The sequence below is a fragment of the Desmodus rotundus genome, chromosome 12, assembly GCF_022682495.2.
Source record: "Desmodus rotundus isolate HL8 chromosome 12, HLdesRot8A.1, whole genome shotgun sequence".
In the NCBI taxonomy this organism is placed as follows: Eukaryota; Metazoa; Chordata; class Mammalia; order Chiroptera; family Phyllostomidae; genus Desmodus; species Desmodus rotundus.
Window position 1 is genome coordinate 32,684,411 of NC_071398.1, and position 121,896 is coordinate 32,806,306.

At 39.1% G+C, this 121,896-nt stretch overlaps 1 protein-coding gene and 1 pseudogene across 1 annotated transcript; one reads left to right on the top strand and one right to left on the bottom strand.

Annotated features, from left to right (window-relative positions):
* Positions 1-12,060: 12,060 nt before the first annotated feature.
* On the bottom strand, positions 12,061-121,080 carry LOC112320147 (zinc finger protein 420). The gene is made up of 9 exons (XM_045185566.3): positions 120,989-121,080; positions 115,582-115,667; positions 114,115-114,241; positions 111,967-112,059; positions 74,552-75,908; positions 53,391-53,495; positions 48,290-48,362; positions 45,239-45,365; positions 12,061-17,209 (listed from the first exon to the last, which is right to left on the bottom strand). The coding sequence occupies exons 2-9, from the start codon at positions 115,588-115,590 to the stop codon at positions 15,843-15,845; spliced, it is 3,258 nt and encodes a 1,085-aa protein (XP_045041501.2). The 5' UTR covers positions 115,591-115,667; positions 120,989-121,080; the 3' UTR covers positions 12,061-15,842.
* LOC112320236 (obg-like ATPase 1 pseudogene) lies at positions 78,147-92,886 on the top strand (annotated as a pseudogene).
* Positions 121,081-121,896: the final 816 nt, after the last annotated feature.

Genomic DNA, 121,896 nt, shown 5'->3' on the forward strand with positions numbered 1-121,896 from the left:
GAGATCAAGGAGACTGTACCACTGAATCTCACAGGTATTCTACCACTAAGTTCACACTATAAACCCAGGGGGACAGGACAGAGCAACTTAAGAAGCAGAGGCTAACAGGAATAGTCTCACAAATAATGGGAAGACAAAGAAACAAGTCCCAAATGAAAGGAAAGGAGGAAGTCTCAGAAACAATGCTAAATGAAAAAGAGGCAAGTCAACTATCAGATACTGAGTTCAAAGAATTGGTTATAAGGAAGCTTAATGAGCTCACACAGAATTACCAAAAACTACAGGTAAACTACAATGAACTCACTGCAAACTATATCAACATGAAAAAGGATATAGAAACTATCAAAAAGGGCCAAGAGGAAATGAAGAATACAACTTCTGAACTGAAGAACACAATAGAAGGAATCAAAAGCAGGCTCGATGAAGCAGATGATCGAATCAGCAAGCTGGAGGACAAGCTAGAAAATAACATCCAGAATGAGCAAGAAAAGGAAAAGAGGCTCAGAAAGAAAGAAGAGGGGTTAAGGGAAAAACGACACAACATGAAATGAAATAACATCAGTATAATAGGGATACCAGAAGGAGAAGAGGAAGAACAAGGGATAGAAAACCTGTTTGTAAAAGTAAAGATGGAAAACTTCCCTAATTTGATGAGAGAAAAAGTCACAAAAATCCAGGAATCACAGAGAGTCCCAATCAAGAGGAACCCAAAGAGGCCCACTGCAACACAAATCATAATTAAAGTGGCAAAAATCCAAGACAAAGAAAGAATCTTCAAAGCAGCAAGGGAGAAACAGAAAGTAACTTACAAGGGCGCCCCAATAAGCTTAGCAACTGACTTCTCAATGGAAATTCTCCAAGCCAGAAGAGAATGGCAAAAAATATTCTAGGTAATGAGAAACAGAGGCCTGCAACCAGGATAGCTTTACCCAGCAAAGCTCTCAATCAAGATAGAAGGCCAAAAAAGGAGTTTCCCAGACAAAAGAAGTCTAAAAGAATACACCTCCACCAAACCAACTCTGCAAGAGATGCTAAAGGACTGCTTTTAGGAAAGGAAGGAAAAGAGAGAGAATGACAGGAACATAGGTTAAAAAAACTCAGCAATGAATAACTACCTAAAAATAATAACCTTAAATGTAAATGGACTAAATGCTCCAATCAAAAGACATAAAATAGCTGAATGGATAAGAAAGCATGACACACACGTATGCTGCCTACAAGAGACCCACCTCAGGACAGAAGACCTACATGGACTGAAAGAGAAGGGCTGGAAATAAATTTTCCAAGAAAATGGACGGGAAAAAAAAAACACAAGTAGCAATACTTATATCAGACAAAATGGACTTCCAAAAAAGGGCCATAAAGAGAGACCCAGAATCCACCAAGAAGACATAAATTGTAAATATATATGCTCCCAACATAGGAACACCCAAATACATAAAGAAAATCTTGGAAGACTTCAAGATATTGAAAGCACCACAATTATAGTAGGGGACTTTAACACCCCACTGTCAAAGATGGACAGATCTTCCAAACAAAATATCAAAAAAGATATTGTGGCATTGAAAAATGCCCCAGATGAAATGGACTTAACTGATATATAGAGAGTCCTTCATCCCAAAGAAGCAAAATACACATTCTTTTCAAATGCAGATGGAACATTTTCAAAGAGAGACCACATGATAGGACACAAAACAAGCCTCAACAACTTAAAGAAAATTGAAATCATATCAAGCTTCTTCACTGACCACAAGGGATTGAAACTAGAAACAAACCTCAAGGACAAAAACCCAAACACTCAAAGTCATGGTAGATTGAGTAGAAGGCTATTAAACAATAAATGTTACATAATGAGACTAGGGAAGAAATGAAAAAGTTTCTGGAAACAAATGAAAATGAACTCACAACAATCCAAAACGTGTGGGACACAGCAAAGGCAGTCCTGAGAAGGAAGTTCATAGCAATACAGGCCTACCTTAAAAAGATAGAAACATTTCAAACAAACAACCTAACCCTACGCCTACAAGAACTGGAGGAACAACAACAAAGACAGCCTAGACCAAGCAGAAGGAAGGAAAAAACCAAGATCAGAGCAGAACTAAATGACATAGAGACTAAAAGCACAATTCTAAGGATCAATGAATCCAGGAGATGGTTCTTTGACAAGATAAAAAAAAATTGAACAAGCCCTTATGCAGGCTCATCAAGATAAAAAGAGAGAGCACCTAAATGAACACCATCAGAAATGAAAGAGGAGAGACTACAACTGATACCACAGAAATACAAAGGACTATAAGAAATTACTATGAAGAAGTATATGCCAAGAAATGTGAAAACCTAGATGGAGTGGACAAATTTCCAGAAAAATATAACCTTCCAAAACTCAATGAAGAAGCAGCAGAAAGCCTGAAGAGAACAATAACACCTGATGAAATTGAAATACTAATAAAAAGGCTTCCAACACACAAAAGCCCTGGAACAGATGGTTTCACAGGAAAATTCTACCGAGCATTTAAGGAAGAGCTAACCCCCATCCTCCACAGATTATTTCAAAAAATTCAAGAAGATTGAAGACTCCCAAACTCGTTTTATGAAGCTACCAAAATCCTAATCCCAAAACCAGATAAAGACATACTAAGAAAGAAAACTTCAGGCCAATATCACTGATGAACATAGATGCTAAAATCCTCCATAAAATATTGGCAAACCACATCCAGCAATACATTAAAAGATCATACACCATGATCAAGTGGGATTCATCCCAGGGATGAAAGGATGGTATGATATTTGCATACTGATAAACATAATACACCACATAAACAAAAGCGAAGACAAAAACCACATGATCATATCAATAGATGCGGAAAAAAAGCATTTGATAAGATACAGCACCCATTTCTGATAAAAAAACTCAGCAAAGTGGGAATAAAGGGAGCATTCCTCAACATCATAAAGGCCATATATGAGAGACCTACAGCCAACATCATACTCAAAGGACAAAAACTTAGAGCTTTCCCACTAAGATCAGGAACAAGACAAGGATGCCCTCTCTCACCACTCCTATTCAACATAGTATTGGAAGTCCTAGCCGCAGCAATCAAACAAGAAAAAGCAATAAAAGGCATCCAAATTGGAAAGGAGGAAATGAAACTGTCACTGTTTGCAGATGACATGATAGTGTACATGGAAAATTCTATAGACTCCACCAAAAAACTACTCCACCTAGTAAGTTAATTTTCCAAAACAGCGTGATACAAAGTCAATACTGAGAAATGAAAGGCATTCCTGTACACCAACAATGAAACTGCAGAAACGGAAATCAGGAAAAAAATCCCATTTGATATAGCAACAAGAAAAATAAAGTACCTAGGAATCAACCTAACCAAGGAGGTAAAAGACCTGTACTCAGAAAACTACACAACACTGAAGAGAGAAATTAAGGAAGACACAAACATATGGAAGCATGTACCATGCTCATGGATTGGAAGAATTAACATCATCAAAATGGCCATACTACCCAAAGCAATTTATAGATTCAATGCAATCCTTATTAGAGTGCCCATGACATATTTCACAGATATAGAACAAACATTTCAGAAATTCATATGGAACCATAAACGACCCCGAATAGCTGCAGCAATTTTGAGAAAGAAGAACAAAGCAGGAGGGATCACAATACCTGATATCAAACTGTATGACAAGGCCACTGTAATCAAAACAGCCTGGTATTGGCATAAAAACAGGCACATAGACCAATGGAACAGAACAGAGAGCCCAGAAATAAACCCAAGTCTTTACAGTCCATTAATATTTGACAAAGGATGCAGGAGCATAAAATGGAGCAAAAACAGCCTCTTCAACAGACGGTGTTGGGAGATCTGGACAGCTATGTGCAAAAAAATGAAACTCGATCACCAACTTACGCCATACGTGAAAATAAACTCAAGATGGATAAAAGACTTAAATATAAGTTGTAACACCATAAAAGTCCTTGAGGAAAACATTGGCAGGAAAATCTCGGACATTCCACGCAGCAACGTCCTCACAGACACATCCCCTAAAGCAAGGGACATAAAGGAAAGAATAAACAAGTGGGACCTCATCAAAATAAAAAGCTCTGCATGGCTAAAGAAAACAGCATTAAAATGAAAAGAGAACCAACAGTATGGGAAAACATATTTGCCAATGATACCTCAGACAAGGGCCTGATCTCCAAAATATATAAAGAATTCACATGACTCCACTTCAGGAAGACAAAAAACCCAATTAAGAAATGGGCAAAGGACTTGAACAGAAACTTCTCCAAGGAAGACATACAGAGGGCCCAGAGACATATGAAAAGATGCTCAGCATCACTAGCTATTAGAGAGATGCAAATTAAAACCACAATGAGGTACCATCTCACAGCAGTCAGAGTGGCCAACATAAACAAATCCACAAGCAAATGTTGGAGATGATGCGGAGAAAAGGGAACCCTAGTACATTGTTGGTGGGAATGCAGACTGGTGAGGCCACTGTGGAAAACAATATGGAATTTCCTCAGAAAACTAAAACTGGAACTCCTTTGACCCAGCAATTCCACTGTTGGGATTATACCCTAAGAACCCTAAAACACCAATGCAAAACAACCTATGCACCCCAATGTTCATAGCAGCACAATTTACAATAGCCAAGTACTGGAAGCAACCTAAGTAAGTGCCCATCAGCAAATGAGTGGATCAAAAAACTATGGCATATTTACACAATGGAATTCTACTCAGCAGACAGAAAGCAGGAGCTTATACCCTTGCAACAGCAGGGTATATGTTCATATGAACATATGGTATTTGTCCCTCACTGCCTTGCTAAGTGAATTAAGGAAGACAGTGAGGGACAAATACAATATGATCTGTCCTGTAACTGAAAAATAATCAACAGAAGAAAAAAGCAAACAAAATATAACCAGATACACTGAAGTTAAGAACGATCTAAGAATAGCCAGAGGGGAAGGGGGAAGGGACAGTGGGAAGAAGGATTTTCAGAAACTACTATAAAGGACACATGGACAAAACCAAGCGGGAGGTAGAGGCAGGGGAGGTAGGTGGGTTTTGTTGGGGTGGGGTGGAGGGTTGGGGAGAAAATTCAGACAACTGTAATGGACAACAATAAAAAATAAAAAAAAAAATAGAGAACCAAGAGGGTGGCGTAGGTAGACACACTGCGCCTCCTCGCACAACCAGAACTGACAGAAAATCGAAGGGCAAGGAAGTCTGACACCAAGGAGATAAAAAAGAAACATTCATCCAGACTGGTAGGAGCGGCGGAGACAGGCAGCCGGTGCGGAGAGGACTCCCTTGCCCTGGCGGGACCTAGACGGATGGAGTGCGGGACGAAAGGGGCAGGCAGTCTGACCACTAGCAGACCCTGCGGCCCCACATTCGCACACAGATAAACCAAGAGGGCCGGACTCAGAGTGGCGGAGAATGGGGCAGGCGGAGCGGCAGGTAGCACCCTGCGGCCCCACATTTGCGCACAGATAAACCAGGAGGAACAGCAGGGAGTGGAGCAGACCACGTAACCCAGGGCTCCAGTGCGACAAAATAAAGCCTCAAACCCTTGACTGCAAACACCAGTGGTGGTTGAGAAAGCAGCAGGAGAAACTCCCAGCCTCACAGGAGAGGTCGTTGGAGAGACCCACAGGGGCCTAGAGCGTGCACAAGCCCACCCACTCGGAAACCAGCACCAGAGGGGCCCAATTTGATTGTGGGTAGCGGAGGGAGTGACTGAAATCCGGTGGAGAGTGAAGCAAGCACCATTGCTCCCTCTAGGCCCCTCCCCCAGCATCACTGCGTAGCCATCAGGGTTATCCTGCCCCGGGGAACACCTAAGCCTCTACCTCTTTAAGCAACAGACGCGCCAAGACCAAAAAAAAAAAAAAAAAAAAAAGGCCCAAATGACAGAACACTTCAAAGCTCCAGAAATAATTCAACTAAGCAGCGAACAAATAGCCAACCTATCAGATGCACAGTTCAAAACACTGGTAATTAGGACACTCACAGAGTTGGTTGAATTTGGTCAAAAACCAGATGAAAAAATGAAGGCTATGCAAAGAGAGACAAAGGAAAATGTACAGGGAACCAACAGTGATGCGAAGGGAACTGGGAGTCAAGTCAATGGTATGGACCACAAGGAAGAAAGAAACATCCAACCAGAAAAGAATGAAGAAACAAGAATTCAGAAAAATGAGGACAGGCTTAGGAACCTCCAAGACATCTTGAAACATTCCAACATCCGAATTATAGGGGTGCCAGAAGGAGAAGAGGAAGAACAAAAAATGGAAAGCTTATTTGAACAAATAATGAAGGAGAACTTCCCTGATCTGGCAAAGGAAATAGACTTCCAGGAAGTCCAGGAAGCTCAGAGTCCCAAAGAAGCTGGACCCAAGGAGGAACACACCAAGGCACATCATAATTACATTAGCCAAGATTACACAGAAGGAGAGAATCTTAGAAGCAGCAAGAGATAAGGACACAGTTACCTACAAAAAAGTTCCCATAAGACTGTCAGCTGATTTCTCAAGAGACCTTACAGGCAAAAAGGGACTGGCAAGAAGTATTCCAAGTCATGAAAGGCAAGGGTCTACATCCAAGATTACTGTATCCAGTAAAGCTATCATTTAGAATGGAAGGGCAGATAAATTGCTTCTCAGATAAGGTCAAGTTAAAGGAGTTCATCATCACCAAGCCCTTATTATATGAAACGTTAAAGGGACTTATCTAAGAAAAAGAAGATAAAAAATATGAACAGTAAAAATGACAGCAAACTCACAGTTATTAACAACCACACCTAAAACAAAAACAAAAGCAAACTAAGCATACAACTAGAAGGGGAACAGAACCACAGAAATGGAGATCATATGGAGGGTTATCGATAGGGGAGTGGGAGGGGGAGAGAGGGGGGAAGGTACAGAGAATAAATAGCATAAATGATAGGTGGAAAATAGACAGGGGGAGGGCAAGAATAGTGTAGGAAATGTAGAAGCCAAAGAACTTATAAGTATGACCCATGGACATAAACTATAGGGGGAGGGGAATGTGGGAGGGAGGGGGTGGGCAGGATGGAGTGGAGTGAAGGGGAGGAAATGGGACTACTGTAATAGCACAATCAATAAATATATTTAAAAAATAAAAAGTAAAAGGAATCCTGAAACACCAAATCAAAGAACATATGTACCCCAATGTTCAGAGCAGCATAATTTATAATAGGCAAGTGCTGGAAGCAATCTAAGTGCCCATCAGTAAATGAGTGGATGAAAATATTGTGGAAAATTTACACAATGGAATACTACACAGCAGAAAGAAAGAAGGAGTTCCTACCCTTCATAACAACATGGATGAAACTGGAGAGCATTATGCTAAGTGAAATAAGCCATTTGATAGAAGACAAATACCATATGATATCACCTATAAGTGGAACCTAGTCAAAAAAACAAACAAGCAAGCAAAATACAACCAGACATTGAAAAAAGAACAAACTGACAGTAACCAGATAGGAGGGGAGAGAGGGATAATAGGGGATAATAGGGAAGGGGCATCAAGGAACATGTATAAAGGATACATGGAGAAAGCCAAAGAGGATTGTTTTTAGGGTGGGAGTTGGGGATAGGGTTCGTGGTTGGGTGAAAATGGGGACAATTGTACTTAACAATGAAAAATGTCTAATCACAATGCTGTGCACCTAAATCTATTATAATATTAAATGTTAACTGTAATTTAAATTTTGATAATTAAAAAATGAGCTGGTGTACCAATACTTAAATGAGACAAGACTTTAAAACAAAGGCTATAAGGAGTGATAAAACCATCACATAATGATAAAGGGATCAATCCAATAAGAGGATATAACCCTTGTAAACATACAAAAAGATTGAAATCAAATCAAGCATCTTTTCTATCACAAAGATATGAAACTAAAAATCAATTACAATAAGAACTGAAAGAAAAAAACTCATGAAAGCTAAATAGCATGCTACTAAACAATGACTGCATTAGTAATGAGATCAAAGAATAAGTGGAAAGAAAACTTGACACAATTAATAATGAAAATACAGTGACCTAAATTCTATGAAAAAGCCATCCTAAGAGGAAAACTCATACTAATACAAACCTACCTGAAGAAAAATCTCCAATAAATGATCTAAACTTAAACCTAAAGGAATTAGAAAGAGAAAAATAAAGCCCAGAGTGAGTAGAAGAAATTAATAAAGATCAGAGCAAATATAAATAAAATAGTCTAAAAAAATTCAAAAGATCAATAAAACCAAGAGATGATTCTTTAAACCTTTAGACAGGCTCATCAAAAAATGTATTGAAGGGCCCCCAAAATAAAATCAGAAATAAAACAAAAGTGACGACACCACAGAAATAAAGAGGATCTTAAGAAAATACTACAGACAATTATATGCCAACAAATTAAACAACCTGAAAGACATGGATAAATTTCTAGGAACATACAATCTTCCACAATGGAATCAAGAAGAAACAGAAAATCTGAAAAGACTGATAATGAACAAAATTAAATCAGTAATCTAAAAACTGCCCAAACAAAAGTCCTAGACCAGGTGGCATTATAGGTGAACTTTACTGAACAATCTCAGGATAATTAACACCTATCCTTCTTAAACTATTTCAAAAAATTGAAGCGGGGGAAAGGCTCCCAAGCTCATTTAGGAGCTTAGCATTACCCTAATTCTGAAGCCAGACAAATAAATTAAAATATATATAAATATAAATATAAATATAAATAAATAAATAAATATATATATATTATAACCCAAGGTCCCTGATGAACATATATGCAAAAATCTTCAACAAAACATATTCAAACAGGATTCAGCAATACATTTTAGAGATCATATACCATGACCAAGTGGGATTTATTCCTGGGATTCAAATCAATTAACATGACATACCACATCAACAAAGTGAAGGATAAAAATTATATAATCATATCAATAAATGCAGAAAAACATTTGACAAAATCCAGGATCCATCTAGGATAAAAACTCTCAGCTAAGTGGGAATAGGGAGAAAAAACCCTATCATAATAAAAACCGTATGACTAACCCACAGTTAACATACTCAACAATGAAAAGCTGAAACATTTTCCTTAAGATCAGGAACAAGACAAGAATGTCACTTTTCACCACTTCTATACAACATAGTATTGAAAGTCCTAGCAACAGCAATCAAACAAACAAAAAATAAAGAAAATAAAAGCATTCAAATTGGAAAGAAGTAAATTGTCATTATAAGAGATGACATGACACTACATATGAAAACCTGAAAGAGTCCACTCGAAAATATTAGAACTGATAAACTAATTCAATAAAGTAAAAGAATACAAAGTTAATATTCAGAAATTGGTTGCATTTTTAAAAACCAATAATAAGCTATCAGAAAGAGAAATTAAGAAAAACATTCCATTTAAGATTGCATCAAAGAAACCAAGGAGGTGAAAGACCTATACTCAGAAAATTATGGGACATTGAAGAAAGTAATTGGAGGAGATGCAAATACCATATTTTACTATGTATAATGCACACTTTTTGGCCCAACATTTTTAGGAAAAATAAGAATGCACATTATACATGGGCATAATGACTACATACCATGGGTAAAATAACCCTGTGTATAATGCACACAGAAATGTGGGAGTGCATTATACAGGGCAAAATACAGTCAATGGAAGCACATCCTGTGTTCATTAATAGAATTAACATTACGATGTCCATACCACATAAAGCAATCTATGCATTCAGTGCAATTCCTTAGCAAGATACCAGTGGCACATTTCACAGAACTAGAATAAATAACCCTAAAATTTATATTGAACTATAATAGCTGAATAACTAAAGCAATATAAAGAAGAACAAAGCTGGAGGAATTACACTATAGATATCAAACTATACTGCAAGGTTATTATAATTAAAACAGCATGGTACTGGCATAAAAAACAGACGCACCGATCAGTGGAAGAGATTAAAGAGCCCAGAAATTAATTGATGCCTATTTGGTCCATTAATAATTGACAAAGAATGCAAGAATATACAATGTGGTAAAGACAGTCTCTTCAATAAATAATGTTGGGAAAACTGGATTATTATATGCAAAAAAAATGAAACTAGACCACTTTCTTATAAAAGAATAAGTTCAAACTAGATGAAAAACTTAAATGTAAGACCCCAAACCATAAAACTCCTAGAGGAAAATATAGCAACCTCTCTGACTTGCTCTTAGTAATAACTTTTGGGTGTAGGTATCCTCAGGCAAAGGAAACAAAAGAAAAAATAAACAAAAGGGACCACATCAAACAAAATATTTTTGCACAGCAAAGAAAATCACTGACAAACAAAAAAAAGAAACTACTGATTGGAAGAAATTATTTTCCAATTATACATTTGACAGAGGTTAATATACCAAATATATAAGGAACTCATACAACTTAACATGAAAACACAATCTGTTTTAAAAATGGGCAGAGAATGTTAACAGACATTTTTCCAAAGAGGTCATACAGATGGCCAACAGACATATGCAAAGATGCACAATATCACTTATCATCAGAGAAAACAAATTAAAACCTAATAAACAAAATAAACTGATGAAAAAATACAAACAGAAGCATAAATACATGGAACAGACTGATAGCTGTCAGAGGAGAGGGGAGGGGCACAGGATGAAAGGTAAAAGGATTAGCCAGCCTAGCATAACATACAGAAACAGAGGACAGTGTGGTGATGACCAGAGAAAAGGGAGGACAGGGTTGCATGGAGGTGGGCAAAGGTGGGAAGGGGGGAAGGGGACATCTGTAATAATGTCAATAGAAATAAAGTTAAAATAAGAACCAGGAGACATCACTTCACACCTATCAAAATGCTATCATTAATAAATCAACAACAACAAGTGTTGACAAGGATGTGGAGAAAAGGAGAGCCTTGTTCACTGTTTGTGAAAATTCAAACTGATGCAGTCACTACAAAAATCAGTATGCAGGCCCCTCAAAAAGTAATAAAACTATCATATGACCCAGCAATTCCACTTCTGGGTATTAATTCAAAAATCCAATACATTAATCCAAAAAGATATATGCATCCCTATGTTCACTGCAGCATTATTTACAATAGCCAAGATATGGAAGCAATCTATTGTATTTTGCTGTGTATAACGCACACTTTTTTGCCCAGATTTTTTAGGCAAAAAATTTTAGGCAAAAAAAATTTTTAGGGAAAAATAAGGGTGTGTGCATTATACATGAGTATAATGAATACATACCATGGGTATAATAATGGGCATAATAATCCCATGTATAATGTGCGCAAAAACATGGGTGAGCATATTATACCTTACAAAATACAGTAAGTTCCATTGATAGACAAAATAGATAAATTGGTGTATATATATAATGAACCATCACTCTGCTATAAAGAATGAAATCATTCCGTGTGCAACATAGATGGATCTAGAGGGTATTACGCTAAAAGAAGTAACTCATACAGAGAAAGACAAATACCATGTGATTTCACTTATATGCAGAAACTGAAACACAAAATAAATGTGTGGGGAACCGTTCCAAGCGTGGGAAATGTGGCTCAGCCCCCACTTGGAAAACCAGTGGGGAGTGAAGTAGGCGGGCAGGACCCACGTCCATGGATAAGTTCTCCAGTGGGAAATCAGGCCTGCATTGTACTTAGACTGCTATGAGACTTGCTCTTGCTAAAACTCCCTCACCCTGAATTGAGGAAGCAAATGTTTACTGAGTATCTTTATCTTCCCAGAATCTGGGCTAGACCTTCCAGGTATGGAACATAGCTGTTTCGACCATTTCTCCCTTTACATTGCAAATATACCCCTTTGATGTACTCAGTGACTTTCTCTCCTGTGTCTGCAAAGATAACCACCCCAAACAAACCTATGAATAATAAATGAGGACCATCTTTGATGTAGGAGGCCTAGAAAAACAATAAAGCCTGTCCAGGCGGGAGGTGAAGGGGTCTCTCTCTAACTTGGAGAGTGGCCACGTAGCCCCTTTTCCCCCACCGGATTTCTATAGTCCGTGTGTATGTGTGTTTGAATACTGAAACCTCAACAGCAGATCTTGCGGGACGAGATCTGCATCATAAATGAACCAACAAAACAGAAGCTTCACAGATACAGAGAACTGATGGTTGTCAGATTGGAGGGGGTTGGGAGGATGGATGGGAAAAAAATGAAGGAATTAAGAAGTACAAATTGGCAATTACAAAAGGTAACGGGGCTGTAAAGTACAGCATAGGGAATACAGTCACTAATATTATAATAATTACATATGGTGTCAGACGGGTAATAAGACTTATCAAGGGATCACTTCTTAAGTTATGTGTCTAACCACTATGCTATTACACCTAAAACTAATATAACATTGAATGTCAACTGTAATTGAAAAAACTTTTAAAAACATTCAATTAAGTCTACTATTGTCTAGTCTCTTAATTTCTATTTTTAATTGTACTTTGCTTCTCTTGCAGTTTTATTTTGTTCTGTTTCTGATTTCTTGACACAAATGTTTATTCATTCTTTAAACACATTCATATATGTGACAGTCCCAGACCTGACTGCTGTGGATAAGTGAAGAAGATCAAGACTATGCCCAAAGTTTACTTATTAAAGGGCATTCATGTCTTCCTGAATAGAACTTCGGTCATATCAAACAGGTTTAAATATGCAGGCTCCTCATTAATAATCACTTCTAAGTAGTCTATAATTTCCATTTTGACATTAAACATTTTTTATTGAAACTTTCAAACACATAAACAGTAGAAATATTATTACAAACCCCAATAATACAAACCACTCCACTTCAGTGATTATCAACATTTGTCAATCTACTTTCCAGTTCTCTTTGCCAATTCTTTTTCTACTGCTGAAGTATTTCAATGTAAATCTGGATAGCTTATCATTTCACAAACATGTAAGCATGTACTCTAATACACAAGAGCTCTTATTTCTTAACCACATTGATATTATCATCCCTAACAAAATTATTTCTAAATATTATCTAATAGTCGGTGCATGTCCACATTCCTGTCTCCAAAATCCTTTTACATTTAGTTCCAAATAGGTCCAAGTAATGCCCACATACTGTTTAATTGGTATATCTCTTGTCTCTTTTGATCTGTTAACAATTGCCCTTATTTTCTTTCTCATGCTACTTATTGGTTGAAGAAAGCAGATTGTTTTGTAGAATTTTACACATACTAGATTTGGTGGGCTGCTTTCTTGTGTTGCCATTTACTTTTTATCTAGTCTCTAAATTCTTAGTTAAAAAAAAACTTGACTTAACAGTTTAATTCCTTCAGTTCATTATTTTGGCAATAAGGTTTTGTAAGCACTGGTGTGTACTTCCTGTTGCATTATTTCAGGAGGTGAACAGTCTGATAGCCCCACTTTTATAGTGGTTAAAATTGATTAAAGGGTTCAGACATGGTCAGCTCAGTAAATCCATTCTAATGTTCTCACTATAAAAACTTTCACTTAATAGTTTTAATATTCACTGATTGTTTTCTGAACCCATTATTCCATTAGGAAACTAGAAAATGGTGATTATTCTAATCCTGTCAATCCCTCTGTATTTACTAGACTTTAAAATCTCTTTAATTTGAAAAGCTTTTGATGGCTGTAAAACTTGGTTCACATGGGAAAAGTAAAATAAGTGATTTTCCCCCTTATTCGTCAATTTTCAGAATGCTGAGTCATGCCAAAACATTATCCGTAGCTTACTGAACTATAGAGCCATAACCAAGTAAACTAACTACTAGTGGTGTCATTTCAAAAGACTCTACTTCCACTAGTTGAAGATGGGACAATATGAGCACCAAAAGTCATAGTGACCGTAATGAAATAATGTTTTCTTCCTTTTATACAAGAGTTTTACACATACTATCACACACACACAAGTATGCACATACAATGTTAAATTTCCAGTGATTGGTTTCCTTTTTGCCATCTTTTTGATAGTTTCTAATCAATCTTGATTTGTGCTCAGACAATAGAGATTATAAAACATCTACTTTTGGGAATTATGGGAAAATAATTTCATGTTTCTCTTTGAGTCTTAAATACTTGTACTCTTAAAAACCTCATATTCATGAAATTCTTAAGGCTTTCTTTTCAGCATAAAGTATCTGATGCAGCTTAAGTGATAAAGAACTTCTCACATTCAATATAACCTCCTATATTTTATCCAGAACAAATAAGTGCTGAACAGTGAGAAAAGGCATTTCTCCATTTATTACTTATGTAGGATATTCCTTTCATATGAATTCACTAGTACTAATAATGGTACAATTACAGAAAATATTTACAGAAAACATGCTATGTGGCTGCTATTTTTATAAGTATTAACTACTTAATCCTTGCAATTCTATTACACAATGTTGCAGGCTGACTCTGAACTGGCCCCAGTGGTCCCCACCTCCTGGTATTCACATTCTTGTGTACTCCTCTTCCTTTGAGTGTGGGCAACCTAGAAATTCGCTTGTAGCCAGTAGAAGACAGCAAAAGTGATAAAATATTCAGTTGGTCAAAAAGTCTGTATAGTTTTTTCCATAAAATAAAAGACACATTTTTTCATTTTCACCAATAACTATTGATGTGGATATTTTGAGTATGTCAGCTATCTACCCCATGGTATAACGTTGATTATTCTTAATGTCTTGATTTGATCGCTATCAACCCAACCATGGAGCATTGTCCAGCGAGAAATCTCCAGGACGAAACTTCACAAACCACTTTGACACGTTCAATTAGTCACAGCACCTTTTCCATGCACTGCACAAATCATTTTTGGCGTTTTGCCTTTCTTGAAATAACAAAGCATAATATGCCAAAAATGTTGCACATTTTCTTTCATTTAATATTGAAATTGCTACACAAAAATTCACCAAGTTTTATAAGGTTTTTTAAAATGCATGCTGACATGACAGCTGTCACACCACCATCTTACAAAATTGTTTTGAATGAAGTTAAAGACAACTAAGAGCTACTAGAGCCACCTTATAGAAAAAAACAAATAAACTTTTTGGCCAACCCAATATTCAGTGATTAGACTACACCAGATTATAACTTTTATGATTCTAGCAAACTCTACTGCCTTCTTGGCTTGCATGTTTTGATGAAGTAAGCAGCATGTTGAAGAGGCCCATGGGGCAAGGAACTGAGTTCAACTTTTAGCCAACAGTCAGAAACTGAGGACCTCAATGTGACAGCCCTCAAGAAAATAAATTCACCCAACAACCATGTGAGGTTGGAAGTGGATCCCTTCCCCAGCTGATCCTTCAGATGAGACCCAGCCCCAGCTAAAACTTTGATTTTAGCCTTGTGAGAGACCCTGAAGCAGAAGACCCAACTAAATTATACCCAGACTTCTAACTCATAGAAATTGTGAAATAATATATATGTATTACTTTAAGCTATTAATTAAGTTGTGGTAATGTATTACATAGCAATAAATAATGTACGTAGAGGTGCTATTATCACCAATTTATGAATGAACAAAATGAGGCACAGAAGTTTAAGTACCTTATCCAGTAACACACTGGTAATAAAGTGGTGAAATGGAGATAATGATAAAGCTAAAGATTTTTATTACATTCATTGTATTATTCTCTGACATATATTTGCTAAAGACAATGTCTGAATGATGAAGGAAGGCTTTTAAAGCAACATTTTTCTGTAATATGAAATTTCTTATGCTTAGATGTGAGCATACAAAAATTCTCAAAAATGAATTTTCTGATGCTTTATGCATTTCAAGGCTTTCTGGTACTAAATTCCATTATGAATTTTCTGATGTTGAGTAAGGTGTGAATGCTGTCTAAAGGCCTTCTTACATTCCTTACATTTGTAGGGTTTCTCACCTGTATGAATTCTCTGGTGTTGAGTAAGAAATGAATAAAGTCTAAAAGCCTTACCACATTCCTTACATTCATAAGGTTTCTCACCAGTATGAATACTCTGATGTTGAGTAAGCTGTGAGAGCAATCTAAATGGTTTTCTACACTCCTTACATTCATAGGGTTTCTCACCAGTATGAATACTCTGATGTTGAGTAAGTTGTGAGAGCAGTCTAAAGGCCTTCCCACATTCTTCACATTCATAAGGTCTCTCGCCAATATGAATACTCTGATGAGAAATAAGTTGTGAGTAACTACTAAAGGTCTTCCAACATTCCATACATTCATAAGGTTTCTCCTGAGTATGAATTCTCTGATGGCGAACAAGTTGTTGTCTTAATCTAAAAGTCTTTCCACACTCCTTACATTCATAGGGTTTCTCACCAGTATGAATACTTTGATGGACAGTAAGTTGTTGGCATATTCTAAAAGCCTTTCCACATTCCTTACATTCATAGGGCTTCTCACCAAAATGAATTTTCTGATGTATTCTAAGGTCTGGACTGCATACAAAGGCTTTCCCACATTCCTTACATTTATAGAGCTTCTCAGCAGTATGAAGTCTCTGATGTCGAGTAAGGTGTGTACACTGCCTAAAGGTCTTCCCACATGCCTTACATTCATAGGGTTTCTCACCAGTGTGAATTCTTTGATGCCTGGCAAGTTGCTGATGTACTCTAAAGGCCTTTCCACATTCCTTACATTCATAGGGCTTTTCACCAGTATGAAGTCTCTGATGTTGATTAAGTTCTTGGAGCACTGTAAAGGCCTTCCCACATTCCTTACATTCATAGGGTTTCTCACCAGTATGAAGTTTGTGATGTCGAATAAGGTGTGCACGCTGTCTAAAAGCCTGCCCACATTCCTTACATTTATAAGGTTTCTCACCAGTATGAATTCTCAGGTGTTGACTAAGTGTTGAACGACGAATAAAAGTCTTCATACACTCCTTACATTCATATAACTTTTCTCCATTATGAACTCTCTGATATTCAGCAAGAAAATTTTGCGTTTTGTAAGTGGTTATTTTTTCAGAAGTATTTTTCACTTGCTCCAAATATCCTTCTTGTGGTTCCATTTGTCTCTCAAACTTACTTTTGCATTCCCAATAATTTCTAAAAATGGAGTCCTGAATGCAATAGCTTTTAGTTGTCTCCATTATCTCCCACTGGAATAAATATGTTTCATAAATATCCTTTTCTGGAGATAAAGTATTGATCCTGTATCTGGACTCCAAATCTGAAAGAAAACAAGAAAGCAAACACATTCTGTTTTTCTGTTCCAGAAAAAAGAAAACTTTTGTAAAGAAATAAAAGACACTGAAAATAATGCCTATTACAAATGATACCTATCTAATGCAAAATTACACACCAAAATTAAAGTTTATGAAGAAAGTAGAGCTGGAGAGGACTACTCAAATCTATGCAACTGTATTAGCAGAGCACTAATACAGTTATAGGAACCTCAAGGGAACCCAAAAGGCAGCTCAGCATAGCTGAAGGCCACTTCATGAATATTAAAATGCACAAATATTAGGCGGAAAACTTGGAAAGAAAAGAGCAGTGATCCCTTCCACCGAGAACGTGCTTTTTTCCGGGGAACCGCAGTTGTGTGGATCCGGGGAGACTTTTTACACGGGGACAAGTTCTTCTAGCATTGTTACCTGCATGTTCCGAGACAGTCAGGCATATCGGTCCTTTCAGCAGAACCTGCCTTAGGCACTTAACTTTTTGTGGCTCAGGCACCCCAAGACAAAAAAAAAAAAAAAAATGGCCCAAATGAAAGAACAGATCAAAGCTCCAGAAAAAATACAACTAAGCAATGAAGAGATAGCCAACCTATCAGATGCACAGTTCAAAACACTGGTAATCAGGATGCTCACAGAATTGGTTGAATTTGGCCACAAATTAGATGAAAAAAATGAAGGCTAAGCTGAGTGAAATGAAGGAAAATGTACAGGGAACCAACAGTGACAGGAAGGAAACTGGGACTCAAATCAATGGTGTGGACCAGAAGGGAGAAAGAAACATTCAACCAGAAAAGAATGAAGAAAAATGCACAAATATTAAGTGAAAATGCTGGATTTCAGAAACTGATACATTGCACATGAAAACAAAGCCCTGAGCCAGTAAGGGTATCATTAAGATGCGAAACGGGTAAAGTACAATGTGTCTAGCTAGAAGCCATGCAAGGCGGATTGTATACATCTCTGGGGAGGGAGCCCTGGGTGCAGGCATTTATCATTAATTTGCTTGATACAGAGGTAAAAGAGCTCCTAACAAAGCATAAAATTGAAGGTTTTTGCCTTTCCTTCTGAATGTTATAAATACTATTCTGGCCACATTAAACTAAGAAAACTACCTTGAACTAACTAACTTCTATATTATACTGATATTCCCTATTTCATATGATCATTAAGCTAATTTATATATGGATTATTAATTGCATTATAGAACAGATTGCACTCTCAAAAGAAAAAGTCAAAGGAAATAGAGAATGAGGAAAGTGCAGGAAAGGAAATGAACTTGGTGATTGGGGAAACAAGATAAATCAGTGAAAGCCTGATTTAAGTATGGATGAGTCACCTGAAAATTTGAAACTAGATAAGAGGGGGCGAGGAAGATGGCGGAGGAGTGAATGGAAGTCACACTAACCTCCACCCAGGGCCAGTCCGGAATTATAACACAATTGTGGAGAAACCACCCAGAACAAACAACTGAGCCATAGCAAGAGAGAAGCTGAATAACCTTAAACAGACAGAAGAATCAGCTTCAGCACAATCTTATCTGGTAAGGAGTGCAGAAGACACTTGAGAGGGCTGACTGGGCACCCACAGGCAGCAACACCAGTGGGATAATTAAGTGGCCGGTTGGATCCCCCTGAAAAGAATGGGGTTTAAACCCTGAGTCCAAAAAGTACAGATAACAATCTGAGGCAAAAAGTGGTGAGGTTGCAGAGACAGACAGCTGGAGATGCAACAGCCATTTAAAGGGCCAATACACAAATTTTAATTTGCAGCCACTTACCCTACACTCTGGCAAAGGAGGAACGAGAGTGGGCTGGTAATGCCTGAGGAGAGACTGAGTACGGAAACTTTGGGGAGAGAACTGAGAGAGTGGAGGCTGGGATCCCAGTGCTGAGTCATCCTCCATAGGGCTGTCTTCACATATTTTGCAGACATCCTGCTCAGGCACACCACTACCCTCCAAGCAGTAGCAGCCTGGGAGGAAACAATAGCCCCGACCCCAAAGAGACTCTGCTCTAGCCCTGTGGTGCTTAAGACTGACTACTGAGTACTGACTGACTAGATTAACAACAAAAAGAGATAGCCACAGACATTAGATCCCTGGCAAAGGTGGGGCAGAGTGGACTAGAGAGACTTGAGGAGAGACTGGGGACCAGAGGCTTGGGGGAGAGAACTGAGAGAGTAGCCACTGGGATCCCAGTGCTGAGCCAACCTCCATATGGGAACAGCCATCCTGCTCAGGCAGACCACTCCCCTCCGGGCAGCAGCAGCAGCCTGAGGGGAAACAATAGCCCCTACCCTAGGAGGGATTTGGCCCCAACCTATGATGCTTAAACCTGACTGCTGAGTGCAGAGTGACTAGATTAATAACTGAAGGAGACAGCCAGGAACAGTAGATCCCTGGAAGTCTTGTACAGGCTGCCTAAGGTCAGACAGGGTCAACATCTGACATCACCAGAGGCAGATCCAGAAAGAAAAAACCAGTGGTAAGTACAAGAAGCTACCAAGATGAAATTCACTGTTGTCTTCATGGTTTGTGATATTTTCTTTCCTGCATAGCTTTTGAATGTTCACTTCTTGTCCAGCAACTTTGCACATATTAAGTCACTACATTTTATACTGTAGTGTATTTCAATTCACATATTTTGCTTCTCCCTTCTCTTACCTTATTTTACCCTCCCTTTCTCTCGTATTATTTTCATTTCAAATTGTTTTCTCTCTTGCTACAACTTGTTTCCATTCTGCACCATTACTCCTTCTCCCATGTCCAGACACACAACACCAATTTTGTTGTCAATGGTCATCTGACATCCTTTTTCCCTGCTCTTAAAATATTCGTGTTCTCTCTCCACCTGTAGCAATCTTTGCTAGTTGGTTGTGGGTAGGGTAGTTCTTGTTGCATTTTTTTCAATTATATTTCTAGAGCTTCACTAATTTTGTATTTCAAATATCAAATTTTGCTGGTGCCTCATCTACGCCTTTTTACTAAAGATTTTATTTATTATTAGAGAGAAGAGAAGGGAGGGAGAAAAAGAGGGAGAGAAACATCAATGTGTGGTTGCCTCTTGCTTGCCCCCTACTGGGGACCTGACCCAAAACTCAGGCATGAACCCTGACTGGGAATAGAACCAGCAACTTTATTTTTGTTCACAGGCGGGTGCTCAATCCACTGAGCCACACCATCCAGGACTCTTACTCTTTTTTTGTCTCAAATTTTTAATTTTCCCATCTTAGCCTGTTTTTTTCTTTTTTTGTCTTTCTTCTATTTCTCTTTCATCCTATCCTTATATATTTCTTTATTCTCCTTCTTTTTCTTTTTCCTTACATACCTGATTTAAATTTTTCCCTGTCTAGCCTGGTTTTTCTTCCAGACTCTTAGTGTTTCCTCTCCCTCTATCATTTCAAAATCACTTCCCATTCTTCTAGACATTCCTTAGACTTTTCTTTGTTTCTTTTTTCCCTCTTATTCCCATACCACTGTATTAATTTTAGCTCATTTGTTGTTGATAGTACTATGGTGGAACTTCTCTCCAATTTGGCTCCTATATTTCTATAAATTATTTAGTATTTTTCCTTCTTTCTTCTTTCTCTCTCCAACTTCATTTTATATTATTTTCATTTCTGTTTAAACCTAATACTATACACATCCCTTCTCATACTCCATTCTACATTTTTCATTCCCTTTTTTATTCATGATGTAAATTTTAATTTCTCTGTGCATTGCTCCAACTCTTTCACTTCACAACTCCCAACTCTATTAGTGCTCCTCCCTCTACACTCTCAAAATCATTTCTATTTCAGTAGGTCATCTCATATCCGCTCTCCTGTCTTATAATAGTCCTCATCTCTTTACACCCTTATTAATACTGGTTCATTTGCTGTTGATAGTGGGATTGCCGGGGGGAGTTATTTTTGCAGGTGTGGGTTTGTTTCCTGGGCTTTGTGGTTTTCTTCTGGCAAAACCTGTACAACAGCACACAGGACATGGTGGGTGGAGTGACACTCACTCAACCAGCTGGAGGGAAGGACCCATCAAAGGAACACCAACTACAATCAAAACCCAATTATATCCAAAGAACCGGCATAAATGGCATAAAGGGCATCCCAGGAGCATCTAGTTCAGGTGATCAAGGAGACAACATCACTGAATCTCACAGGCCTCCTACCATAGAAGTTCACACCACAAACACAGTGAGTCAAAACAGATCAATTTAAGAAGAAGCAAACAAAAAGAGTCTCACAAATAATGGGAAGATAGAAACAATACCTAATAGAAAGGAGGGAAGAATCCTCAGGAAGAATGCTAAATGAAATAGAGGCAAGTCAATTATCAGATATTGAGTTCAAAACAATGGTTATAAGGAAGCTCAATGAACTCAGTGCAAACTACCAAAAACTACAGGGGAGCATGAGGAACTTACTGCAAGCTGTATCAGCATAAAAAAGGACATGAAAAAAAATCAACAAGGGCCAAGAGGAAATGAGAAATACAATTTTTGAAATAAAGAACACAATAGATGGAATCAAGACCAGGCTACATGAGGCAGAGGATCGAATCAGTGAGCTGGAGGACAAGGTGGAAAAAAACTCTCAAAAAGAGCAAGAAAAGGAAAAAAGACTCAAAAAAAGTGAAGAGGTTTAAGAGAAATGCAGAACACATTGAAAGTAATAATGTTCATATAATAGGGATACCAGAAGGAGAAAGAGGAGAAAGGAATAGAAAACCTGTTTGAAAAAGTAATTATGGAAAACTTCCCTAATTTGATGAGAGAAAAAGCCACACAAGTCCAGGAAGCACAGAGTGTCCCAATCAAGAGGAACACAAACAGGTACACTCCAAGACACATAATAATTAAAAGAGGAAAATTCAGAGACAAAGAGAGAATGAATCTTAAAGGTAGGAAGGGAGGAACAGGACATAACATAAAAGGGAGCCTGAAAGTCTAGCAGCTGACTTCTCAACAGAAACATTACAAGCCAAAAGAGAATGGCAAGAAATATTCCAAGTAATAAAAAGAAAAGGCCTGCAACCATGACTAGTCAACTCAGAAAAGCTCTCATTTAAAAGGAAGGCAAAATAAGGAGCTTCCCAGACAAACGAAGGCTAAAAGAGTACATCTCCACCAAACCAGCATTGCAAGATATGCTAGTGATGCTTTAAGAAGAGGAAGAGAAACAGTGAGAGAGAGAGGAACACAGGTACAAAGGGAGTAAATGGCAAAAATAATAACCTATCAATAATAACCTTAAATGTAAATGAATTAAATGCTCCAATCAAAAGACATAGGGTAGTTAAATGGATAAGACAACAAGACCCTCACATATGCTGCCTACAAGAGACATACCACAGAACAAAATAACTAAATAGACTGAAAGTGAAGGGTTGGAAAAAAAATATTCCAAGCAAATGGACAGGAAAAAAAGCTGGGATAGCAATATTTATATCTGACAAAATAGACTTCAAAACAAAGACCATAAAATGAGACACAGAAGAACACTTCATAATACTCAAGAGGAGAATCCAGCAAGTAGGACATACACATTGTAAACATATGTGTGCCCAATATATGATCACCCAAATATATAAGGAAATTCTAGGAGGATTTCAGGAAAGCTATAAAAAGCAAGACAATTATAGTAGGGGATTTTACACCCCACTGTCAACATTGGATAGATCTTCCAAACAAAATATCAACAAGGATACTGTGGAACTGAACCATGCATTAGATCAAATGGACTTCACTGAAATATACAGAACCTTTCATCCCAAAGAAGCAAAATATGCATTCCTTTCAAATGCACATAGAAAATTTTCAAAGATAGATCACATGATAGGACACAAAACAAGCCTCAACAAATTCAAGAAAGTTGAATCATAACAAACATCTTCTCAGACCACAAGGGCTTGAAACTAGAACCCAACCTCAAGGAAAAATTTCAAAAATATTCAAGCTCATGGATACTGAACAGCATGCTATTAAACAATGAATGGGATAATAATGAGCTCAAGGAAGAAATCAAAAAGTTTCTGGAAACAAATGAAAATAAACACAGAACAGTCCAAAACTTATGGGACACAGCAAAGGCAGTCTTGAGAAGGAAGTTCATAGCAATACAGACCTACCTAAAAAAGATAGAAACATTACAAATCAAGAACCTAACCCTACATCTACAAGAACCAGGGGAACAACAACAAACAAAGCCCAGAGTAAGTAGAAGGAAGGAAATAATCAAGATCAGGGCAGAATTAAATGACATAGAAACTAAAAGAACAATTCAAAGGATCAATAAATCCAGGAGCAGATTCTTTGAAAAGATAAACAAAATGAACAAACCTTAAGCCAGAGTCATCAAGCAAAAGAGACATGAACCAAGTAAATAAAATTAGAAATGTAAGAGGAGAAATTACAACTGATACCACAGATATACAAATGATTATAAGAATTTACTCTGAAAAAATATATGCCAAAAACTTTGGAAATCAAGGTAAAATGGACTAATTACTAGAAAAATATAATTTTCCAAAACTGAATCAAGAAGAAGCAGAAACTGCAAAGAGACTATAAAAGCTGGTGAAATTGAAACATTAATCAAAAAAAATCCCATCCAACAAAAGTCCTGGACTGGATAAATTCACACGAGAATTTTACAAAACATTTAAGGAACAGCTAAACCCTATCCTTCTCAAACTATTCAAAAAAACCCAAGAAGACTGAAGACTCTCAAACTCTTTATATGAGGCCAGCATCATACAATCCCAAAACCAGAGGCAGACACAACAAAGAAAACTACAGGTCAATATCACTGATGAACATAGACACTAAAATCCTCAACAAAGTATTGGGAAACCACATCCAGCAATACATCAAAAAGATCATACACCATGATCAAGTGGGATTCATCCCAGTGATGCAAGGATGGTACAATATTTGCAAATTCATAAACGTAATACATCACATAAACAAAAGGAAAGACAAAAATCACATGATCATATCAATAGATGCAGAAAAAGCATTTCATAAGGTACAGCACCCATTTATGCAAACATGCAGCATAGTGGGAGTAGAGGGAATATTCCCCAACATGATAAAGGCCATACATAAGAAATCTACAGCCAACATCAAACTCAATGGGCAAACATTTAAGGCTTTCCCACTAATATCAGGAACAAGGTAAGGATGTCCACTTTCACCACTTCGATTCAATATACTATTGGAAGTACCAGTCACAGCGATCAGACATAAAGAGAAATAAAAGGCATCCAAATTGGAAAGGAGGAAGTAAAAATGTCACTGTTTGCAGATGATATGATAGTGTACATAGAAAACCCTATGGACTCCACCAAAAACCTACTGGACCTAATAAGTAAATTTGGAAAAACAGCAGAGTTCACAGTCAATATTCAGAAATCAAAGGCCTCTTTATACACCAACATTGAAAGATCAGAATCACAAATCAGGAAAAATTCCCATTTGCTATAGCAACAAGAAAAATAAAGTACCTAGGAATAAACCTTACCAAGGAGGTAAAAGACCTGTACTCAGAAAAATACACAACACTGAAAAAGTAATTAAGGAAGACACACATAAATGGAAGCATATATCATGTTCATGGACTGGAAGAATTAACATCATCAAAATATGCATACTAACCATTAACAGACTCAACGCAATCCCTACTAAAATGCCAATGACATATTTCACAGATATAGAACAAACATTTCACAAATTTGTATGGAACCATAAATGAATCCAAATAGCCTCAGCAATTTGGAGAAAGAAGAACAAAGCAGGAGGTATCACAATACTAGAAATAAAACTATACTACAAGGCCACTGTAATCAAAACAGTCTGATACTGGCATAAGAACAGACACACAGACCAATGAAACAGAATAGAGAACCCAGAAATAAACCCAAGTCTCTATGGTCACTTAATATTCGACAAAGAGGGCAGAAGTATAAAATGGAGTGAAAATAACCTCTTCGAGAAATGATGTTGGGAGATCTGGACAGTTACATTTAAAAAAGTGAAACTCAATCACCAACTTAAACCACACATGAAAATAAATTCAAGGTGGATTAAAGACTTAAATATAAGCTGCAACACCATAAAAGTCTTAGAGGAGAACACAGGTAAGAAAATCTCAGATATTCCACATAACAATATTTTCACTGATATGTCCTTTAGGGCAAAGGAAATAAAAGAAAGAATAAATAAATGGGACCTCATCAAAATAAAACCTTCTGCATGGCTAAAGAAAACAGTCTTCAAATGAAAAGGGAACCAACGGTATGGGAAAACATATTTGCAAATGACACCTTGGACAAGGCTTTCATCTCCAAAATATATAAAGAACTCACACGACCCCACTCCAGGAAGACAAACAACCCAATTAAAAAATGGGTAAAGGACTTGAACAGACACTTCCCCAAGAAGGACATACAGAGGGCCCAGAGATATATGAAAAGATCCTCAACATCACTAGCCATCAGAGAGTTGCAAATTAAAACCACAATGAGATACCACTTTACACCGGTCAGAATGGCCATCATAAACAAATCAACAAACAACAAGTATTGGAGAGGGTATGGAGAAAAGGGAACCCTAATACATTGTTGGTGGGAATGCAGACTGGTGCAGGCCCTCTGGAAAACAGTTTGGAATATCCTCAGAAACCTAAAAATGGAACTGCCTTTTGACCCAGTAATCCCACTGCTGTGATTACATCCAAGAATCCTGAAACACCAATCCAAAAGAACCCATTACCCCAGTGTTCATAGTAGCACAATTTATAGTAGCCAAGTGCTGGAAGCAACCAAAGTGCCCATCAGTAAATGAGTGGATCAAAAAACTGTGGTACATTTACACAATGGAATACTACAGAGCAAAAAGAAAGAAAGAACTACCCTTCGTGACAGCATGGGTGGAACTGGAGAGCAATATTATGCTAAGTGAAATAAGCCAGGCAGTAGAAGACCAATACCACATAATCTCACCTATAAGTGGAACCTAATCAACAAAACAAACAAGCAAGTGAAATACCACCATAGACACTGAAATAAAGAACAAACTGATAGTAACCAGAGTGGACAGTAGTGGGAGATAATGGGAGAATGAAGGAGAAGGGTTGTCAAGGAACATGTTTAAAGGACCCATGGACAAAGCCAAAGGGTAGTAGGATTGAGGGTGGCAGGTGGGGGTGGGTGGGGCCAGGGATAGTGGTGGTGGGAAAATGGAGGCAACTGTATTTGAACAACAATAAATAATGATTAAAAAAAGACTTGAAACTATACTGAGATATTTTTAATTTTTTTATGATCCAGGCACTTTCTTGTTTTACTTCACTTTTATTTTTTACACCATTACAAATGTCCCCATTTTTCCTCCTTTGCCCACCTCTTCCCCACCCCACCTCCTGCTTCCCTCTGCCCACTGACCCTGCTGTCTGTGTCAATGGCTTATGCATGTGTTCTTTGGCAAATCGTGTTACCTTCTTTCATCAAGTACTCCACTCCTCAGTGCCCTCTGTCAGCTGTCAGTCTGTTCTGTGTATCCATGCCTCTGTTTCTATTTTGTTCATCAGTTAATTTTTTTCATTATATTCCACATATAGTTTGAGATTATGTGGTATTTGTCTTTCACTGACTGGCTTATTTCACTTAGCCTAATAATCTCCAAGCCTATTCATACTGTCACAAAAGATAAGAGTTCCTTATTTTTTACAGTGTGTAGTATTCCTTTGTGTAAATATAGCACAAGTTTTCTATCTACTCATCTACTGACGGACACTTGGGCTGTTTCCAGATCTTGGCTATTGTAAATAATGCTGCTATGAACATAAGAGTGCATATATTCTTTCAAGTTGTTGTTTTAGAATTCTTAGGATATAATTCCATAAGTGGTATTGCTGTGTCAAAGGCAGTTCCATTTTTAATTTTTTGAGGAAATTCTATACTGTTTTCCACAGCGGCTGCATCAGAGCTGGATCCAAATAGTTTCACAAGTGGCATATCAAAGGGAGATCTCAACAGACACAGAACCCTGTGAGTCAAGTTCCACTTCCTGTGGTCAGCACCTGACCATAGATTTTACACTGTGGTTGGGGTCGAACCTCACAGTTAGCCAGCCGGAGAGTCAACCCCATGCATGAAGAGACCAATAGTAATCAAAACTCAATTGCAACAAGAGTGCTGACATAACCCACACAAGGAATATTCCAGGGCACCCAGCTCAGATGATCAAGGAGACTGAGCCACTGGGTCGAAAAGGAAACCTATTACATAAGGCCACCCTACCAAGGCTTGGAGACCTAACAGATATATTTAATACACAGAAATAAACACCAACAGGCAGCAGCAAAAATGAGGAAACAAGAATCATGCCCCAAATGAAAGAACAGGGGAAATCTCCAGAGAAAGATCTAAATGAAATGGAGGCAAGAAATTTACCATATTTCAAAAATATGGTTATAAGGATACTCAAGGAACTTAGTGAGAACTTCAAGGAACTCAGTGAGAGCATGAGAAGGCACAGGGAAATCATAAAGAATAAGCAGTTGGAAATGAGGAATATAATACCTGAAGTAAATAATAGACTAAATGGAATAAACAGTGGTTTGGATGAAGCAGAGGAATGAATCAGCAATCTAGACAAAAAGTAGCAGAAAACCCCCAAAGCATCAAAGAGAAAAAAGAATTTTAGAGCTTCTAGTCAAGTGGAGGCATAGAAACACACCTCGCCTCCTTGCACAACTATAGCAAAAAAATACAACTACACTACAAAACAAATATCACCCAGAATTGTCAGAAAATCAAGCTGTGTGGAATTCCAATAAACAAGAATTTAAGAAGCCACATTAATCCAGATGGGTAGGAAGGGCAGTGACATGAAAGAGGCACAGAGAGGTTGAGAGGCGCAGAGAGAAGCAGAGTGTGCAGAGAGGTGTGGAGATGGGAATGAGCAGTTCCACACACATGTGTGGTGTATAAAATCAGGAGGGACACCTCAGGAGCGAGGGATCACAGTCCTGGACCACACCACCCAGCCCAGGTTTCCAGTACCAGGAAGATAGGTCCCCATAACTCCTGGCTGTAAAAGCCAGTGGGAGTAAGGATGGAAGAAGAAACTGGGATTCTCAAGAGAATCCTCTTAAAGGGCCCACAACAGACTTAGGACTCATGAAAATTCACCCTCTTCGGGATTCAGGGCCAGGGCAACAGCTGGAAGGGCATCAGTGGCATACTGGGAGAAATTGAAGTGACTGGCAACAGAGCGAGTGCTGGGAGACAGCTTCCTCCCAGGCAAAACTCCAGAGATTAGGCAGCCACACAGGCCCCTCTCAGAGCCCTTCCCCACACACAGCAACAGAGTGGTGACACAGGTTGCTGCATCCTGGTGATTAGCTAAGGCTCTGCCCCATCCAACTTCCCAGTGTGCTTTACTAAAATAGGCCATGCTACTAAGACAGGGAGTCAAAGCAGCCCTTCCTAATACACAGAAACAAACAGCAAGGGTGCCACAGTGAGGAGATGATAAAATATGGCCTAAATGAAAAAACAAAGCAACATGAGAAGAAAGACAATAAAGATCATAGCAGAAATAAACAAAATAGTCTAAAAATATAACACAAATGATAATAAAACCAAGAGCAGGTTCTGTGAAAAGGTTAACAGGATTGACAAGCCTTTAACCAGAATCATTAAGAAATAAAGAGAGGAATCAAGTAAATAAAATCAGAAATGGAAGAAGAGAAATAACAATTAACACCACAGTAATACAAAACATTGTAAGAAAATATGAACAACTATATGCCAACAAGTTGGACTATCTGTATGAAATGGATAAATTCCTAGAGACATACACTCTTACAAAACTGAATCAGGAAGAATCAGAAAATCTGAATAGACTGATAACAATGAAATTGAAGCAGTAATAAAAAAGATTCCCAAGAAGTAAAAGTCCTGGATTGGATGGCTTTACAAGTGAATTTTACCAAACATTCAAGGAAGAACTAACACTTATCCTCCTCAAACTATTCCAGAAAATTCAAGAGGAGGGAAGACTCCCAAAATCTATTACAAGACCAGCATTATCCTAAATCCAAAACCATATAAAGACACTACAAAAAATGAAAATCATAGGCAAAGATCCTTGATGAACAAAGATGCTAAAATTCTGAACAAAATATTAGCACTGGGTCCAGCAAAACATTAAAAAGATCATATACTATGATCAAGCGGAATTTATTCCAGGGATGCAAGGTTAGTACAATATCCACAAATCAATAAATGTGATATACCACATAAACAAAATGAAAAATAAGAATCACATGATTGTATCAATAGATTCAGAAAAAGTTTCTGATAAAACCCAGCCCCCATTTATGACAAAAACTCTCAGCAGAGGGGGAATAGAGGGAACATACTTCAACATGATAAAGGCCATATATGACAAACCCACAGCCAATATCATATTCAAAAGCAAAAACTAAAAGTGTTTCCCTTAAGATCAGGAACAAGACAGAAATGTCCGCTTTCACATCTCTCACACAACATAATACTGGAAGTTCTAGCCAGGCAATTAGACAAGAAGAAAAAATAAAAGGCATCCAAATTGAAAAGGAAGGGTAAAACTGTCTTTATTTGCAGATGACACGATAGTGCACAGACAGAACCCTAAAGATTCTACCTATAAAGTAGCAAGACACACATTAATATCCAGATGAGTTACATTTTTATACACCAATAATGAACCATCAGAAAGAGAAACTAAGGAAACAATCCATTTACAATTGCATCAAACAAAATAATTTACCTAGAAATTAATTTAACCAACGATGTAAAAGACCTGTACTGGGAAAATTATAAGACACTCCAGAAAGAAATTGAAGAAGATACAAATAAATGGAAGTATATAATACATTCATGTATAAAATGAATTAACATCATTAAAATATCCATACTACCCAAAGCAATCTATAGATTCAGCCCGATTCCTCTCAAGATACCAATGGCTTATTTCACAGAACTAGAAAAATATTCCAAAAATTAATACAGAACCACAAAAGACTGTGAATAGCCACAGTAATCTTCAGAAAGAATATAGTTGGAGGAGTCATGCCCCCTGATATCAATCCGTACTACAAAGCCATAGTAATAAAAACAGCATGATCCTGGAATAAAAGCAGACATATAGACCAACGAAACAGAATAGAGAGCCCAGAAATAAACTCACGCCTTTATGGTCAATTAATATTCTTTAAAGGAGGCAAGAACATACAATAGGGCAAAGACAAGATTGTCTTTATTGAATAGATTTCAATAAATGGTGCTGGGAAAATTGGATGGATACATGCAAAAAAGTGACTCTGGACCACCTCCTTATACCATACACAAGAATAAACTCAAAAATGGATTAAAGACTTAAATATAAGACACAAAACCATAAAAACCCTAGAATAAAACACAGGCAGTAAAATCTCAGACATTACTCATAGCAATATGTTTTCTGATATATCTCCTTGGCCAAGGGAAACAAAAGAAAAAATAAACAAATGGGACTATATCAAACTAAAAAGGTTTTGCACAGCAAAGAAAAACCATCAACAAAATAAACCAATCCTTCTGGTCAAGATGGCAGCATAGGTAAACATGGCCCACCTCCTTGCACAACCACATTAAAATTACAACTAAACTATACAACCATCATTCAGAACTGCTGGAAACTGAGATGAATAGAAGTAATACAATGAAGGGATTAAAGAAGAAATTACAGCAGAGGGAAAGAAGGAGCTTATACCCTTTGCAACAGCATGGATGAAACTGGAGAGCATTATGCTAAGTGAAATAAGCCAGGAAGTGAGGGACAAATACCATATGATCTCACCTTTAACTGGAACATAAGCAATAGAAGGAAAAAGCAAACAAAATATAACCAGAGACATTGAAGTTAAGAACAATCTAATAATAGCCAGGGCGGGGTTGGGGGGTGGGGGCGGGGACAGTGGGTAGAGGGGATTACAGGAACTACTATAAAGGACACATGGACAAAACCAAGGGGGAGGGTGGAGAGGGGGGAGGGAGGTGCGTTCACATGGGGTGGGGTGGAGGGATGGGGAGAAAAGGCATACAACTGTAATTGAATAACAATAAAAAAAAAAAAATTACATCAAGGCTGGTAGGAGGGGAGGGGACTTGGAACTGACTGGACCCACGCCATGTATGGTGGATAAAAATAGGAAGGGATATCTTAGGAGTGAAAGGTCCCAGGCCCACACCAGGCCCCCCAGCCCAGGGTTCCAGTGCCAGAAAGATAAGTCTCCATAACTTCTGGCTGTAAAACCCAGTGGGATTGAGGCTGTGAAAGACAGAAATTGCTGGAATCACAGGCAGTCCCTCTTAAAGGGCCCATGCACAGACTTACTTGGACTCACTCCCTATGAGATGCAGAGCCAAAACAGCAGATCAAAAGGCATCAGAGATAAACCGGGAGGAAATGAATCGTCCAGCATCAGGACAAGAGCTGCGGGCCAGCTTTCTCCCAGACAGAAGTGCTGGCAGAAATCATTGATCCTTTTCAGAGCCCTCCCCCAACGGACCCACAGAGCTGGCAGGCAGGTGCTATATCTGAGACTCCATTAATCTAGTTCACACTGTTTGCCCCCACCCTGGTGATTCCCTGAGGTCCTGCTGCATCCAATTTTCAGGCTCTTCCAAGTTGTTTCCTGTGGCTTTTCCATATGAATGGCTTGTCTTGGCCCATGCTTCATGTTTTCCTAAGTTCTCTAAAACAAGCGGCCTCTTAGCAAGAGGTACAGCCCCATACCTCTTGCTAAGTTGCCCAGGTCCGAATCTAGTAGCAGCTGGCCTTTGTTCACAGCTTGGTCTCTCTTGGGTACCTCCAAGCCCAGCACAAGTAGTAGCCATCTGCAGATCACTTTGTAGCTAATGCTGTGTGACCCTGGGCAGAACAGGGATGGTGGCTGACCTTGGATGTGCCAACAGCAATCAAGGCCCAACTAAAAAGGGAAAATGTACACAGCCCACACAGTGGGTGCACCTTGAGTACCCAGCTTGGGTACAGGGGAGGCTGTGCCAGTGGACTCTACAGGACACCTACTACATAAAGCCACTTTATCAAGCTTGGGAGACATATTAACTCTACTTAACACATAAAAACAAACACAGAGAGGCTGCGAAAATGAGGAGACAAAGAAATATGGCCCAAATGAAGTAACAGAACAAAACTCCAGAAAAAGAACTAAACAAAATGGAGAAAAGCAATCTATCAGATGCATACTTCAAAACACAGGTTTTCATAATGCTCCAGGAACTCATTGGGTATGTCAACAGCATAAAAAAGACCCAGGCAAAAATGAAGGTTGCATTAAGTGAAATAAGGAAAAATCTACAGAAAATCAACAGTGGATGGAATGGAGCCAAGAATCAAAATAACGATTTGAAACACATGGAAGGAAAAAGTATTCAATCAGAACAGCAGGACAAAAAAAAAAAAAACAAAACAAAAAAAACAAGGATAGGTTTAGGAACTTCTGGGACATCTTTTAACATACCAAATCCAAATCACAGGAGTACCAGGAGGAGAAGAGGAAGAGCAAGAAATTGAAAACTTATTTGAAAAAAATAATGAAAGAAAGCTTACCTAATTTGGTGAAGGAAATAAACATACAAGTCTAGGAAGCACAGAAAGTACCCAACAAGAAGGACCCAAATAGGAGCACACCAAGATGCATCGTAATTAAAATGCCAAAGGATAAAGATAAAGAGAGACTCTAAAAAGCAGCAAGATAAAAACACATAGTTACCGAAAAGGAGTTCCCATAAGACTGTAGATTTCTCAAAAGAAAATTTGCAGGCTAGAAGGGACTGGCAAGAAGTATTCAAAGTGATGAAAGGCCAGGACCTAAAACCTAGATTACTCTATCAGCAAAGCTATCATTTAGAATTGAAGGGCAGATAAAATTCTTTCCAGACAAGGTAAAGCTCAAGGAGTTTATCCTCACCAAACCATTATTATGAGGAGGCAGGCTAATGAGGCCCCTCTCTGTGGGTGTGCCCCCACATCACCACCCCATTTGGGATTTGGATTTTTTGTGTGTTTCCATCTTGCTTTTCTATGTGTCCAACTGCTTCCAGTTGAGGGTCTGTGAAGGCCAGTTCCAGATGCACATGGAGTGGGAGTCCATGCCAGGGCACACTGAGATACCAAATTTCCCAGCAGGCTTTGGGACAAGCTGGGGGTAGGGGAGAAACCTGGGTAGTAAGGGAAATTGAGCCCAAAGAGATTCCAGTTTCTTATGCTCCCTTATCTCTGCTGATCAGTTTGAGAGCTTTACAAAAGATTTCAGGCAGCTTTAACAAAAGTAATTTTTTGGAGGTGAGGGGGTAGGGAGGATGGAGGGAAGTGCTGGGAAGGAAGTCCCCTGGGGTAAGGCCAGGCCAAAGTCCCCAGATATTTTAGGCAGCATAAGAGACTGGATTTCCCAGGACCCAGGGGTCCACTGAGGAAACTGAGGCACATACAGAACAATGGAGTTCTGAGTAGTTGAGGCAAAGCCAAACCCACTTTCATATTTGTCCCTTCTCCCCAACCAGGTACTACACAGGGAATCCCACCAGGAGGCCCTTCTTTAGACCAGCCCCACCAAGGAGCCCTAGGACCAACAGATAATATACCAGATGCCATAAAAACCTATTTTAGGAAAAAAAAAAGAGAGAAAAAATGGCAATAAATATGTACCTATAAATAATCATTTTAAATGTAAATGGCTTAAATGCTCCAGTCAAAAGACATAAAGTAGCTTAATGGAAACAAGACCCATATATATTCTGTCTACAAGAGACCTACATGAGAACAAAAGATACATACAGACTGACAGTATTACTAAGGATGGAAAAAGAGATTTCATGAAAATGAAAAAAAGCTGGGTAGCAATAGTTGTATTAGACAAAATAGACTTTAAAACAAAGACAATAACAATAGACAAAAAAGAATATTACATAATGATAAAAGGAGCAATCCAATAAGAGGATATAACCCTTGTAAATATTTATGCACCTAATATAGGACAACCTAAATATATAAGGTAAATCTTGATGGGCATAAAGGGAGAGATTGACAGAAATACAATCACAGCAGGGGATTTTACCACCCCATTGACATCAATGGATAGATATTCTAGACATAAAATCAACAAACAGTGGCCCCCCAAAAAGCTAAAGGAGTTTATCATCATCAAACCAGTATTATATGAAATGTTAAAGGGCCTTAAGAAGATGAAGAAAATAAAAAATATGTACAATAAAGTAGCGATAAATACATACCAACAACATTGAATCTAAGAAACAAACAAACAAGCAGAACAGAAACAGAGCACGTTGATCATTGGCAGATGGGAGGGGGTCAGGAAGATGGGTGAAAAAGGTGAAGGGAAGACTTCCGCTAAGATGGAGGCATAGGTAGATACACTTTGCCTCCTCACACAACCGAAAGGACAATAACCAATTTAAAAACAAAAAATAACCAGAACTTCCAGAAAATTGAACTGTATGGAAGTCCGACAAGGAGTTAAAGAAGAAACATTCATCCAGATAAGTAGGAGGGGCGGAGACAGGCAACAGGGGCAGAGAGGACTCACAGTAAGGCGGCAGCTGGAGCACTGGGGCAAGGGAGGTGGTGGCTGGCAGACCAGGCAAGGCAGCTGCTGGTGGAGTGCAAGGCCCCTCATTAGTGTGCGGATAAACTGGGAGGAACAACCTCAGAGCAAGGCAGACTGCACAACCTACGGTTCCAGTGCGGGGAAATAAAGCCTCAAAACCTCTGACTGAAAAAATCTGTGGGGGTTGCGGTGGCAGGAGAAACTCCAGCCTCACAGGAGAGTTTGCTGGAGAGACCCACAGGGTCCTAGAATGTACAGAAAAACACTCCCCCGGGAATCAGCACCACAAGGGCCCCATTTGCTTGTGGGTGGCAGGGGAAGTGACTGAAAGCCAGCCAAGAGTCAAGCAAGTGGCATTGTTCCCTCTCGGACCCCGCTTCCACATACAGTGCTACAACTCAGTGACCTGAGTTGACATACCCTGCCAAATAACTAAGGCTCCACCCCTTACTACGTAACAGGTGCACTGAGACAAAAAAAATATGGCCCAAATGAAAGAATAGATCAAAGCTCCAGAAAAAATACAACTAAGCAATGAAGAGATAGCTAACCTATCATATGCAGAGTTCAAAACACTGGTAATCAGGATGCTCACAGAAATGGTTGAATATTGTTGCAACATAGAGGAAAAAGTGAAGGCTATGAAAAGTGAAATAAAGGAAAATGTACAGGGAACGAACAGTGACGAGAAGGAAACTGGAACTCAAATCAACAGTTTGGAGCATAAGGAAGAAATAAACATTCAACCAGAAAAGAATGAAGAAACAAGAATTTGAAAAAATGAGGAGAGGCTTAGGAACCTCCAGGACATCTTTAAACGATCCAACATCTGAATCATAGGGGTGCCAGAAGGAGAAAAGGAAGAGCAAGAAATTGAGAACTTATTTGAAAACATAATGCAGGAGAACTTCCCCAATCTGGCAAAGGAAATAGACTTCCAGGAAGCCCAGGAAGCTCAGAGAGTCCCAAAGAATTTGGAACCAAGGAAGCACACACCAAGGCACATCATAATACATTGCCCAAGATTAAAGATAAGGAGAGAATCTTAAAAGCAGCAAGAGAAAAGTAGACAGTTACCTACCAAGGAGTTCCCATAACACTATCAGCTGATTTCTCAAAAGAAACCTTACAGGCAAGAAGGGGATGGAAAGAAGTATTTGAAGTCATGAAAGGCAAGGACCTACATCCAAGATAATTCTATCCAGCATTTAGAATGGGAGGGCAGATACAGTGCTTCCCAGATAAGGTCAAGTTAAAGCAGCTCATCATCACCAAGCCCTTATATGGAATGTGAAAGGGAGTTACTAAGAAAAAGAAGATCAAAAATAGTAACAGTAAAATGACAACAAACTCACAACTATCAACAACTGAACCTAAAAAAACAAAAACAAAATCTTAAATGAACTAAGCAAACAACTAGAACAGGAACAGATTCACAGAAATAGTGATCACATGGAGGGTTATCAGCGAGGAGGGGGAGGGGGTAGAATGGGGGAAAAGGTACAGAGAAAAAGTAGCATAAATGGTAGGTAGAAAATAGACAGGGGGAGGTTAAGAATAGTATAGGAAATGAAGAAGGCAAAGAACTTATATGTATGACCCATAGACATGACCTAAGGTGGGGGAATGATGGTGGGAGGGGGTTACAGGGTGGAGGGGAATAAAGGAGAGGAAAAATATGGGGCAACTGTAATAGCATAATCAATAAAATATATTTAAAAAAGAAAAAGGTGAAGGGTTTTAGAATTCACAGTTATAAATTGGTAGTTACAGAATAGTCATGGGGATGTAAAGTACAGCATAGGGAATAGAGCAGCCAAAAAACATATATGCAGGACACATGGAAACAGACAATCATGTGGGATTGCCTGAGGGAGTGGTGGTGGCTGGGTAATGGGGAACAAACGGGGAAAATTTGAGACAATTATAATTGCATATACAATAAACTATAATTAAAAATAAAAATAAATGGAGAGCCATTCCATGTTAAAAAATAAATAAACCAACAGCCCACTGAAATGAAGAACAAATTCATCCAAGATACATCTGACAATGGATTAATATCCAAAATTTGTAAAGCAACACAATTCAACACCAAAAAACCAAATAATCCAATTGAAAAATGGGTCAGGCCTGAACAGACATTTCTCCAAAGAGGACATAGAGATAGATGGCCAATCTACTTATGAAAAGATGCTCATTGTCACTAATCATCAGGGAAATGCAAATTAAAACCACAATGATATATCACCTCACACCTGTCAGAAGCTGTCATCTATAAATCAACAAACAATAACTGTTAGTGAGGATGTAAAGAAAAGGGAATCCTTGTGCATTCTTGGTGGGAATGCGGATTGGTGCAACCTCTGTGGAAAACAGTACAGAGTTCCCTCAACAAGTTAAAAATGGAACTGCATTGTGACCCAGTGATTCCACTTTTGGCAATATATCCAAAGAAACCTGAATCACTAATTCTAAAGAACACATATGCATCCTTATGTTCACAGCAGCATTATTTACAATAGCCAAGATTTGGAAGCAGCCCAAAGTGCTCATCAGTACACTAGTGGATAAAAAAAACTGTGGGACATTACACAATGGAATACTACCCAACTTGAAAAATAAAATCTAACTTTTGCAATAGCATGAATGGACCTGGAGAGTACTATGCTAATGAAAATAAGTCAGTCAGAAAAAGACAAATACCATATGATTTCACTTATATGTGTAATCTAATAAATAAAACAAATAAAATAGAAAGAGTCACAGATACAGAGAACAGAGTGACACCTCCCATTGGTGGCAGGGGAGATTGGAGGGCTGGGTGAAAAAAATGATGGAAATAAGTAAAAAAAAAAAAACCTCACAGACACAGACAACAGTATGGGGTTACCAGAGGGAAAAAGTCGGGGGAGGTGAAAAGGGCAAAGTGGGGATAAATAGTGACAGAATTGACTTGACTTTGGGTGGTAAACACACAATATACAGATGTTATTATAGAACTGTACACTTGAAACATATAATTGTATTAACCAATGTCACCCCAATAAATTCAACAAAAAAAATTTTTAAGTGAACACAAAATAAAGATAATTTCAAATAAAACCCAAGAGAACTCATTGTTATGAGGCACAATAAAAGAAATACTAAAGAAAGCTCTTCAAGTACAGAGAAAATCATTCTACATAGAAGCATTGCAATACAGAAAAGAATAAGGAGCAAAGGTAAAATAAACAAATAGGTCATTTTAAATAAATCTTTACAATATAATATAAATTAATGCTCTGTGGGGATTAATGTAAATGGAATTAAGATACACGACAACAGCAGAAAAAAGGGGGTGACGCATAAAAGGAATTAAAATGTTTTTAAAACTGCTACAGCCCTGGCTGGTGTGGCTCAGTGGATTAAGCACCGGCCTGTGAACCAAAAGTTTGCCAGTAGGATTCCGTGTCAGGGCACATGCCTGGGTTGCTGGCCAGGTCCCCAGTAGGGGGCACATGAGAGGCAACCACACATTGATGTTTCTCTCCCTCTTTTTCCTTGCCTTCCCCTCTGCCTAAAAATAAATAAATAAACCCTTGAAAAAAAAGACTGCTATAATATTAGGAAAGGTATAAAGGAATTAATTTAAGGACAATGTAGTAAGTATAGAATGCATATGTTAATCTCTTACAGCAACCACAAGAACAAAAATAAAGGTATGCATAACTACATGCTAAAAAGACAAAAGCTGAAACAAAAATATTTGATTAATCCAAAAAAGGCAGGAGAGAAAACAAAAAAAGAAAATGTTGAACAAATAAAAGAAATTAGGAAAATGATAAATTTAAACCCAAATATGTAAGAAAATTATTTAAATGTAGATAGATAAAATACATCAATTAAAATACAAAGATGTGCCTTATCCACATTTGAGGAGGGAGGCTGTGTGAGGAGTCCGATCTGGGTATAGAGGGAATCCACTTACAGATTAGCCTAATGCCTATTGTTGGAGTCCAAGAGACTTGAGAAAAGTATACATGCAGAGGAGCAGCCTAGTATGTACTGGGCAAAGCTACCATGAATCTATCATATCTCTACCATCTTCTACTACTGAAAGTGGGTGCTGAGCTAGAGGTGCCACCCAAAATCCTAAAGCCCCCACAGCTATTGCGTGGGTGATAAGGGAACCAGAGCAGGCCCTTGAGAGCTACTTCGCATATCTGAAGAACTTGGCCAGTGTTTTAGTAATGTTAAAAGCTGTGCCTACTCAGAACCAGAGAGATGGATGTGCCTGTAAGAGTGGCTTGGAGGGACCACACAAAACTGGACTAACAATAGCAGCTGAGAAAGGCAGAAGAAATCTACCTACTGGCAGGTGTAACCCAATGTGGGAGGAGTTGGAAATGGGGTTACAGAGGAAAATTTGCACCAGGATTTAAACCCATGCAGTTTAACCATGGGTTTGGAAGTGGAGAGGGAGCTCACTCTTGATCCTGCGGCTGGGGAAGGAGAAGCCTCTTGACCATGTTGCAGCAGTGCAGTGTCTTGGCCACAGAGTTTGAAAGAATGCAGAAGGGCTCCCAATGGCCCACCATGAGGAAGTGACACACGGTTTTATATTAAAAATGGGAGGGAGCCTAGCCAAGCTATGGACTTCTATTTTCTTTTTCTGAGATATGGTACCCCAGACTGGCCTGGTTTGGCAAGAGGAGACAAGACTGTGTGAGTATTTGTTGGTGTTTTAAAGGGAATTTGGGATTTAATGGCAACATTCTGACACTATTCTGAACCTGTATAACTTTTGAATAAATAGTTCCTTTCCTTTTTACCAAACTCTGGCATTGAGAGGCACAGTTTTTATTGGTGGCAGGCAAAAAGAAACCATAGTGATAGCACCTAGTTCCGGGGGGCAGGGGTTTCTGTAACACTACCATTCTAATCAAAACTACTATCATCTTCTATTGTAACAAATGAAATAGGCTACTAATTGGTCTCCTTACTGCCCATCTTGCCCCTACTCGATCTATTCTCCAATGTAATAATTATAAGACAAATCAACTCGTGTCATTCCTCTTCTCAAAAATCTCCAATGGATTTCTACCCACTTAAAAGTCCCATGCCTTCCTCTATATTATACACACACTTACATGTTATAGCCCTTGCCTGACTTTCTGACTTCATCTCGTTATTCTACTTTTCACTTACCTTTTGAATAATCATCCTCAGCATCCTGGCATTCTTGCTGTTCCTCAAACATACAGGGCTTCTGTCACCCAATCCAAGGCCTTGGTATTTGGTGTTCTCTCTATCAGGACTGCTCTTGATCTAGATATTCCTATGGCCTGACCTCTTTTTTTATGTCACCACTCATATATCACCTGCTCAAAAAGCCAATTTCTATTCCCTTGTCTTCTCACTTTTTTTTTTGATGAAGCCCAATATCTTTATTATATAATGGTAATAATATAATGTTCTGTTTTTATGAGTGTTTTTTTAAAATCGCGGGTTGTTGACATAGTTATGTTGACATATATTAAGTGACATAAAATATTATATTATTATATTCTCACTTTTCTTAATAATACTGTCACTACCTAGTAATATTTATTCATTTACTAGTTTATGTAATGTTCTTCTTCCTATTAAAATGTAAGCAACATGACTCCTGGGACCTATCGCTCCTGTTCACAATTATTCCACTAGTGTCTATAGTATAGAGCACTCAAGAACTTGGTGAATGAATAATAACTATATTTTTAGGAAATGAAAGATATAAATCAAATAATCAAAATACAAGTTGTAAAGAAATTGGATTGTATATAGATAGATATTGCTATGGACTGAATTGTGTCCTTCCCCAAAATTCACACATGGAAACCCTAACACCCAATGTAACTGTAGTTGGAGATAGTGCTTTTACACTGTAACTGAAGTTAAATAAAGTCATAAGAATAAACTCCTAATCAGATATAACTGGTGGTCTTATAAGAGGAAGACAGAATTACACTGATTAAATTTTTGATATTAAACCAAGCTTGCATTTCTGGGATAAACCCTACTGGATCATTATTTTTATATCTGCTGAATCTGATTTGGTAATATTTTGTTAAAATTTTTATATCTATGTTCATAAAGGATATGGATTTGTGACTTTTGTTTTTTGGTAATATCTTTGTATAAGAGTTATGCTGTCTCATAAAATGAGTTGGAAGTTGGTCTTTCCTTTTCTACAGAAATGTGTGTGATACTGCTTTAATTTCTTTTTTTTTAATTATTATTTTTTAATATATTTATTGATTATGCTATTACAGTTGTCCCATTTCCCCCCCCACTCCACTCCATCCTGCCCACCCCCCTCCCTCCCACATTCCCCCCCTATAGTTCATGTCCATAGGTCATACTTATAAGTTCTTTGGCTTCTACATTTCCTACACTATTTTTACCCTCCCCGTGTCTATTTTCCACCTATCATCTATGCTACTTATTCTCTGTACCTTTACCCCCCTCTCCCCCTCCCACTCCCCTATTGACAATCCTCATGTTCTAGTTGTTTGCCTAGTTTGCTCTCGTTTTTGTTTTATGTGTGGCCGTTAATAACTGTCAGTTTGCTGTCATTTTTACTGTTCCTATTTTTGATCTTCTTTTTCTTAGGTAACTCCCTTTAACATTTCATATAATAAGGGCTTGGTGATGATGAGCTTCTTTAACTTGACCTTATCTGAGAAGCACTTTATCTTCCCTTCCATTCTAAGTGATAGCTTTGCTGGATACAGTAATCTTGGATGTAGGTCCTTGCGTTTAATCTTGGGTAATGTAATTATGATGTGCCTTGGCGTGTTCCTCCTTGGGTCCAGCTTCTTTGGGACTCTCTGAGCTTCCTGGACTTCCCGGAAGTCTATTTCCTTTGCCAGATTAGGGAAGTTCTCCTTCATTATTTGTTCAAATAAGTTTTCAATTTTTTGTTCTTCCTCTTCTCCTTCTGGCACCCCTATAATTCGGATGTTGGAACGTTTCAAGGCGTCCGGGAGGTTCCTAAGCCTCTCCTCATTTTTCCAAGTTCTTGTTTCTTCATTCTTTTCTGGTTGGATGTTTGTTTCTCCTTCTGGTCCACACCATTGATTTGAGTCCCAGTTTCCTTCTCATCACTATTGGTTCCCTGTACATTTTCCTTTGTTTCTCTTAGCATAGGCTTCATTTTTTCATCTGTTTTTCGAATAGATTCAACCAAGTCTGTGAGCATATTGATAACCAGTGCTTTGAACTGTGCATCCAATAGGTTGGCTAGCTCTTCGTCGCTTAGTTGTATTTTTTCTGGAGCTTTGAAGTGTTCTGTCATTTGGGCCATTTTTTTTTTTGTTTGTCTGTCTTGGCGCGTCTGTTACTTTAAGGGGCGGAGCCTTAGGTGTTCACCGGGGAGGGGTAATGCTGAACGCTGCGCTGTGACGCTGTACGTGGGGGAGGGGCCGAGTGGGAGCAATGGCGCCCGCCTCACTCTCCTCCAGATTTCAGTCTTTCACTCCGATACCCACAATCAAACTGGGCCACTCTGGTGCTGGTTCCCGAGTAAGTGGGCCTGTGCACACTCTAGGCCCCTGTGGGTCTCTCCAACAACCTCTCCTATGAGGCTGGGAGTCTCTCCTGCTGCCGCCCCAAGCCCCACGGGCGTTTTCAATCAGAGGTTTGAGGCTTTATTTCCCTGAGCTGGAGCCCTGGGTTACGCGGTCTGCTTCGCTGCCCGCAGTTCGTCCGGTTTATCTGTGGGCGAATGTGGTGCCGCGGGGTGTTACCCGCCACTCTGCCTGCCCCACTCTCCGCCACTCTGAGTCCGGCCCTCTGGGTTTATCTGTGCAAATGTGGGGCCGCAGGGTCTGCTAGTGCTCAGATTGCCTGCGCCATTTGTCCCACACTCTGCCAGTCTCAGTCCCGCCACAGCCACGCGAGTCCTCTCCACCCCAGTGCCCATCTCTGCCCCTCCTACCAGTCTGGATGAATGTTTATTTTCTATTTCCTTGGTGTTGGTCCCCCTTGCTGTTTGATTTTCTGTCAGTTCTGGTTGTGCGAGGAGGCGCAGTGTGTCTACCTACGCCGCCATCTTGGTTCTCTCACCTGCAGCTTGTTTTTAATTTACTGTGGCTCCGAACACCACCACCATTTCCTTGTCCGCCATGAGAACGGGAGCAGAAAACGCGGTCCTCTCAACGAGGACCGCGGCCAGCGTTACCACCTCACCGTGGCCTGGATGGAAACGCTCCCGGAAATTGAAGGCGATACTGCTTTAATTTCTTAAATATTTAATAGAATTCACCAGTGAAATTGTCAGGGCCTGGCATTTTCTTTATGGAAATATTTCCACAAAGGAATATGTGGGAATAACTAATTCAATTCCTTTAACAGATATAAAGTTTTTCATATGTTCTTTTTATCTTGTGTCAGTTCTAGTAAGTTATATTTTTCAAGGAATTTTTCAATTTCATTTAAATCTGTCAAATTTACTAGCATAAAGTTATTCATGGTATTATCTCATTCTTTTAATGGCTAGAGGATTTGAACCAAAAACCTCTCTTCCATTCCTGACAGTAATTTATGTTATCTTTTCCTCTTGATTAGTCAAGCTCGCTATTTAACATCTTTGTTGATCTTTGTAAGAAATTCACTTTGGCTTTATTAATTTTCTCTACTTTTTTTATTTTGTTGATTTCAGCTTTTATATTTATTATTTTTACTTCTACTAAGAATAGTTCTCTTTGAAATGGGAGAGAAATATGAGAAACAAGAAAAAGAGAGGTGTAATAACTCAAGAGACAAGAAAAAGAGAGGTGTAACAAAGTTTCTTTGTTAGTCTAGGCTTAAAAGATTTTAATTTGCTTCTGAGGACTCAGGCTTTTCCTCTACAAGCCATGGAGAAATCCACAAAAACAACAAAAGGTTGTGCCTTTAGCCTAACCTGCTTGGCTATTACCTGAAATAATGACTTCCCCATGTCTGCTAAGCCTCACTCACCAAGGTAGTATCTTCCTGTCCTTTCCCTCACAACCCTTCCTGGCTCCTTTCCTTCATCCAATAATGTAATCACATCTAGTTTAGAAATGAAGAGTCCTGCTTAATAGAAAAATATGACATGAAATTATGAGTCCAAATGTCCTTAGATTCAGATTTGGTTAAATATATAATTAACTCTAGACCAAAATGGTATTTTATCAAGTCTAAGAGCAAAGAAATGCAGGAAGTTGAAGGATACATTAAGATAACCTCAGAACCCCAAGAATAGACACCAAATAGTTAAGAATAGGTCTAACATGATTTAAACTCACACAGGCTCTGTTGAGTGGCAGTCTTGTGTAATGATTCAGTAACAAAATCTGGCTTCAGACTTCCTGGGTTCAAATACTACTTTTGTTGCTGTGTTACCTTTGTGCTTAAGTTTTCTCATCAGAAATGAGAATAAAAATAGTGTATTTCTCATAGAGTTGGGAGAATTAATTAATGATATACAATGCTTAGAATAGTTATATATGTACATATACATATAATATGTGTGTTTTGCTATGAGGAGAATGAGAGGCTTCCTGTGACATTCTCATATCCTTTTCAGAATACTCATTGAATGTTACAAGGAAAAGTCCTTAGATTTTTAACTTTCAACTACAAAGTAGGTAGAATTAAGTGTCTGTTATAAGAAACAGAATGCATGTAAATATTTAACTGAGCATTAAATGAACTTTGTGGATCCATCTCATATTATAAAAGTTCAATAGGCTCTGATTTTTAGAGAGATTCAGAACCCATTTCTCTAGGTATTCTCCTTACAGGTGGATTAGAAATGAGTGTTAGCCCTGACTGGGTGGCTCAGTGGACTGAATATCAGCCTGCAAACTGAAAGATCACTGGTTTGATTCCCAGTCTGGGCACATACCTCGGTTGCCAGCCAGGTTCCCAGCTGGGGGCATGCAAGAGGTAGCCTGTTGATGTTTCTCTTGTACATCAGTGTTTCTACCTCTCTTTCTCCCTCCTTCCCCTCTCTCTAAAAAGAAATAAAATCTTTTTTAAAAAACGAGTGTTAAGTGTCTACATTAATTTTGAGCTCAAATACAATGTGAAATCTGGTTTCTAACAACCCAGAATTCAAATACATCCCCATGGATATTAAAGAAACAAGGGAAGTACAAAACCTGAAGAAAATCTGAAGGACCTAGCATGACAAGAGTGATGAAGTATTAAATGGAGGGGCCTATTTCCCACCTAACAAAGCTTGCACCATTCCTTTGGAACAGAGAGACAAAATTTATCTAGTTTCTCAAGGCACAGTCCAGAAATTGACAGTAGAGAATGCCAGTATAATTTGGAATAAATAAACTTACCTAGTGAAATAAAGTTGCTATAATTCTCCCACATTACATTCCTATATAAGTCTCTCTGAGCTGCGTCCAGAAATTCCCATTCTTCCTGTGAGAAGTCTATGGCTACATCCCCAAATGTCACTGAATCCTGAAAAAAAAAAAAAAAACCACCTCATGTATTATTTGTGAAAATAAATAAAATCTTTTTTAAATGGAAAGCTATGATATCAAGGATTTCACTGCAGAGAACTAGCCACATAGCAGCAAATATGTTAGGGCTGAAAACTTAAGACATGCATAGGAGACAGAAAATTAGTATCCCTCAAGCAGAGTACTACATCTCTTGAATAATCCTGTGGCTATAGATAAGACTAAATTTTAACCACATATATCTGGAAATGAATAATATAACCCTAAAAAGTCCCAACAAAACAGTGCACACAGCCTTCTGTAAGCTGTATCTCCACCACAAATTCTAAAGAAATATGAAGTCTTCTACCTTTTTTTTCTCTGAATAATCATGAAAAACTATTGATAACAATTTCTCCTGAATATATTAGAAAATCTCTAAGAACACAGACTCAAGTTCATCATAAGTCAAATTATATATAATCATTTTCCCTGTTATGACCAATTTTTTAGTAAACTTTAAAAATTTTGGTACATGGTAGTCCACATTTTAAATATATAAAATTCAATCATTTTTCTGTTTAGATGTTTTAATTCAACACAATTTCAAAAGTCTTCCTCAAATATCACAGTCTATATTATCTAATACTTATTTATGCAACTGGATAACTTTCTTATTCCTTATCATCCATTGCCCCTCACTGACTACCTTTCCTCATTCCTGAGTTGAGGATACCGAATTGTGAAGATATCACTCTGGACCAGTGGTTTTCAATGAGAAGTGATTTTACTACCCAGAAAACACCTGGCCATGTCTGGAGAAAATTTTGATTCACAAGTGAGGGGAGGAGGTATAAGTGTTACATGCATCTAATCGGTAGAGGACAGGGATAACTTTAGATATCCTACAATGCAGAGGACACTTCCCTAGAATAAAAGATTATCTGGCTCACAAAATGAATAGTTCCCAAAAACCCTGCTCTAGACCAGCACATCCCATAAAACTACACAATTCTTGAGGCTTCTATTTGCAGTCCTGTTCTGATCACTCCTATTCATCCACTGGAAAAGAGAGGAATCCCTTGTCCTAGATAGTGTGAGATGGCTGAATACCTGACATCAGATAGATGGGGGATTGCCAGTAGTTTCTTAGTCACACACTCACAGCCCAGAGGAGGAGGACGCCAAATGTCATATAGGACCACACAGGGGTTACATTCAGGAATGAAGTGACTAAACAAAGTTTATGAGAGGTAGTAAAAAGAGGGTGAGGTGTTCCTTGGTTCCTGCAGAAAGATGTGATGAGCTTGTTTGAATAATTCTGCAGCCTGGCAGGGGAATAAAACTCATACGTTAAGGACTAGGAGGGGTGCTGATGGGGCTGATATGGGAACTAGCCAGGCAGGGAGTTTTTTCTGCTGAATGGCAGATATATCTTATGAGATCAGAGCTTGTGGTTAGGCCTTTGGAGACTTGATAAAGATATCAAGGCAGTACAATCATAAAAGCCTCACATACCATAAGATCTCAACACATGCAGAGACTGAGTCCAGCCAATGTAAACCCCATTTTATGTACTGGGGAGACTGAGGTCTGTGGAGAAGTTTGGAGTTTTGCCTATAGCAGTCAAATAGGATCAAATTCTCTTTCATCAAAACATAAATCTTCAAGGAAAGTTCAAAACTGAGATCTCCTGCTTAATATCAATAATCCATTTTAACACTACATTATTGACTAGGTACCTATTTTCCCATCACTTTAAATCAAAGAATTAGATTGCATAACACATCAATTTCAGCCCCTCACCTATTTTCCTATTCCTCTCAGTTTAGAATTATAGTACACAGGGGTCAGTACAGGGGTACTTTGGCTTTAGTATTTTCACTGTCTTTTTTTATGGAACTCATTTTTCTCACTTGATTTTTTCTTTCTCCATAGTTTTCTTGACAATTTTTCCAAATTTTTAGGAACTCATTTTATACTTGGCAAAAACAAGAGGCACATGTGAAGTACACTATTAAAATGCATTTCTAACAAGAACATTATGGCAGGAGTGGTTCATATTATGATGCTCTGATGTCTTCTTTATTAATCAGCAGCACCAGATATACATACTCCCTTTAATAATACTCGCACGCATTTCAAAATATCTGCAGATGGTTCTGATAGCCCATCAATTGTATCTGGAATAAAACAAGACTTCCTGCACATTGCTTTTTGTTTAAAAATGTTGCACTGAACTTTACAATGTCACATATATAAAGTTTTAAAAATAGGCAAAATTAATTTATGATATTTTACATCAAGATAGAGGTTACATTTGGATTGGACAGGTATGGAGTAGCTAAAAGGGGGGCATCTGAAGTGCTAGAAATATTCTCTTTCTTGACCTGAAGGCTGGAGGCATAAATATACTCAATTTTTAAAAACTCATTTAGTTATACACTTATGACTTGTGCACTTTTCTCTATGTACACTATCAATAAAAAGTTTAAAAACTTTTTTAAAATGTCAAATTATGTGTTGGGGATGTAAATTTTTTCTACATAAAACGAGACTAAAAATCATTGTACTCAGAGAAATATATTTTCTCTGAAGTTTAAGTATTACAATCAAAAGCTTGTTCAGTTGGAAAGTGTCAATAGGGGGAATATTCTGCACAAAATGCATGAATTTTTATCAAGCTTTTGTTCCTTCATAGTTCTTGACAGATTTTGTAGATAGGAGATGGCCTACATAAATGGGGAAAAAAAGAAAGAGTGCATGGAGAGGATACTGGGCTATTTGTCCCCAACACTCACAGGAATGAGAGAAACTAGTGCAGGTTCTTGGATGGAGTTCTGTTAAAAAGGAAATTTCAGGATAAGAAATTAGTATGTATGCATGACCTAGAAACTGACAATATCTAAATATCTAAAAAGAGAGAAAGAAACATCAACTTACATGGGCCATGGTTTCAAACTGGTCAGTCCTCAAGATTTCTGTTGGAGAATTGCAAAGTCCAGATAAGACAAATCTGGAAAAGGAGAAAGAAGACATGAAACCAGATGTGCCTCAGAGCCCCCAAAATTACTTATGTTAATATGAGCTTTTTTTCCTGCCACTCCTGCTTCCAAATTATTCCTCACCACTATACCCACACTGATCTTATACTCACACAAACTGGAGGAAAATTTAGAGAGCATGAAGAAATCCAAGCCCTGAAGAAACCCTATGAACAATGCTGAACTTGGTGTAGAACAACAGAAATTTCTGCATGATTTCTGACTAGTTCCCCATCTGGCAATGTTGTCCCGACATGAGATTATTCAGATGTGTCCTGAGCAGTTCCTTCTCCCTTTAGAACAGCTTCTCAGGGCCACAAAATGACCACATCAATCAAAGAGAACCTCCTTTGAGCCCCAGGATTCTGCCTTAACTTACCAAACACAGACTAAAAACCACACAGATTGAGCCTGGAAGCTCCTGCCACTGTAAATCTGCCTTTGTCCAGCCAGGGCAACTCACTACCCTGTTTTCCAGTCAGGACTTCTCATATCCTGACATCCTTTGCCATTATGACAACTTCAGTTAGTCAAAACCTAACCGACATTGAGAACTTTGATTTGATGAAGGCATTACACACACTACTCATTGATCCTCAGCACTGTTCTGCAATGTAGTTCTTCTCTCCATTCAACAGGAAACTGATGCTCAGGGCTCAAATAATTTGTTCAAATTCAGTTGTTAGATGCCAGAGTTTTGTTTTGAATCCACATTTCTCTAACTAAAAAGCCATCTTTCAACTTTAATTTTTGCCTCCGGAGACTAGGATTTCCAAGTTACTAAGAGAAACGTAAGCAACGGCAATTAACTATAAAATAGAAATAACCTTCCAAAAGACACTAAACTTCACTACTAAGTAAGGTGATGTGTATTAAAGCAACCAAAATAAATCTTTTACAGTGACTGAATTGATAAAGATATTTGCAGAAGTATACTGACAGATAGGGTTTATGATGAATAAAAGTTGAAAAGAATATAATTGAAGAAATGATTAAACAACTGAAAATCATGCAAATATTAAAAAGTGATGATGTCAACACAGGTTAGATGAAATGGGTGAAGCTGCTGTGTTAAAAAAGAAAACCACCACATGTGGCATTAAACTATTCTGACAGAAAAAAAAATCACATGTATGCCTATTAAGTACCAGTTAAAATACTTACAGTGACAGCCAGTGATACTCATCACCATATTAAATATAGTGTGAGCTAAACTACACAAATACTCCAAAGAAAAAAGACTTTCCGAGTTCAAGGTTTTCTTCCCATCTTCTGTTAAACTAAGAGCTTAGCATTCTCTAAAAACAGCTATTTTTTCTGAGTGACTTTTTAACTTTAGCTTTTAATTCATGAACCAACTATATGATTTAATTTGTTCATGTATGTTGAGATGCTATCTAAAAAAAAGGGCAAAAGACCTTGACTGATGTTTTTTAAGCACTGATTGCAGCCTCACGGCTGCCTCCTTTCACATCTTCCTAACAAATGAGTTTATTTTGCTTCTTACCCAATCCTTTGGGCTAAGATACCTATGAAGCCCTACAACAGATGCTGAATCTTCTTGTCCTACTAGTCTAATTTGCCACAGAATATCACTAAAATTAAAAATTTAAGGCATAAATCTTACTGTATAAAATCCATTTCCCTTCACAGAAACTCCATAGTCTCAGTATAACCTGGACATAGCTCGACAGTGTTTGCTGGCATCAGATTAATATCTCTTCCATCATGATGGATTACTAAGGCAGGAAGAATTTTTAAGTATACATAATGATGAGACTTGGTATACTCTTGTAAGTACTAATATAGGCTTTGCTGTCAGACTTCCAGGATATAAATCTCAGCTCTGATAGTTATTAACTGTGTGATCTTTGATGTGTTACTTAATTTTTCAGCCTTAGTTTCTTCCTATGTAAAATGGTAATAATTACAGTTCTATATCAAAGGGTTGTTATGTAGATTAAATATACATATACAGCACTTAAAAGTAGCAAATAAAAATTTAATAAAGGGAAGCTATATATGAAGAATCCTATATACTCTTCTTCCTATAACTATTAAAGACAATTCTCTTTTTTTTTTCATAAAAATGAGCTTCTCAGCCTTGCTCTCATAATGCTAACTATTAAGTTTCAAAGCTTTGTGTTGACAGGCAATTCCTCCTGATTAACAAGAGTTTACAAAAAGTGGGGTATGTGAATAGATGAAGTACATGTGACAAAATCCTCACAATTTTTGGATTTGGGTTTGGGTGAGAAGAAAAAATGTGGAATTACAACATAATGGTAATAACTAAATCTACTGAGCACTTGCATGTCTCAAGCATTAACTGAGAACTTTACAAATATTACTTAATTTATTCACAGCAATCCTATATAGTAGGCTCTATCATTATCCCCCTCTTACAGATGAAGGAACTATGGCACCAAAAGATGAAATAAATTGCCCCAAGTTCACCCAGTTCTAAATGACAGGTTTAGGATTAGAACCCTGGTAATTTAGTTCCATGGCCCATACTATTGAGACTATACTAAACTGCTTCTCTTAAAACCACATAAATATGTAGCCTGAAACAAACTCATGGTGTCAAAAACTTCAAACCTCTTCTCAAATTTCTACTAGTGTCTTTGCTTCTTTTCTACTAATAACCCTTCCCTGTTAACACAGACTTCCATTAAAAACCCTACTAAATTAACATTCCTTAAAAGCCTCAAAGGCAGAAGACCCTGTCACTGATCACATCTTCCCCTGCTTTGACCTCAGGGCAGTGGGGAAGATCAAAGCCACCTAATATGAGTCCAACTAAACTAATCTCAACAAATCACAGCCTACACAGTAAAGCTCTGCAGTTAGCCTTGCTTGCAGACCATTCAAGGGTTTAGAAAGCAGCAGCTCACAGGAGAAATTAAATGATTGCCAAACGTTCATGTGAATACCTACTTGAGTAGGAGGGGCAAAGATCCAGGTCAAAAGATAGTTCAGGTGTTAAAGCCTTACCAGGTAAACACTACAATTTAGGGATGGCTGTGAATGCAGCCCAACACAAAATCATAAATTTACTTAAAACGTTGTGAGATATTTTTTTTATTATGAGTCACAATGTATTTAATGCATGACCCAAGACACCTCTTCTTTTTCCAGTGTGGCCCAGAGATGCCAAAAGATTGGACACCACGGGACTACATGGAATGGTCCTATATAGGCAGACTTATTTACTCAAGACAGGGAGGAAATTCCACAGAAACTACTGGAATGTGATGGAGGAGAAGGAGAAAAGGAGAGACTCTCTTATAAAGGGCTGAGTACCAACTGAAGGATTCTGAGGAAGATGGGAATAATTCTGAAATGTTTGCTGTCTCTGAGGTGAGAGTAGGAGCAGGGATTAATTAGAGGTTGAATGCTACAATAAAACAAGAGTAGTTTAGCAATTGAGTATCTCCAGTAATAAAATAAAAATAGCAAAGTGGAAAGAAAGCTGTAATCTCTCAGAGAGAAAGTCGTTATGGCATTTTACAGTTGCTGCAAGATTTGAGTATATGGTAGGCAGTTAGACAGACATGAGCAGAGCAAGGACGATGAGCCAGGTACAAAAGGTTGCCATTGGCAAAAGCCCCAGGTACCTAACAACAGGCAAAACTGGGAAAACAAGGACCTTGCCCACAGGGTAACCTCTCATCCCCCAGAATATTGCATCATTTGGTTTACATCCCTTTTCCTTTCATATCACCAGTCATGTGGTTTGGACCCTTCCCTGACCTTTCCTTCCTTGGCATGTTACTAGTCATGTAGGTTAGACTCCCTTAGAGGGGGAACCAACAAGGGGGCTGGAGAATAGCCCTTAAGCATTAAGCCCCCAGGACAATGAGGCTCTGACCTGTATCAAATACATCTAGGCCTCAGATGTGTTTCAGTTCCAGACCCAGAAAAGTAGCAAAACCAGACAAGCAACACCATGGCTGACATATTGACTGATGACCCCTGCTGTGGCATAGACCAATCAGTACAGACCATGACCTTGAAAGGACACGTGTGGAAACCTGGTAAATGTTCTATGAGGACCCTCCCCTGAGACCTCCAGATAAATACCCTCAAGACAGAGGACCCTTGGCTCACTCTATGGAGCACCCCTGAGCCTTTCCCTTTATCCCCCAGCCATGTTTTCCTTGACTTTCTCCTAAGCTCCAAGGGCCCCCCTTTTTTTGCCTCTGCAACTTGTTTCCGGAGCCCATTTCTTCAACAGTTCACTACTTCTATCTCTGGGACTTTCTAAATAAACTTTCTCTTATAGTAGAGTCTTGGCTCTGAATTCTTTCTTAGCTAGAACTCGAGTACCAAAGTTACTGAACCAAGGTCAGGTCTAACACCACCAGTCTAACACACACCTGGTGCCTTCTTCCTTCCAATGTTTCCTAATTTTGCAGCTGGCTTTATCTGCCTCCTCTCTCCCAGCCTGATTAATGACAGGGCTGGTTTTCCTCTTTGGAGTCCAACCTGATTTTCCCTTTTCACAAAAGCAAATATTCCCATGTCTGGAAAAATAAAAATTACATTTAATGGAACAAAGGGAAAACCAAAACTCATCTCAAGATGAATATGTATTGACATATCGATAGATTATATATAAATTATATGTATGATACATATCCTCCTTTCTCTCCCTTTTCCTAAAGATCAGCAGGTTTGGGGAAGGAAACGGGAATCTGGAGACATTGAGCCCTTCTTGGAGCTCAGCCCAGGCTGGCTAACGGCCTCGCTCCTACATTTGCTCCCAACATCCACCACACATTTAAGCCGATGGAAATCTGGGAGCCTGGGGTAAGGCGGACACTTCCCGGTATCAGAAAGGCCAGAATGCAAAGACCAGGGCTGGATTCTGACTCTGAGTTCAAGGCACTTTCCTCGGGAGGAAGCCCTGGTTAAGCTACGGTTCTGTGATCTGCATTGACCTCAGGACTGCATCTTTTTGCAGGAGGCCTTCACTCTGGGGTTCATACATTTACCTCAGAGCCATTCTGGGCCGCTGGATCTGCGAGGTCCTGAAGCGGAAGTGCAGAGGACGCATCAGGACTCCCACGGCCCAGTTACCGTCACAGACTCCATAATGACTGCAACACGGTTCACAAACATGCCAAGGCCCGCTGCCCCCGCGCCGCCCCTACGCCCATTTCTTCAATGTCCACGACCAACTCACCTCTCCAGAAGACACCAGCAAGGAAGCCCTTAGACAACTACGTGCAAGAGGCCTGTGGGAAATGTAGTCTCTGATAGGGAGGGCACGGTCTCCGCCCCCAAAGGGCTGCCGGGAGTATGCAAAGGCGGAGCCTAGTGCCAGAGCTTGAAAATGGGTTGTTAGAGGAGGGGCTTCAAGGCTGTCCCGGAAGGTACTCGGTCCTGTCAGCAAACTCAGGATTGTGTTTGTCTCTGAAGAAAGCCCTACCAGGATTGAGAATGTAGTCTTGACTCCCGCAGGAAGCTAACACATGATTTGTGTTAGGCACACAAACGTTACACCTTAACCCAAAATCAGCCCTAAATAGATAACACAAAAATACAAAACTTCTAGAGAAAATCTGTGTGACTTGGGGTTTGTGAATGAGTTTTTAGATACAACACCAAAACAACGGTCTGTTAAAAAAAATATTAAACGTCACTAAAACTTAAAGACTTTCTCCGTGTAAAAAAACACGGTTAAGAGAATGAAAAGAGAAACCATTGACTAGAAAAAAAATTTGCAAATACATAGCTATATAATTTGAATCCAGAATATATAAAGAACTCTTAAAACTCAACAGTAAGAAAATAAACCATTTGAAAAATGGGTTAAAGCTTTGAGCACATACCTTACCATAGAAGACATACAGATGACAAATCAGCACATGAAAATATACTCACATCACTTGTCATTAGGGAACTGCAACTTAAAATGACAATGAGATATCACTATCTTCGTTTGGGCTGCTATAAAAAACTATCATGAACTGGGTAGTGTAAACAATATTTATTTCTAACAGTTATGGAGGTTTCTTAATAGTTAAAGATCAAGATATTGGCAGATTCGGCCTCTGGTGAGAGCTTGCTTCCTGGTTTTTAGGTGGTCATTTTCTTTCTTTCTTTTTTTTTTTTTTTTAATTTTTATTGTTCTTCAATTACAGTTGTATGCCTTTTCTCCCCATCATTCCACCCCACCCCACCCCAGCTGAACCCACCTCCCTCCCCCACCTTTACCCTCCCCCTTGGTTTTGTCCATGTGTTCTTTATAGTAGTTCCTGTAATCCCCTCTTCCCACTGTCCCCACCCCACAACCCACTGGCTATTATTAGATTCTTCTTAACTTCAATGTCTCTGGTTATATTTCCTTTTTTCTTCTATTGATTATGTTCCAGTTAAAGGTGAGATCATATGGTATTTGTCCCTCACTGCCTGGCTTATTTCACTTAGCATAATGCTCTCCAGTTCCATCCATGCTGTTGCAAAGGGTATAAGCTCCTTCTTTCTCTCTGCTGCGCAGAATTCCATTGTGTAAATATACCATAGTTTTTGGATCCACTCATTTGCTGATGGGCACTTAGGTTGCTTCCAGTACTTGGCTATTATAAATTGTGCTGCTATGAACATTGGGGTGCACAAGTTCTTTTGGATTGGTGTTTCAGGGTTCTTAGGGTATAATCCCAGCAGCAGAATTGCTGGGTCAAAGGGCAGTTCCATTTTTAGTTTTCTGAGGAAAGTCCATCCTGTTTCCACAGTGGCCTCACCTGTCTGCATTCCCACCAACAGTGCACGAGGGTTCCCTTTTCTACGCATCCTCTCCAACATTTGTTTGTGGATTTGTTTATGTTGGCCACTCTGACTGGTGTGAGATGGTACCTCATTGTGGTTTTAATTTGCATCTCTCTGATGGCTAGTGATGCTGAGCATCTTTTCATATGTCTCTGGGCCTTCTGTATGTCTTCCTTGGAGAAGTGTCTGTTCAAGTAAGTCCTTTGCCCATTTTTTAATTGGGTTGCTTGTCTTCCTGGAGTGGAGTCGTGTGAGTTCCTTATATATTTTGGAGATCAGGCCCTTGTCTGAGGTATCATTGGCAAATATGTTTTCCCATACTGTCGGTTCTCTTTTCATTTTAATGTTGTTTTCTTTAGCCTTGAAGAAGCTTTTTATTTTGATGAGGTCCCATTTGTTTATTCTTTCCTTTATGTCCCTTCCTTTAGAGGACGTGTCTGAGAGGATGTTGCTGCGTGGAATGTCCGAGATTTTCCTGCCAATGTTTTCCTCAAGGACTTTTATGGTGTTACAACTTATATTTAAGTCTTTCATCCATCTTGAGTTTATTTTCGTGTATGGCGTAAGTTGGTGATCGAGTTTCATTTTTTTGCACATAGCTGTCCAGATCTCCCAACACCACCTGTTGAAGAGGCTGTTTTTGCTCCATTTTATGCTCCTACCTCCTTTGTCAAATATTAATTGACCGAAAAGACTTGAGTTTATTTCTGGGCTCTCTGTTCTGTTCCATTGGTCTATGTGCCTGTTTTTATGCCAGTACCGGGCTGTTTTGATTACAGTGGCCTTGTCATACAGTTTGATATCAGGTATTGTGATCCCTCCTGCTTTGTTCTTCTTTCTCAAAATTGCTGCAGCTATTCGGGGTCGTTTATGGTTCCATATGAATTTCTGAAATGTTTGTTCTATATCTGTGAAATATGTCATGGGTACTCTAATAAGGATTGCATTGAATCTATAAATTGCTTTGGGTAGTATGGCCATTTTGATGATGTTAATTCTTCCAATCCATGAGCATGATACATGCTTCCATATGTTTGTGTCTTCCTTAATTTCTCTCTTCAGTGTTGTGTAGTTTTCTGAGTACAGGTCTTTTACCTCCTTGGTTAGGTTGATTCCTAGGTACTTTATTTTTCTTGTTGCTATATCAAATGGGATTTTTTTCCTGATTTCCGTTTCTGCAGTTTCATTGTTGGTGTACAGGAATGCCTTTCATTTCTCAGTATTGACTTTGTATCACGCTGTTTTGGAAAATTAACTTACTAGGTGGAGTAGTTTTTTGGTGGAGTCTATAGGATTTTCCATGTACACTATCATGTCATCTGCAAACAGTGACAGTTTCATTTCCTCCTTTCCAATTTGGATGCCTTTTATTGCTTTTTCTTCTCTGATTGCTGCGGCTAGGACTTCCAATACTGTGTTGAATAGGAGTGGTGAGAGAGGGCATCCTTGTCTTGTTCCTGATCTTAGTGGGAAAGCTCTAAGTTTTTGTCCTTTGAGTATGATGTTGGCTGTAGATCTCTCATATATGGCCTTTATTATGTTGAGGAATGCTCCCTTTATTCCCACTTTGCTGAGTGTTTTTATCAGAAATGGGTGATGTATCTTATCGAACGCTTTTTCCGCATCTATTGATATGATCATGTGATTTTTGTCTTTGCAGTTATTGATGTGATGTATTATGTTTATTCATTTGCGAATATTGTACCATCCTTGCATAGCTGGGATGAATCCTACTTGGTCATGGTGTATGATCTTTTTAATGTATTGCTGGATGCGGTTTGCCAATATTTTGTTGAGAATTTTAGCATCTATGTTCATCAGCGATATTGGCCTGAAGTTTTCTTTCTTAGTATGTCTTTATCTGGTTTTGGGATTAGGATTTTGGTAGCTTCATAAAAAGAGTTTGGGAGTCTTCCATCAGTTTGGATTTTTTCGAATAGTCTATGAAGGATCGGGGTTAGCTCTTCCTTAAATGCTTTGTAGAATTCTCCTGTGAAACCATCTGGTCCAGGGCTTTTGTGTGTTGGGAGTTTTTTGATGACTGCTTCAATTTCGTCTGCTGTTATTGGTCTCTTCAGGTTTTCTGCTTCTTCTTCATTCAGTTTTGGAAGATTATATTTTTCTAGAAATGTGTCCATTTCATCTAGGTTTTCAAATTTCTTAGCATATAGGTCTTCGTAGTAATTTCTTACAATCCTTTGTATTTCTGTGGTATCAGTTGTAATCTCTCCTCTTTCATTTCTAATTGTGTTTATTTGCATCCTCTCTCTTTTCTTCTTGATGAGCCTACTTAAAGGCTTGTCGATTTTGTTTATCTTTTCAAAGAACCAGCTCCTGGATTCATTGATCCTTAGAATTGTGCTTTTAGTCTCTATGTCATTTAACTCTGCTCTGATCTTGGTTATTTCCTTCCTTCTGCTTGCTCTGGGCTGTCTTTGTTGTTGTTCCTCGAGTTCTTGTAGGTGTAGGGTTAGGTAGTTTGTTTGAAATGTTTCTATCTTTTTAAGGTCGGCCTGTATTGCTATGAACTTCCCCCAGAGAAGGACTGCCTGTGCTGTGTCCCATAGGTTTTGGGTCGTTGTGAGTTCGTTTTCATTTATTTCCAGAAACTTTTTGATTTCTTCCCTAATCTCGTTCTTGACCCATTCATTGTTTAATAGCATGCTATTCAGTCTCCATGATTTTGAGTGTTTGGGTTTTTTTCCTTTTGGGTTGGTTTCTAGTTTCAGTCCCTTGTGGTCAGAGAAAATGCTTGATATGATTTCAATTTTCTTGAATTTGTTGAGGCTTGCTTTGTGTCCTATCATGTGGTCTATCTTTGAAAAAGTTCCATGTACACTTGAAAAGAAAGTGTATTTTGCTTCTTTGGGATGAAAAGCTCTATACATATCAGTTAAGTCCATTTCCTCTAGGGTGTTGTTAAGTGACACAATATCCTTCTTGATCTTTTGTTTGGAAGACCTGTCCATTTTTGACAGTGGGGTGTTAAAATCCCCTACTATAATTGTGTTGCTGTCAATATCTTTCTTGAAGTCCTCCAAGATTTTCTTGATGTATTTGGGTGCTCCTATGTTGGGTGCATATATATTTACAATGTTTATGTCTTCTTGGTGGAGTCTTCCTTTGAGTATTATGAAGTGACCTTCTGGGTCTCTCTTTATGGCCCTTCTTTGGAAGTCTATTTTGTCTGATATGAGTATTGCTACCCCTGCTTTTTTTTTTCCTGTCTGTTAGCTTGGAAAATTTGTTTCCAGCCCTTCACTTTCAGTCTGTGCAGGTCTTTTGTCCTGAGATGGGTCTCTTGTAGGCCGCATATGTGTGGGTCATGTTTTCTTATCCATTCAGCTATTCTATGTCTTTTGATTGGAGCATTTAATCCATTTACGTTTAAGGTTATTACCGATAGGTAGTTATTCATTGCCATTTTCTCCTACCTGTGTTCCTCTCTCTTTCTCTTTTCCTTCCTTTCCTTAAAGCAGTCCCTTTAGCATCTCTTGCAGAGCTGGTTTGGTGGAAGTGTATTCTTTTAGACTTCTTTTGTCTGGGAAACTCTTTAGTTGGCCTTCTATCTTGATTGAGAGCCTTGCTGGGTAAAGTAGTCTTGGTTGCAGGCCTCTGGTTCTCATTACTTGGAATATATTTTGCCATTCTCTTCTGGCTTGGAGCGTTTCCATTGAGAAGTCAGTTGCTAACCTTATTGGGGCTCCCTTGTATGTTACTTCCTGTTTCTCCCTTGCTGCCTTGAAGATCCTCTCTTTGTCTTGGAATTTTGCCATTTTAATTATGATGTGTCTTGCAGTGGGCCTCTTTGGGTTCCTCTTGCTTGGGACTCTCTGTGTTTCCTGGATTTGGGTGACTTTTTCTCTCCTCAGATTAGGGAAATTTTCTGTCATTACTTTTTCAAACAGGTTTTCTATCCCTTGCTCTTCCTCTTCTCCTTCTGGTATTCCTATTATACGGATATTGTTACTTTTCATGTTGTCCTGCATTTCCCTTATTACCTCTTCATTTTTTCTGAGCCTCTTTTCCTTTTCTTGCTCTTTCTGGGTGTTTTCTTCTACTTTGTCCTCCAGCTCACTGAGCTGATCCTCTGCTTCATCAAGTCTGGTTTTCATTCCTTCTACTGTGTTCTTCAATTCAGAAATTGTATTCTTCATTTCCTCTTGGCCCTTGTTGATAGTTTCTGTTTCCTTTTTCATGTTGATATAGTTTGCAGTGAGTTCATTGTAGTTTCCCTGTAGTTTCTGGTAGTTCTCTTTGAGCTCAGAGAGCTCAGTGAGCTTCCTGATGACCATTGCTTTGAACTCAGTATCTGATATTTGACTTGCCTCTTTTTCAGTTAGCATTCTTTCTGAGACTTCCTCCTTTCCTTTCATTTGGGAATTGTTTCTTTGTCTTCCCATTGTTTGTGAGACTCTTCTTGTTGGCCTCTGCTTCTTAAATTGCTCTATTCTGACTCCCTGGGTTTATGGTATGAACTTCTATGGTAGAATGCCAGTGGGATTCGGTGGTGCTGTCTCCTTAATCTCCTGTGCTCACTGGTCTTGCGCTGATGTTTATGGGTGTAACACAGTCTGACTCTGGTCTTTTCAGCACTCCAGGTTTTCTTGTCTCACCTGTGGGAAAAAGTGGAATGGGGGCAAAAAAAAAAAAAAGGGAAGGAGGGAAAAAGGGAATAGAAAAGGAAAGGAAGGAAGGAAGAAGGAATAGAGAGAGATAGGAGGCAAGATAAGAAGGAATTTTAACAAAAATTAAAGCAACAGAATAAATAAAAGAAGGCAGGAAGAAGGATTAAAAAAGGTAAAGGATGGAAGGAAGAAGGAATAAAAAAAGAAAGAAAGACAGAAAGGAAGAAGGAATTCAGGGGGAAAGGAGGAAAGAAAAAAAAAAAGTCTTCTGCTGGCTTTAAACTCGTCAGGTTAGTTCTGCTAGTAGTCCTGTCTGTGGAACGGGAGGGGGTGGTTGGAAGGATTGGTTTCACTTTTCTCCCTTCCTGAGCCACACCCTTCGCTGTTGTTCAGCCTTCAGTCTAGTTCCTCCGGGTCCTTCTGCTCCCCACTAGGCCTTTAGTTCACCAGCTGTGCTGTCCTTGAGTTGCACCAATTAGGGGCAACTCACATTCCACCTTCTTGCTCTTTGCTGTCTTAGATGCTAGGGGCTCTCGGTGCTGCTATGGGGTAGTTCAGCCCCCTACTGGGTCGAGTCTTTCTGGGGAATGCAGTCTCCCCTACCCCTGCAGCTCCCCTCTGCTGGGCGTTCTGCCTTCCTCCTAGAGAGGCAGTAGTCCCTGCAGGGCTCTGTGGGAAGGGGCTAGGTAGGAGTTTTTCAGAACCTGTGCTTTTAGGTGTGGTCGCCTGCAGGCAGCCAGGCCATTGATGGGGTTGTGCAGCCGATCCCCGCTTGGGATCTGTGCACAGGGGCAGCCAGCCAACTGATCTGATTGCACGCCCACCCAGGCGCTTTTTGTCTGTGCGCCCAGGCAGCCGGGCCACTTATTAGGGCGCGTGCCTACCAGGGGTTTCAGGTATGGGCCCCTAGTCCGCTAATTTGAGTGCGCGCCAGTCGAGCTTCAGGTGAGCGCCGGGGCTGCTTTTCTGCGTTCACAGTCCAGGGGCGGAGGGGGGAGGGGCGCCAGAGGCCCCGGCTGCTGCAGAGAGTTCTCTAACTAGCTACTCCGTGCCTCTATTTTCTTTTCCTTTTTGAGAAATTCTTCCTATTCAAGCCCCCCTGGTCCAAACAAGCAGCTGGCTGCTCCCACAGCCCAGCCTGGCTCTCTCCCAAGAATCCTGCAGCAGACCCTGCTCCCGGGCGGCGCTTCAGGCGCCCTGGTCCCCGCACTGGTCCCAGGGACCTTATTGTCCTTAAGCACTCTTCTTACTCTCTGATCTTTCAATGTCCTCTATCTTTGGTCTCCGATCTTCATATATGCTGGAATGCTGTTGGCTATTTACTCCGCTCCTCAGATCAGCTAGGTATTTCACTGGCACTGATGGGATGTGAACTCCGCTCCCACCTATCTCACCGCAGGTGGTCATCTTCTTTCATGTTCACTGGCAAGAGCAGAGGGAGTGGAAGCATGCTCTCCTGTTTCTCCTTATAAGGGCACTAATTCCATTCATGGCAACTACTAATAAGGTGTTGTGTGTTAAAGCAACCAAAAAAATCTTTTTATAGTGACTGAATTGGGAGATCTGAAAGACTGATGATGCCCTAGGCATCAGTCTAAAATGACTGAAGTAACCCTCAGGACCTAATTACTTCCCAAAGGCCCCATCTCCTAATAACATTACATTGGAGGTTAAGCTTTTAACATAGGAATTTTGCGGAGAAATAAACATTCAATTCATAACAACCCAGCTATAAGAATAGTTAAAATTTAAAAAAATATATAACTCCAACTGCTGTTAAGTATACAGAGCATCAGGAGTGATTTCTCATTCATTTCTGAAGGGAATGCAAAATGGTAGAGCTACTTTGGAAGAGAGTTTACTGATTTCTTACAGAGCTATTAAATAGCAAGTCTTTGATCCAGCAATTAAATGGCAATTCTCAAAGAAGTCTTGAAGAATTAATATGTGCAAATGAATATTCTAAGTTTAAAAAGGTAGTATGAAAAGTCTGTATGATCCCATTTATATAAAATTCTGAAAAAAGCAAACTATAGAGAAATAAAACAGTTACTGATTGCCAAAGGTTTAAGGATTTTGGAGAGTTGAATACGCTGAAGCACAGGGGAATTTTTTAGAATGGGGAAACTATTCTGCACTATGATAGTGGATACATGACCATATGCATTTGTCCAAATCCATAGGACATCACAGCACAAGTAGTGAATCTTAATGCATATACACTTTTTAAAAAATCAATTAGGAGATTGACCTAAGAAATTTCAGGATGAAATTCAGATAGTGAAAAAAGAATATAACTATTAAAGATGTATGATAAATGTCACTGAAGAGCATGGAAGGTAAGGAAAAGCTGACAAATGTGTATCAATGCTGTACTTTAATTAATAAAATTGTTTTTCATCAGTGTATGGGTAAAAATTCTGAAGCCACTGTACATGTATATGGGTAAGAACAATGGATGGCAGTAGAAACCAGATTTCTCTGTCTTGGAGTAGGAGGTTCCAGAACAATAAGGGGGAAAGGCTAGAACGAACTGTGTGTTACTAAATTCAAGTCAGAGAAACCACAGAACTAATTTTTAGCTTAATATAACACACACACATACATACACTTATAAATAATTATAGGTATGTATATGTACTTGAGATAGTATACACAAATATAAGTTCTAGCTCTGGTTGCTGAGAGGGCCTATAAGTAATGAAATCCCAGAAAAAAATGAGCAATCCCTGAGCCCAGATCTTAGTTTCTAATAACATTCTACAGGGAAGGAACCAGGGCTCCTTGGAAAAATAGCTGAGTTTAGGGCTGGACAGGGAATATATAAGACTGGAATACGTTGTTGTACCAGAAAGTAAGGAAATGCTCAAAAAATAAAATGATGGGAGTATGCCAAAGGGACACAGGAGCCAACTGAGAGAGTTCACAATGACCAAAACTAGAGTAATATGAGTAGTAGATAGATAGATACATGATAGATAGGTAGATAAGACAGTATTGAATTATAATCTGAAACACTTCCAGCCAAGATGGAGGCATAGGTAGATTCGATTCGCCTCCTCACACAACCATAAGAAAGATAACAACCAATCTAAAAACAACAACCAGAACTGCCAGCAAATCGAACTGTATGGCAATTCAACAACCAAGGCTGTAGAGAAGAAACATTCATCCAAGCAGGTAGGTAGGGTGGATAGTACATGGTGTGGCACGGTGAGGCAGTGGCAGGCAAGGCAACTGTGGTGGTGGCCTGCTGAACAGATGGCCCCACGTTAAAGTGCAATGGATGAAAACTGGGAGGGACAGCTGAGGAGCAGTTGATCCCAGCCCCAAGCTAGACTGTGCAGCCCAGGGTTCCAGCAACGGGAGAATAAAGCCTCATAACTTCTGACTGTAAACCAGTGGGGACTGGCACAGCAGAAGAAACCACCAGTCTCAGGAGAGTCCATGTAAAGGGCCCACAGGGTCCTAGAATGTCTGCAAACCCACCCACTCTAGGAATCAGCACCAGAGCAGCAACTTGAAGGGTGCCAAATGCTTATGGGAAGTCAGGGAAGAGACTGGAAATGGGGCAAGAATCAAGCAAGGTGCATTGTTCTCTCTCTGACCCCTCCCCCACATATACTGCCACAAAGTGGCAACGTGGGCTGCCATGCCCAGGTGAATACCTAAGGCTCTACCCCTTACAATATACCAGGTGCACCAAGCGTGGGAATCAAAGCAGCTCTACCTAATGTGCAGAAACACAGGGAGGTTGCCAAAATGAAGAGACAGAGAGATAAGGCCCAAATGAAGAAATGGATCAAAACTCCACAAAAAGAACTAAGTGACACAGAAATAGCCAACCTATCAGATGCACAATTCAAGGCACTGGTTGGTGATCAGGATGCTCACAGAAATGATTCAGGGAAGCCACAAAACCAAGGAAGAAGTGAAGGCTATATAAAGAGAAATATACAGGGAACCAACAGTGAACAGAAGGAAGCTGGGATTCAAATCAATGATTTGGAGCAGAAGGAAGAAAGAAACATTCAACCAGAACAAAGAAACAAGAATTTAAAAATATGAGGAGAGGCTTAGGAACCTCCGGGATAACTTTGAATGTTCCAACATCCCAATCATAGGGGCGCCAGAGGAGAAAAGAAAGAGCAAGAAATTGAAAACTTATTTCAACAAATAATGAAGGAGAACTTCCCCAATCTGGCAAAGGAAATAGACTTCCAGGAAGTCCAGGAAGCTCAGAGAGTCCCAAAGAATTTGGACCCAAGGAAGCACACACCAAGGTACATCATAATTACATTACCCAAGATTGAAGATAAGGAGAGAATCTTAAAAGCAGCAAGAAAAACGGAGATAGTTACCTACAAAGGAGTGCCCATTAGACTATCAGCTAATTTCTAAAAACACAAAAACAAAAACAAAAAAACCCTGCAGGCAAGAAGGGGCTGGAAAGAAGTATTTGAAGTCATGAAAGGCAAGGACCTACACCCAAGATGACTCCATCCAGCAAAGCTATCATTTAGAATGGAAGGGCAGATAAAGTGCTTCCCAGATAAGGTCAAGTTAAAGGAGTTCATCATCACCCAGCCCTTATTATATAAAATGTTAAAGGGACTTATCTAAGAAAAAGAAAATTAAAAATATGAACAGTAAAATGACAACAAACTCACAACTATCAACAACTCAACCAAAAAAAAAAAAAAAAAAAACAACCCCTAAGCAAACAACTAGAACAGGAACAGAATCACAGAAATGGAGATCACATGAAGAGTTACCAGTGGGTAGGGGGAAAAATGGGGGGAAAGGTACAGAGAATAAGGAGCATAAATATTAGGTACAAAATAGACAGGGGGGAGGTTAAGAATAGTAAAGGAAATGAAGAAACCAAAGAACTTTTATATATACAACCCATGGACATGATCTAAGGGGGTGGGGTGCTGGTGGGAGGGTGGGTGCAGGGCAAAAGGGAATAAAGGGGAGAAAAAATGGGACAACTGTAATAGCATAGTCAACAAAATATATATATATTTTTAAAGTAAGCAAGTTTTGCAACACATTCTGTGTCACTGAAATGTGCTGCCAGTGGTGACTGTTTTTTTAAAAGAAATCTCTGGAGTGGCTCTCATAACTCAAAAACTCTGGACAGTGATCTACCTTTAGAAAGCCATCTCACTTCTGTGTATAAGAGAAGGTGTGTGTGTTCAGTGCCCATCCTCCTCACAGAGCTGTGCAAACAGACGTGAGTTAAGGGCATATACTTTAATGTGGTTGATAATTTTAATCATATCCTGCAAAACGTTAACTTCAGGTGATGTTTTTTGGCTAGTCAGCATTTCTCTATAGCTAACATAATGCATAGACTCACATTCAGAAGTGACCTCTTTGACCCAAGCAGTGAAACCAGAAAGATATCCAGTCATGGCAGCCATTCTATCTGTGTATATACCAACACAAAATGACCAATTAAGTTTTCTTGATATGTAATCATTCAAAGACTTGAATAGTTCTGCAGCTGTGGTGTTGGTTGGCAATAAAAGTGCACATAACATATCCTCATGAACATCCTCCTGAAAAATATATTGCAGAAAAACAAGCATTGTTGCCTTGTCAACATTGGAATACTCGTCAACCTGCATTGTGTGCTATGGTGATTCATTAACCCTGTCTAACTATTGTGCCACTATATGCTCTGCTATTTCATCAATTCGTTTACTTATGGTGCTAGCCCAAAGAGGAACACATACCACCTTTTTAACAGCAGCTTCTCCTAAAAGTTCACAACAAATGTCCTCTGCAGGAGGCAATATCAACTCTTTACCAATAGTAAATGGCTTCTTAGCTTTAGCAATGTGGTTAGCCACTAAGCATGATGCTCTCAGTGCAAATACATTTAATGAAGTAGTGGCCCTCAATAATTGCTTCTGTTCTTTGTGTTCACACTTTCTTTTGAAACACTCCAAAGGCCTGCCTTTTAATGCAGGGTGTTTGGTCCCCATGTGGCAAAGCAGTTTTGAAGGTTTCATGGCTTTGTTGAATAGCCAGTCACCACATATTATATGAAGTGGGCTTGGAGAATGTGAATCACCTATTGAAATAAACACATATTTTAAGTAGGACTTTTGGTATTTTCTTTTAAATGCACTTTCTTTTTGTTGGCACTTAGAGTCTTCTGCTCTCTCATCATTGGGTCTTCCCCTTTTTCAAAGAAGCTTTTCAATGATGTTTGTTTCTTGGCATTTGGATTAGCATGTGGGCTTACCAAAACTGTGAGACAGACAAGTGCACAGTGAGGGAAGGAGGCGTGGATGGAAGTGGTAAATAAAGTAATGGGCAGGCCATACATGGACTAAAAGAAGTGTTGGATTCTGACTTAAAGCCACTAGACAGCTGTACAATTGAAGTGCATCAACTCACTTGCCACTATAAAGCCTACCAACAGATGTAGCTTAATTGCCACTCAGTCACTGATAAGGTTTTGATATTAGTTGGCAAGCAATTGATTTATTATGTTCCTTGTGCAGTCAAACCACTCTGCTAATGATAATCTGTATTTGCAGCTGAATCCCAGCACTCAGCTCCACCTCAGATCATCAAGCATTAGATACTCACAAGAAATATGTGATCTAGATCCTTCACATGCACAGTTCACAATAGGGTTCAGGCTTCAGTGAGAATCTAATACCAGCACTGATCTAATGAAAGGTAGAGCTCAGGTGGTAGGTAATCAAGTGATGGGGAGCAGCAGGAAAAAAAGATGAAGCTTCACTGAACCACTGGAGTGGTTCAAGCCTGGGGGGTTGAGGGCCCCTGTGCAAACCCTGTGCAATAGTTGTGTGTCTGTTTTTCTGCAGCAACATGTGGTTTTTAAAAATTAATTATTGTCTTATTGTTGTTCAACTACAGTGGTCCCACCTTTTTCCCCATTACACTCCATGCCCCACTCATCCCCTCTGTTCCAATAGTCAATGCCCACCCCACTGTCCATGCCCAAGAGTCCTCCATTAATGTTCCATGACTTGCTCCTTCCTTCTCTTTATCTGCTATGCCCCTCCAAATGCCACTCTGGTCACTGTCAGTTTGTTCTTTATTTCCATATCTCTGGATATACTTTGCTTGCTTTTTTAACTTGTTGATTATGTTCCACTTATAGGTGAGATCCTATGGTATCTGTCTTTCACCTCCTGGCTTATTACACTTAGCATAATAATCCCCAGTTCCACTCATGCTGTTGCAAAGAGTAGGAGCTCCTTTCTTTTTCCACTATGTAGTATTCCATTGTGTAAATGTACCACGGCATTTTGATCCACTGATTTACTGATCAGCAATTAGGCTGTTTCCAGCACTTGGCTATTGTTAATTAGTGCTGCTACGAAGACTGGGGTGCGTAGGTTCTTCTGAACTGGTGTTTCAGGATAATTAGGGTATAATCCCATCAGTGGAATTGCCAGATAGAAAGGCAGTTCCAGTTTTAGATTTCTAAGAAAATTAGTATGTTTTCCAAAGTGGCTTCACTAGTCTGCATTCCCACCAACAGTGTACTAGGGTTCCCCTTTTTCCCTGGTTTTCAGTGGTTTTGGCCATGGTCGCCTGCAGGCAGCCAGGCCGTTGATCGGGTTGTGTGGCCGATCTCCTCTTTGGACTTCGGTTGGTTGCTGATCCCCTGCTTTGGGTCTGTGTGCGGGGGCAGCCAGCCACTGATCCGGTTGCGTGCCCACCCGGGAGCTTTTTGTCTGTGCACCCAGGCAGCCGGGCCGCTTATCAGGGCTCGTGCTCACCCGGGGTTTCAGGTGTGGGCCCCTAGTCCGCTAATTTGAGTGCGCGCCAGCCGGGCTTCAGGTGAGCGCCGGGGCTGCTTTTCTGCGTTCACAGTCCAGGGGCGGAGCGGGGAGGGGTACCAGAGGCCGCGGCTATTGCCGAGAGTTCTCTTAACTAGCTACTACATGCCTCTATTTTCTTTTCCTTTTTGAGAAATTCTTCCTATTCAAGCCCCCCTGGTCCAAACAAGCAGCTGGCTGCTCCCACAGCCCAGCCTGGCTCTCTCCCAAGAATCCTGCAGCAGACCCTACGCCCAGGTCCCGCGCGGGTCCCAGGGATCTTATTGTCCTTAAGCACTCTTCTTACCATCTGATCTTTCAATGTCCTCTATCTTTGGTCTCCGATCTTCATATATGCTGGAATACTGTTGGCTGTTCGCTCTGCTCCTCAGATCAGCTAGGTATTTCACTGGCGTTGAGGGGAAGTGGACTCTGCTCCCACCTATCTCGCCTCCATCTTCAAAAACCAAATACTTATATTTTAAATGTCTTTAAAATGTTATTATATGTCTTTAATGTCTTTAAATGTTATTATAAAATTCAAGGACCTAGTTTTCAAATGTAGATTAATTTGTCCTTGAAATATCTACATTCTTTTTTAAAATATATTTTATTGATTATGCTATTACAGTTGTCCCATTTCCCCCTTTATTCCCCTCCACCCTGCACACCCCCTCTCACCCACATTCCCCCACTTTACTTCATGTCCATGAAACATATATATAAGCTCTTTGGCTTCTCCATTTCCTATACTATTCGTAACCTCCCCCCATCTATGTTGTACCTAACATTTATTCTATTTATTCTCTGTACCTTTCCCCCACTCTCTCCTCCCCACTCCCCTGCTGATAACCCTCAATGTGATCTCCATTTCTGATTCTGTTCCTGTTCTAGTTGTTTGCTTAGTTTGTTTGTTTTTGTATTTTTAGGTTCAGTTGTTGATAGTTGTGAGTTTGTTGTCATTTTACTGTTCGTATTTTTGATCTTCTTTTTCTTAATAACTCCTTTTCACATTCCATATAAGGGCTTGGTGATGATGAGCTGCTTTACCTTGACCTTATCTGGGAAGCACTTTATCTGCCCTCCCATTCTAAATGCTGGATAGAATTATCTTGGATATAAGTCCTTACCTTTCATGACTTCAAATACTGCTTTCCAGACCCTTCTTGCCTGCCTGGTTTCTTTTGAGAAACCAGCTGATAGTGTCATGGGAACTCCTTTGTAGGCAATTCTCTCCTTTTCTCTTGCTACTTTTAAGATTATCTCTTTATCTTTGATCTTGGATAATGTAATTATGATGTGCCTTGGTGTGTGCTTCCTTGGGTCCAAATTCTTTGGGACTCTCTGAGCTTCCTGGACTTCCTGGAAGTCTATTTCCTTTGCCAGATTGGGGAAGTTCTCCTTCATTATTTGTTCAAATACTTTTTCAATTTCTTGCTCTTCTTCTTCTCCTTCTGGCACCCCTATGATTCAGATGTTGGAACATTTAAAGGTGTCCTGGCAGTTCCTAAGCCTCTCCTCATTTTTTTTTAAGTTCCTGTTTCTTCATTCTGCTCTGGTTGAATGTTTCTTTCTTCCTTCTGGTCCACATGCTGATTTGAGTCCTGGTTTCCTTCCCATTACTGTTGGTTCCCTGTACATTTTCCCTTATTTCACTTAGCATAGCCATCACTTTTTCATCTAAATTGCGACCATATTCAACCAATTCTGTGAGCATCCTGATTACCAGTGTTTTGAACTGTGTATCTGATAGGTTCGCTATCTCTTCACCACTTAGTTGTATTTTTTCTGGAGCTTTGATGTGTTCTTTCATTTGGGCCTTTTTTTGAGGGGGGGGTGCGGGTCTTAGCACATCTGTTAGGTAGTAAGGGGCAGAGCCTTAGTTGTTCACCAGGGTGGGGCAACCCACGTTGCTGTGTTGTGATGCTGTATGTGGGGGAGGGTCTGAGAGGGAAAAATGCCACTTGCTCCTCTCTCTGCCGGTTTTCAGTCTCTTCTCATGCTGCCCACAATCAAATTGGGCCCTTCTGGTGCTGATTCCCAGGTGGGTGGGCTTGTGTACATTCTAGGACCCTGTTGGTGGTCTCTCCAGTGAACTCTCCTGTGAGGCTGGGAGTTTCTCCTGCTGCTGCCTGAACCACACAGGTTTTTTCAGTGAGAGGTTTGAGGCTTTATTTCCCACACTGAACTTTGGGTTGTGCGGTCTGTCTCACTCCCCCATTGTTCCTCCCAGTTATCTGCACGTGAATGTGGGACCACCCAATCTGCAATCTGCCACCTCGCCAGTCCACCAGCTGCTGCCTTGCCCACCCCTGTCCTCTCCACCCGGCTGCCTGTCTCCACCCCTCCTACTGGTTTGGATGAATGTTTCTTCTTTAACTCCTTGGTTGTCAGACTTCCATACGGTTCAATTTTCTGTGAGCTCTGGTTGTTTTTGTTTTTAAATTTGTTGTTGTCCTTCATTTGGTTGTGAGAGGAGGCATAGTGTGTCTACCTACACCTCCATCTTGGCCGGAAGTGGTTGTTTATTAATTTTAAATTGGTTATTTTTCTCCTTTTGGTTGTGTGAGGAAACGAAGGGTTTCTACCTATGCCTCCATCTTGGCCAGAACTCTCTTTGTTATTTTTAAAATATGAACCCCATAGTGAAAATTATACAAAAAGATATATTCAGAAAAGTGTCACTCCCCCTATCTTTAGTACTAAAATTCCCTGTATATTTGGATCTATTTATAGACTTCCCACTGGTCTTTTTATGCATGAGTGCCACATCATTTTGATTATTGGGACCTTTTAGTATTTTCAAATACCTGGTAGGTCTAGTATTCCTTTGTGGCTTTTCTTTTTCAGTGTTAGCCTGGTTATTATTATGTAAAACCTGTATTGTCACCACTATGGATGAAATGACTGACTGAATTGTTCCCCTCCAGGACTTTTCCTTCCCACTATCTTAGCCCTCATCAGTATCTGATGTTTTCTTAGTTAGGTACTCACTGGTTGTCTGCTCTCCAGATGTTCCTGAAGATTGGGGATTTTAATATTCACTAGCATACTGTTGAAGGCTAGAGTATTCTGTGGCACACTGTAGGTATGCATTATGCAAAAGTCCTTTGTACGCATTTTTTTTCATTAGCTATTTTGTTGGGTATATAGTGTATCTATTTTATTGATAATTAACGAACTTTTGCACCGTTTGACATCTCTTTTGGCCATCTGAATATCCTTTATTAAAGATGGTTATTTGAGGTTTTTCTGAATTTCCTATTTGGTTGTCATTTATTGATGTGCAGGCATTGTGGATAAGTCCTTGGTCAAATATATACATATATATCTTGGATATATTTTCCCACTCTGTGGCTTTGCTTTTCACCTTTTAAATGGCATTTAAAAATATATTTTATTTGATTTTAGACAGAGGGGAAATTAGAGAGGGAGAGAAACACTGATACTGAGAGAAACATTAATAGGTTGCTTCTCACACACCCCCAACCTGGAACCTAAATTGAACCGGTGACCTTGCAGTTTGTGGGATAATGCTCAACCCACTTCATCATACTATTCAGGGATTAAATGAGGTCTTTAATATAGTAAAACACCATTTTTCCCCCATATGGTTGGTGCTTTTAGTGTTCTGTTTAAGAAATTGTTGCTCCTTTCAGGCTAGAAAGATAGTCTGTTTTCTTCTAAAGCCTATATCTTTTATACTTTGATCACTAACGTATCTGGAATTTGAGTGTAATTGAGGTAAGAGCCAAGATTCGTTTGTCAATATGGATATGCAACTGATTCAGCGCTAATTATTGAAAAGACCACCATTTCCCAAAAACACTGAAGAAGTACTTTTGTCATGAGTCTAATGACCACATACATATAGGTCTATTGCAGGGCTCTTTATTTTGTTTCATTGGTCTATCTGTTCATTCTTGCAGCAATAATATACTTCCTTAATGACCAATGTACAATTTACCACATTAACAAATTCAAGAAAAATATTATATCAATGTGCCAAATGGCATCTGACAATATTTAGCAGGCATTTATGATTTAAAAAAAAAAAAAAAAGGACAGAGGAAACAACTGAGCCACATAAAGTCTACTTACCTCAACTCTAGAGCAAACATTACACTAAGTGATTTCCAATTAGATGCCTGTTATTATCACTAACTCTAAATCTTGTTTTGGAAATTTTCTCTATTACAATGAGATTATTAATAATAACCATAATATTCAGAAAAGAACAAAATTATATCTATTTGCAGTTGATATAACTCATTGCCTAGAAAATGATCTAGTCAAAAATAAATTTAAAATATTATTGGGTAATAATGAACACTATGATTGTATCCATATTTTAAATTTTAATGACAATATCACCATAAATACAGATATAAGCCAGATCTAGGATTGGTAAGTTTATCATTTATAATACTAGGTAAAAGATTACTAATGAAAATGTTATTTTTAAGAATTCCACAATTCTTATATGTTCTTTTTTAAAAATGGGCAAAAAACAAGTAATAGTATATTACAGTGTTTACTAATAAAGAGATGTAAAAAGATGCTCAACTCACTATTAACCAGGAAGATACTAAGGCACATGCCAGAAGTGAAGTTATAAGGAAATAATTTCACCATGTTGAAGGGGTTGTAAATTAGCACCACAGTGATATTCTCACTTCTCCAGGAATACTTAATGAGGTTGCAAGTAAATATAACCTGTTACTGAGCAATTCCACTTTTTGATAGAGAAACTCTTGCTTATGCATAGCAACAAACACAAATATTCAGTAAGATATTTTTCAGTGACAAATCGTATGTAATAAAAATTGCCAATAAAGGACCTAAATACTTATGATGTACTTATCTAAATAATAGGACTACAGGGTTTTTATTCTATTGAAAAGCACCATTAAAAAATCTTTTTTAAACAATTAGCTAATTGGATAGCATGTTGACTTGCTTTCCTCGCTATAAAAATAGTCATACACCTGTCATAAAGCTGACATCTCCATCCTCAAAGCTACCATTTTTGGTTACAGTAACACCTATCAAAGTAGAATCACATCTGCAATAGGTACTGGGAATGGGAGTTCTATATTGAAGTCTGAGATACATTGTGTTAGATAAAATGAAACATTTTGAGTCTTTTGATAAATGTTTAATGTGAATTTTTCCCCAAGAAATATAGTATACAGAGATTCCATGCTTATTTGACCACAAAATCATTTTCAAGTACCATTAAATACTATTGTTTGTGGAACATACTTTCAGAAATTTTGAGTTACTGTACTGTTTTCAGAAGACCTCTAACATAAAAATGGAACCATGGAGGAGAAACACAATGACCTATTAGTAGAAGTTAATTTTATTATAGCATTTATAATACTCTTTTTGGCATTATATTTTTGTCTAAACATTGTATATACTGTTTACAAATTTAAACATTTGAAATCCCGAGTGGAAAATATGTATTATTCTAGACAGTGAATGATTATTCACTGACATCTGCCCAATATGCCCATTCTGAGCAAAATGGACTTGTAGGTGCAAGTTTTAATGTATGTTTGACTACAGGAACATCATAGAGGTTTGGTTCAAAATGAAGTGTGTGGTAACATTCAGTTTTATTTATGGAAAGATTTTAAAGATTGAATGACTTTTTATATCGTTCATTCCTTTTTAATGCTGATGAAGATAAGACAAACAATAAAAAGAATCTATATAATATTGGGGCTGGATTATGTCACTTTTCTAATATTGTTACATTGCTCATTAGAAAACCTAAAATCTGGATACCTAATTAAGTCACAACAGATCAGGCCTCTGGATATTCCTGGTAGATCATTTTATGTTTTATAACCATTTTAATAGACTACTGAGTTTAATTTACCAAACTCTATTTGTAATGCTTACATTTATTTTAATTGACACTGGTCCAGATATTTTTTGGGGGGGTTATCCTCATTGATTCAGATACTGCATTATAAAATGATCTGGCAAAATTTTGTTAGTGGTTATCCTTCTTTAAAACATTTTACTGCCTGCAAAACTATTGATTCTGGTTTTCAAACAACCAAGATCACAACTACATTTAATTTTTTCCCTTTGTTTATAGACCTGTTCAGGTTTTTTATAGTATCTTGAGTGAATTTTGATCATTTAGGTTTAAAACAACCACTATTATATTGTTTCTCATGATTTTGTGGGACAGGAATTTGGGCAGGGGCTCAGTTGGACAATCCTTCTTTTCTATTAGCATTAACTGAGGTCACTCAATGGCATTCTACTGGTGGCTAATCTGGAGGATCCAAAACTATTTCACTCAACTGTCTGGTGTCTTGGTAGGCATGTCTGGAAGACTGGGTACCTCCTCCTCTCTGTGTATTCTCAGAACCTATCTATGTGGTCTCTTCAGCAGAGTAGCCAGATTTTTTTAACATAAGAGTTCAGGATCTGAACTTGAAAGAGTATCCCCAAAAAGTAAAATGTACCTCCGGGTCCACAAATGGCACAGCAGTACTTCTACTATATCCTACTGGTCAAAGTCAAAGTCTGCCCAGATTAAAGAGGAAAAAATGTAAATTCCATCTCTTCATGGGATGAATATTATTGAATTTGTAGCAATTTTACTCTGCCACAGAATTATAATTTTACAAATGAATAAATTATAACACAGAGCAGTTAAGCATCTTGTTCAATATAACACAAGCACAAAAGTGATGGGATAGAAATAAGTGTCTTTCCCACATGTTATATTAATAAGATTAGTTTTTAGAATGAATGTGAAATTTATCAGGTTTGAGGGATGGTAGAAGACAATAAATTGCCATATTCTTTTAATTATATAAAACCTCTTATACAAAATCAGTTGCATGTAGGAAACATTAATTACTATTGTACATTCATAGAGTGTTCTACAACACAGGACTGAAAAGACTTTCTTATAGTTTTACATTGTGAATTTTCAGATGATGGGTAAGGTGTGAATGTTGTCTAAAGGCCTTTTTACATTCCTTGCACTCATAGGGTTTTTCACCAGAATGAATTCTCAGATGTTGAATAAGGGATGAATTAAGTCTAAAGGCCTTCCTACATTCCTTACATTCAAAGGGTTTTTCACCAGTATGAATGCTCTGATGTAAAGTAAGCTTCTGGCGCAATCTAAAGGACTTCCCACATTCCTTACACGTATAGGGTTTCTCACCAATATGAATACTCTGATGTTGTGTAAGTTGTGAGAGTAGCCTAAAGGCTTTCCCACATTCCTTACAGTCATAGGGCTTAACACCAATGTGAATACTCTGATGTGAAATAAGTTGTGAATAACGACTAAACGCCTTCCAACATTCTTTACATTCATAAGGTTTCTCACCAGTATGAATTCTATGATGAAGAATAAGATGATAACCACGACTAAAGGTCTTTCCACATTCCTTACATTCATAGGGTTTCTCACCAGTATGAATTCTCTGGTGGAGTGTTAGTTGTTGTCGCACTCTGAAGGCCTTCCCACATTCCTTACATTCATAAGGTTTCTCACCAGTATGAAGTTTGTGATGTACTCTAAGGCCAGAGCCACACAAAAAGGCCTTCCCACATTCTTTACATTCATAGAGTTTGCCAGCAACATTAACCTTCTGATGTCGAGTAAGGTGTGCATACTGTCTAAAGGCCTTTCCACATTCTGTACACAAATAGGGTTTTTCACCAGTATGAATCCTCTGATGGAGAGTAAGTTGTCCACGTACTCTGAAGGCCTTCCCACATTCCCTACACTCATAGGGCTTCTCACCAATATGAATTTTCTGATGTACTCTAAGGTCTGGGCCACATATGAAAGATTCTCCACATTCCTTACATTCATAAAGTTTCTCAACAGAATGAAGTCTCTGATGTCGAGTAAGGTGGGCAGTCTGTCTAAAGGTCATTCCACATTCTTTACATTCATAGGGTTTTTCACCAGTATGAATTCTGTGATGAAAGGTAAGTTGTTGGCGTACTTTGAAAGCCTTCCCACATTCTTTACATTCATAGGGTTTCTCAATAAAATGAATCCTCTCATGTGGAGTAAGAGATGTATGTTTTTGGTAAGAGGACGTTTTTTGAGATGTAATTTTCACTTGACCAACATATTCTACTTGTCCTTCAAATTTTCTTTTGGACTCCCAATTATTTTTTAAAATAAGGTTGTTAAGGCCATGGTTGTTAATTTTTTCCATCATCTTCCACTGGAATAAGTTTACTTCATTAATGTCATTTTCTAATGATAATCTCTTAGTCTCATGCCTGGTCTCCAAATCTGAAAGAAAACAAGAGAGCAAACACGTAGTTCCTTTTTCTAAAAGTAGTGAAATTTCTAAAATAGAAATAAAAGATAACCAAAGTAATGCCCAATGAATTTCTAGAATTGTAAAATTTCAGGGGAAAAAAGCCTAAGAAAAGAGCAGGAAAAATAAGTGTTGTTGTAAGAAAGTAAGACTGAAGATTAAATATAGGCATACCTCACTTTATTGTGCTTCACAGATTTTTTTTGTTTGTTTGTTTTTTACAAATTGAAGGTTTGTGGCAACCCTGAATTGAGCAAGTCTATCTGTGCCATTTTTCCAACAGTATTTTCTCACTTGATGTCTCTCTGTCAGATGCTGGTAGTTCTCAGAATATTTCAAACTTTTCCATTATTATTATATTTGTTTTGTTGATGTGTGATCAGTACTCTATGATGTTACCTTCCACCAGCAAAAAGATTATGACATGCTAAATGCTCAGATGATGGTTTGTATATTTTTAGCAATAAAGTAATTTTTAATTAAGGTATGTACACCTTTTTTATATAATGCTATTGCACACTTAATAGACTGCAGTATAGTGTATGTCTAACTTAATATACTCTGGAAACTAAAATAAAAGTGTGAATTTCTTTATTGTGATATTCACTTTATTGCAGTGGTCTGAAACCAAACACACAATATCTCTAAGATATGCCTGTAAACATTTTAAATCAGTGGTTCTCAAATTACATGCGGATCTGAATCACCAGGGAACTTACTATAAATATTGAGGTTTAGACACCACCTAAATCTCTTGGATCAGATTCTACAGTCCTGGGCAGTCCTATTTTAATATTCTCTACATGATTCTGATGATGAAAGAAAAATTCATACTTAATGAACGAGCGCCTTCTTTGATGTATGCAATTAGAAAGCCAATAAAAGCCTGTCAAGGCACTCTCCCCTTGAAAGAGTGGCCGCGCCATCCCTTTTTCTCCACAGGACTTCGGTAGTCCATGTGAATTTGTTCATTGCATCCTCAACATACAGACCCTGCTGGATGGAGTCCGCAACATCTAGCACCCAGAACAGGGACCCAGGGCTACGAGCCATTGTCGTGGACAACACACCAACTTGGTTGGAGTGGGTGCATCAGCTCAGGTAAGGGCAGACGACACCGAGTGCTTTTCAGTAAGGTCTTAGGGTGTGTTGGATTTGAGAGGAAAAGGGATTTCTTCCACGGTCACCCTCTCTTGTGACCGCTTTGCAACTGTACCTTCTTTAGTAAGCCTTGCTCTCTCTCCCAAGTATTTGCCGCAATCTCACAGGCACGGGTCGAGCAATTAAGAGCCACAAGGGCGCTCACTGCTAGAAGACACCTATGAGAGGATAAGCTGGAACATGGACCAGGACAGAACACTAGGTTTCCCACCAGCTGCAAGCAAAAGTCCATGCAACGAGAGGCACACTGTAAAAACACTCACAAGCCCATTCCCATGGCACAACCCCCAACGAGGTCTAGTCTCAGGAGAAAGAGCAAAGACTTTCCCTTTAATCAGCTTTAAAAACAGCAACTAGTTACAGGGCTATTTACAAGCATATCAGCAAATTCTTTCAAGCCGCCTCTTACAGTCCTTTCCATTTTGCCTTTTCCCTCTGTCTGCCTGCATAAGGAAAAGCAGATAGTGAACGAGTGTTTCAGTTTCAAATAGACCCCGAAGATCGCTTTCCAGAAGAATTTAGTGTTAGTCACAGGTTTTGTGTGAGAGCTTTTGGCATTTGCTGAGCTCCAAAGATAAAAAGCACTTCCTCCCCTCGGCAGGAGAAATCAGGTGTTCCCACATGAGTCGGAACCTTGCAAGGGTGTCAGGGATCAATTCCTGAGATGTGCAGGGGCCTTATAGGGACCTCCAAAACAACTTAATCTAACTTCTGGCTCGGCGGGGAAAGCGTGATATAAAGGTTGGTCGCCTAGTACTTTGAGTACCCCCTCACAGTCCCAAATACTTGGGGAAAGACCAGAGACCCATAAGCAGTGTTAGGGTACTTGGAAAGTCCAGTACCCCCTCCCTGATTGTCTTCCACCAACAGTACATTCTGACCCACTACACTCTCCTCACTAGCAAGAAGTAGGATTTAAAGGTGCAGACAGAGTGAAAATGAAACTGAAACTGGTTTTGTAATCACCATGCTTGCAGTGGGAGGAATTTCAGAAAAGGTTCTTTTATTTGTGAAGAAATTTCTTTAAAGATTTCTATGAATCCTCAACCATGGGGAACGGGCTCTCTAAGGAACAAGAGCAATGTTTTAGGCTAATTCAGCAGCTTTTTAAGGCTCCTGGATGTCTCCCAGATAAGGGATCTTTAGATTTGGAAATATGGGGAAAAGCAGGGCAAAGAAGCCCTCATGATCAGGAAAGCTTAGACAAAAAGAGAAGGGGCCTATGGGATGATGGCGGCGGAGATTCTGGATGCCTGCTGTGCCCTTCCCATGGGTCACCCCAGCTGTGGCAGGCATCACAGCCACACCTGGTGAGCACGGCTGGGGCACCAGCTCTTGTGTGTTCGCAGCACAGTGCGGCTGGATCTCTCCACTGGGGATGGGCAGCAGCAGAGGAGGGCAGGTTTGGTCCCCCTCACCTCCCCTCATCCCCGTACATATGGGAGCAACCTTTCCCCCTGCCCACTGTGGGGTGCCGTCCTGACCCACTGGGTCCACCCCCAGGGCCACGGTTCCATACGGCTCCTTGCCTTGACGGGCACCTTGCAGAAGACTTAGAACTGGTGCAGACAGCACATCACGAAGGGGAGTTCCATCCAGGTTATCCCTAAGGTAAGAGACAACAGCCCCCATGCTTTGGGAGGCTGCCAGTGTGCTTAGTTTTGAAAAAGGGATTTCTAATTTGTTTACATTTCTATAACTGCAATAGGTGGCATTTCTAGGCCCTGCAAAAGTATGTAGACTCTTAAATGTTTTGATCCAAATGGGTAAGTTGGACGAATTCAGCCTTACATCCTTCCAGCCCCACTTAATATCTGGGGTAGAGACCTCCTCACTCAATGGGGAATGCAAATCACCCTGCTTTCAGTGTTAATCCCAGAGGGTTGCAACCTCGAATGATTTGGCAAACAGATGTTAATCCTAGACCTAGAACTACCTGGTCCTGAGAACAATAGAGTAATTAATGCACTGCTCAAACTTACTGCAGCTTGCGGAAAGAGCAGGGGGCATGTCTTTCCAAACAGACACTAACTCAGGTGCTCCACAGGGCCCTCCCCTCACTGGAGAATCAGCAAAGAATTTTAAAAATCAAGGCCTTCAGCCACCTAGGCCGTCCACAAGAAATCAAGACTAATAATGCCCGAGGATACATTGCACAAGACACTCAGGCTTTCTTAGAAAAATGGAGAATTTGACATAAAACAGGTATCCCCTGTAATCTTACAGGTCAAGCAAGTGTTGAAAGAGCTCACCAAACCTTTAAAATATTATTAAATAAACAAAAGGGGGGGGCGGGAACATCCCCCAGGAATTTAACCACGCTAGCAATATATTCATAAAATTTTTTGAATTGTGATGATAACTTAAAGTCACCCATAGACCCTTTGTACAAAACAGGCCTGCAGTCCCACACCCCTTGGTCTTATACAAAGACCCATGAGGAGAAGGAAAATGGGAAGGCCCGGTTGAACTATTAACTTAGGGAAGAGGGTATGCTTATGTTTACTCTCCAGAATGACCTTTGGAGCTGCCAGTAAACAGGGTGAAGCCATATCACAGAAAATGCTTCCCCGGCCACGACCCACCTCTGCTCCATTGGACTCTCCTGATCCAGACTTCTCCAAGTTGTGTGTCACCGCCCCCTGAAGTGGAATTCCAGCCAGCACTCCTAGAGTGATATTCAACATTGCCTAAGAGGGGCTTTTTCTACCAACTTAAAGGGACAAATTGATAAATTGCAGTTAGAGCTGCATCAGCTGTTACAGGACATTCAACGCTTAACCAAGCAAGAGGTTTTTCAAACCCTCTGTGACAATCTCGACTGGCTAAACCCAAAAAATTGGTTTGATGGACTTAACCTGAGAATGTGGATCTTTGGAGCCACCAGTTGTTTACTGACTCTAGTAATGCTTTGTACACTTCGATGCATTTACAAATTATTTTCCCAGGGTCGTGTGAGAGACCAGCAAGTAGCAAGCTTTGTGGGACCTATAGCAGTCCTAACTAAAAACAAGGGGGGAATTATAGGGAACCTATCCACGTGGAATAGCAAATGTAGCCAATCCCTATTGGAAAGCCGATAGGCGTGTGTTGGCACATAAGAAGCCAAACCCACCGATTGGCTTTCCTGTGGGAAAACAGGCCTGCATTATACCTAGGCTGCTTTGAGGCTTGCTCTTGCTAAAACTCCCTCACCCTGAGTTGAAGTAGCAAATGTTTACTGCATATCTTTAAAATAACTTTCTGAAGCTGGGCTAATTCTCCCAAGGACAAGTATAACCAGACCAATTTTTCTTATTGTTCCCTTGCATTTGCAACATTTTTTCCTTGCTAATCTGTAGGAAGTAATCAGCAACATCCTTTCCTTTGTTATCTGTAAAAAGTAATCACCTAAAGCAAATCTGAGCATAATGAATGAGAACCTTCTTTGATGTACACTATTAGAAACCCAGTAAAAGCTTATCCGGGCAAGGGTCAAAGCGCTCTCCCCTTGAGAGATTGGCCAAGGTGCTCTCTCTTAGAGAGTGGCTGTGCTGTCCCTTTTTCTCCACAGGACTTCGGTAGTCCGTGTGAATTTGTTCATTGCATCCACAATATAAGGGCTCCGCAGGACAGAGTCCACATCACATACTTAACTGTTTTTCAACAATTTCTCTGTATTCTTATAATAAAATCAAACTCACAGTGGTTAAAATGCCTCTGTTTATAACACATTATCTCAACACTGTCCTCTTTACTACTATTTGAAGAGGCCTAATTCAGATCATAGAACATGTCCCAGCCAACTTCCATCTCCTAGGACTTTTCAGATTACTCTATCTGCCACAAATCTTTGAATTGGGATTTTGCAGGGCTGGTTCATTCTCATCTTAGATCAAAAGTCACTTCCTTTAACACTTCCTCTACTGACAGTATCCAAATTTATGTTGTTCGTATATATTGTGTTGTTACATACGTATATAACATACAATATACAAGGTCTGTCAGAAAGTATCCAGCCATGTAATATGAAAAACAGATTTATAGAAGAAGATACAAGATACAAGAAACATTGTTCAGAGAACAATGACAACTCAGTCCCTTCAAAGTAGGCACCTTGGGACCTCACACAGTTCTCCCAGTGTCTCCTCAACTGTTCAAAATGCTCTGCAAAATCCTTTTTTGGATTAACCATCAGCTGCCATTATATTTTCCTGAATCTCATCAACAGTCTGAAATCTCTTCCCTTTCAAAGATGATTTCAGTTTTGGGAAAAGCCAGAAGTTACAAGGTGCTAAATCTGGGCTATAGGGGGGCTGAGTCACCTGGGTGATTTGATATTTCACAAAAAAACTCTGCACAAGACAGAGTAAGATGCATGAGCAGGCAAGTTGTTGTGATGAAGCTGCCAGTCACCAATTGCCCATAGCTGCAGCCGTTTTCACCGTATTGCATCTCTCAACCAACAAAGAACATTGAGGTATTGCTTATTAATTTTTTGGCCTGGAGGAGCGTACTTGTGATGGACGCCACCTTTCCAATCAAAAAACATAGTTAGTGTGGTCTTGATCTTGCTGCAATGATGTTGCAGCTTCTTCAGGCAAGGAGAACCAGGAGACGTCCATTGGGATGACTGGGCCTTTATTCCAGGATCTTACCTATAGACCCATCATTCATCTCCATCTATGACCTTCTTGAGGAAATCTGGTTCATTGGTATCCATTTGAATCAAGTCATCAGCAAATGCAGCACAATGTTCCTCCTGCTCTGGTAGCAGAAGCCGTAGAACAAATTTGGCCACAACATGTTTCATGCCAAGATCCTGCATCAATATCTCAGACACAGTAGATATTGGAATCACCAGATCAGCTTCTAGTTCTTGCACTATCAGTCACCGTTCTTTGTTGATTGCAGCTTGTACATGTTCAACATTATCAGGTGTTCTGCTTATTGCAGGCCTTCCAGAACATGGATCACTTTCAACAGAGTCTCAACCATCTTTGAAGTGTTTCTGCCACACTTTTATTTGTGCTGCACTCATTACATTGTATCTGAAAGCCTTCTGAATCATCTGAATAGTTTCTGCAGAGGAACATTCAAGCTTAACACACAATTTGATGCAGATTCACTACTCACTCAGTCATTTTGAATGCGACAGCCACACAGCATACACGCTAACTCAACAGTGTCTACTATTCCCACTGACCAGCACAGTGAGGTCATCGCTGTTCATACATCTGCATTCCAGTCCACTCTCCTTGGCTACCAGGTTACATTAATGTCGTGCAAAACCGTTCTCATTACATTAACAATGGCTGGACTTTTTCCAGACAGATCTTGTATACTGTGTCCTAACATCATTAAGATATCCATACAACAGAAAGCAATCTATAAAGTCAATGCATTTCCTATCAAGATACTAATGGTGTATTTCAAAGAACTAGAACAAGTTTCCAAAGATTTATATAGAACCACCAAAATCCCAAATAGCCACAGAAATCTTCAGAAAGGAGAATAAAGTTGGAGTAATCACACCGTATGATAGCAAATGATACTACAAGGCCATAGTAATCAAAATAACATGGTACTGACATAAATAGAAACATACAAATGTAACAGAATAGAAAGCCCAGAAATAAACTCACACCTTTATGGTCAATATTTTTTAAAGGAGGCAAGAACATACAATCAGGTAAAAAGACAGTCTTTAATAAACTGATGCTGGAAAAATTGTACATATATGTTGGGGACCACTCTGTGTGGTTTCTGAGACTTTATACTCTGGATTCTCTTCAGATCATATAAATCTTTTGCCTTTTACTGAGACTGCAGCCCTGAGAGAGCAGGCTCTGAAAGGGGCTAGTAAGTCTCCCTGGAAAACCAGGTAAAAACACAGTTGGCAAGCATGACTCGACTTTAACACTGAGGGCCCCCATGGGAATCAGGCCTGAAATGTACATTGTATCCTTTGAAGCTTGCTCTGCTTTGTTTTGTATAGCCCTGGTGATATAAACTGGATGTTTAAGTTCAAGGCATAAGGACTAAACTCCTTACCTCATGAAACACCTCTTAAAGACGCTCTGGTGTCAGCATGACTAACAGACCCTGACCTATGACAAATCTCTGTGTTCCTTCAATTGTTATCTATAGATAATACCTGTTTTTGTATGACTATAGCCTTTTGACATTGATTGATGCATGTATCGATTGACACATGCATGTATGCTGTGTACACCTACAAATACCATTCTATACACACCCAGTGTATATGTGGTGTCTATGATTCACCACATAAACAAAATAAATGATAAAAACCACATGATCACATCAATAGATACAGAAAAATCATTTGATAAAATCTAGCACCCATTTACGATAAAAAAAAAAAAACTGTCAGAAAGTGGAAATAGAGGGAACATACCTAAATGTAATAAAGGCTGTATATGACAAACCCAATGCCAACATCATACTCAATGGGCATAAACTACAAGCATTCCCCTTAAGATTGTGAAAAAGACAGGGATGTCCACTTTCCTCTCTCTTATTAATCACAGTACTGGAAGTCCTAGCTATTACAATCAGATAAGAATAAGAAATAAAAGGTATCCATCTTGGAAAGAAATAAGTAAAACTGTCTTTATTACAGATAACATGATATGGTACATAGAGAACCTCAAAGATTCCACCAATAAACTACCAGAAATGATAAATGAATTCAGCAAAGTAGCAGGACACAAAATTAATATCCAGAAATCAGTTGCATTTTTATATACCAGTAATAAACTATCATGAAGTGAAATTAAGAAAACAATCCCATTCACAATTGCTTCAAAAAGAATAAAACACCTAGGAATAAATCTAACTAAGGAGGTAAAAGACCTGTACTTGGAAAATTATAAGACACTGAAAAAATAATATGAAAAAGATATAAGTAGAAGCAAATACTGTGTTCACACTTAGGAGGAATTAACATGACTAAAATGTCCATGCTACCCAAAGCAATCTATAGATTCAACAAAACTGCTATCAAGATTCCAATGACTTATTTCACAGAACAGGATAAATATTTCAAAAATTTATATGGAACTACAAAAGGCCCCACACAGCAACAGCAATCCTCAGAAAGAATAAAGTTGGAGGAATCACGCTACTTAAAATCAAACTGTACTACAAGGCCATAATAATCAAAACAGCATTGTAATGGCATAAACACAGATACATATATCAATGGAACAGGATAAAGAGCCCCAAAATAAACCCACATTTTTATAATCAATTAATATTTAACAGAGGAAACAAGCGAGTACAATAGGCTAAAGATAGTTTATTCAATCATGGTGTTGAGAGAGTTCCAGCCAAGATGGAGACATAGGTTGGTACACTTTGCCTCCTCGCACCACCAAAAGATGGACAACAACAAATTTAAAAACAAAAACCAACCAGAACTGACAAAAAAATCGAACTGTATGGAAGTCTGACAACCAAGAAGTAACAGACGAAACATTCATTTAGAGTGGCAGGAGAGTTGGAGATGGGGAGCTGGGGCAGAGAGGCTACATGGCAAGGCAGCAGTGGGAGGATTACGTGAGCGAGGTGGGGACTGGCAAAATGGGTGGTCCCACATTTAAATGTGTATAAACCAGGAAGAACACTGGTGAGTGAGACAGACTGCGCAACACAGGATTCCAGCACAAGGAAACAAAGCCTCAAAACTCTGGCTATAAAAACCTATGAGGGCTGCTGTGATGGGAGAAATTCCAAGGCTCACAGTAGAGTTAGTTGGAGAGACTCACAAAGTCCTAGAACGTACACAAACCCACTCACCGAGGAATCAGCACCACAAGGGCCCAATTTGCTTGTGGGTAGTGGGAGAAATGACTGAAAGCCGACAAAGAGCCGACTTAGTGGCACTGTCCTCTCTCAGACCTTTCCCCCACATACAGCACCACAACGCAGTGACACAGGTTGCCGTGCCCTGGCAAATAAATTAGACTCCACCCCTTACTACATAACAGGCAAGCCGAGATTTTAAAAAATGCCCCAAATGAAAGAACAGATCAAAGCTCCAAAAATACAACTAAGCAACGAAGAGATAGCCAACCTATCAGATGCAGAGTTCAAAACACTGGTAATCAGGATGCTCACAGACATGGTTGAGTATGGTCGCAAAATACAGGAAAAAGTGAAGGCTATACAAGTGAAATAAATAAAAATATACAAGGAACCTACAGTGAATGGAAAGAAATTGGGATTCAGATCAACAAGTTAGAACAAAAGGAAGAAATAAATATTCAACCAGAAAAGAAGGAAGAAACAAGAATTCAAAAAAATGAGGAGAGGCTTAGGAACCTCCAGGATATCTTTAAACATTCCCACATCTGAATCATAGGGGTACCAGAAGGAGAAGAGGAAGACCAAGAAATGAAAACATATTTGAAAAATATGAAGGAGGACTTCCCCAATCTGACAAAGGAGATAGACTTCCAGGAAGTCCAGGAAGCTCAGAGTCCTAAAGAAGTTGGACCCAAGGAGGAACACACCAAGGCTCATCATAATTACATTAGCCAAGATTAAAGATAAGGAGAGAATCTTAAAAGCAGCAAGAGAAAAGGAGTGAGTTACCTACAAAAGAGTGCCCATGAGACTGTCAGCTGATTTCTCAAAAGAAATCTTACAGGCGAGTAGGGGCTGGAAGGAAGGATTCGAAGTCATGAAAGGCAAGGACCTACATTCAAGATTCCTCTATCCAGCAAAGCTATCATTTAGAATGGAAGGGCAGATAAAGTGCTTCCCAGATAAAGTCAAGTTAAAGGAGTTTATCATCACCCAGACCTTATTATAGGAAATGTTAAAGGGATTTATCTGAGAAAAAGAAGATAAAAACTATGAACAGTAAAATGACAGCAAACTCACACTTATTAACAACCACACCTAAAACAAAAACAAAAGCAAACTAAGCAAATGACTAGAACAGGAACAGAACCACAGAAATGGAGATCATATAGAGGGTTATCAGTGGGGGAGTGGGAAGGGGAGAGGTGGGGAAAAGGTACAGAGAATAAGCAGCATAAATGGTAGGTAGAAAATAGACAGAGGGAGGTTAAGAATAGTATAGGAAATGTAGAAGCCAAAGAACTTATATGTATGACCCATAGACATGAACTAAGGTTGGGTGGAGTGCTAGAGGGAATGGGGTTACCAAGCGGGGTGGATAAAGGGAAGAAAAAAATGGGGCAACTCTAATACCATAATCAATAAAATGTATTTTAAAAAATTAATGGTGTTGGGAAAACTGTGGACAGAGATATACATAAAAATGACACTGGACCACTTTCTTACACTACAAACAAGAAGAAATTTAAAATGGATGGAACTGGAGAGCATTAGAAGCCAGGCGGTGAGGGACAAATACCATATGATCTCACCTTTAACTGGAACATAATCAACAAAAGAAAAAAGCAAACAAAATATAACCAGAGACATTGAAATTAAGAACATTGTAACAATAGCCAGAGGGGAGTGGGGAGGAGATAGTGGGGAGAGGGGTCTATAGGAGCTACTGTAAAGGACACAAGGACAAAATCAAGGGGGAGGGTACAGGTGGGGGAGGGAGTTGGGACTGGCTGGGGTGGGGTGGAGGGATGGGGAGAAAATGCAGACAATTGTAACTGAATAAAAATAAATAAATTAATTTTAATAAATAAATAAATAAAATGGATTAAAGACTTAACTATTAGATCAAAAACCTAATATCCTAGAAAAACACATAGGCAGTAAAATTTTGGGCATTGCTCATACCAATATTTTATCTGATATTTTATCTCCTCAGGCAAGGGAATCAAAAGAAAAAAATAAACAAATGGGTCTACACGAAATTAAGACGTTTTTGGACAGCAAAGAAAACCATCAACAAAATAAAAAGACAACCCAAGGAATGAGAGAACATATTCACCTATACATCTGATAAGGGGTTAACATCCATAATTTATTAAAAAATCTTGCAAAACTCAAAACCAAAAAAACCAAACAATCCAATTAACAAATGGGCAAACAACCTGAATAGACACTTCTCCAAAGAGGACATACAGATGGCCAATAGACATACTAAAAGATGCTCAACATCACTATTCACTAGAGGAATGCAAATTAAAATCACAATGAGGGAGTTCTGGCCAAGATGGAGGTGTAGGTAGCAATGCTTCACTTCCTTGCACACCCAAAAAGAAGGATAACAACCAATTTAAAAACAATAAACAACGAGAAGTGCCAGAAAATTGAACTTCATGGAACTCCGACAAGCAAGGAGTAAAACAAACATTCACCCAGACCAGTAGGAGTGGCAGAGATGGGAGATGAGCAGCTGAGCAGACAAGACACACCAGCAAGGTGGCAGACAGTGCGAAGGCAAGGTTGGCTGAATGGGAAACTAAAGGCTCAAAATTAGCTGTAAACTACTGCAGGTGGGTTGCCACGGCGGGAGAAACTCCAAATTTCACAGGAGAGTTCTTTGGAAAGTGGGACTAGAGCACAGCAAGCAAGCTGCATTGGCCCCTCTCTGACCCCTCCCCCACAGACAGCACCACAACACAGCAAAGAGGGTTGCCCTGCCCTGGAGAATACCTAAGGCCCTTCCCCCTTAAAACATAACAGGTGCACCAAAACAAAGAAATACGGTACAAAAGAAAGAACAGTTCAAAACTCCAGAAAAAGAGCTAAGCAATAAGGAGATAGCCAACCTGTCAGATACAGAGTTCAAAACACTGGTAATCAGGATGCTCACAGAACTGACTGAGCTCAGTTGTGAAATGAAGGAAGAAATGAAGGCTCCCCAAAGTGAACTAAAGCAAAATATATAGAGAACCAACAGTGAAGGAAAGGAAATTGGGATTCAGATCAACAATTTAGAACAAAAGGAAGAAATAAATATTCAATCGGAACAGAATGAAGAAACAAGAATTCAAAAAAATGAGGAGAGGCTTAGGAACCTCCAAGACATCTTTAAACAATCCAACATCAAAATTATAGAAGAGGTACCAGAAGAAGAGGAAGAGCAAAAAATTGAAAACTTATTTGAACAAATAATGAAGGAGAACTTCCCCAATCTGGTAAAGGAAATAGACTTCCAGGAAGTCCAGGAAGCTCAGAGAGTCCCAAAGAAGCTGGACCCAAGGAGGAACACACCAAGGCTCATCATAATTACATTATCCAAGATTAAAAATAAGGAGAGAATCTTAGAAGCAGCAAGAGAAAAGGACACAGTTACTTACAAAGGAGTGCCCATAAGACTGTCAGCTGATTTCTCAAAAAACAAAACAAAACAAAACAAAACAAAACAAAAAAAAACAAACCCTTGTAGCCAAGAAGGGGCCAGCAAGAAGTATTCAAAGTCATGAAATCAAGGACCTACATCCAAGATTACTCTATCTAGCAAAGCTATCAATTAGAATGGAAGGGCAGATAAAGTGCTTCTTGGATAAGGTCAAGTTAAAGGATTTCATCATCACCAAGCCCTTATTATATGAAATGTTAAAGGGACTTATCTAAGAAAAAGATGAAGATCAAAAATATGAACAGTAAAATGACATCAAACTCATAACTATCAACAAGTGAACCTAAAAAACAAAAACAAAAATCAAGCAAACAACTAGAACAGGAACAGAACCAGAGAAATGGAGATCATATGGAGGATTTTCAGTGGGGAGGGGGAAGGGAAGAATAGGGTGGGGAAAGGTACAGGGAATAAGCAGCATAATCAGTAGGCATAAAATAGACAGGGAGAGGTTAAGGATATTATAGGAAACAGAGAATCCAAATAACTTGTATGTACAACCCATGGACATGAACTGAGGGAGGGGGAATGCTGAAGGGTGGGGTGTGTGTGGTGGAGGGGGGATAAATGGGAGAAAGAAAGAAAAAAGAAAATCATAATGAGATTATCTCACAGCTGTCAGAATGGCCACCATCAAAAAATCAACAAACAACAAATGCTGGCAAGGATGTGGACAAAGGGGAACCCTTTTGCACTGTTGGTATGAATACAGACTGGTGCAGCCACTGTGAAAAGAAGTATGGAGGTAACCCCAAAAATAAAAAAATGGACCTGCCTTTTGACCAGTGATCTCACTTCTGGGAATACATCTGAAAAAATCCAAAACACTAATTCAAAAGAACATAAGCACCCTGAAGTTCATTACAGCATTAATTGGAATTGTCAATATGTGGAAGCAGCCCAAGTATTTACCAGTAGATGAGTGGATAAAACAACTATGGGACATTTACACAATACAATAGTGCTCAGCCTTAAAAAAGAAATTTTTACCCTTTGCAGTAGCTTGGATGGATCTGGAGAACATTATGCTAAGCAAAATAGGCCCGTCAGAAAAAGACAAATACCATATGATCTCACTGAACCAATGAGCAACATAGCGACAGACGCATAGAAAGCAGGACAGAGAGCAATGGGCAGTGGGGAAGGCAGTGGAGGATCAAACAAAGCGGTAAAAGCCGTCTAGGACATGGACAACAGTGTGGTGATCACATGGGGTGGAGGTTTAAGGGGGATAAATGGTAATGGAAAAACAATAATAATTTTTTTTAATTAAAAAGAAAAGAACAAGTGCTGGTGAGATGTGGGAAAAAGGGAATCCTCGTGTACTGTTGATGAGAATGTAGATTGGTGCAGCCACTGTGGAAAACAGTATGGAATTTCCTCAAAAAATTAAAAGTGGAACTTACTTATGACCCAGCAATTTCACTTTTGGGAACATATCTGAAGAAACCCAAAATACTAATTTAAAAGAATATATGCAGTCCAATGTTCATCGCAGCATTACTTACTATAACCAAGACTTGGAATTAGCCCAAGTGCCCATCAAGAGATGAGTGAATAGGAAAGATGTGCTACGTTTACATGATGGAATACTACTCTGCCATGAAAAAGAAAAATAGTCCATTTTGCAACAGCATGGGTGGGCCTGGGGAGTATTATGCTAAAAGAAATAAACCAGTCAGAGAAAGACAAATACCATGTAATTTTGTGGACTATATAAGGACTACATATGGACTATAAAGAACAAAATAAACAAGTAAAATAGGAACAGACTAATAGATACAGAAAACAAACTGATAGCTGTCAGTGAGGTAAGAGGTGGGGTTGGGTAAGAAAAGTAAAAATATTAAGCAAGAACAAAACAAAACAAAACTCATAGACAGAGTCACCAGTAAGGTAATTATAGGAGGAAAAGGGATTGGGGGTAGGTAGAAGAGGGTAAAGGGGGGATAAATGGGGACAGAATAAGGCTTGACTTTGGATGGTAAACACACAATACAATATACAGATGAGGTATTATAGAACTATACTCTTTAAACCTATATAATTTATTAACCAATGTAATCCCAAGTAATTCAATAAAAATTGAAAAATAGGAACCAAAATATGAATTTTAAAGTGTAACTATTTCATATATATAATTGTGTAATTAGAAAACTTGAGGTTTAGATAATATAAATAGTAATAGAATTAAGAAAAGTAATAAGATATAAAATGAAGATACAAAAATTAATAACCTCTATATATACATTTAACAATACAATATAATGGACAGAAAAAGATCCCAGAAACAATAGTAATGAAAATAGTAAACTTAAAATTTATACATAACATTTAAAAAAAGTCTGAAGCCTTTGGCAATAGATTTTCCAAATCACACACCAATTCACAACATGGAGATTGCATTAAGGTGAGAATGGCCTACCAAGGGTATTCATTCTGTGAAACTGAGCAAGTGTGGACTGAATGGCTAACAATAGGTAAATACTGTGCTCAAAATGGCTGGGTATATTGAATCTCCAGATTATTTTCCTTAGGCCAGATAGCAACTACTTTGTCTCCCTCCAAACTAGGCAATAGACATGGAGGCTAGGGCATGAGACACAGGCCAGAGTCTGATCACATCCTGGGGACATAGCCACAGACAACAGGCCCAGTTGACAAGGCACTCCTGCCTCACAAGAGTTAGTCCAGTTTAACTCTTTTTCCTTAAAGTATCTATTTTAATTAAATAATGTGTAAACTTATGTATAACTGTGAGAAGAGAATGATTCTATAAACATGACTGAATACCAGAAAAACTGGTCATAAATACACATCATCAAAGATCAAGTGTGGGTGCCCATTTAGCTGCCCCCACAACCTCGCTTGCCATTCCTGCACTCTCCTTCTTTTTCCTCGCCTCCCACTGCCAGTAGGACCCATGTGCTGCTGCCTCTGGGACCCTGTGTCATCACTTGCCCTGCACAATTCCCCACAAAAGAGAGGTGATAGATAAAACCACCCCTAATCATTAGAAGATTTGGAATCTCCTTGAAAATTGGTATTGTTGGATTAACAAATGTTGGGAAATCTACCTTCTTCATTGTATTTACCAATAGTCAGGCTTCAACAGAAAACAGATCCTATTGATCCTAATAACACTAGAGTACCTGTGCCAAATAAAAGGTTTGATTTTCTTTGCCAGTACCACAAACCAGCAAGCAAAATTCCTGCCTTTCTAAATGTAGTGGGTATTGCTGATCTTGTAAAAGGAGCTCACAGTGGACAAGGCCTGGGAAATGCCCTTTTATCTCATGTAAGTGGCTATAATGGAATCTTTCATTTAACACATTAATAAATCTTTCATTTAACATGTTGAAGGCAGTATAGATTCCATTTTACATATAGAAACAAGACAGGAAGTGTCAGCTTAAGGATGAGGAAATATTTGGACCGATTATAAATAAACTAGAAAAAGTGGCTCTGAGAGGAGGAAATAAAAAACTAAAACCTGAATATGACATAAGATGCAAAGTCAAATCCTGGGTTTAGATCAAAGAAACCTGTTCACTTCTATCATGATTGGAATGACAAAGAGGTTGAAGTACTGAATAAACACTTATTTCTGACTTCAAAACCAATGGTCTACTTGGTTAATCTTTCTGAAAAACATTACATTAGAAAGAAAAACAAATGGTTGATAAAAATTAAAGAGTGGGTGAACAAGTATGTAACCCAGGTGTCTTGGTCATTCCTTTTAGTGGGGCCTTGGAACTCAGGCTGCAAGAATTGAGCACTGAGAAGAGAAGTATCTGAAACCAAACACGACAAAAAGTGCTTTGCAAAGATCATTAAGGCTGGCTTTTCAGCACTCTAACTAGAATACCTTTTCACTGCAGGCCCAAATGAAAGGTGTGCATGGATCATCAGAAAAGGGACAAATGCTCAAGCTGCAGTAAAGATTCACACAGATTTTGAAAAAGGATCCATTATGGCCAAAGTAATAAAATACAAATATTTTAAAGAGAAGGTTCTGAAAAGGCAGTCCAGGCTGCTGAAAAGTAGAAATTATTCATCAAGACAGAAATTATTGTTGAAAATGGAGATATTATATTCTTCAAATTTAATACACCGCAGCAACCAAAAAAATAAATAAGTTTTAGTTACTACTCAGCTAACCATACAATTTCCAAAGAGCATATGACTTTTTTAAAAATTAAATTTTCTGAAAACTGAAGAGATAAAGTTGGGGGGATGGGACTCTTCTACAAATGTGAGAATTAATTATATTTGAATTAAAATACTGTGTATCTCCAATGAAATGCAAGTACACTAATGTGAACAGCTTTGCTTTTCCCATGATTAAAACCCCACTCCAAATAGTAGAAGCTTTTCAGGAACCATACTACTCTCATAATACATCGTTAATCTCCACATGTACGCCAAGCCTGACGCAACTGACAGTGAGTACAATGTGGCTTGCTCCTTTTGAAACTACAAATAAGTATGTTTTACAGTATTCCACATGTCTACACTCAATAAAATATTTGATAAAAAAATACATGTGGAAATAAGGTTGAGGAGGAGAGGGAAGATGGCGGCAACATAGGTGGGAGCGGAGTCCACTTCCCCTCAACGCCAGGGAAATACCTAGCTGATCTGAGGAGCAGAGCGAACAGCTAACAGTATTCCAGCATATACGAAGATCAGAGACCAAAGATAGAGGACATTGAAAGATCTGACGATAAGAAGAGTGCTCAAGGACAATAAGGTCCCCGGGACCCGGGACCGCGTGGTACAAGGGCGGCAGAAGCGCCAGCCCAGGCGCAGGGGCGGCTGCAGGAGTCTTGGGAGAGGGCCAGGCTGCGCTGTGAGCAGCCAGGTGCTTGATTGGATCAGGGGAGCTTGTAAAGGAGGAATTTCTCAAAAAGAAAAAGAAAATAGAGACATTCAGGGGCTAGTTAGAGAACTCTCGGTAGCAGCTGAGGCCCCTGGCGCCCCTCCCCCCTCAGCCCCTGGACTGCGAGCATGGGATAAGCAGCACCGGAGCCATGGTGCTCACCTGAGGTCCGGTCGTGTGCGCGCACAGATTAGCGAACAGGGGCCCATACATGAAACCCCGGAGGGGCGCCCACACCTGAAACCTCCGAGATCATCTGGAGCAGAGGCTAGCTGCTCCACCCACAGGCCCAAAACCTCGGAACCGAGTGCCACGTGATTCAGTCCCAGGGCAGCCTCGCCCGCCCGAGAGACTCAAGCCCAGGGCGGCTGGATCGGCCCCCCAAGCACAGGGCCGCTGGCTCGGCTGGCTGCGCGCTCACCAAGCACAGGGCCGGCTGGATGCTCGTTTTCCAAGCACAAAGCCGCTTGCGAGCGTCCTAACCCCAAGGCGACTGAACCCTCCGCCTGCGCGCGAGAGTCCCAAGCCCAGGCGGCTTGATTGGTCGGCCGGCTGCGCGCTCCAAGCACAAAGCCACTTGAGAGCATCACAAACCCAAAGCAGCTGGATGCCCCTGCTGCACGAGCACGCATCCCAAGCCAAAGCGGCTGGAGCTGCTGCTTGCTTGTCCCCAGAACAAAGCTGCTTTATTGGCTGATCAACGGCCTGATTGCCTGCCAGGGACCACACCTACAACGCCTACCTAACACTTGCGCACCCTGAAGGGCCTACTAGCTCTCTAGGACAAAGGCAGAACACCCAGCAGAGGGGAGCTGCAGTGATGGGAGAGTCTGCAGGCTGAACAACAGCAAAGAGTGTGACCCAGGAAGGGAGAAAAGTGAAACCAATCCTTCCAACCACCCCCTCCCATTGCACAGACAGGACACCAGCAGAAATAACCTGACCGGTTTAAAGCCAGCAGAAGATTTTTTTTTTCCCTTTTTTTTTTCTTTCCCCCTGAATTCCTTCTTCCTCTCTCTTTTTTTTTCTTCATTCCTTCTTCCTCCCATCCTTTACCATTTTTATGTCTTCTTCCTGCCTTCTTTTATCTATTTCTATGTTTTAATTTTTGTTAAAATTCCTTCTTATCTTGCCTCCAATCTTTCTTTATTCCTTCTTCCCTCCTTCCTTCCTTTCCTCCTTTTCTATTTCCTTTTTCCCTCCTTCCCATCTTTGTTTTTTTTTTTCTTTTCTTTCTTCCCCCCTTTCTCTTTTTCCCACAGGTGAGACAACAAAACCTGGAGTGCTGAAAAGACTAGAGTTAGACCGCGTTAAACACATAAAGGTCAGCTCAAGACCAGTGAGCACAGGAGATTAAGGAGACAGCACCACCGAATCCCATTGGCATTCTACCATAGAAGTTCATACCATAAACCCAGGGAGTCAGAATAGAGCAATTTAAGAAGCAGAGGCCAACAGAATAGCCTCACAAACAATGGGAAGACAAAGAAACAATTCCCAAATGAAAGGAAAGGAGGAAGTCTCAGAAAGAATACTAACCGAAAAAGAGGCAAGTCAACTATCAGATACTGAGTTCAAAGCAATGGTCATCAGGAAGCTCACTGAGCTCTCTGAGCTCAAAGAGAACTACCAGAAACTACAAGGAAACTACAATGAACTCACTGCAAACTATATCAACATGAAAAAGAAAATAGAAACTATCAACAAGAGCCAAGAGGAAATGAAGAATACAATTTCTGAATTGAAGAACACAGTAGAAGGAATGAAAAGCAGACTTGATGAAGCAGAGGATTGGATCAGCAGGCTGGAGGACAAAGTAGAAAAAAACACCCAGAAAGAGCAAGAAAAGGAAAAGAGGCTCAGAAAGAATGAAGAGGTAATAAGGGAAACACAGGACAACATGAAACGTAACAATATCCGTATAATAGGAATACCAGAAGGAGAAGAAGAAGAGCAAGGGATAGAAAACCTGTTTGAAAAAGTAATGATGGAAAATTTCCCTAATCTGAGGAGAGAAAAAGTCACCCAAATCCAGGAAACAGAGAGAGTCCCAAGCAAGAGGAACCCAAAGAGACCCACTGTAAGGCACATCATAATTAAAATGGCAAATTTCCAAGACAAAGAGAGGATCTTAAAGGCAGCAAGGGAGAAACAGGAAGTAACATACAAGGGAGCCCCAATAAGGTTAGCAACTGACTTCTCAATGGAAACGCTCCAAGCCAGAAGAGAATGGCAAAAAATATTCCAAGTAATGAGAAGCCAGAGGCCTGCAACCAAGACTACTTTACCAAGCAAGGCTCTCAATCAAGATAGAAGACCAAATAAAGAGTTTCCCAGACAAAAGAAGTCTAAAAGAATACAGCTCCACCAAACCAGCTCTGCAAGAGATGCTAAAGGGACTGCTTTAAGGAAAGGAAGGAAAAGAGAAAGACAGAGGAACACAGGTAGGAAATAATGGCAATGAATAACTACCTATGGATAATAACCTTAAACGTAAATGGATTAAATGCTCCATCAAAAGACATAGAACAGCTGAATGGATAAGAAAACATGACCCACACATATGCTGCCTACAAGAGACCCATCTCAGGACAAAAGACTCACACAGACTGAAAGTGAAGGGCTGGAAACAAATTTTCCAAGCAAACGGACAGGAAAAAAAAGCAGGGGTAGCAATACTCATATCAGACAAAATAGACTTCCAAAGAAGGGCCATAAAGAGAGACCCAGAAGGTCACTTCATAATACTCAAAGGAAGACTCCACCAAGAAGACATAAACATTGTAAATATATATGCACCCAACATAGGAGCACCCAAATACATAAAGAAAATCTTGGAGGATTTCAAGAAAGATATTGACAGCAACACAATTATAGTAGGGGACTTTAACACCCCACTATCAAAAATGGACAGGTCTTCCAAACACAAGATCAACAAAGATATTGTGTCACTTAACAATACCCTAGAGGAAATAGACTTAACTGATATATACAGAGCTTTTCATCCCAAAGAAGCAAAATACACTTTCTTTTCAAGTGTACATGGAACTTTTTCAAAGATAGACCACATGATAGGACACAAAGCAAGCCTCAACAAATTCAAGAAAATTGAAATCATATCAAGCATTTTCTCTGACCACAAGGGGCTGAAACTAGAAACCAACCCCAAGGGTAAAAACCCAAAACACTCAAAATCATGGAGACTGAATAGCATGCTATTAAACAATGAGTGGGTCAAGAACGAGATTAGGGAAGAAATCAAAAACTTCCTGGAAACAAATGAAAATGAACTCACAACAATCCAAAACGTATGGGACACAGCAAAGGCAGTCCTGAGAGGGAAGTTCATAGCAATACAGGCCTACCTTAAGAAGTTAGAAACAGTTCAAACAAACAACCTAACCCTATGCCTACAAGAACTGGAGGAACAACAACAAAGACAGCCCAGAGCAAGCAGAAGGAAGGAAATAACCAAGATCAGAGCACAGTTAAATGACATAGAGACTAAAAGCACAATTGTAAGGATCAATGAATCCAGGAGCTGGTTCTTTGAAAAGATAAACAAAATCGACAAGCCTTTAAGTAGGCTCATCACGAAGAAAAGAGAGAGGATCCAAATAAACAGAATTAGAAATGAAAGTGGAGAGATTACAACTGATACGACAGACATACAAAGGATCGTAAGAAATTACTATGAAGAACTGTATGCTAAGAAATTTGAAAACCTAGATGAAATGGACACATTTCGAGAAAAATATAATCTTCCAAAACTGAATGAAGAAGAAGCAGAAAACCTGAACAGACCCATATCAGCAAAGGAAATTGAAGCAGTCATCAAAAAACTCCCATCACACAAAAGCCCTGGACCAGATGGTTTCACAGGAGATTTCTACAAAGCATTTAAGGAAGAGCTAACCCCTATCCTTCACAGACTATTCGAAAAAATCCAAACTGATGGAAGACTCCCAAACTCTTTTTATGAAGCCAACATCATCCTAATCCCAAAACCAGATAAAGACACAACGAAGAAAGAAAACTTCAGGCCAATATCGCTGATGAACATAGACGCTAAAATTCTCAACAAAATATTAGCAAACCGCATCCAGCAATATATTAAAAAGATCATCCACCATGACCAAGTGGGATTCATCCCAGGGATGCAAGGATGGTACAATATTCGCAAATCAATAAACATAATACATCACATCAACAACAGCAAAGACAAAAATCACATGATCATCTCAATAGATGCGGAAAAAGCGTTCGATAAGATACAGCATCCATTTCTGATAAAAACACTCACCAAAGTGGGAATAAAGGGAGCATTCCTCAACATAATAAAGGCCATATATGAGAGACCTACAGCCAACATCACACTCAATGGACAAAAACTTAGAGCTTTCCCACTAAGATCAGGAACAAGACAAGGATGCCCTCTCTCACCACTCCTATTCAACATAGTATTGGCAGTCCTAGCCACAGCAAAGAGACAAGAAAAAGCAATAAAAGGCATCCAAATTGGAAAGGAGGAAATGAAACTGTCACTGTTTGCAGACGACATGATAGTGTACATGGAAAACCCTATAGACGGCACTAAAAAACTACTCGACCTAATAAATGAATTTGGCAAAACAGTTGGATACAGAGTCAATACCCAGAAATCAAAGGCATTCCTGTACACCAGCAACGAAACTGCAGAAACAGAAATCAGGAAAAGAATCCCATTCGATATAGCAACAAGAAAAATAAAGTACCTAGGAATAAACCTAACCAAGGAGGTAAAAGACCTGTACTCAGAAAACTACACAACACTGAAGAAAGAAATTAAGGAAGATACAAACAAATGGAAGCATGTACCATGTTCATGGATTGGAAGAATTAACATCATCAAAATGGCCATACTACCCAAAGCAATTTATAGATTCAATGCAATCCCTATTAGAGTACCCATGACATATTTCACAGATATAAACAAACATTGCAGAAATTCATATGGAACCATAAACCACCCCGAATACCTGCAGCAATTTTGAGAAAGAAGAACAAAGCAGGAGGGATCACAATACCTGATATCAAACTGTATGACAAGGCCACTGTAATCAAAACAGCCTGGTACTGGCATAAAAACAGGCACATAGACCAATGGAACAGAATAGAGAGCCCAGAAATAAACTCAAGTCTATACGATCAATTAATATTTGACAAAGGAGGCAGGAGCATAAAATGGAGCAAAAACAGCCTCTTCAACAGATGGTGTTGGGAGATCTGGACAGCTATGTGCAAAAAAATGAAACTCGATCACCAACTTACGCCATACACGAAAATAAACTCAAGATGGATAAGAGACTTAAATATAAGTCGTAATACCATAAAAGTCCTCGAGGAAAACATTGGCAGGAAAATCTCGGACATTCCACGCAGCAACATCCTCACAGACATGTCCCCTAAAGCAAGGGACATAAAGGAAAGAATAAACAAATGGGACCTCATCAAAATAAAAAGCTTCTGCATGGCTAAAGAAAACAGCACCAAATTACAAAGAGAACCAACAGTATGGGAAAACATATTTGCCAATGATACCTCAGACAAGGGCCTGATCTCCAAAATATATAAAGAACTCACACGACTCCACTCCAGGAAGACAAACAACCCAGTTAAAAGATGGGCAAGGGACTTGAACAGACACTTCTCCAGGGAAGACATACAGAGGGCCCAGAGACATATGAAAAGATGCTCAGCATCACTAGCCATCAGAGAGATGCAAATTAAAACCACAATGAGGTATCATCTCACACCAGTCAGAATGGCCAGCATAAACAAATCCACAAACAAATGTTGGAGAGGATGTGGAGAAAAGGGAACCCTAGTGCACTGTTGGTGGGAATGCAGACTGGTGAGGCCACTGTGGAAAACAATATGGAATTTCCTCAGAAAACTAAAAATGGAACTGCCCTTGGACCCAGTAATTTCGCTGCTGGGATTATACCCTAAGAACACTGAAACACCAATCCAAAGAATCTGTGCACCCCAATGTTCATAGCAGCACAATTTACAATAGCCAAGTACTGGAAGCAACCGAAGTGCCCATCAGCAAACGAGTGGATCCAAAAACTATGGTATATTTACACATGGAATTCTACGCAGCAGAGAGAAAGAAGGAGCTTATACCCTTTGCAACAGCATGGATGAAACTGGAGAGCATTATGCTAAGTGAAATAAGCCCGGAAGTGAGGGACAAATACCATATGATCTCACCTTTAACTGGAACATAAGCAATAGAAGAAAAAAGCAAACAAAATATAACCAGAGACATTGAAGTTAAGAACAATCTAACAATAGCCGGGGGGGGGGGGGGGGGCGGGGACAGTGGGTAGAGGGGATTACAGGAACTATTATAAAGGACACATGGACAAAACCTAGGGGGAGGGTGGAGAGGGGGGAGGGAGGTGGGTTCACCTGGGGTGGGGTGGAGGGATGGGGAGAAAAGGCATACAACTGTAATTGAATAACAATAAAAAAAAAAGAAAAGAAAAAAAAAAGAAATAAGGTTGAGGATGAAGTTTGGTCCTCAAAAAAAAAAAAAAAAAAAATACATGTGACAGTGACAATAGTAAAAGATGGGGGAAAACAACAATCAAGTATTCTGTGCTCATAATGTTCTACTTAAAAAAATTAAAACTAGAAATAACAAACTATGGATAATGTATGTGGCACAGATAAAAAATTAAATACAAGGCAAATTGACACATTTTAATATTGAGAGTATAGATAATACTTTTACAGTAACTCATTTGTATGCATTAATAAGACTAAATACCAGTTCCAATTCTTTTGGATAAAAGAATTTCTGTTCTATGAAAAACTGCTGATGAGAATACAGAAAAATATAAGCCCTTTCTTTAAAAAAATTTTTTTAATTGATTTTTAGAGGAAGAGAAAGAGAGAAACAACAATCAGCTGCTCCACCCATCTATGCACTCATTGGCTAATTCTTGTATGTACTCTGACCAGGGACAGAAACTGCTACATTGGCATATTGGGTTGATGCTCCAGTCAATGGAGCTACTCGGCCAATGCTACACCCTTTCTTTAATCAGGTAAAAATACATAAATATGAAAAATCATAAATGCAATTACCCCTTTTCAGAGAACTAGCTGTAATTAAATGGAAAATGTCATGTAAATCACTGGAGTTATTCTTACTTAGTCTGATTGGGCAGTTTTTTAAACAGCCTTGCTTTTGTGGATGGAAAAGGGGCAATATAATAAATCTAACCAGCCTTGGCTGGTGTGTTTCAGTGGATTGAGTGCCAGCCTGTGAACCAAAGGGTGGCCAGTTTGATTCCCAGTCAGGGTACATGCCTGGATTGCAGGCCAGGTCCCAAGTAGGGGGTGTGCAAAAGGCAGCCACACATTGATGTTTCTCTCCCTCTCTTTCTCCCTCCCTTCCCCTCTCTCTACGAATAAATAAATAAAATCTTAAAAGAAAAAAAAAGAAAGCTAAGAACATGCAACTAATAATACTATACCCAGCAAGGCTATCGTTTATATTTGAAGACCAAATGAAGAGCTTCCAGACCAAAAAAAAGCCCAAAATAAAGAAGTTCATTATCACCAAACTAGCACTGCAAGAAATCTTACAGGGCCTTCTTTAAGAAGAAGAAATAGAGAGAAAAACATAAGTACAATAAAAAGATGGCAATAAATAAGTACCTATCTATAATAACCTTAAATTTAGGATTTAAGGTTAGATGGATTAAATGTTCGAATCAAAAGACATATGGTAGCTGAAAGGATAAAAAAAAATGACCAATATATATGCTGTCTACAAGGACCCACCTCAGAACAGAAGACTTCCAAAAGCTGAGAGTAAAGGTATGGAGGAAAATATTCCACACAAGGTCACTGTAATCAAAACATCCTAGTACTGGCATATGAACAGGCTTACATAGATCAATGGAACAGAACAGAAAGCCCAGAAATAAACCCATCCCTTTATGACCAATTGATATTTCACAAAGGAGGTGAGAGCATACAATGGAACAAAGACAGTCTCTTCAATAAATGGTGTTGCAAAAACTGGACTGGCACATGCAAAAAGGAAACTAGACCAACAACTTACACTATACACAAGAATAAACTCAAAATAAATAAAAAACTTAAATGTAAGTTATAAAACCATAAAAATTCTAGAAGAAAACAAAGGCAGTAAAATCTCAGATATGTCACATAGCAGTATTTTTGCTGAATTATCTACTAGGGCAAGAAGAAAATAAACAAATGGGAATACATCAAATTAAAAAGTTTCTGCACAGCTAAAGAAACCATCAGCAAGATGAAAAGGGAAACTACTATATGGGAGAACACATTCACCAATGATACATCTCATAAGGGTTTAGTCTCCAAAATATACAAAGAACTAATACAGCTCAACACCAGTAAGACAAATAATCCAATTACAATAAAAAATGGGCAAAGGACCTAAATAGACACTTCTCCACAGAGGACACACAGATGACCAATAGACATATGAAAAAATGCTCAACATTACTAGTCATCAGAGAGATGCAAATTAAAACCACAATGAAATATTCCCTCACACCTGTCAGAATGGCCACCATCAATAAGTCAACAAACAAGTGTTCAGGAGTATATGGATTAAAGGGAACTCTAGAGAGCACTGTTGGTAGGAATGCAAGCTAACAACCACTGTGAAAAAGAGTATGGAGTATCCTCAAATAATTAAAAATGAAACTTCCTTTTGACCTAGCAGTCCCACTTCTGGCACTATATCCTAAGAATCCTGAAACACCAATACAAAAAAATACATGCACCTCTACATTCAGAGGAGCATTATTTACAGTAGCCATGATCTGGAAACATCCTAAATACCCACCTGTAGATGAGCAGATAAACAAGCTGTGGCACATTTACACAATGGAATACTATGCAGCAGTAAACAAGAAGGAACTCTTATCTTTTGTGACAGCATGAATGGACCTGGAGAATATTATGTTAAGTGAAATAAGCAAGTGAAAGAAAAATACCACATGATCTCACTTACATGTGGAATCTAATGAACAAAATAAACTAATTAATAAAATAGAAACAGAAGCATAGATAAAAGGAACATATAGGCAGGTGTTGAAGGGGAGAAGGGGAACTGCATGAGAGATGGTGAAGAGATTAGCCAAAGAACATATATGCATGATCCATGGACATGGAAAACAATATGGGGATTAACCAAGGGAGGGGAGGGCATGGGGCTGAGTGGAGGTGGGTAAAGGCAGAGAAAGGGAGAAAAACTGTAACACCATAAACAAACAAAAAAAGGTATGGGATATACATTTGGCTTGAAGATTGCTATATGCATTTCAATTCTGAGGACAGTGTACAAAGATCTGAAAATAACAAAACCTGACATCCGAGGACTGTACTTCTGAGAACAAATTTTAATCACATCTTGTATAAGGCCAAATCAAACAATTCTCACATTATAGTCATGGTCGTTTTTCTTATTTCACTCAGAAAATAGCAACAATAGAAGAACATGCCGTTCACCACACTGTTCACCTCTCTCCACCACACTGACTAACCTACCTGCATTGATAAACACATTGTTTTTTTTCTTTTATTCTCTCTTGTTTCGTGGATCCTCTGTCTTTCATCCATCCCCACCTCAAGGACACTGCACTTACAATTATGTCCTCTCTACTGTATCAATTTTTCTCACCTGTAGAGTCATTCCCATGAACACACAAACATGCTCTAAAATTTCCTATCATAAAATACATTACTTCTGACCCATATTGCCCAGCTTTTCTTCATACATAATTCCTCCGAAGAATTGTCTTACACTCACTCTTATCACTGCCTCACTTACCCTTCTCTCATAAAGTCACTCTAGTCATGTTTTCACCCTGACTCCACTAAAACCACTCTTGACAAGGTCACCAGCATTCTCCATCTTGCCAATTCTCAGTCCTCATTCTCTATTTCTCCCACTTTGAAATATTTTCTTTTGCTTTTAATTTATATTAGTGGCTGTTCCTTCTCCATCTCCATTGCTGCCCCCTCTTTCAAAAATCTAAAAGTTGGAGTGCACCATAAATCAATCCTTAGGCCGCTACTTACAGTTATCTGCTTTCTCCTATCTTTATGCCTTCCTTAGACACATGAATTTAAATTCCAATTGTAAAGACACTAGTTGTACATCACACCATAATCTCTCCCTGAGCTCCAGGAATACATATTCAGCTGCCTACTCAACATCTCAAACTGGAGGAATAGACATTTCAAACTTAAAATATCAACTCTCCTTTCATCACCACCTCTAACACCTCCTTTAAAAAAATTTTTTTAGGGTTCCCTTTTCTCCGCATCCTCTCCAACATTTGTTTGTGGATTTGTTTATGTTGGCCACTCTAACCGGTGTGAGATGATACCTCATTGTGGTTTTAATTTGCATCTCTCTGATGGCCAGTGATGCTGACCATCTTTTCATATGTCTCTGGGCCCTCTGTATGTCTTCCTTGGAGAAGTGTCTGTTCAAGTCCCTTGCCCATCTTTTAATTGGGTTGTTTGTCTTCCTGGAGTGGAGTCGTGTGAGTTCTTTATATATTTTGGAGATCAGGCCCTTGTCTGAGGTATCATTGGCAAATATGTTTTCCCATACTGTTGGTTCTCTTTGTATTTTAAAATATAACCAGAGACACTGAAGTTAAGTACAATCTAACAATAGCCAGGGGGGAGTGGGGAGGGGACAGTGAGGAGAGGGGTTTTCAGGAACTACTATAAAGGACACATGGACAAAATCAAGGGGGAGGGTGGAGGTGGGGGAGGGAGGTGGTTTCAGCTGGGGTGGGGTGGAGGGATGGGGAGAAAAGGCATACAACTGTAATTCAATAACAATAAAAATTAAAAAAAAATTCTAGAGGCCAAAAAAAAAATGAAAATGTTAAATGGAAAAAAAAAATTTTAATTTGATTTTAGAGCGTGAGAGTGATGGAGAGAGAAACATCAATTTTTGTTATTCCACTTATTTATGCACTCATTAGTTGATTCTTGTATGTTCTCTCTGACTGTGGATCAAACCCACATCCTTGGTATATCTGGACAACACTCTAACCAACTGAGGTACCTGGCTAGGGCTTGTTTTTTCTTTTTTTTAACAGCTTCTTACTACCTCCTATTATTTCTTTCTTATCCAAACCACCATTACTTCTAGTCTGAACAGCTGAAAGTGCTTCTAAAATGGTCCCTCCTCCTTTGTCAACCAAAGGGCTCATTTTGGAAGCATGTACCATGCTCATGGATTGGAAGAATTAACATCATCAAAATGGCCATACTACCCAAAGCAATTTATAGATTCAATGCAATCCCTATTAGAGTACCCATGACATATTTCACAGATATAGGACAAACATTTCAGAAATTTATATGGAACAATAAACGACCCCGAATAGCTGCAGCAATTTTGAGAAAGAAGAACAAAGCAGGAGGGATCACAATACCTGATATCAAACTGTATGACAAGGCCACTGTAATCAAAACAGCCTGGTATTGGCATAAAAACAGGCACATAGACCAATGGAACAGAACAGAGAGCCCAGAAATAAACCCAAGTCTTTACAGTCAATTAATATTTGACAAAGGATGCAGGAGCATAAAATGGAGCAAAAACAGCCTCTTCAACAGATGGTGTTGGGAGATCTGGACAGCTACGTGCAAAAAAATGAAACTCGATCACCAACTTACGCCATACACGAAAATAAACTCAAGATGGATAAAAGACTTAAATATAAGTCGTAACACCATAAAAGTCCTCGAGGAAAACATTGGCAGGAAAATCTCGGACATTCCACGCAGCAACGTCCTCACAGACACATCCCCTAAAGCAAGGGACATAAAGGAAAGAATAAACAAGTGGGACCTCATCAAAATAAAAAGCTTCTGCATGGCTAAAGAAAACAGCATTAAAATGAAAAGAGAACCAACAGTATGGGAAAACATATTTGCCAATGATACCTCAGACAAGGGCCTGATCTCCAAAATATATAAAGAATTCACACGACTCCACTTCAGGAAGACAAACAACCCAATTAAGAAATGGGCAAAGGACTTGAACAGAAACTTCTCCAAGGAAGACATACAGAGGGCCCAGAGACATATGAAAAGATGCTCAGCATCACTAGCCATCAGAGAGATGCAAATTAAAACCACAATGAGGTATCATCTCACACCAGTCAGAGTGGCCAACATAAACAAATCCACAAACAAATGTTGGAGAGGATGTGGAGAAAAGGGAACCCTAGTGCACTGTTGGTGGGAATGCAGACTGGTGAGGCCACTGTGGAAAACAGTATGGACTTTCCTCAGAAAACTAAAAATGGAACTGCCCTTTGTCCCAGTAATTTCGCTGCTGGGATTATACCCTAAGAACCCTGAAACACCAATCCAAAAGAACCTGTGCACCCCAATGTTCATAGCAGCACAATTTACAATAGCCAAGTACTGGAAGCAACCTAAGTGCCCAGCAGCAAACGAGTGGATCTAAAAACTATGGTATATTTACACAATGGAATTCTATGCAGCAGAGAGAAAGAAGGAGCTTATACCCTTTGCAACAGCATGGATGGAACTGGAGAGCATTATGTTAAGTGAAATAAGCCAGACGGTGAGGGACAAATACCATATGATCTCACCTTTAACTGGAACATAATAAATAGGATAAAAAAAAAAGGAAACAAAGTATAACCAGAGACATTGAAGTTAAGAACAATCTAACAATGGACAGAGGGGAGTGGGGAGGGGACAGTGAGGAGAGGGGATTACAGGAACTACTATAAAGGACACATGGACAAAATCAAGGGGCAGGGTGTAAGTGGGGGAGGGATGGGGGTTTGACTGGGGTGGGGTGGAGGGATGGTGAGAAAAGCCCCACAACTGTAATTGAATAACAATAAAAAATTAAAAATTTAAAAAAGGGCTCATTTTTATTTTTTTAATATATTTTATTGATTATGTTATTATAGTTGTCTGATTTTCCTCCTCTTTATTCCCCTCCGCCCTACATACCCTTCCCACCTGCATTCCCTCCCCCATAGTTCATATCCATGGTCATACATATAAGTTCTTCGGCTTCCCCATTTCCCATACTATTCTTAACCTCCCCGTCTATTTTGTACTTATTCCTGGTACATTTTCTCCCATTCTGCCCTTCCCTCCCTCCCCTCTGATAATCCTCCGTGTGATATCCGTTTCCCTGGTTCTGTTCCTATTCTAGTTGTTTGCTTAGTTTTGTTTTTGGGTATTCTTTTAGGTTCATTGTTGATAGCTGTGAGTTTGTTGTCATTTTACTGTTCATATTTTTTATCTTCTTCTTTTTCTTAGATAAGTCCCAAAGGGTTCATTTTAGAACATAAAGCAGACTATAGCTTTCAATTTCTCTTAATGATTATATCATCTGGCCCTTGACTAACTCTGACCTCATCTCTTATTACTTTTCCTTCCCTTCCCCACCCCTCTTTCTAACCATAATAGTTTTCTTTTTTTTTTTTTCATAATAGTTTTCTTGTTAGTCCTCAAACATATAAAGCTAACTTCCTCCTTAAGCCTTTTCTATCTTCGTGGAATGTTCTTCCTTTAGAAAGTCACATAGCTTGAGTCTTACTTCATGTCTCTCCTCATATATTACCTCCTCAAAAGAGCATTTCCTGACTTTGAGCCAAGATGGAGATGTAGGTAGACACACTGTGCCTCTTCACACAACCAAAAGGACAACAACAATTTAAAAACAAAAAACAACCAGAATTGACAGAAAATCCAACTATATGGAAATCTGACAACCAAGGAGATAAAGAACAAACATTCATCGAGACTGGTAGGAGAGGCGGAGATGACATGAGGCAAAGCAGCGGCTGGCGTACCCAGCAAGGTGGCAGATTGTGGAGCAGGGTGGGCAGCAGCTGGGAGACCGGAGGACAGACCATGCAACCCAGAGTTCCAGTGTGGGGAAATAAAGCCTCAAACCACTGATTAAAAGCACTGTGGGGGTTGAGGCATCAGTGGGAGAGACTCCCAGGCTCACAGGAGAGTTTGTTCAGGAGACCCACAGGGTCCTAGAACGTACAGGGGCCCACCCACTCGGGAATCAGCACCAGGGGGACCCAATTTGATTGTGGGTAGCAGAGAAAGTGACTGAAAACTGGCAGAGAGCAGAACAAGCACCATTGTTCCCTCGGACCCCTCCCCCACATACTGCATTACAGGGCAGTAACAAGCTTCATCCTGCTCTGGTGAATACCTAAGGCTCCACCGATTAACATAACAGGTGTGCCAAGACAAAAAAAAAAAAAAAAAAAAGGCCCAAACGAAAGAACAGATCAAAGCTCCAGAAAAAACATAACTAAGCAATGAAGAGATAGCTAACCTATCAGATGCACAGTTCAAAACTCTGGTAATCAGGATGGTCACAGAATTGGTTGAATTTGGTCACAAATTAGAAGAAAAAACAAAGACTATGCTAAGAGAAACAAAGGAAAACATACAGGGAAACAATAGTGATGACAAGGAAACTGGAACTCAAATCAATGGTGTGGACCAGAAGGAAGAAAGAAATATCCAACCAGAAAAGAATGAAGAAACAAGAATTCAAAAAAATGAGGACAGGCTTAGGAACCTCCAGGACATCTTGAAACGATCCAACATCAAAATTGTAGGGGTACCAGAAAGAGAAGAGGAAGAGCAAAAAATTGAAAACTTATTTGAACAAATAATGAAGGAGAACTTCCCCAGTCTGGCAAAGGAAATAGACTTCCAGCAAGTCCAGGAAGCTCAGAGAGTCCCAAAGAAGCTGGACCCAAGGAGGAACACACCAAGGCACATCATAATTACATTATTCAAGATTACACAGAAGGAGAGAATCTTAGAAGCAGCAAGAGAAAAGGACACAGTTACCTACAAAGGAGTTCCCATAAGACTGTCAGCTGATTTCTCCAAAGAGACCTTACAGGCAAGAAGGGGCTGGAAAGAAGTATTCCAAGTCATGAAAGGCAAGGACCTACAACCAAGATTGCTCTATCCAGCAAAGCCTTAATTTAGAATGGAAGGGCAGATAAAGTGCTTCTTGGATAAGGTAAAGTTAAAGGAGTTCATCATCACCAAGCCCTTATTATATGAAATGTTAAAGGGATTTATCTAAGAAAAAGAAGATAAAAAATATGAACAGTAAAAATGACAGCAAACTCACAGTTATTAATAAACACACCTAAAACAAAAACAAAAGCAAACTAAGCAAACAACTAGAACAGGAACAGAACCACAGAAATGGAGATCACATGGAGGGTTATCAATGTGGGAGGGGGAGAGAGGCGGGAAAGGTACAGAGAATAAGTAGCATAAATGGTAGGTAGAAAATAGACAGGGGGAGGCAGAAGAATAGTATAGGAAATGTAGAAGCCAAAGAACTTATATGTATGACTCATGGACATGAACTATAGGAGGGGAATGTGGGAGGGAGGGGGTGTGCAGGACGGAGGGAGTGAAGGGGGGAAAATGGGACAACTGTAACAGCATAATCAATACAATATATTAAAAAAAATAGCAGATGCAAAAAAAAAAAAAAAAAAGCATTTCCTGTCCTGGCTAGTGTGGCTCAGTGAGTTGAGCATTGGCCTGTGAACCAAAGGGTTGCTGCTTCAATTCCCAGTCTAGGGCACATGCCTGGGTTGCGGGCCAGATCTCCAAAAGGAGACAAGCAAGAGGCAACCAAACACTGATGTTTCTCTCCCTTTTTCCCTCCATTTACCTACCTCTAAAAGTAAATAAATAAAATCATTAAAAAAAAACCCTTTCCTCATTTGTATACTTTTCTGTATACATTTCATACTTCAATAAAACTTACTTAAAGGAAGAAAAAAACAGAAGAAGAAAAAAATGAATGTTTTTGAGATGTCTGTCTTTGAGTCAACAATTGTTATTTTGGCTAAAGATTTCCTAACTAAAGTGGTATTATCATAACCACTTGGAACCCCTTTATTTCATTCCTTTTTTTAAGTATTAATAGTTGTAAATGTCATTTAAATACATAAATGTGAATAAAAAATAAAGTAGGATTGGGAAAAAATGTTTTTCATTCCTTTGGTAGAAAGTAAGCCAAAAAATATATATTATAAACAGTGTGGGCACTTAAATGGCCCTATTGTTACAAAATAAGAAATTTTATCCTAAAATGAGATTCCTCAGCAGGCCAAAATGACAACACATATATGTCTCTATTTAAAGGAATTTAAGGATATTTTTTAAACAAGAGTTTCAAAGAGAGATGAAAATAGAGGTAGAAGCTACACCAAGGGATCATTCTCCCTACAGTCTATCATGTTCATGTTTCTTCCTGATGTGAAGGTATGTGTGTGTGTGTATAGAGATATGTATGTGTACGTATATACACATGTGTGCATATTTACACGTATACGTACATGTGTACAGGTGTGTGTATACATATATGCGTGTATATGTGCGCACACATGTGTGTGTGCATCCATATATGAGGGGGGACCCCAAAAAACCAAAAATGTATTTATAAAAAACTGTGTATTTATTCCTACATGTTTAAACTTCAGTCATCTTCAAAGTACTCTCCATTTGATGCAATACACCTATTGAGACTTTTTTCTGCTGCTCAAAACAGTTTTTGAACTCATCAATTTTGATGCCTTTTAGTGCTTCTGCTGTTTTTTGTTTCACCTCTTCCACATTGGCAACATGCTTCCCTTTGAGGTCTTATTTTTATCCAGGGAAACAAAAAAAAAGTTGCTCACGGCTTGACTGGGTGAATAGGGAGGGTGGGGCATTGGGCTTATGCTGATTTTTAGTCAAAAACTGCTGAACATGAAGCATGGTGTGAGCAGGTACACTCATAAATCACCCATCATGAAATGGGCAAACACGTTGAGTCTTCAAAAAATTCAGTGAAGGCAAATGCAACCTCTCATAACAACCCATCTAGGATACAGATGGGTTCCTAGAACACTCACCTAGCGGGGGGGGGAAGCCTGTACTCCAAGGCACCCACCCTCCAGAAGATAATTCCGATTTTTGGGGTCCCTGCTCATATATGCACAAATAAGAATGATATACTGGATCCACAGATCTATCTTCTAGAGTGTTGACCTAAAAATAAAAGGCCAATGTAAGAAGCAAGTAGCATTTATTTAAGAAACAAAAGAATAGCTTTTTTGGATGCACTGATTCAGACAGAAACCCAAAGAGTGTGAAGGCAAAGGATATGTATGAGAGAGAAGAGCACAAATACATCAATAGAAGGAAGGAATTTCTATTGGTTCACATAAGCTGAAATAGTCATGCTCAATATAAAGTTTATTCTTAATTTTCAGTCATAATGTCTGTTTCTTTGTTAACTTTGTAAACAGTTGTTTAGAATACAAGGCTGCTTTAGGCCCAGTCCAAAGGTGATTTTGCCCAGCATTAACATTCCGAAGGTTTGAGGGGTAAGATGTCCAAAGCAGTTCCTCTGGGATGGCAGCTCTGACACCATTTTGAAGTGGCTCTGTTCATATTATTTTATGTAAGAGTAAATTCATATAAAACTTTTATTGCTGATAAAACATATAGTATTGCAATGTCAAGCATATTCTTCTCTGTAGTATTTTATTTCCCATTTAAAAATCTATGAGAAAAGTTAAGGGGAAAAAACCTCCCTTACCATAACTAAAATGGCTTTCCCATCCTACACCATTCTCTATTCCCTTACTCTGCTTATTTTCCTTTTCCTTTTTTAAAATCCTTACCTGTGGAGATGCTTAGACAGGAAGTGAGAGAGAAACATCAGTCAGTTGTCTCCCCATACACACCCAACTGAGGATCAAACCCACAACCTTTTGGTGTACAGGATGATGCTCCAACCAACTGGGCCACCTGGCCAGGGATACTCTGCTTACTTTTATTCACAGCACTTTCTTATTACCTGACATTATATTTTCTGTTTATTTACAGTTACTATGTTTCTCTTATTACAAGATAAATTCAATGGAGACAGGGGCTCTATTGGTTTTGTACTACTGTATCAATAGTGTCTAACCGAGGGCACCACTCAGAGGGCGGTCGGTCTGTCTATCTATAAATGCAAGAAAAGAAAGCAACTGAATCCAAATATACATAGAATGGTTATAAACAGAAAACAAAGAGAGCACCTCTCTATACCTTATCCCCTTTTTTCAAAGGGAAGGAAAATTGGAGAGAACAACATCAACAAAAAGAGTGGTAAATGACATAAGAAGTAGTACTATCAGTATCCCCAGCGAAGATGTTAATTTGCTCCCCAGGTCTCAGACCTTTTCTCTTCAGGCCATGTGCCTTTAAAAAGAGGACTTTCATAGTAGCTCCTATAGAAGCTACTATAAAGGACACAAGGACAAAATCAAGGGGGAGGGTAGAGGTGGGGGAGGGAGGTGGGACTGGCTGGGGTGGGGTGGAGGGATGGGGAGAAAATACAGACAATTGTAACTGAATAAAAAAATAAATCAATAAAATAAAAATAAAAATAAAATGCAGACAACTGTAAAAAAAAGAGGACTTTAAAAAGGGTATGCCTCTTCCCTAAGTAGTTGAGTAGATTCCTCTGGTGATGGCTTCCTCTGCTTGACTGGTTTTTACTCACCTGAATATAATGTTCTTTCTTTTCTCACAACTTTACAGGGCTCTTTTCCTTGTTCCAATAAGGAAATCACATCTGGTTTAGCAATGAAGCATCCTAGTTAGAAGAAAAAAATGTAAGGTGACATAAAAATAAAAACTAAATTCAAAATTACTTTGATTTAGTCTTGGTTATATTTGACTATCAGTCAAATGGTAATTGATAAAGCCTTTAGAACAAAAAAGGACCAGACAGTTTAAAAATATACACATTAAGGTTACATAATAAACAGAAGGAAAGGGTCTTATTTTAGTTTATATTTCATACAAGTACTTCTTCTTGAGTCTATAGTAGTTGAAGGCACAGAATGCCCGGGTTCAAATCCTGCCTCTGCCACATCCCAGTTAGACAAGTTACCTCCTTTATTTTCCTCATCAGAAAATAGGAATAATAATAGTATCTCTTTTACACAGTTGTTTTGAAGGTTAAATTAATTTATACCTATATCTACGCATTGCCTACAATGTATATACTAAATGCTATGTATATTTTATTAGCTATTATTTATTGTTATTGCTATTTTGCCAAAAGAAAACCAAGAAGTTTCCTGAGGCATTTATTGTTATTTCTTAGGATACTCATACAATATTAAATGCAAAGTTCTTTAATATTTAACTTTCAGTCATAAAAGTAGGTAAAAGTAAATCTGTTTAATACAAAAGCAACGTATTCTCTTGATCTGTAAAAAACTGTAAATTGATCCAACTTACCACTACAAAAATTATCTGTTCTTTTGATAGCCAGAGAAAAACCAAGAATCAAAGTGTAGCTATTTTCCTGAAAGGTATACCAACAAATAACAACATACTTATAGCAATTCTAAGTTCAAACACAAAGTGAAACCTGATTTCTTTGACACTGATAAGGCTATAAATCACCCAGATTTCAAATCCAGCCCTTGCATGATTAAAAAAGGCCTGAAGCCACTTAAGGATGGGAAAGATGAAACACTTAGTGAAGGTGCTCACTTCCAAACAAGTAAAGCTCAAACCATTCCCTTGAGAACAGGGGGCAGAAACTTAGATGATTTCTTGAAAAATACCACTGATCAAGTCCTTTGCCCATTTTTTAATTGGGTTGTTTGTTTTCCTGGAGTGGAGTAGTGTGAGTTCTTTATATATTTTGGAGATCAGACCCTTGTCTGAGGTATCATTGGCAAATATGTTTTCCCATACTGTTGGTTCTCTTTTCATTTTAATGCTATTTTCTTTAGCCATACAGAAGCTTTTTATTTTGATGAGGTCCCATTTGTTTATTCTTTCCTTTATGTCCCTTGCTTTAGGGGACATGTTTGTGAGGATGTTGCTGCGTATAATGTCTGAGATTTTCTTGCCAATGTTTTCCTCTAGGACTTTTATGGTGTTATGACTTATATTTAAGTCTTTTATCCACCTTAAATTTATTTTTGTGTATGGTGTAAGTTGTTCAATGAGTTTCATTTTTTTGCATGTAGCTGTCCAGATCTCCCAACACCATCTGCTGGGATTATACCCTAAGAACCCTGAAACACCAATCCAAAAGAACCTATGCACCCAATGTTCATAGCAGCACAATTTACAATAGCCAAGTACTGGAAGCAACCTAAGTGCCCATCAGCAAATGAGTGGATCCAAAAACTATGGTACATTTACACAATGGAATTCTACGTAGCAGACAGAAAAGAGCTTATACCCTTTGCAACAGCATGGATGGAACTGGAGAGCATTATGCTAAGTGAAATAAGCCAGGCGGTGAGGGACAAATACCATATGATCTCACCTTTAACTGGAACATAATCAACAAAAGAAAAAAGCAAACAAAATATAACCAGAGACATTGAAGTTAAGAACAATCTAACAATAGCCAGAGGGGAGTGGGGAAGGGATAGTGGGGAGAGGGGTTTTCAGGAACTACTATAAAGTACACATGGACAGAACCAAGGGGGAGGGTGAAGGTGGGGGAAGGAGGTGGGTTTGGCTGGGGTGGGATGGAGGGGTGGGGAGAAAATACAGACAACTGTAATTGAACAACAATTAAAAAAAAAGAAAGAAAGAAAAATACCACTGAAACTTTCAGAGAAGAAAGCTGACATTACGGAGAACAGTCTCTACTACCACAGACAGATAACCTTACCCAATGAGACCAAGTTGCTGTAGTTTTCTAACATCACGTCTCTGTACAAGTCCCTCTGTTGCAAGTCTAGATATTCCCACTCTTCCTGAGAGAAGACTATGGACACATCACTGAATATCACTGATCCCTGAAATAACAAACCACATAAAACAATTAAAATTAAAGAAAATTTGTTTTAAGATGGAAGGAGAAAGGATGGAAGAAATACTGGAGGAAATGGACTAAGCAAGCAAACAGGCTTGAGCTGGAAGCCTATAACATAATGAGTTAGAAAATGATTGTGCCGGAAGAAGCAGGCCTGTGTGTTTTTGAAGGATCCTGTTGCTACAGATACAACCTCCCATATACTCTGGCATATCTTAACTATTCAAACATGTCTGGGAAAGAAAAAAAAAAAACAACCAGTTTTCCAGTTAAATGAAATATTGTACATAAGCCTTCTGCCTGCTATACGTCCCACTCATGAATTTTCAAGAATGTGAGTTGTTCTACTTTTTCTCCCTAAGAACAGACTTAAAAAAAAAAAAAGTCCCCTATAATATCTGTTAGGAAAGGATCTAAACACAATTAACTCATTTCTTCCAAGTTCACTGCTGAATCTGATCATATCATAAGCATTTTGCCACTAATGACAGATTCTTCAATAAACAAAATAAAATTGGTTGTATAATTGTGCAATGGATATATGAGAATACACTCTTCCCTATCTAAATATTTTTGGTCTATACAAAATATTCAATGTCCTCAATTTTGAGGGTCTACAACTATTTATGTATCTACACAATCTTCTTACCTCCTATCATTTTCCATTCCCTCATTGTATGCATTCTTTGATCCTGAGTTAGAGGATCCTGACATAGATTCTGGATACTGGTCATCCAGAATCACAAAGATGTCTTCCAGATAACCACATCTTGTTCAACTACAAATTGAATCCTATTCTTGGTATACAAATCTTAGGGATTCCCAGAGTAGATTCCTGATCTCCGCATGCAAGACCCAACCACATTCCTACCCAGTCATAAATGCCTCACAAAGTATAAGATCTCAGCATATATTGAGGCTAAGGTCAACCCATAGCAAATCTTATCTCATATACATGGAAAACTCAAAGTATGGAAAAGTTCAGTTTTCCCATGAGTAGTCAGATGTGCCCATCCTCTCAGCAACTCACTAGACATGGTCAAACATCCCCTTCAAGGGATTTCATTTCCATTCCATTGTATCTCTTAGCAGAAGAATGAGCACACATAGGTGATGGAGAATGTTTGTTCAATGAATACAGGAACAATGACTGGAAAAAAGAGGACTCATACAATAGGCATTGCACTATTTAGCCATATCCCTCACTGGATTTAGAGGAACTGGGAGAAGGTTCTTAGATAGGTAGGAAGTTTCTGGATAAGGAAATGTTCACAGGACCTTAATATAACAGTATAACCAGAAGAGAAAAAAAAAGTAACTTACATGGGCCATAGTTTAGAAATTCAAGAACTGGTCAGTGGTCCTTGGGGTTTACTTGCCTGGAGAACCAGAGTTCACAGAAGTCAGAGCTAGGAAGAGGAAAAGGAAGCCATGAGATCAGATAAGCCTCAAAACTCTCTAAATGACTCATTAATATGTTTTTTCCCCGTTTAATTTCCCCAACATAAACACACATACACAAGGATTTGAGAGAGTCTGAACAAATCTAATCCCTACATGTAAATTCCAAGGGTGGTAAGGGATCACATCCTCTAAAGCAGAATCTCTTTCAAAGCCTTGCAGGCCTGCTTTGCTCCATTTAATACAAAGTGAAATTCTAAGATACAAGTATGTTTACTACTTGTTGTTGAGTGAAGAATGCTGCTAACAACAGTTGTGGGTAGTGTGATCTTATATTGTGGGATATATACACACATGTATGTGCATAATAATCACTAAAAGCTAACTTTAGAAAATATTCAAGATAGGCAGTCTTTAGAAAATAAAATGGACATCATGACTACATTTGTAAAGTACACATATACAAGCATAAAGAGGCACTAACAGGCATCAACAGATAAGAAAAATCTGCAAAAACTGCTTATTTCCACATGGTAATCTTTTTATTTATTAATTTTAGAGAGAAAGAGGAAGGAAGAGAGAGAGAGAGAAAGAAACATCAATTTGTCACTCCATCTATACATTCATTGATTGACTCTTGTATGTGCCCTGACAGGGGACTGAACCTTCAGCCTTTGTGCTTCAGGATGATGCTCTAACCAACTGAGCTACCTGGCCAGGGCCTCCACTCTATAATCTTAATTTTCTTTTTGCTTACATTATTTTTTATATGTCCATATATACTCTTAAAACATATTTTTACAATTTTGCAAATAGGAAATTTTCTTCAAATAGGTGAAAAAGACTCGCTTTTTTAAAGTCCTTTGAACTTGGAGGAAAAAAAGCTATGTTTTTATTTCGGCTCCCAATATGTGATCCAACTAATAATTTTTAGGTTTATTCATGTATGTTGGAGTTTTGCCTAAAAAAGAATGTTTGAACATCCCCAACTAATGCCTTATGTCACTGCTGTTGCCTCTCATAACTTTCTGATCTTGCTTCTGAACCATTAATTTTAGCCATGTGATAGCTTCCAAAGAGCTACTGAATCTTCTTGCTCTGTTGGTCTCACTTTGCATTAACATTATGAGAAGAAAAACTGTGAGGCATAAGGCTTATCATATAAAATCCATTTACTTCCAAAGAAATCCCATGGGTTTGTTTTTTGGGCTTTCGGGGGGGGGGAGGGATAGAGTTATTATTACTTTAAAAAATTTTTTTCAATTAGAGTTGACATTCAATATTATTTTACATTAGTTTCAGGTGTACAGCATAGTGGTTAGATATTATATAATTTAAGAAGTTGTCTCCCCAGTAAGTCTAGTACCCACCTGGCACCATACATAGTTATTACATTATTAACTATATTCCCTATGCTGTACTTTACATCCCATGATTATTTTGTGACTGCCAATTTGTACTTTTTAATCCCTTCATCTTTTTCACCCAGACCCCAACATGGGTTTCATATTATTTGGTCAAAATCTGACAATATATGCCAAAATCAGATGATATCTCCTTCTCAGGAACTCCCATGCCATGCCATCTGACATTTTTTAATTTGTTATGGTTTTTTGTGGGGGGGCGGGGGTTCCCCAAGAAGCCAGTACACTGACTGACTGATGCTTGTTCAAGTCCCTCAAGTCCTGCAAGCTTCTTGGTCTGACTTCCTTTGGGGAAAGGAAGTCCAGACAAGGCAATGCAGGCTGTAGACAGTGCCCCCTAGACACAGCACCCTGTCAATACAGTCAGTTCAGGATGCTGGTGGTTGCCCCCACCCTCCAAATGGACCAAGAGGTCGCTGTCCTCCTGCAAGAGTTTCTGTTTATCAGCCACTGGATTCTCCAAGCAGTTCCAGCCAACTGAGCTGAAGGAGCAAATCAGTGCCTGGGAAACCCTCAGGGTCTTGAGCTAAAGTCACTTCCTCTTGCCCCTGACTTCTTCAACCGACCTTTATCTTAGCGATTTATCTACCTTGATAAACACTTAGTAAGCAACTTAAGGATAGTAATCATGTCTTTTTAATCACTGTATTTACCCCAAGTACTAGCACCGGATCTGGTATATTGTATGTTATACATGTCTGATAATTCAACCTAGAAATTCCATCTCTAGGAATTTATCCTTAGGAAACATTTGTAAAAGTACACAGACATATGTAAGGAAGTTCATCAAGGAATAATTTATAACCAAAAGTCAGAATACCTAATACAGGCAACAAATCTAAATAATATTCCTCTATATGATGGCATATTACACAGTATTGATAATGATGACACTGGTTCATATTAATGAAAGAAATACATCCAAAATAAATTGCCAAGTACAACAGGCAGACTAAAACTATGCACAATGCTGGGAGGAGGTTGACTCTCATTTGTAAAGAACACAGGTTGTTGTCAGGATCCAGGACATGAATCATAGCTCTGACAATTACCAACTAGCATTTTGGACATTTACTTAATTTTCAGTGCTTCTGTTTCCACCTACATAAACTATGGGAAGAATAATAACAGTATCTATCTTATGGGGATGTTGTGGATATTAAGTAATATAATACATATAAAATACATACAGCCCTGGCCGGGTACATCAGTTGGTTAGAGTGTCGTCCTGATATACCAAGGTTGTGAGTTGGATCCCTGGTCAAAGCATATACAAGAATCAACCACTAAAAGACAAATAGAAACAAACAAAGAACCAACCACTGAATATATAAATAAGTAGAGGAACAAATCAGTGTTTCTTTTCTCTTTCTCTCCCTTCCTCTCTGTCTAAAATCAATCAATAAAAAAATTTTTAAATAAACTACATATAATACTTAAAATGGTTTATTAGTAGTACTTAATAATATAAAAAATTACATGACCCCTTATTTATTAAAGATAATAATTTTTAATTTACAGGTTTAAAAATTTTTTATGTTATCTTTAGTAACTTTGTATAGTAATTTTAATACTAGGATACCCATCTCTTTTTTCTTATACTAAACTTGTTGAGATTTTCAAGGCTGCTCATTTTTAGTACAATAACTTTTAGAATCAGGCTTGGAATGTAATTTTTCTTAATAATATTAGCAAAAAAACGCACAAAAGTCAAGAAACAGAGCAAGGCCTCCCTTGTTCTCCATCCCTCGCAGCTTCAAGAGACACCATCTGGCATCATTAAACTCAAGAAACTTGATTTGATAAGGTGTCATGCTGAACACAAAAATGTTTGACCAAGTTCTTCTGTATAACATGTCTGAATATTTATCACTACTACCACTTTTTTCTTGTCATTATAAATCTGTACTTAGAAGTAACCTTGGACCACTAAAAAACTCTCTAATTCTGAAGGGATATCTTACTTGTGAATCTGTTGCCCTAAGGTATAAATTCTTGAAAGACTTTTCAAATTAGAGGGGAATGGTTTCACTCCCTTTTACTCTGTACAGGCATAGAAATATAATAAATTCTATGATTGCACTGGATTCCTTTTTCTAAGTGTTGGACAGTCTTTATCTCCTTAAATAATCATTTTTTGTGATTCTAGTTTGCAAAGTAAACATGTACACAAGTGCACAGAAAAATATTTAGAAAAACAAACAAAAATATTAATATTCATTAACTCTGGATGGTGGGGCTATGGGTAATTTAATTGTTCTTCTTTATTAGTTCTTAGGTCTTTGCAATTTTCCTTCTAAAATAAACCTGTATTAATTTTCTCATCAGAAACAAACATTAAACTATTTCCATACAAATAAAATAAAAAACAGAGTTGGGGAGGAGTATCTTCCAGTTGTTTAAAGAAATGTGAGTCTACAGGCCCATGACATGAATGGAGTGTGACTTGTTTAATAATTTCCTACTGTTAAACAATAATTTATATAAAATTATTTCAAAGAATATTCTCAGATACTACTAGTCTTTGATTCTAGGCCAGTGGATCTGAATATTTCTGGGTCATGTTTGATGACCTCATTACATTATAGACTTCTTCCCAGAAAAATGGCACATTAAAAAATATATGCAGCAATTTTACATATAATTTCGAGGAGTTTCTGGTTCCCTGGAAGCCCCAAACAGATTTAAGTTACCTATCGTGAAGAATTCCTGTTCTAGACCATTAGAGCATCTCATTTTTTTAAACTAGGAAATACCCAACACAATTAGCTTGATATTTTCATTTTTCCTGATCCACTGGAGCAGATGGGGAATTGCCCCAAATCATTATATAACAACAAACAGCTAATGTTTATTAAGTACTTAGGAACAAGTATCAGTCACTGTTCTAAGAGCTTTAAACAGAGTTATAAAAATAAAGTAATGGAATTATCTGCCAAATGAATATGTGCAGATAGGCACTAGGGAGGGGTCCTAGATATCAACTCAAAAGCCATTTAAGCAAATGTTGCCATGCCCTAAACCATAAAAATGCATTTCACAGAACACGAGGAAATACCCTCTAGCCTTGCTCTTAACTTTTAAATGGGCAATAGAAATTCATTCCTTCTCCTTCTCCTCAGAGGCCTTCTCTTAAAATTTGATAGGACTGAGGAAGTAGGGAATCTTAAGACAACAGGCTTTTCTCGCAGCCCAGCCCAGCCTGGCTAAATCAGGGCACATCACAACCACGCCTACCCCCACCATCCACCATACACACAAATCCAGAGTGTAGTAAGAAGGAAAGTCCAAGTCACGGATGTGCGGTAATGGAAACTTCATAGCAATTGCATGCAGGGAACTCCGTGGTACTGAGACCTGCAGCTGGACCCCTCGGAGCTTTACGTATGTGAGTATGTGTGGGTCCGCGGCTACCCGAGGATGAAGTGCAGTGGAATTTTGCCCAGGGCCAGCCTCAGGGGCACGTTCAGTTCCAACATTCTTATCCCAAGATGGGGTCTTTTTGCCGGAAATCTTTTCACGGGCGCCCAGGTATCTGACTAGGGGACAATTTCTCTGAGGCTGGGCTCCTGGGGCGAGAAGGCAGAGATTAAGCTGTGATGCTGAGGGCCGTAGTCACACAAGCCCCTGCCACCTTCCATCACACAAGAAGCTCTGAACCCAATTCCGTGACACAAACACCTGCTCCCACTAAACATGGCCTCACGACCGCACATAGTGCTGATGCCATACCTGCCTCCCCCACCCCCCAGTTACACCACCGAGGTTCTCACGCACACTTGGACCTGAAATGCGGAGCTCCCAACGCTCTGTGGTGGTGCCTCGCCTTTCCCCTCAACATCCTCTGGCCGCAATGCCTTTCCTACGGCAGGCCGGAACCAACGCTCTGTGCCAGGACTGCTCACCTGGGTATGCGAACCCGTTACACACCGCTACCCAGTACCAAGGAGGGCGCCACAGCCCCAGGGGCCTAATGGGCCACACGCAGGGTTTGCTGGGAGCTCGGGTTGCAAGCACTAAGCGCGCAGGCGTGACCAGCCTCAGGGGGTGGAGCATCAGTTGCGCCCAAGGACTGAGAGAACCGGGTAATCCTGTAGCCTTCCAGAGAAGGCAGGGATCCGACCTCTTTGTCCTAAGTATGGGACGGTATTGAGAGATTTGTTTTCCTTTGCAAACCGTGAGTGTGAATCGCTCAGTGTGTGCCTGAGAAACAGCCCACCTGGTTGTGTAATGAGTATGTGCACTTTCTATATGTCCTTGTGGAACTGTAACAGGTGGCTATCTGGATGACTAATGTGACTCAGAGCCTCACTCTCCACAATGCTGAAATAGAGAAAAGAATGTTGCATCTAGAAGTATAAATGTTACTGAAGGATTTGATGGGAAATCTGATTTTTCTGGATAATTATGTATTTGTTTTACATTTAATGTCAGGTTTATCGTGGAGAAAAATGTAAACAAGCATAACTTTGAAAATTTGTTTTCAAAGGGTATTCCTGCTGTGGAGTAGTTGATTTTCTTCTGCCCCAGATTCCCATGGCTTTCCTTCCTTCTTAGTATTGAGGGGATTTTGTTGGGAAGATTGAAGAAGTCCTAGACTAAGAGAAAAAAATTTTTTTTACATAAAAAGAAGCAGTATGGCTGTGAAACCTGAAAGGTTGGTGTTGGTGCTGCCTGTCACTACCATAGCCAATAAACAGAGACAGGGATTGAATTTTTTTTCTTACTTATTTTATTGTTGTTCAGTTAGGGATTGAATCTTTAGAGGCACTTTATTCAGATGGCCAGCGATCTGAGAAGATGGTGGGTTATG

What these genes read in the sequence shown, in the direction of transcription:
- LOC112320147 (XM_045185566.3), bottom strand. An exon ending in AGTTTGAAACCATGGCCCAT is followed by an intron (nt 45,366 to 48,289) that starts GTAAGTTGATGT and finishes TTTTTTTTTCAG; the next exon opens with GATTCAGTGACATTTGGGGA. An exon ending in TAGCAACTTTATTTCACTAG is followed by an intron (nt 17,210 to 45,238) that starts GTAAGTTTATTT and finishes GTTTTCTTTCAG; the next exon opens with ATTTGGAGTCCAGATACAGG.